The sequence below is a fragment of the Miniopterus schreibersii genome (genome assembly GCF_964146895.1).
Source record: "Miniopterus schreibersii genome assembly, chromosome: 6".
Lineage (NCBI taxonomy): Eukaryota > Metazoa > Chordata > Mammalia > Chiroptera > Miniopteridae > Miniopterus > Miniopterus schreibersii.
Window position 1 is genome coordinate 52,398,325 of NC_138107.1, and position 144,179 is coordinate 52,542,503.

General features: G+C 41.7%; 1 protein-coding gene across 1 annotated transcript; it reads right to left on the reverse strand.

Moving 5' to 3' along the window:
• Nucleotides 1-360: 360 nt before the first annotated feature.
• On the reverse strand, nt 361-104,086 carry PREP (prolyl endopeptidase). Its single transcript, XM_081141094.1, has 15 exons — nt 103,898-104,086; nt 98,058-98,132; nt 80,579-80,712; nt 79,171-79,301; nt 76,391-76,600; nt 71,842-71,963; nt 57,178-57,283; nt 49,303-49,494; nt 45,207-45,404; nt 39,873-39,976; nt 13,477-13,613; nt 10,614-10,708; nt 7,666-7,797; nt 4,281-4,437; nt 361-1,126 (listed from the first exon to the last, which is right to left on the reverse strand). Exons 1-15 carry the CDS (start codon nt 103,940-103,942, stop codon nt 832-834), a joined length of 2,133 nt encoding a protein of 710 aa, XP_080997220.1. The 5' UTR covers nt 103,943-104,086; the 3' UTR covers nt 361-831.
• Nucleotides 104,087-144,179: the final 40,093 nt, after the last annotated feature.

The window sequence follows — 144,179 nt, forward strand, 5'->3', positions numbered from 1 at the left end:
CTGATTTCCAGTTATACTTTGTAAACAAACTGGTAGACAAACAGGTGCATAATCTTTAGTTTCTGGTCCACTGACTTTTCAAAGGAGGCATCCAAACCAGACGAGCCCCAGCTTCTGAGCAGACTGAGTAGTTAATTTGTAAGACAGTGAGCCACCTCTGATCGCTTCATCACCGATAAACAAGGGGGCCGGAATGGATGCACTCAACTTATTACCAGTGCTAACATTCTATGACTTCATTGTTTGGAAATTAATTTGCATGGAAAGGCAAGCTGCTTATTCCCACAGAAAAGTGACAGGATCCAGAATGACTGCACTTCCAGAGTTGCCCCTCAACACAAAGGAACCAGCAACCAAGTCTCCCATTCTTAAATAACGTTTATTGTTGTTGCAAAGAAGTCTTCCATGAGAACAGTTCTCACATTTACTTAGAGATATATTGGTTATGGAAGCAAATTTCACCGAGTATTCTATATGAAGTATGTCTGACTATGACTCTTATTTATTTCAGCAATCTAATAGTCACAATGTGTTGGCTGCCATTTTGTTATTTATCCAAACATGCCCTTTTTTTTTTTTTTTTTAAAATATGTGCCTGCACAGGGTGGAGGGGGAAAAAACCCAAAAAACAGAAAACCCCCGCCAAGGGCTTGCTAAAAAGCAGCAGCCTAAAAAAGATAAAATTATTCCCGCAGCAGTTCTGTTAACTGCAGTCTGTGAGCGCAGGAAGTGTTCACGTGGGGAGGTATTATGCCCAGTGGTTTCTCGGTGTAACGGTGTGAAAGCCCTTGAGGTTTTCTGCGGCTGTCAGGAGGGGGTGGGAAATTCCATTTACGGAATCCAGTCGATGTTCAGGCACCGCGCTATGAATGCAAACATATCTGAGACTTCTTCTATCACTTTGGCTGTGGGCTTCCCAGCGCCGTGGCCCGCCTTAGTGTCCACGTGGATGAGCAGGGGGTTGCTCTGCTTCCGGCTGCGGCCCACGATGTACTGAAGGGTGGCGATGAACTTCAGGGAGTGAAGCGGGACCACTCGGTCATCGTGGTCGGCGGTGAGGAGAAGCATGGACGGGTACTGGGTGTCGTCTGCCTCTGGTAACTTCACGTTATGTAATGGAGAATATCTGGAAGGCAAAGGCACGAGCATGATGCTAAATATCAAAGGCAGAGTTGTCTGTTCACTAGGGTGACCGAGGAGGGCGGGGCACAGTGGCGCACGTGGTTTACCGGCCGGCCCGCGGGTAACCGCTGTGTGGTGACCACAGCTGCGCTTGCCCCGTCCTTTAGCCTTCACTGGCTGGGGCCGCTGGAGACTGGGATGAGCTCTGTCACTTGGCTCCTACTTTGGAGGACTATATAAGAAACGAAACTCACAGGGCTATTGAAATAACCCCACTTATATGCACACTTACTATTGTGGGTATTTTCAGGTTATTTCTTCACTGTCACTAAGTGGACTAATTGTCTTTATTTTTTATTTAATCCTTATCTGAGGATATGTTTTTATTGATTTTTAGACGAGAGGGAGGGAGGGGGAGAGAGAGAGATCAATCGGTTGCTTCCCATACGTGCCCCGACTGGGAATCGAACCTGCAACCTTTTGGTATGCGGGAACACGCTCCAGCCAACCGAGCCACCCGGCCAGGGCCTGTCTTTTTAAATCACGGACTATGGATGTAATAGGCGCAAGCCTTTCTTTTGTTGAAGAACTTAAAATCAGTTTTCTGCTCATTTAACATCTATAAACCCTTTATTCTGGGCTCAGCTCGGCAGTCTTAGGGAGATCACGAGTCCTCTCTGGGCCTACTTTCCTGTCCCTGGCCCTGGGACGGGCGGCTGACCTCCTGCTGACTCCAGCAGGAAGAACTGCCTTTGGCCAGTAGTGAGCAAGTTCGTGGAAGAGCAGAGGAGGCACCTTCTGAAGTACAAGGTAAGTAGCCAGTTACGTTAGCAAAAGGTTTTAGAATAAAAGTGCAGTTGAATTACACAGTGACTGATACTAGTTAAGTGAGGGAAATCTCTGGATACTTTTTCTTTACATTTTATTCAGTATGTTGCCATGTTTTTCAGAGGGTTCAACATTAATGAATGTAATCAACTGTTTTAGTCAGGTTTTATTTTGGGAGGTAGTTAAAAATGGTAAAATTTCTACTCAGTTAACCAAGCCAATCTAAACGTTTTGGGGTTTAGTCTCCCAATAGATAAGGTGGGTGGCAATGGACCAGTTTTCTGATCTCATTTCAGAGTGTTTTTGGATTTGCCCCAGCCCTACAGATAATAGTTCTATGAGGAAACAAGTTTGGAAAACTCTGCCTATTAATACTGTCTTCCCCCTCTCCCCAACAAGATTCATATGCCACATTTATATATTAAAGATTCTAAGAAGTTCTGTAGAAAAAAGTCTGTTAGGCTTTATTTATCCAGCTCTTTTTTGGGGGGGCGCCAGTTAATATCCCTGATGGTGCTTCATGGGACACACTCCAGGGGTGCAGGGCTTGAGCAGCTCCTTAATAGGCCCCTCTGGCTCCCGTGTGTGGGGATGAGCTCTCTGCTCATCTGGGAGCAGCCGGTAAGAGGAAAACGCGGGCCTGAGTGCTAGGTTGGAAAATTAAAGTCTGAAGTGAGAATATATAGGGGTAGGCAAAAGTAGGTTTACAGTTGTAATACAAAAAATAAGTAATAAAACAAGAGTAAACTGTTTTGTGTACACACAACTGTTAACTTACTTTTGCCCCACCCCACTCTGTATATCATAGACTTCTTGAGAGAAATTTTAGAAGTTTGTGGTTTTTTTTTTGCTTTCAAGATAATTTTAGAAGTATCAGGTTCCATCAAATATTTTGGTTATCTTTGATAATCCAATTAACTCAGTATTTTCAGTTGAGTTTAAACGGGACTGATCTCCCCCAAAATGCATATTTTCTCTAAGTTAATCTGAATGAAGGTTTCTCATCAAATATTCAGCTTTTACTAGCATGTGTCAATGAGGTTATCTGTGCATTTAAAAATAACAGCTTTACAAAGTAAAGAACTGAACTGAGTAGTTTAAAAGTATCCAATTTAAAAAATTCAGTAATTTTAGCTAAATTTCTAACTGGAAAGAGCTAGCCATAAAAAGCATATATAATGAAAGAAAAAAACTTGATCAATTTTTAACTTACTGAGAAGACTGTCCAAGGGCAATTCCTAAATACTGCTGATAATCCCCAAACCCTTACATGTGGGAAGTAAAGAGTGAAGAGCCAAAAAAAGAATGTAGCTCAAAGTCCTAAGAATCTAAACATCTGCCATTTCTCCTGATCGCCAAAGTGGGCGAGGGACATGAGAGGGAAGCTGTATAGTACTTCCATACGGCAACCTGTAGTTTCAAATACGTATAGATACACTGAGAGCACAGGATAAGTTTACCTGTACTTGCATATATTCTTTATTTCTTAAGAAAGGAAATCCCATCTATACTGATGTAAGGTCTGAGGACACCTTTTTCATAAGTGGTTTTTGACTGCTGCGCCGCACATTTAGTAGCTCTTTAAAACAACCCTGATTTCTTATCCCACAGTTCTGAAAAGTCAGAAGTCTGGGCTGGCTCAACTGGGTTCTCTCTGCTCTAGATCTCTCCAGACCAAAATCAAGGTGTCAGCTAGATGGGCTCTTATCAGAGAATTCTGGAAAAAATTCTATTTCCAGACTCAAGTAGGCTATTGACAGGATCCAGTTCCATGAAGCTTTGGACCGAGGTCCCATTTCTTTGACAGCTATTGTTCTCAGGTTCTAGAGCTCCCTCCTTTCATCTTCAAAGCCAGCAATGATGGGTCAAGTCCGTCTCTCACTTCCAGTCTGTGATTTCCCTTTCTGCGACATCCCCGACTCCAGTCAGAAAAAGTGCTTTGCCTTTTAAGGGCTATGTCATTACAGTTTGGGCCCATTGGGATAATCCAGGATAATCTCCTTATTTTAAGGTCAGATGATTAGTAACCTTAATTTAATCTGCAAGGTCCTTCACAGCAGTACCCAGATTAGTGCGTAAGAGAAGGAGACAGCAATCTTGGGGGCCGGGGGAGATGCACACATTTAGAATTCTGCCTTTCACATCTCTGTAGTTAGTTTTTGTTAAAGATCAAAACAAGGGAGAAACAGGTATTCCCATCACTTCCCTTACTTTTGTAGTAAGTTATATGCAAATGTGAGACATGGAGAGCAAGGAGTCAAACACTGTAATTCTGAACAATCAGCCAAAAGGATATCAAACATATACATCAATATGAGTTAAAACCTTACTTGATAAGCCATTCAAAGTGGTGTTTGCTGTCTGAGCACCCGTAATCGGTGGTCCAGGCGTGACCGATGGTGTATTTATGGAACTTGAGCATGTCCATTACTCCAACTTGGGCAATAACACAACCAAAGAGGTCAGGACGCTGATTTGCACAAGCAGCTAAAAACCAAGATGGAAAGAAAAGGGAGGCAGTTTATCATTAAACACCTACATGAACCAAAACAAACACTCAGATGCTTTCAGAACCTTGGTTGACTTTTTTCTTAGATCATCATAAATCACCTGATTAACATCCCACAGCTTTCCCCTGTCCTTTCAATATATCCGAGGGTGGGATATTCTTATCAGTAATGAGTTTTACTCCCTAAAGTGAATCTCCATGGGGAGGGTTGGGCTTTCAGAAGAGCCTGTGTCCCCTCCTCAACTTTCACAGGTGATGAGGGAGGTTAAGAAACCTGTTTGGGATCTCAAAACAAGTCTGTAATGATGCAATATAATATATATGTTGGTCCTTGTCCCTGGCACAGAACTCCAGAGCGTCTTTTGTAATTCATAACTAGCCCTTCAACCACACCAGAGTTTATGCTAATGAGGTGACTCTTGGGTGGGACCCTAGATAGCTTCAGGATGGGGACCAGTTGCCAGAGGAACCAACCGTATGATTAGAGGGTTGGAACTGTCAGCTCCCTGCCAACTTCTGGGGAGGGAGAGGGGCTAGAGCTTGAATCAATCACTAATACCTAATGATTAATCACTCGTGCCTACATAACAGAGCCTCCATAACACCTCCAGGCTAGTGAACATATTCAGGTGCCGGGAAGGTGGGTGTCTACTCCTTTCCTCACACCTTACCCTATCTGTGTGTCTTTTCCATCTGATCCTGGGTTCTATCTTTTTAACAAACTGGTACATGTAAAAAAAAGTATTCCTGTGTTCTGGCAAATTTTGAACCTGAGGAGAGGGTCCTGGAAACCCCAGGACTTGTGACTGGCATCTGAAGTGGGAGCAGCCTTGTGGGTCTGAGCCCTTACTCTGTGGGGTCAGAACTGAAGTGAACTGGAGGACACCCAGTTGGTGGAGAATTGGTAGATGTGGGAAAGTGTTGAGTAGAAAGAGTTCATACAGCCCAAGGCAGAAAAGGGCCTAAAACCTGGCTCAGGGCTCTAACCTTCTTGTCCTGTTCTAAAAATACTCCTTTGTATACAATTTTTTGATAATTCAACAAATATTTATTGAACACCTGTCATGTGCCTGGCACTAGGTCTGGGGATAGGTCAGTGAATATTTTGGTGGGAAATATAAAGAACCGAGCAAGCAATGATAATGGGTACAGGGGTTCCTAACCAGGTGTGAGGTGGTTAGGGAGGAAGTCACATCAAAGCTGGCATAGACAGGACTTAGTCAAGGGATCTTGACTTTTCCTGGCTCTGGGGAAAAAACAGCTCCAATTCTGACTCCAGGGCCTATTCATAATACTGAATCCTGAGTCCTACCCTGGGAGATCCCAATTCTCTCAGCCTGAGGCGGGAGGGACAGGAACCTGCCCTTCTAAATAGGCACTCACCTCCCGCTGGGGGAACTCCATCTCTGCAGGTTTCTCAAGGGACCAGGTTTGTCAACTGACACAAGCAACTCCTGAATATAAAACTCTGAACATATAAAGGAGTTGCTGCATGAACCAGTAAATTACAAAACAACTCTCGCACTATTGGAATTAGGTGGTATTTTCAATATCTTCTAGTAAATTTTAAATTTGTCCTTAGATCTTTCTTACACTTCACATGTAATCAATGTGCCAATTCCGTTGGCTCCAATTCAAAATATACCCAGAATCTGACCCCTTCTCATGACTTCCATCACTACACCCCAGGTCCAAGCCACCACTGTCTCTCACGGGACAGAAGTCTCCTACCTGGCCTGCTTTTTTGCCCTTGGCTCTCCTTCCATCTAAACTAATACCATAATAGGATCAATGCATGACCCTTTGAAAAAATAAGTCAAATTATGGTGGCTCTTTCAAAACTTCCCCAGAGGCTTCTCATTTCACACTAAACCAGGTCCTCTAGCCTGGCTCTGAGGTCCTGCCTGGTTTATCCCCTGCCATCTCTTACCTCTGCCTCGTTCACTGGGCCCAGCGACAGGCGTGGGCCTCCTCATGGTTGCCAGACCCCTCCGAGCCCATGCTGGCCTCAGGAGTACTGTCTGCCTCTTCAGACTAGAATGAAAATGTCTGTGTTGTTCCTAAGAACTTTATGAATACACTTTCTAAGTTAAAAACAAGTTATTTTGGACGTACATATTTTACCTTCAAAGGCAAATGTTTTTTTCAAGACTGTATTCTATTGGGGTAAAGAGCAAGGAGAGAAATTCAGGTTCTGACATGACTCAGGATATTTACAAGACAAGGAGTGCGTGCATGTGCCGCCACCTGCCCGCTCCCTCCCAACTGTGGACTGAGAACTCCGAAAATCGTCGCGTGTTTAAGCTGCGCTTATATATGTGATTCTACATTTGTGCAACGGGCCCTCATGTCCTAATGACGATGGATGTAAGACCCAGCAAGCAAAGTTCAGGTCCACCATAAATGTTCACGACAATATTCAGTGCTGCTGAGAGAGAAAATGCAAACTAAAATTTCATTAACTACCAAAAATTAGGTACTTAGAGGCCATGCCTCAGAAAGATTAAAAGGGCAGAATCTAAAACTACAGTGATAGGCCCCAGCCCCATTACTTCCAACTGTGTCACATGGGGCAGGCTACTAGACCTCTTGATGCCCCCGAGTGTCCTCTGTAAGAGGGGATATTACAGTGTCTCCCAGGCAGCATGCACATCAAGGGCCCAGACTGGGCTGGGCACACAAGGTCCTCAATACTCTGGGAATTATTTCTGTAAACTCTTTCATTACTATTATGCTGTGGATCCATTTTTGTATGTTCCCCATTTTCCTCATGACTTTTCTCTGTACCCATAGCATTTAGCACCACCAGGTATAGTTATGCAACAAATGCTTGGTGATAATCACATCTTACAAGTTCTGAGTAACAAAATCAGAGGGGTTATCAGCCAGTACTGTGCTGCCTGAACCCTAGAAATCTGTGGCTCCAGTCTGGGGGGGGAGGGGTCCCACCCGGTTGGAGAGAGAATTGAGGTGCAGCCCAGAAAAGCTCAGCAGGGAAGCCAGACAGCTTTTTAAAGCTGTCATGAGTCAAGTCTGTGGAATGTGGGTTCAGCTGGGTCTTTAGGCCCAAATACAAATAGATTTTGTTTTCTTTGTACCAGTGCTTCCATCCATGAGCCAAAGTAAATCAAGAGCTGTCTACAGACAGTGCATCTGAAAACCTCGAGAGTGTTTAGTAAGTACAATGAATAAAATTCGGTTCTTACCCACTAAGAGGCCTCCATTTGAACCTCCATTAATAGTCAGCCTCTTGGGAGACGTGTAACCCTCCTTGATGAGATATTCGGCAGCACACTGAAAGTCATCAAAGCAGTTTTGCTTGTTGGCCAAGATACCACCTACAATGTGCCAAAGTGAAAAAAACTTAATTAAACAGCACAAAATATTAGAGAAAACAGTTTAACCTAAAGGGAATTCAAATGATGACAGGGCATAGTTTCAACTATTGCTCAACTTAATTTAAACACAATGGGCTAACACCACTTTTAGAAAAATGCCTCAGACAAATTCAACTTCCATCTGGTGCATCTATATTTTTTTCTATGAACTCCTAGAACTTAAAAGGCAAGTTCCCCACAGGGAAGAAAAAGATGTTCTATTATATCAGTGAACCGTGAAAATGAAAGAACCTGGACTTCGGAGAAGCTGAACTTAAAACTGAACAAGACCTGGAGCAGAGTTCCACCCTCTCTGAGTTCCACCCATCACACCACGATGGGCCTATGCTGGCTCCCCTCCCTGGGAAGACGCAAGTGCTTCGCAGAGGCTCACTTCTCATCCCTCTCCGCAGGAGTTTAAAATGGGTAAGTGAGGAGTAAGTTCTCCAATTTTGTTTTAAATCAGAATTTGGTGGGGAGGTTTCTCAGGTCTTGAATGAAGAGGGTCTGAAACATCTTCCCAGGGAAGCTGGGCTTTCTCATCTAAAAGTCATTCCAATGTATAAAACCACATAATGCAATTCCTTAAAGAGAGGAACATCTGCAAGGTCTTGAAATATCCAAAAGCAAAAGCCAGAAGGCCAAGGCATGCCCTCAAAGGGACAGAGTCTAAAATAACTGCCTCTGAAGTAAGAAAGGCAGACAGATCTAATTAGATATTTGAGATTAACCACGTCTGCAGGAATTCAATTAAAGATGAAGCAGTGTTACTAAAGAAACTTTTTCATATCAAAATAAATGTTATTAAAATTTTAATACGAAATTATCAGTGAATTAGAACAGCTAGGATGACTCAGTTTCCAGGAATAATATCATTTGGGGTATATTACTATATTTTTTAAAGAGCATTAAATGAATAGAATGGAATTTAGCTTCATCAATGTTCAGTATACTCGGGTCTAATTGGAAAAGGTCCGTTTCTGTTTGTTTCACTGCGTAAATTTGGAGAAAGTTTATGAATCTGTCAAATAAACATGGTCTACTTTTAGCCTCACTCAAGCTCCCCAAGGCTTTTGGATAATAAATGTTGTAATTAATAGAGAGATGAGAAAGGAAGTGCTGACCAGGACCAAGGGCGCTCTGCCCTCTTAGAGCATGGCGGGCACCTGATGGCTAGAGGGGTCTTGTAGAGAGTCCAGGTTCTCCGAGGAGACAACAGGAGTCTGTGCAGGTGGGTGGGTGGGTGTGTGGCTACACCACAAACATTTAAACTAGGAAATCAGGCGAGGTAAGGGGTCCAGATTTAGCACATGAAGTTGGGATATAAATCAAACCTATGGTATACAGAAATTCTATTCTTATTCATTCTCGATTTATCAGTCATTTGTTAATATCACAATTTCACAGTATGATTTTAGTGTAACTAAATTCTAATATAAGGTCAAAGTTAAAATTATGTAATGAATTCTGTGCTGTTTCAAATACAATGACAACTGGTAAAGTCTTTGGGGATGATATGGCAGAAGTGGACCTGAGATGGCAGGCAGGCCTGGAGTCCATGTGTCAATCAGAAACTCTTGCTAAGGGACTCAAATAGTTTGCCTGCTGACAGCCCTTGGGATGCATGCTGGATGCCCAGGGGTCAGGTCTGGGCCTTTCCTACACCATGATACCTAACAGGTACTTATGAAAATCTCTTTACAGGTCTACCATCATATCTGCTGATTTGATTTTATGCAGAAAACCAGAGCCACTGGCCTCGGGTTTGGGAAGGCAGAGAAGACCAAGTGGTTGAAGGGTGGTCTCTGATGTTCCTGCTGTGGGAGGAGAGCCCTCCGGCTGGTGCTGCTGACCAACCCCAAGCATGAGTGGCTGCCTCTGTCCCGGCAGGCCTTCTTATAAACGATGGCTGCTGCTGAGGGAGTGGAGGAGCATGGAGCTGGTGAGAGTGAAGGTGCCATCTCCTCCTCCATGGGGCACAGGAGTAAGCAGGTGAGAAACATCATCATCAGGCCACTGGTTAGTCTATGAATTCCAGATACACAAAAGCCTGGAGAGGGGGTGTGCTCCATGTATGAAGAGAAGGAAGAGGTAGGGCTTTAAAAATAAAAATTGCTTTTGTATTCCTTACAAAAGTTGTGACAATCTGGGAATGAAGCTAAGTACAGAAGCTTCATTCCCATGCTTCAGGAGGCCAGAGAATGGAGATGGAATCACTGAAACCAGAGAAGAACACTGAATTAGCTCCTGTGTCTACAGTCTGCACGTGATAGCCACAGCAGCAACGCTGGGAGGACACGATTTCTTAGCAATGTTGGGGAAATTGGGAAATGGGCAAACGGATGCCCACACTGGGAACAAGAAAAGCTCTAGTTCAGGTTGCTCTTTTAAGAGAAAATGACTCGCTTTGAGGTCTGCTTAGAGATAGCCAAATAATGCTGAACAGTAAAAGCCAGGCTAACAGGAGACAGAAAAAATACAAAACATACCCCCGACTCACTTCTGACAGGACAGACAAAAAGCTACACAATGCACTGCCAACAAAGCAGATAACTAAGATTATAGTCTAGAGTGAATGCTTCCGGAAAATAGGTGCTTCATTAAACAGAATACAAAAGAAATGTGTAAGGATGAAATTGGGGGGGAAGTATAGGGGGGATAAATGGTGATGGAAGGAGACTTGACTTGGGGTGGTGAACACACAATACAATATAGAGATGATGTATACACCTGAAACCTATATAATTTTAACCAATTAAAAAGTTAAAATACCTCACCTTTATGCCACGTCTCTCCATATTCACCTCCTCCCCTGATGTTGGCCACTGCGAGGACGCCACCCATGTGTCTCACAAAGATAAGCCTGGACACGCTGAGAAACAGTAGAAGTGGTTAACCATTATCCACATATCAAGGTAAGGACCATGCTATTTCCCTCCATCTTAAAAAAAAAAAAAAAAAAGTGGCCGGCCGGGCGTGGCTCAGCTGCTGAGCATCGACCTAGGATCCAGGAGATCGTGGTTTGATTCCCGGTCAGGGCACATGCCCGGGTTGGGGGCTCGATCCCCACGGGGGGCATGCAGGAGGCAGCCGATCAGCGATGTTTCTATCTCTCCCTCTCTCTGAAATCAATAAAGATACAGTGAAAAGTATCCCTGAAAACACTTTTATCCATGTGTAATATCATCTAAATTGGAGCCCAATATTTTATATTATTTGATTAAAGTAAAACACATATAACTTCTTATTAATGTTTAACTGCAAAGCTCATACATGTTCATGAGTATCCAGATCTCATTTTACTATATTGGCAAATATTTCACTATACAAAGTGGGAATACACAATTCATAATGCAAACAGAGAAAAAAACAGAGGCCCTCCTTTCATACTGAATCTTTCAACAACTATCTTGGCAAACAGAATCCTGCCAGCCATGTGACACAGGCTGGTGTGAAGGGTGCTGGGCTCCTAGGGACACCCAATAATGGCCCCTGCTCAGCTACCATTTTTTTCCCAGTCTCTTTCCATATTGCTCAAACTGGAAAAAAGGGAGTTCTGAAATGTGCATTTTAAGTAGTTTTACAGAAACCTAAATGTTAAACTAGACAATATATGGTAAAGCGGAGGTGAAGGACACAAATCAGAAAACAAGAATGGAGAGCTGATGGCTGAAGAATGTTTTCTACAAATAAACAGAAGAAACTACAGCACAAAGCTTCTAGGAAACAGAATTAGGTCCCTTGGAAAATTTGGGTTTCATGTTTTTCTCTTCCTCTTTCTACTCTGATCCTAAAAATGCTGAGTGACATTTTTCTAGCTGCTGTTAAAATTGTCTTTGAGAACTATTTCTGAGAATTTTACCAATTCCCTGGACCCAGAGGATGAAGAGAAAAGCGAGCAGGGTGGGCATGAGAGCACACCATCCTACTAGACGGGCCAAATGGATTGTCAATTGCTTGGTCTTGTCTTCAGCATTTTTCATGCACCCTTGATGGTCTCTACTGAAACTATCAGCATATCCACTGGGTTCTGGGATAAAAATGGTAAGGGGACCTTCCTCAGTCATTTCCTGATTCCCAACAGAGCAGGCTTAATAAATACCTGTTGCACAAATGAACAAAAACAAATGATGTTGACTGCAGACCTGCTTAGGAATCAGTGCTGTCTTGATCCTAGCCACCCTGTGGGGACCAAGGGCATGGGACTCAAGGTACAAGCCCCTGACTTGTTCATTAGATGAAGCACATGTTCACTGGCCCTGCACTCAGGCATCATTGTAACTTGAAGCTTATATTTCATCACTCTGAGAAGAGGGGCAAACAATGACACACTATTTTTTGTTGTAAGGATTAGGTGAATCTAATGAACCAACAGCTATTCCCTTGCATCCTGAGACTAATAGTCACAGGGAATAAATACGGCTTCTGGTTTTACTACACGGACATGGATACTAATGAAACCGCAAATCTCACTGCCTGGGAAACTGGTAAGAGATGGGAAGCCCGCCTGTGGGCTCAGGCCTTGCCCAGGATGGTGCTTGGTATAGAGTTAGCCATCTAGAATGGAGAACAGCAATGTCACTGTACAATGAATGAAGAGCAACCATTGGTGCACTCACAAGATGATGCCTCACACATCTTCTGAAAATATTGTTCCACATGATGGTGTAAAATCATCAGCTCACTAACAAAAGGACAAAATCACACTCTTTAGCCAGATGTTCAATACAGTTCACAATCTGGTTATAAACCATTTGAGGGCACGGACTGTTTTATACTTCATTAAATCCTAAGTAATTAGCAGAATGTGCTACTGATGTCAAGTACTCAAAATGAAGTAACATTTTTCTTGTATTTAAATTTGGGACAGTTGGTGGAATTTACTCTGAATTTATGTCCTGATGGTCACCAGCCCATGAAAGATGAACCTGTCAATCAGATTTCATGGAAGGCACTATTTAGAAGCTAGCTTAAAACTGATCTTGCTGGTAGGAGACTACTTGCTTTTATGAAAAATGCTCAAAGCAAATTCTATTTTATACTATGAATGAGTGTTAAAGTTAAGTTTGCGACTGTCAGGAGACATTTATATAAACAATAGCAAATGTATAAATTTAGATTTTTCTCCCTGAACATAAGTGATTGAAAAATAATCACAGAAACAGTGTAGGACAGTTTAAAATGGATGAAGCAATAGAGTACATAGAAAATATACTTATGGCTGAATATTAGAATAGTCTATTTTAGGACTTGTGCTGCTAAAAAAAATATAAGCTGAAAATCATTCCTTCTGAAGAGAACATGAGGGCCGTGGGGTGGTAGCAAATGCCAAACACTGAAGGTAGGAGCTTCCTTTGTTGAAAACTCAACAGATCACCTTCTGTAACCTCGCAGCTACAGTTTCAGCATCTAGTTCCCTAACAACCTATCCCACTGAAGACATAAGATTAGCTTGTAACGATCCTGAAATTCCTAACCAAAAATGCACATAGTTAACACAATCCTGCCCCTCTGACAGGTAAGAAATATATGGTTAACTATATTAGAAAAATATAATTTAATAGACGACGCTCTGGTTTCCTTCCATTCTATGGAGGGGATCAAATACATGCTGAAGTGCCAAGAACGTTCCATGCTTACCTGTAGTTGGGTGTGATCGATATGTTGAAGCCACCGTAGCCGTATAAGAAGGCAGGATGAGAGCCATCCAATTTTATGCCCTTTTTATGCACGATGAACATTGGAATCTTTGTACCATCCTTGCTAGGGTAGAAAATCTAGAACAAAAGAAAGCAGAATGGTTAGCACTGCTTGGTCAGCACCTGCATGCTTTTCCACAGGAAACACACATGCAGTAATTCTGTCTTCAAGATGTATGGAAACCCAGGACCACTAAGGGTATCTGACAGTGGAGTAGCTTGCAGTTTTTGTGGAGATACCGTGGAGCAGTGATAGGCACATGGGTCTGAAAATAGGGAGACCCGAGTCTGAATTCTTATTCCACAGCTATCTAGCCAGGTGACCTTGGGCATACCGTTTATCCCCACTCAGCCTCAGCTCTTCATCCTAAGATGCGGCCTTCATGAGGGGCACGGAAAACACACATTTGTTTTCCATTCCCAGCATTGGAAAAAGTCAGATTTGGCCATCCTGCCAAACAATTTCATTTAGGGAGATTTCTAGAAAAGTTTCACATTCAACTTCCTTTCTAAATGTTGATAACTCGACTTGCCTTCCATTTTTCTATGTACAACTATTGAATTAATGTTAGCAACAACAAAACATATATTCATTCGCTCAGAAAGTAGATGGTGAAACAGCACAGAAATCCTATTATTCCAGGTCAAACAAACCCACTTTTCTCCAGTATTTTTAATTAAGGCTCACAAAACCTTCCCGAATCCAAGCAACCTCAGGCAAGTTCAGTCGACATTTCTATATTCATTACTTTTTGGATAAAAGGAGTAAAAGGACAAGAAAGAGAATATTAAATGCTATTCAAATGCTAAGCCATAGAATAAGCGATAAGCCACCAAAAGCTGATAATGGCTTCTTTCGGACAGAATCTGTAGATGGCTTTCTCTTTGGGTAAACATGGTTTCTTTACCCAAATGGCATCTGGAAAGTGCCCAGCTTAGAAATGTCTTGCTAACCTCACATATTAATCAAGGACAGAAGCCTTTACACTTGGTGTAACTTGCAGCCATATTTTATCTAAAGCTTTCTAGGTAGCAATTCTACTGTAGAAAGATCCTATGAGTGCTCGGAAATAAACAGTGGGAAGAGGTGGTGCAGGTTTGGAGAAAGGCACACAGGCTACAAAATGCGCCTGCAGGTGTGACAGGTTTTTGAGACCCGCCGAGAACAGGAGTATAAAAAGCACTTGTTTCTCAATTGGAGAGAAATACTGAGAAAAAGATAAATCTGACAGTTTAGGCATCATGGAGAATGCTCCAGAGTTCAGAATTATCAGAGCAGCACAGTTTTACTTAATTTAGTGGCAGTTAGCAGCCTTTAATCAAGTGTAACTATGTGGGTGGTACAAGTAAACGTAGAGTAAGAGGAACACATTTCAAGTGATTGGCTTGGGCTAATGAACTAAAATCGAGGTCCTGCATCTCAGACTGGGGAATAATTTGGAGCACTCTAACCACAGCATCACCATTTTCTTCAGTGACTTTAATCAATGAAACTGATGACCTGTCCAGCATCCTGACCTTCCACAGGCTTAAATGCCTCAATGTCAAGACCTTTGTTTCCACCCCCTATCCACTTGCTGATTCAAATATTTGGGGTAAGTTCCAGGCACTACACTAAGCTCTGGAGACATAAAGATGAACACGCCCTGGACTGTTCACATGATTCTACCTTCACTGAGTCAGCTGTTCAAACAGTGCTCCCTCCAGCCACTCCCAACTCCCCACCTATCCTCAAATCCCTGCCCTGGCACCTAACCCCTCTCCATGCAGCTCACCCCTCCACAGGCAACACCCTGTCCTGCCACCTGCTCTGCCCGCAGTCAGCACAACTGATGCACTGCTAGTCTCCCCTGGCTAACTCTCAGACCCTCCTCTTCTCCCAGAGTGCTCCATCTTGCTTTGTGACAATGTGGCCTCCTCCTCTGGCACCACTTTTCTTGCTACCACCTATAGGACTTCCAATGTCTACAAATGGGTCTGCAACTCTCCCATCTGGCTCCAAAGCAAAGGCATCCTTTTAGAAAACCAACAAAAGCACGAAGTCCCCTAATGCCCCTAGTTGTAAAACTATATCCAAGCTTTAAGTTGGTGTGGTTCCACAATGTTAAAGTAACATTCTGAACACTGTCCACAAGTGAAAGGGCACTGTGAAGACAAGTACAATAAAGTCATCTTCAAAACTCCTCATGGGAATGCTGACTCAGTCCTGCAATAAACATACATACCTCATATATGCCTGTATATGTATCTTACCCCCCCCCCCCCACGTGCGCGCGCACACACACGCTCAACATTCTCTGCCATTTCCACTCATGGGATTTTTAGGCATTTTAGAAATAGCCATTTTCCATCAAGCACTTTCTATTTCAACTGAAACTGGTTTCCTCTTGAAGCTGCTTCCTTACAAACTTTTCTTTGAGGCTTTGGGGCATTTTCTGTCCCTTTGCCCTGGATTTGCTCAGTTAGGTGGACAAGCTAGGAAACTCCTCGTTTCCATTGGTTCCAAACCTGGCCAAGCCAGAAAGCTGCACTTTGGAATCCACACCAGTGGTTCCTGAACCTCACTGCTGGTCCTGTGCATCTGTGACAAACATGTTAAAGACACAGTGCCCCAGGCTGGCTTCTCAGAAATTCTGATTGCACAGGTCTGGGGTGAAGCCTCCAAACTGCAGACTTAATATGCCCCCGAGCTACTCTGACAGGTGGATCTGGGCTCAAAAACCAGTCAGACCATCTACTTTTATCCCTCTCTTTGTCCTGTCAATTATATCAACTAAAACCAGTTATTTTCCCACAACCCTCAACAATTTCAATATGGGACTCTATAATTCTCTTTACCCAGTTCTCCTGTGATTTTCTTCAGTGACTTTATCAATGAACTTGATTACCTGTCCAGCATCCCGACCTTGCACAGGCTTAAATGCCTCAATTGCAAGACCTTTGCTTCCATCCCACCCATTCAAATATTTGCTGAGTCCATTATGTGCCAGGTGGTACACTGAACACTGGAGACAAAGATGAACAAGACATGGACAGTTCCTTCGGTCATGGGACCTGCAGTCTACAGAAATTAACCAACAGGCACTGCAAACACCCACTGCCTTAGCTTTACCCTTGGCCTTAGATCTTCAGGGAGGAACTCTGACTTTCCCAGTGACTCCAATTTTTTCTTTTACCACCTCCTTTCCTTCCTTATTCCTGGGGTACCCGCTTTTTTTTTTTTTTTAAAAAAACAACTCTTACAACATTCAGTCCCTTATACTCTATCTGGCTGTCAGTTTGCCTTGGGCTTTCTTGCACAGCTTGGGACCCTTGGCCAGCCCTTTACGTGTTACTAATGCCTAAAAACCTCTAATTCTGACTTAACCCACTGGATTCCTTCTCCTCGGGGCTGCTGGGCACTCAAGAAATACCAACTTTTTGAGTGTCTACAGTAGGCCGTAGCCCTTTAATTGGATGACAAACCTTTAATGGGATCCTTAACGGACAGGGAGACAAAGTGCTCACATGGGATCTAACTGGCGCCCACTTGCGTAACAGAAAAAGTCCGTCTGCCATCCAGGCTCATCACACGGAGCTGACATGCCCTGTCCTCAGCGAATGGGTGTGCAACAGATCCAGGTCAACAAGGAGTCTGTGGCACCAGCATCCACAACAAGGTCTGCCTCTGGCACACCTCTCACCCTAATGGATGACGACTACCACGAAAGAACCCACGACAGATTATCTCTGCAAGCACCCTTGAGACCTCATAAGAGGGACTATTTTAGCGTGCTTTACTATGAAACCATCATGGATGCTGCCACAAATAAAAAACAAACAGCACAATAGTAATTCAAAGCCACAATTATTTCTAAACATGAGTGAGCCAAGCCAAAGGTTGATAAAATATTAAGAAAGCTTCTTTCCTTAAATTTTGTTTTCCTCCCCTTAAAAAAAAAATTCTTCATTTTGGAGACTCTCACAGCAGCATAACAATGTTACTCCATATAGAAAACCAAGAACATTAAGCACAGTGAGGCCTAAGGAGCAGCAGCCTCTGTGGAAGATGTGCTGGTTCGGGATAGGGGACAGGGATAGGTATTTTCTGAGCAGCTACAAGACTGTGCCACCTGGTAAAGACAGTTGGTGTCAGTTCTTTCTCAGCCATGGGAAATTAAGGTGGTGATTCCAAGTTCTGGGGATTTAAAGCGTTTTAGGTATGAGGAGAGGTGGTCACTCCAGGACCTCATCTAGCAGGTCACCTTTCTTATTTTTACAAATGACAAACCTAAAATCCACAAGAGTAAGACTCTACTAAGGTAACACTGCAGCTTTTGGAAAATTACCCCTCAGGCCTCCCACGTCCCTTGGTCCGGAATTTTTTCCACTCGCTCACAAACTTCAAGTTATGACTTCCTTGTAAATATCTTTATTGGGAGTGACTATGCAAATTTTTGAAAACGGCAGAACCTTTGGCATAGATTTAATATATCCTACCCCCAAATGATTAATTGTCTCTATGGGATCCAGGAGACAAATATTTTCCTGAAGATATTTGCTTTCTCTGCTTTCCTGCTTTTGTTACCCCTCTTCAACAGGAAACGTACTTGAGCATGTCAAAGCCATTTTCCAGATACAGGGGTTATTATTTACTTATTTTTAAGCAAAATGAGCCTGCTTAGAAAGAGGATCCTTCTCCACACAGTATTCAGTGTTACCATTTTGAAGACAGATTGTTAAAATAATAAAAACCCCACCATATCCTGACAGGCTGCTCTACTAAAAAAATTCCATGTCAATAGTATATTTAAAAGGCTTAATTGATACAGTTCATTTCACAAATGAAAAAAAAAAAAGCCTGAGTGAACCATAAAGAAGGCACCCCCAAATTTCTAAGTAATTTAATTTAAAGCAGTTTCTAATTTTGTACGTTAAAAACCATATTTTAATGAATGATTGTGTAACAGATAAGAGCTCACAAAGCTTTGAGCTGAAATCCTTTAAATAAATAAAAAAATCTATTAAGGAAAAGAGAGAAAAGGTTTGCATTTACATGAAGTGCACAGTCTAACCTGTCAGAAATGACCCATCCCTAGGATCAAGCACAACTTTCTAGAGACATCACCAAACAGAGTAGAAGAGTGTTTGGCCTGAGATAGCAGTCAATGAATACGTGTCCAGCTGTGTCAGCATCTGAATATGGTTTCGAAGAGATGACATAAAAACACCTGCCTTTAAAGGAAAAAGAGGAGCTAGGAAACATAACAAACCAAGGGAACATTGCTGCTCTTCAAGAGAATGACATCAGTTATGGGAGGATCAGCTGTCTCTGTTGAAACAATTGCTTTTCCCGAGAGGAACACATTTAGTAACAAAATCAATCTTATTAAGACATTCAAAGACGCACAACCATTTAAGCTCCTGAAAACAGTCTTTACCCCCGAATCTGATCTAGTTCAGATCTGGTGCTATTTGAGGCAAATGCCAGGACTCCCATTATCGCCAGCAGTGGGGACATGCTCACCCATGAAAGTTGACGGTAAATGGCAAAGGGCAAGCCCCTCGGAGGGAAGAATGTTTGGTGATAGCAGCTCCTGCCTAATTTTAGAGCCTGACAGGTTCAAAGGAGAATGTTCATAAAAGGGTGCTGAGCGTCCCTTTTTATCAGAGTTGACAGAGGCCACTTGTGTGGCCTGTGCTAAGTGTGGGAAATGCATCTGACAAGCAGCAGAGCTGCTCAGAAGTCCTATGGTCAACATGAGCAGGGAACAAGACATTCATTCCTTCACCCAAGAACTGAGCAGAAGGCAACCTCTGTGCTCCTGTCGTCTTGTAAAACAAGTCGTGTATGAAGAACTTCCTGGGACTTTGAGCAGGCACTGCAGATTTCTGCACTGTGCTTAGGGTAAAAATACTAGTCCGGCATTAGGAAGTTATAATCCTATCTATTTTCCAGGCATTTAATTCTGGAGGAGAGGGGAGGAGCCTAAGAGTCACCTTTAGGTAGAAAATAAAAGGGAAATTTCCATTCCATTTTGATTTACTTTTCAAAAGATGGCTGGAGATTTCTGTAACAATGGAGATTTAAAAATTCCCATGGGGCACCTCAACAACAGCAAAGTCAGTCTATTAAAAATCTGTTTTAATTTTTGCTACATTTCTTGAGCACTAACAATGTGCTAAGTGCTATATACTGATAGTTGCAGAAATGCATCAGCTCTCCAAAGCTCAGCCATCTGTTCTTCTTAATGGAAAACCAATTCCCAGTCTTAAACTATGGAGCCAGAAGTGAGATAGAAAGTGGAAGGTTCTGGACGCACGAAAGGACAATGGTAGAGGCACAACCAGATCTTGGACAATTGGTGCTCTGATAAGTTTACTTTGGTATTCAGGTGTTTTAAGGTAGAAAGGGATTCAGGGCTATGATAAATAAATATGACTTAACCGCAGAATATAAAAGCTTTTCTTCAGTTCCACTGCTCTGATTTCTCTGTGCTCAATGCAAACACTTAATCAGACATTTTCACTAAAGTGAAGGACCTACCACATGCAGTGGTCCAGAGAAAGCAGCACTGTTTTTGTAACAGGCACTATATCTCAGGTGAGCTTGCAGAATGCATCCAACTGCCCTGTAATGAGGCTCACTACAGTGGGGCTTCAACTTGATGTGGAATGCACATTTGTTTGTTTTGCTCTTAATGAAAATAGCAGGATAAATCCATCATCGGGGGTTATGAGCTCTGCACTGTTTACATTCAATAAACATTTGCTGAATGAATAAATGAGTTAGAATTGCATACGAAATGCTCTCTTTCTAATATCCAAATACTTAACCTAGCTTGCCTCAGTTTCTGAGGCTCAATGTCATCGTGGATGCCTCTTACACACCCTCTCTTCCCTGCCTGTCTACATGGCAGCCTTGCCATCTAACAGGCCGCCTGCTTTCAATCTGGGCACCTGTTACGAGACCTTTTCATCTAGGTCACCCCCCTATTGAAAACATGCAATATCTCCCCATTCTCTACAAAAAGAATTCCACATTTAGACCAGCAGTGAAAACTCTCTACTCTCCACCTTCCTTTGTGAAGCTTTCTCAACCTCGACTGTCCTCTCCACTGAAATGGCCATTCAGACCTCCAGATCCCCTGCTGCCAATGTTGTGTGCCTTTACAGACTAATGCATGACCAAAACCAAAATTAATTGGCTTTTAGGCATTTGCTTATTTGACCCCCTCTACTTATACCCAATACAGGCATCTCGAAAGCTACATCTGAGGCAGGTTCAACCTTTGTGTGGCTCTTTCCAGTAATGAGAAAGAGCTTCACAATAGCACAAAAGGCAGCTTGTTTCATTTTGGAGCCTAATTGTTAGAAAGTTCTTCCTTCCCTGAAAATGTGAACATAACTGAAAATATAGAAAACAAAAGTTAGCCAAGGCATTGCAGGAGGAACCTAGAGATAGTAAATTCTTCTTCTTTTTTTTTTTAAATATACCTTTATTGATTTCAGAGAGAGGAAAGGAGAGGGAGAGAGAGATAGAAACATCAATGATGAGAGAGTCATTGATCGGCTGCCTCCTGCACGCCCCTGACTGGGGATCGAGCCCACAACCCAGGCGTGTGCCCTGACCAGGAATCAAACCCTGATTGCCTGGATCCTAGGTCCACGCTCAACCGCTGAGCCACGCCCAGCCGGGCGAGATAGTAAATTCTTACATAGGCTAACTATCAACTGAAATTTCCATACCTTTGAAAACAAATAGTAAAATACCTGCCAGTAAGTTTCTATATTTTTCACAACAGAGTTTTCCTCAGTCCTCATTTAGGTCAAAATACGTGTTATTTCACTTGATTTGTTTAAAACAGTTATGTAGTTCTTACCATGTACCAAGCACTATCCTAAGGGCTTTATAAATAATCCCTCATTTTAATCCACATACAGGGTCTTTCTATGAATACTCCTATTTTTTAAAGGGGGGTCACTCTGACCCAGAGAAGTAATTAGTCCAAGTCATATATCTCCTAAGTGATGGAGTCAGGATTTCAACCTGGGCCCTCTGACGCCAGACTCCATGTCCTCAGTCACCACAAACGAGGGATCCAAAAATCTCCTGGCTCCTCCTCCAGGGGCCCCTTCTGAACCCTTGGTGGCAGGGTTGTGTCCTTGTGTGTCTCCCTTCTGGGGTTATTTATTTACTTCTGTACCCTCACTGGTAACCAGAAGGCAGCAGGCACTTGAAACAAAAGCTAGGCAAATGCAGGAATGAATGCTCTAACTGGACCCTACACTTCTAATCAAACAGCAAAAGGGTATTTTAAATGGTAGTTCATTAAAAAAAAAAATTCCATACAAATAGAGCAGCCCAGTGTCTAACATCAAAATGCCTATGAGCTGAAAAATAATAAAATACAAATTCTGGCTGAGGGACTTAAGAAACTATGTAAGCATGGATAAGGTTACAAATTTCCAACTTCTTATTAATGAAAAATATTTAACATCTGCCATTTTCCTTATGCAATGCTGTTATCTATTTTAGCGATGCCATGGCAGAGGAGCTTTGTGACTCCTGAATTATTCAGTTATGGTAATTTACTGCATCAGACTGTTACCTGCATTATAAAACCAGACAAGAATACTTGAAGTCCATTTCAAACCCTCATTAACTCAAAACTACAGCAGACCGCTTATTTATATTATTGCACTTGAAAAATAAAATCAATAACCAAAATGTTGAAAAGACAAACTCTGGGCAGAATGTTCAGTATCAGAACAGAAAAGAAGTGCAGTTTCAAAAATCTGTGGCTGGTAATTATGCATTCCTTAAGGGGGGACTACAGAGAGACAGGTGTTAGTGAGAAGGGACAGCAGCGTGCAATCCAGCCATTCGGGCAACGGCGGCGGGGGGGGGCGGGGGGGGCACAGGAGCAAACTGCACGATGCAAAGCCCGGCCCTGAACTGAGGACAGCCGTGACAGAAGCCCAGGAGCCAGGAAGCTGGCACAACTGTCCAGTTACCATTTGCCGTCTGTACATCCAAGGGGAAACAGATGCAGCAAAACGCTGAGAGAAGCAAACACACCACACACACAATTATACCACAGAAAAACGAATGATCAGAATACTGAAAAGGGGAATTTGGATGTAAAATTCTCTGGCCCAAAGGTATTGATGCCAGTTTCCAGTGGACACATCTAATGCTGCTATTACATTCTGATCAACATCTACCTAGTGTCTCTCAGACGACACAAATGCAAATCATCAAAATAAAGCCCTCAGGTGAGTACTAGGCAAGAAAGAAACCCATCATAAAAGACTCCCAGCCGCTTAAACAATGATCTTTATTTAAGCAGCCAGCTCTCAAGCACCACAGTGCATTTTGCTACCCACACTGGGAACCCTAAGGCCAAAGCGGATGCAGACTGGTGACAGCAGGTGCAAAGAGGGGACCCATTAGAGGAGCCAGAACTGGAGGCTCAGAGAAGCTTCACAAGTAGCCAGGAGGAGGCCACTCACTGGGGGCGGAAAAGAGGAAGAGGGAAAACATGAAGGCAAAACACCAAGCTCAGGAGTCCTGCTGCCAAGGTACAGGCACAAATTCTTCTGTGATTTAGAATCCCAGCTTGGCTGTGTGAAATGTTTTATATTTGTGCAGTAGAGTAACAGTAGCATAATCTCATCAGTGACACTGTCTAGTTCTTTCTCTTTTGATGGCTATCAAATGTCATCTCCCCTACCTCAATGACCCCAGCACTATCATGAGAGAAAGCTCTTATCCATTTTAAAACGTGGAAATAACAGATTTTTAATTACACATGCACCTTTTTATTATCACCAGTAATCAAGGTGGCATTGAGATCGTAAAAGAATCAGTCTAAGAAAAATGAAAGCTTCACATGAATAACCGAATCGTGTTCATGGAAGATCTAGAAAACACCACCATGCTGTGCTGACGATAGAAGGCAGCCAGGATGGTGGGTGGGAAACGTTTGAAGCATCAGGATCAACCTGCAGAAAAGCTGGCTACAAAGCCAGCACTCAGAGTACAAAAACTTTCACTTATATCTGCTGCCTAGTAATTGACACACAAGGCCCAGGGTTGTAAGAAGACCCCTCGCTCCTAGGGGCAGCTGGGCTCACTGGCTCCCCTCACAGCCTATTCAGTCCACTGCTACCTTTCGCTGGCTGCTCTCAAATACTCATGGCCAATCCCAATACTGCAAAGACCCCCGTGACTTCTCTATAATACTGTGGCATCCTTCTTGAAAATTCTCTCCTGGCTCCCATGATGCAAGTCCCCCCCCCCCCCAACCACCCAGTCTAACTAAATGTTAGTGCTTCCTTGAGACTGGACGCACCATTGGGGTGTTCAAGCCAAGCCCACTGGTTCATCAACCACCACCCTGCCAGCCTTCAGGGTTCTTCCCGACTCCTGACCCTAATCCTCTGAGAACCTGGTAGACACCAGTGCACCCGGTGCAGGCCCTTTCAGGGGCTCCCCATCATGGAGGGGATAAAACCTCACCCCATTTGGGTGAATACCAGACCCTCTGGGTTTGGACCCAGCTCCTTTTCCAGGCTCAGTTCCTGCCACTGGGTTCCAGCCGTGGTGCTGAGGATTCCTCTGCTTTCGTACAAGCTCTCCTCCAATGCCCTTCTCCTTCTACCCAAAGCTCCTCTCCAGACAGCCTAGTCCCAGGGGCAGTCTCAGATGCTCCTCCTCCTCCGGGTTCCCACAGAACCTGTGACCAGTTTTCATAGTTTCTCCCACCATAAAATTGTTGAAAATGGTTGATTACATCCCCACTTCCCCTAGTAAATGCTATCCTTCCTTATATTCCCAGCACTGCCAGATCACAAGGTAGCAGCTTAATAAATGTTTATGAAATAATTATACCTACTTAAGTAATCTCACTTAAAAATTCCATTTTATTTAAATTAGGATAGGTCAGTATAACTATCATTGTCTTGAACACCCGCAGAGGCACAGGGACTCCAGAACCTCGCAGACTAACAGCATGGGAAGATATGACAAGAAACACAAACAATAAAGACAAGAACCATGCATATGAATCAGTACAAATACTGAGAACTGAAGAAGGGAAGAAAAATTAAACGCATGAAATAGGCTGCTTTGGGAAACATTAGAAAAGCTAAAAGCCAAAGGGAGAAAATTAAACTTTCAAAGTCTTAAAAAGTAATAAAAAAAAATCCAAATCCAAAGTAATGATCACAAACATTCATGAAACATAAGGAATGGGTTAATTGAATTTACATGTTAGTAGAATTACTTTTTTTATAGGTAACTTGTCTAAAAGGTTCTCAAACATTTGTAAGCAGGCAGCAATACAGGTGTGCTAAGAAAATATAAAAACATTTTACTTTGATGCTCTAAGATGGAGAGGCAATATTATTTCCTGTTTTGGTCATAGATTATGACCCGAAATACTCTTAAAGACTGGATCATGCAAAATATTTCACAAAAGTAAAAATGGTAGTAAACATTCATTTTCTGACAGTATTTGTTGGTTTTGAATGGACAGGACCAATTACCACAGGAGGGGAGAGGCAGATGGTCCAACATAGAAATTTTCCAGAAAGGAAATGTTCCATATTTATAGGTTTCTGGCAATCACAACAAGATAATTTCAGAATGTATCATCTATCACGGTCTTTCTCACTAAGTATTTATATGTATCTACTCTGTGCTCTGGGGACACAGCAGTGGGCAAAACCACTTTCTAAAGAACATAAACAAATAAAAACATAATGCCAGCTGGTGAAACGTGCAATGGGGAAGCAGTAAAGCTGGAAGCGGAGGAGGGGATGGGAAGGATGCTATCTTACACAGCATGGACAGGGGAGGGATTCTGATCAGTGCACTGAAAGGAAGCGCAAGAGTGGGGTGAACATTACAGGCAGAGAAAGGGTGGGAGTGCTGGGGTGTGGGCAGTGTGTGCTCACTTGCAAGCAAAGCGAGGAAGCCCCTCTGCCTACAGCTGAGTGGTTGAGGGGAACAGGGCAGGGGCCTGATTGTGGGGCACATGTGCGTGACTCAAAGCCTGTCATAAACTAGCAGATGAACATAATCATAAGGGATATGCTATTTATTAAGAAGCAACTCTATCCTATGAAACAATAGCAAATAGTCACTTCCTTTTGACCACTGATCTCAGAACTGGCTGCCCTGCCTGCTAATACTGACCCCAGCCAGGAAGTTTGCCGCTAATGTATCAAGAAGAACATAAATCATTCGCCCAAACTGATACCAGAACAAACTCAATACTGTGGGGTAATATGTTTATAAGAGACTGTAATTCACTGATGTCACCCAAGGGGAGTTTGGCTAGATCACACTTACATTTCCCACTGAGGAAAGCACAGCATGAGAGGCACTGTAGCAGAGAGGGCCAGTTTCATCTCTACCACACTCCAACCCTGCTACTGGCCCCACGGTGTGGGGCAAGCCCTGAGCTGTGGAGGAGAGTAGTCACAGAGGGTCCCAGCTCGCAAGGAAGGGCTCTCCTCCTGAAGGCTGGGAGGGAGAGGGAGGTGTCCTGAAAGGGAAAGGAGGGGCTATAGCAAATGGATGGAGAATGAAGAATGAAGACAGGACCCACACCCGAAACATGATGCAGCCCGGGGGGGGGGGGGGGGGGCTGTAGTGGCCGGCAAGCCTCTCCCTCACTGCACCCCACGCTGCTTCCCTACCTCCAGCAGCAGCATCTTGCCCTCCTCTCACAGACCCCTAGGCATCTGAGAACTTGTGAGCCCCAAGCCAAGTTCCTGGACCAAATGTGTCCTGGAAGGGCTAACAGAGGCCTGAGAGCTGCGGGCAGAATTCCAGAAAGCCTAATGGGAGGTAGGCCTGTAAGACGAGGCTGCCCAGATCAGCCTGCAGTGAACATCAATTCAGGCTAAGCAGAAGCTTGGCTGGCTGGCAGGTCTATATTCAGTAAAGAAGGAAAATAAACATTACTTAAAAAGTGTGTTGACAAACTCTCCTACAATTTTGAATCCTCCAAAGAAAACAACAAGGTCCTTGGAGGAAAAAAGGTGACTATTCAATAGGTTTTCTAAAACTGCTTGTATTTTTAAAGAAAATGCCTAGAAAAATGAAAGTTTAAAATGATGGAGTGGATTTCTACTGACAGAATTTTATGTGCTGTGGTCACAAGATGGGGCCAGCTACAAGGCAACCCCCACCTCCAAGGCCCACTCTGCCTGCTCCGGGAGGGCCTGGTGCTGTCGGCAGGGGGAGCCCATGTGTGCAGTGCTCTCTTCTTCCAGCACAGGAGGGATGGCCATCACCAGCATCACCTTGAAGGCTGCTGGGTCCTTGGGACATGGTGTTGATGACAAATGTGACTGGGGGCGGGAATGTGATGCTTCTAGACAAAAAGACTGCGGCATCATGGATGTGACATGCTTTCTATGCCAGGAGGATAGGCAAAGCCTGGGCAGGGAGGCTCCTCAGGCAGGGCCTAGGACCTCTGACCAACAGCACACGGGAACAAGATGTACACGGTTCTGGGATTCGGAGCTGCTTGTTAAGTGCGATAGCCTTGCCTATCCTGAATGATACAGAAAAGAGCAACTGGGAAGAAACCCATCTGTAAGAAACAGAAAATTCTAATGCTCAGTATTTGAGTGTCTTCCTGTTTTTAAGCTGACAAAAATGTACATATTTCAAAATTCCAACACTACTTTTTGATTTTTAGTTGAAACGCAAAAATTGTTGGGGAAAAAAATAGGTAAGAAGATAGAGAATTCAGGGCCTAAGAGAAAAGTAAGAAGCTAGGACTTGGAGTTGCAACTCCGAGGCCCCCTCATCACTCCCGCACTCACATTCTTTCTTCTCTCCTACAGCGGAGGAAACACCCCTCCTTCTACGAAAGCCAGTCCCTCCACCAGGGCTTGGGATCCTCTCACCTTCTCAAGGAACTTGGCTTCTCTGGTGGTTATGGAACCAACCCATCAACACACCAAAATAATCTGGTTTCTCGCACCTTAATAAACCATGCCACTGGCCTCATACACCCCTCATGCCCCATGCAATCAAACTTCTCAGAAGACTGTCTATACGTGTGGTTCTCCACTTCCTTCTGCTCTCAGACTTCCTCTCTGATCCTGAAGTTACTGCCATGGAAGGCTCTGTGTGTAAAATGTTTTATGAAATTAAAGTCTGATTTTTTTGGACTGATATGTCTTCTTAGCACAGCTGTACAAGTTATTCTGCAGAGAGAAAACAACACATTTGAACTGTAATCTGAATGGGAAAGATATAAACCACAGCCGTTAAAGGTCAGAGGTGTCCAGTTAACCTACTAGAGGTTATTTTTTTCTTAAAAATTTTTAAGCCCGGCCGGGCGATCAGGGTTCGATTCCCGGTCAGGGCACATGCCCAGGTTGTGGGCTCGATCAATGGCTCTCTCATCATTGATGTTTCTGTCTCTCGTCCCCCCCTCTCCTGTTCTCTCTCTGAAGTCAATAAAAATATATTAAAAAAAAAAAAATTTTTTTTTTAAAGTTTTAAAATAAAAGCTTTTCATCTTTTATTAATAAAAGATTAATAGCATTAATAAAAGATTGTTATAACTAGAAAAATAAATACAATGATGTTTGAAAGCAAAGCTAATCGCCCATCCCTCAATCCCACTCACCCACAGGAAACCTGTATTATGAGCACCAGGTACAGCTCCTCTCTTTCTCAATATTCCCTGTTCAGCTACCATCTGCCTCCACTGCTCATTGAAAGTGCTTCTGTCAAGATCACGAAGAGGCGCACTCTGTCAAATCTAAGAACTCATTTTCCTTCCTCATTTGTCCAACCAAACACACAGTGCCGCCTGCCACTCCCTCCTTCCACTCCTCTCTCCCTGACTGCAGGTGCCCCTGGCCTGTTTGGCCTGCTGGCTCTCCCTGCACCTCTCTGCTGCTTCTCAGGCTCCTCTGCTCGTTCATTCTCCTCCCACCAACCCCTCGATGTGGGCTCCTCAGGGCTCAGTCCTGAGCCCTCTTCACATGTTCCTCCTTGTGCTTCTGTCTTTGCCCCTGGATTCAACAACACACTTATGCTGAAGACTCCCACACGTATAACCCCACCTCGGATCTCCCCAACTCCATATCTGACACGGCCGCCTGGATGGCAACTCAATAGGCACCACAAACTTGACACGTTCAAAACTCTTTTCCTCCCAAACCCACTGCCAACAACTTGATACATGGTACCAGCTGCTCAGATGGGAAATTCCAGTCATCCTTGGTGTGGCCCTGTCCCTCTTCCCTCCACAAGCACTCCCGTAGGTGTCCTGTGGGTTCTCCCTTCCCGGTGTATTCCAAACACACTCTTCCCCACGTCCATAGTCTCTACTTTATTTCAGGCCAACTTATCTCCCGCTTTTCTACTGCTAAAGATGTCTATCAGCTCTCTGTGTCCTGCCTGCCCTTTGATCTATTCTCCACACAATAGAAGACGGTTTTCTTAGATCAGACATGCCACTTTCTAGTATAACAGCCTGCACCGACCCTCACTACACGGGACCCCTAACCAGGCCACAAGGCCCTGCCCTCCCCCCACACCCATTGCCCATCTTTCCCTTGCTCACCATGTCCCAGACTTCTCCCAGGTCCTCTCTGAGGCAAAGTGCTTTGTTCTAACGTTCTGGGCTCCTTTCCCCTCATTTTCACACGGTTAGTTCCCTCCTAGCCTTAAATTTCCACTTAAATGAAAATTCAAGGGAACTTTTGTCGACCACTCAATTCACACTGGGCCCACAACAGTCCTTTATTTCTTTTACAGCCTTTCCTTCAACTTTATTTTCACCTTTATTTTCTGTGCACTTGTTTCTGCCTGCATATCCCACATCTCTCTAATCACTGCTACATTCCTAGTGTTTAGCACAATGCTCGGTACAGAGTAAATTCTTAATAGATACACAGATCAGATGAAGAAGTGGTTTTCCCCATCCCACTTCTATCCACAATGCTGACAGAAATTCCTGAAGGCAGGAGAGAAGACGACCTTGCTGGCAGTTGTATATGGACCCGGAGGAGGTGAAATGTCTAGACCTCAGCAGGGGCAGCTCCAGCAATACCCCAACCCTCCTTTGTCCTTCCTATGTCTGAGGATTCTGAGCAAGGGTTCAAGGTTGGCACTTCCAACACAGTCAAATCTGCAGATTCTCAAACCAGCACACCAGCCAAAGTTCAGAGTATTCATATTTTTCTCTAATCTCTTCCAGATATTTAATGTGTACATAATATGTGCACATTAGCTATATACACATTAAACTCTACGGCTGTACTAGACATATACTGTGCAAAACATGGAAAACGTCAGGGTCCAGATGTAGGCAGCACACATAATGATTTTTACTTGCACCCTAAATGGTTTTCTGTTGGAGATTCAATTTCAGAATTACCCACTACCTTAATTAGAATCAAAAAGCATATTGTCTGTTGATGTCTGTTAGTACTTATAACTACTCATATACATACGCATGTACACAAACAAACGTAGCTGGAGGCAGGGAGAACACAGGCATTATCTACTACTACACTCAGCAGAACTGACTAGCAGATGATTTTCATCTCATTAGAATTAATATGAGCTACATTTATCAATACAGCAGGAGCAGAAGATTCACATTTCTTTCTTGGAGACACTAACCAAGGTAAAAGATGAGGCTTTTCCTGCGGTCTCCATAAAATCACGGCGCTTTATATCAATTTCTCCAAGAAGACCCAGAACTACACACACCTCAGGGTCCCTGACTATTGAATTGTGACAACCTGGTCAGGAAGCCAAACAGCTTCTTGGGTACGGCGGCACCATGCTCAGGGGCATCTCATAACTGCAGGCCTGGGCTCAAGTGCCCGTTACGCCACTGGGTGACCTGGGGCAACTCACCTACCTTCCCTCCACTGTGGGCTCTTCATCTAGAAAATAAAAATCACGAGCGTCTTGATCTCAAAGGAAGGTTTTTCTCTGAAGAAAAGAGATGAGGACACCGGCACAGAGTCTGGCACACTATGTGCACACACCCAGGCCACATGTCCAAGTAACAGCTGGACAGTCCCTTTCCCGGTCTTCTGCTCTGAGTTCCCAAGGGCAGGAATAAGAAGAGAGGCTTCTATACAGAAGGTAGGACTTGGCTGAATACTGAAAATGGGGCAGAGAAAATGAGCAGTACAGGATGGAACAGGAGGAAGGAGAGCCAGGCAGAGGTGAGCTGAGCATGGTGGCCGAGGGCTCGGGTGGGAGGCGAGCGTGGACGGTGCAGCATAGCTGGGGTTGGGGCCTGGGGCTTGGGGCAGTGAGGGTGGATGAAGGAGGGCATGGAGAGTTGGGTAGAGGAGCTCACACGGGACACCGACAATGACCAGGAACCCGTGTGTCCCTGTTTAATACTGTCACGATGCCTTCACTTCAATATATTTTACCACCATGTTTACCCCTATTACATTTCTATCTGCCTCTTACATTGAGTCAGCCCTGGGAGTAGACAGAGAAAGATCCAGTCTACTTCTCTAAGCCCAGGTGGAAATGGAAAATTTTTCCTCCAATAATGGTTTTGCCTCCAGGGAGATAAGGGAATATTGGCAGTGCTTGGTCTATTTTTACCCACCCCCCTCTTCCACTGACCATCAGTGTAACTCCAGGCAAAGGGGAGAGGAGAGAAGAAACTATATAGCAGATGGAGACCCCACACTAAGTCTCTATGGTCTCTTACCTTTTGCCCTAAAAGATGGAGCAGGAAGCCGAAGAACAGTTGTCTAGTTGGCGACCTACAGAAGATGGGCCCCTGGGCTAGTTTAGGACTCATACCATCACAGAAGAGCAGGAGAAAGACTGCCCCCAACTCTCTCCTGCTGAGCCTTCTCAATGCACTGGAAATCTAAGCAATTATAGATTCCCGCTTCTAGACACCCCCTCCTCCTCTTAATTCTTTGTCTAACTTCACCTATTAAAAAGGCAAAATACAGATAGATGCTAGAACAGATGTGCTCCTCTAAGAGAAAGCAGATAAGAAGGGTGCCTGCTTTGGGCACATAAGTTGCTTAGCATGTTCAAAGAACAAGAACCAAAAGTCTTGGGCCAGCGTTTCCAAAGTAAATCTGAATATTCTCCCAAACTTGAGTTAGAAGCCACCTGGTGCCAGTAGTGGCATCGATGTCAACCCAAGTAAGATCTTGAGGTCCAGCAGAAATGAAATGAAAAAGGCAAAAACCTAAACACGTTTTATTTCACTTCTGAGCATAGTTTAAACGGAATTTCAAATATGACCAACATTTAAGACTTAAATAAAGCTCCTCAGGTTAAAATATAAGTGTATATATGTATATGTGTGTGTGTATATATTATGTATATGATATAAATAAATGGAAAAGATAATGAGAATCCCCATTAACATACAATAAGGAGACTAGAAATAAACACTAAAATAAATCATATTTATAAATCATTAAAAAATGAATTTATGGGCTCCTACTGTTTCCCCTTTCACACAGAGGGTATTTTTATTGTATAATTGGTTCCATACAAACCTACAAAGTACTCACTAGATACATGATATAGAAACACTTTTAGAGGTTAAGGAATCTTAAGGACTTAGAGGCCTTTTAGTCTAATTTGTTTATTTTAGAGGTGGAAAAAAAATCTTAAAACCAAATAACAACTGAGCTATATAGACAGTGCAAATAGCTTATCCTGACAACAAAATGTGCAGGATTTGCACAGCTCTGGAGTTCTACATTTTTTTCTTGGCTCTGTCAATCATTAACAGTATGACCTTAGTTAAAACAGAGGGCTCAGCTAGATGAACTCTAATGTATATGCAATTGGAAGGCATATAACTTTGTGAGAGCCCCAAACCATACTGGCAGACAAATATGCACCAAGGAAAGAGTGAGAGAGTAGCTCTGAAATTAGGGACCTGACCACCTCTAGAAAGGCTGGTGCATGGCATGCTTCCATTCCAGAGAGCAGGCCCCTCTGTGGGGAAGTTGGGAGGGTGGTTTGGAGCTGGTTATCCCGGGCAAGAACACTCTAGCCCGAACAAAACATCTGCACGGCCACCTGGACACATCCTGCCAGAGAGAACTCTGAGTTCGTCTTGTTTGTGTGTTTTTAATCCTCACCTGAAGATATGTTTACTGATTTTTTTTTTTTAAGAGAGAGAGAGAGAGAAACATCAATCGGTTCCCTCCCACATGCGCCCAACCGGGGATTGAACCCGCAACCTGGCTATGTGCCCTGACCAGGAACAGAACCTGCAACCTTTCAGTGCACGGGATGATGCTCCAACCAGCTGAGCCACAAAGGCCAGGGCTTGTTTTTAATCCTCAAAATAGTTTAATACACTCTTGTATCACACTTTACTAAAGTCAAGACAAGAGTTCAGGAACGACATATACTCACGTTCTAGAAGCGATATTAAGTGTCTTTTTTCACAGGACAAGGGCCTTTTAAAAAGGTGTGTGATTTCTGCTGTTCACAGTTATAATATTTGAAAATTCAACTTTTTTGTAGTCTGTTTTTCCAGCGGGATCCTGAAATTTAGGTACCTGGCCACCAGGTGGCGTATGGGTTTCTTGGACTCAGTTCACAACAAAAAGTTTTAACTAAAGGCCTTGTGTGGCAGATTGCTAGTTGTCTCCCAATATCCATTCCCTCCATTTCCATGATAATAAGGCCCCAATATTTAGCTAGGTACATTATTTCTGGGCATACATCTTTAAACCTCCTTGTACTAGGGTGGCCACGTGAGCATGTTTTCACTAAAAAAGATGAAAGCAGACATAATACATGTCACCTTCTCACAAACATCTTTATCAAACAGCTGGCATGCACCTTTCCTCCCCTCCTTTCCCTCTTTTTCCACACTGCTGCCTTCCTGCTCTCTGGGGAGTGGATATAACATGGCTGGAATCCCAGCAGCCTTCTAGGGCCATGAAGTAATGCTGGGAACAGAACACATGGTGATGAAGCCACAGAGAGAAGGAGCTTTGATTCCTTACACTTTGGACACCAAGTCAGCCCTGGATGATTCCCTCTCTGCTTCTTTTCTGTGCTAAGGAAATAAATACCTCTCTCCTTTAAAGCCATGGTTATTCTCACTTTTTTTCCATTGCTCACAGTTGAATGTAATCTGAGTAACATACCTTGAGATTCAGATTCATTTTTAAAGGCAAATAAGTATTATTAAATAGCAAAAGATAAGTACCATCAGCACACATACTACTCATAGATGATACTATGCTATTGATTCAGTTCTAATAAGCAGGAAGTGACTTTCTACTTTTTAAAAAATAAGATAATGAAATATAACATTTTTCCCCCAACATAGTTTTCTAGCAAGGAGCTGGAGCTGGTTGTTAGCTGTGAGTAACCTGAAATCTACCCACCTCAACATCAGCAAAGCTCCCCAACCTGCAACTTTCATGCATCTCAAAAGCTGTGACTCTAAGATCAACATAAACAAAATTTAAACCTCTAAATTCAGTATCATCTGTAGATATCTGAATATTAAAAATTTTGTATATACTCCTAATGAGCATAGTTGTCACCTATGGTACTGATCTCTGACAGTGATGGCCTCTAATACAACTTTTAAAGACTAAACCTAGACTGCCTTCTAGAAGTCAATCTAAACATTCAAATTAGATCAACACCAGTTCCAATCTAACATCTTAGTAAAGCAAGCTGAGTAAATTCCTGTGCTGCGGAGTCACTGCCAAGCTCCCCCAGGAGAGCCAGCCAGTGGGGCTTCTTTTCCTGGCCAAATTCCCCTGCTCCAGGTCACCAGGCCGAGGTTCAGCTGCTTTCCCGTCCCCGTCTCATTGCAGTCCCCATTCATAATTTAAACAGGACCCAATCCTCAGAGCAAAGTTCAGTGTTAAACACTCAGAAGAAGGCCAGCGCGTGCCTGGGTCAGCCCTGAGTGCTCATCCACCCTGCCACGGGGAAGGCCCACAGGCTCAAGAAACCTCCCCAGGCCTATCATGGAGGTTGGGGGCTCAAATCTCAAGGCCACCTTTTGATTATTACTGAAAGTGGGTTACATATTCTCAGGTTACTGCAAAGTAATGTCCTTTTTAAAACCATGGAGAAGGGTTTATTTACAGTGATACGGAGACTGCAGCAACTACAGGCGCGGACCCCGCAACTCATTTCTCTGTTATACGACAGCAAGAAAGCAAAGACTCTGTCTTATCATTTGCAGTCAAACTATCATAACAGCTGACATCTAAAGAGGAAAGACACCAACATGAGCACTCTAAATATGAATATTATACCTGCAACCTAGAATACCTGCATGACAGAGAATTCTAAAGAAGGGCAGGAATCTATGCAAAAGTATGCATGTCACAGAGAAGCAAAATATCAAAAATAACACAAATACTTAGGCAATACATTGCCAAGAACAACTGACTACATTTAAAGCAGTTTTCTATTTTCAAGCATGGTGACTCCTCAAAAAGGTCTTTTTGAAAATGTTTCCCCATTTACTCTTCATGAACATGTTCTGAAGATTTCTGAGAACACAGTGTTACAGAGAACACTGCGGCTAGCTCAACAGTCAGCTCACCAAGGATGTGGATGAGTCAATGTAAAACCGCATGTGCCATGTGCTCAGCACAGAAGTTAATGAGTACTGAAACACTAATTAGTGTTCTGAGAGTACGTTCTCTGAATGGGAAAGCCTGTATGCTAGCAATCACAAATTAGTTATCAGCAAGGCTGGAAAAATCTAGATTAAATTAAAGGGAAAAAATTCCCTTTTACACCAAGGCATCTTGGTAAACTCAAAGAATCATCTAATTTTAACATTTCTGTTCAGCTACAGAGCAAGCGACCTCTGGGATGCTCCCAATGTCTCAAGGGCATTACTGTAGGTCAACATCAAAAGCAAAATTCCTACACAGTGTAAGAGAACAGGAATCAAGATAAAAATCTGTGTTAAGCTCAGCCAGTGTGGTTCAGTGGGTGAGCATTAACCCAGGAACTAGAAGGTCACTGGTTCGATTCCCAGTCAGGGCCCATGCCTGGACTGTGGGCACCAGCCCCAGTAGGGGGCGTGGAGCAGGCAATGGATCGATGTTCTCTCACAATGTTTCTCTCTATCCCTCTCCCTCCTCTCTCTCTTAAAAAAAAACCCAAAAAACTATGTTAAATACTTATGATTCTTACTATTTTTGTACCATATTGATTTAAGTTTGGTTTTGCCCTTCATTCTGAAAAGTTGTCTTTCATAAAATGTGGAAACTGTTGTTAATGGAATTTATTCACAGTGTACTCAGTTCACTGTTCTCTTTCATGTCTATAAATTTTGCTTCATTTTGGGAGGAGAAAAGCCAATCTCTCAGCTGGCTGAACAGAAATGAGATACTGAGAAGCCAAAAACGTGCACTGTTGCTACACTACCTTCCTTCGTCATGCCTGATTCAACCACAGTGCAAACACTCTTCCATCCACAGAAGGTAACTGCCAAGGGCGGCTCTCCGCCCGGGAAACTGAGGGCATGATTCCCTTCTTCTTGAATTTACTGGGAAATGGTGAAATTACGCTCCTATGAAAAGGCAGAGGCTGTCTCTGAATGAAGGGTGGTGGTAAAATCACTCAGGAGTTCAGTGGGGAAAGCACCTCAGAGCCCTGCCCAGCTTCCACCTCTGCTGTGGAGACGTCTTCCTCGACCCCAGCCAGAGGGTCTGTACTGTACAGTGCGGACTGAAGCCTGCACCTCTCCCTCCATCACTGTGGTCACCATCTTTGAGGTGTCTGACCTTTCAGATCTCTAGTCTCGACTATCCGGTCTGACTATAAAGTTCCAAAATTAATTTATATATACTATAAATTGTGTGTGTCTGAAATTCCTCTATATTCAAACAGTAGCACCTGGCACTGAATGTCATGTCATAAATATTTGCTGGTGGACTAAATTTAACTAACATTTCCCTATTACTTCACTTTTGTTTAAAATGAAACATATTACTGATTATAAACGTAGACAGATTTTTCAGGTAAATCACTTATTACCAAGCCTGTTTAATAAGTGTCATTTCTAATGTTCAGTATTTTAACTTCTTTTTAAAGACATGGGCACAGAGGTCCCCATCAAAATTATGTGGTCATGTCATTCACAATAAAAGAAGGAGTCAACTGCAGATTTGATAACCCATTTAAAACTAATTCCTATGTGCCCCAGACTGGAAGAAAAATGAACAGTTTCCCAGGATCTGATTTCAAATTGTATTTCTGATACAGATCAATGTTCTACCCATAGCTGTAGTCAGGGATGGGTAAAGGCTGTATAGAGAGCAGCTTTGTTCTGCGCCTGTCAGCAAAATATGACATCCTATCCTTCACCCCGCCCCACTCAAGGTGCTCTGGGTCCTGAGTGAATGGAGGTCACACGAAAAGCAGCCCTCTGTGGCTATGTAGCTGGCCTGTTTCTTCGACCCCTCCCTTCTCTCGGGCTCGGTCTACCTTAGCGGCTACACCACCAGGCAGACGTGCACGGTCATGACCATCACTATCTGCATGGCCAGCCACGCAGGGTCATCCGTGCTGCAGCATTTGCCTCAACACGAGAACGGTGCCTCACAGACTGTAAAAAGAAATGACAAACAGCCCGGGGGTCATCTTTTAAAATCACATACAGAATAAATATAAACACCAGGGTCACACGGAATCAAAAATGGCATTACCCGAAAGTGACTAAAAACAAAAATGGAATTTCTGTTTTACAAAATGCTGTGGTTCCTTTTACACACCGTCAGGATGCTCTCCATTCATGCATAGATCCCTCTGGAGGGCCACTTGTACAATGGCCAGTCACTGTCAGCAATGTGAGGACATCTGTCAGACTCACATTTCACGTCCGAGCTCTATGCATACACACGAATCTCAATCAGTGCAAGATGGATGTTCAGTGAAACAAGTCTACGGTGCTGTGCATTTCAAAGGCACCTTTACACATGAACGAATTCTACTTTAATGACTTAGTGCAATATGTGTGATGTGTACAATCAATAGATGTAAAACCTCCTATTGGCATCATACACAGAGGCTCTACTCTGCCCATGGGCACAGCTCTATTTTCTCAAACATGGAAATGAGGGGCAGTGCATTAAGATTGTAAACTAATGGGTTCTGTCCAGTTACCAGCTCTCTAAATATTTACCATGACTTTTTGCTCCCCTACTGCAGCAGTATAAATAAAAGGTGGTGAGTATTTGCATAGCTCAATGTCAGGGAAGTTTTCATTGTGAAGTAGAGTCAGGCACAGAGGAATTCAGAGAGTTTTCCAACAACACAGGCAACTAGCATTTGTAATTGAAAACAATACGTATTAGATGGTAAATGGTTTCTTTGTGTATTACCTGTAAAGAACACTAGTGTTGTCAGGATAGGAAAAAAACACTATTTTACAGGAGGAAGGACTCCAACCACCCTCACTGGAAGGAGTTATGACTCACAAGAAGCTGGCTCCCTGACAGCTGTCATTATTGCAGGTCCCCTCCCTTCCCCAAACTCCAAAGGTAACTGCACACGGGGGCAGTGTTTGTTGTGGGAAGATGAAAAAGAGTGTGTTTGTTTTTAAATATAGACCCAAGGGGCTGTGTAGTAGATATGAGAAGACAGGGGGTCTCTTGTAGGCAACTCTGCCCAATTCTAGGGCAGCCAAGGCTGCATCCTGGAGGGCAGAAGAGACGAGGGTCACTGTTCCTGGGCATCCCTGACATTACTGATCTCTGAGGTAGTGATGAGCATGTACACATGCACACACACACACACAGAGAAGAAAGAGACAGATGGAAAGACAGAGAGAGAGAGAGAGAGATGCAGACAAACAGACACACGCACATACAGAGAGACAGACAGGGGCTACGGGCCCCTACAGGATCTCTCTCCAGGCAATGGCTTACCTTGAAGATGAAAAAAGAAACAAGCCAAAATAGGTATGAAAGTATAAGAGTCTGTTATATTTACTGCCAATACTGATTTAAAAAAATTTATTATGTTCTATGTGCCAGACACTTTATATCATCTAACTCTACAGGAATCCTGCTAAGTAGATACTATCTTTATTTTGCAGCTGAAAAAATGGTGGCAGAAAGGTTAAATGACTCGCCCAATGTCACCCAATGTCACCTAATGAGGATGTGCAGAATTCAGGCCTGGCAGGGCTTCATGACAAAGGCCCTAGGCATCTACTGAGAACATTCTGATTTTATAAATACTATTTATATAGACCAGGGATCAACACACTTTTCTTAGAGGGCTAAATGCTAACTATTTTAGGCTTTGTGGGCCATACAGTCTCTGTTGCACCCACTCAGTTAAAGTGTGAAAGCAGACACAGATACTAGGTAAACAGACAGGCATGGATGTTCTCCAATAAAACTGGAGGCCAGTCTGCCACTCCCGATACAGCTCAGAGGTTGGCAAGCTGCAGAGCTGGGCCAGATCTAGCCCACTGTACGTTTTTGTAAACAAAGCTTTATTTTTTTTATGATTGAGATCTAGCCCATCATCTAGACTATTTCTAGACAGCGAAGATTAATTCACCATGCTCAAATGCCCTCGTTTTACCGAAACATTTTTGGGAGCATCCAGTGCTTGTTCTAACCTTCCTTCACACCTAAAGTCCTAACCTGTGGTCCGTGGGGTATGGCCCTCCAGGTGGGAAAGCCTGATAAACGCCTGCTGCCCGAGAGGTAACCTCTCACTGCAAAGGAGCAGAGACATTCTGTGTCCTCGATGGATAAGTGATCCAGTTTCTGGGAGACTCAGTACCTTTGGGGAGCTGAATGGAAAAAAAAGGAGATTCTAAACCTAAAAAGATTGTGACCAGAGACTGAGCTTATGGTGCCATGAGGATTAATTAGTTAATTCCTTCTAATTTTCTATGGAGTGCCCTCTCTGTGCCAGGTAGAAACACATATGAACTTCAGACTGACTCACAGCATGTGAGTAAATACTTTATATAGAGCAAATCTATGTTGCTATTTATGACACCACAGGACTTGAGCTAGAACACAACCCACTGTAGGGCAAATGGACTAACAGAGACAAACTGTGTTGCTTTGATAGCTACTGAAGTGAGATTCCCCCAGAGAAGGGACACTGGTTTCTTGTCAAGAGCTGCAGCTATGGGAGAACTTGTAAGGTCTGGGAGGACAGGGACTGTGCCTGGCTCAACGCCCAGAAACAGGAGCTCCAAAAGTATTTGTCGTCTGTATTACTGTGGATTACCTACCTCCACAGCTCCTGACAAGCTGGGGTGTGAACGGTCCAGGCTAAAAGTCAGGTTTTCTAACACATTTTCAAGAACAAATGCTCCTCCATACCTGGACTGTCTGGTAATCGGAAGCATCGATTCCTTTCACGGTCACCTCTCGGAAGACTCTTGGCTCCAGCTCCTCTTTGGTAAGATCACAGTGATAAATGATGCCTAAGAGGAAGAGGAAGTCTAAGTTTAGTCCACGAACCCACCAGACTCAAGGGGGGCAAAGATCACAAAGCATAATCAGATGCATGAGGAGCGAGAGGGGCATCAGGGAGCATGAGAAGAGGGAAAAAGCTAACTATAGAAACATAACAGGTCTTTTCCATGCCACATCATTTAGGAGCAGAGGCGAAAAAAAAAAGGGGGGAGACTTCATGCAGGGACATTTTATCTCAGAGCCGATTAAGAGGAAAACTCAAATGATTTGCTCAACATCAACAGCCAGTCAGGGGTCTCTTGACGGCAATCAGGGGCCCTTGCTACCCACCCGATACCCACTCATTCATGGACACAAAGGTAGACAGCAACCAACGATGATCGGGGAGTCATCCTCAAATTGCTGTTTCAATTTTGATTATCCCAGTAATTGTGCACAACATAGATTAAAAAATATACACCAAGATTTCCAGTTTATTTTACCACTAATTAAAATTCCATTTCCCGAATTTAATGCTAACATTTAACAACTAAATCTAAGAAACAATAACCAAGACAAGTCCCACTGTTGAAAACAACAATACTGCTGTGGTTTATGAAACAGAATTAGTCACCCCAAGTGGCTGGTGTGGAAACAGCCCTCCCACGAAACACTTTAAACATACGCTGGCAAGTAAATGAAAAATCGATTTAGTGAGCCCCATACTTGCTGGAAAACCAGAAACCAAACGGTACTCCCACGGGACACATTCTAACTGATTGATCTTGTATTAAAACGACGGCCTGCTTTCCTCTCAACTCCTCTGTTTATGTACTTCACTAACAGTTGAGAAATACACTCTGCTCCCCACTGGCAAAGAGTAGTGTATTTAGATTCCTTAACAGCATGACTGCCAACCCCTGTGAATGTCGTCTCAATTACCACACATAGAGACACATTGCATTAAGGCACTATAATAGGGTATATGTAACAGGACTCAAGAATCAGCTTTTTTCGTTTTTATGTGTAACCTAAGTACTTCCAAACTATACTCTGGGCATACGCTGAATTTTCCTAGATGAACATAACCTTGAGGGCAAAGGCTATCTTCAGATGTTATGTGAATTTCTGAAAAGCTTCTTGATCAGTACCTGTTCCCCTTCCACAAAATACAAAAAACATCTGAATCTTTGAAGGAAAAAACACACAACCCCAAACAACCAAACAGCTAAAAACACAGAAGGTGGACCAAGCATGTGCCATCTGAGCACCTAACTCTCCCTAGCACCACTGCCACCTCTAGTATAGTAACTGACAAGGGATCTGGAGCCAGGATTCCCAGCGCTGACAGTTACTGGGTGCATGAGCTTAGACAAGTCACCAAAGTACCAGAACACAAACCCCTAGTGAAAGACAATGAATAGGAAACACACTCTAAATGCCTGTTTCTCTGGGGAAAAAATTCAGACATCAAATCCTCTAACAGAAGAATGAAGTATACTACAGAGGCTAGCTACTGCCTGACCTCTATTTTCCTGTCTTCTAGAGGGAGGCTGTGTTAACCCCGAAGATACTACTGTTTAATACAGTTGATCACTACTTTCTATTTACAGATCCATCTGGGGTAGCCCAGGCGAGCCATTCGCGCATTCACACTGCAATGTGAATCCTTATAATGTAATGATACTTGGTGCATGTCCAATTTGGCTTGTTAAGTACAGAGGAAGGTGGGCTTTGGAGAAATTCTAGAATCATGAACCAGACAGGACTGGTTAGGTGATCTCTAGAAAATCAATTTTTGAATTTAAGGGTGAAAGAGAGAGACTGATTATGGGAGTCCCTTAAGGTATCTGGACTTGAGGAAACAGGTCTCTGATGAAAACAAGTACTTTAATAAAGCTATTCTAGCAACAGGGAAGATGCAAGGACAATCAGCTGGGATATTCCTGCTATAATCCAAAATAAATGTAAGGAGATAAAAAAAATGGAAGTTAGGAGAAGGGGTAATTCTATGAGAAACAGTGAAAGAAGAATCAGAAGATATGAAAGATTGGATAGGTAAAGAAAAGGCAAAAGAATTTTGCAAAAGATGACCCATGTAGGTACTGTTTTATCTGATTATAGGTTGGGCTTTAAGGAATTTAAAGAAAAACAACAAAAACTAAAACAAGTCTCTTAAAAATTTTTGTGCTCCTTGGTATTTACCCAAAGGAATTGAAAATTTATTTATGTCCCCACAAAAGCCAACTCATAGATGTTTATAGCAGCTTTATTTGCGACTGCCAAAACTTAGAAGCAACCAATGTACTTCAGGAGGTGAACATGTGAATAGACTATGCTACATCCAGACAAAGGAATATTATTCAGTGCTAAAAAGTAATAAGCTATCAAGCTATGAAAAAGACATGAAGCAAGCTTAAATGCATATTACTAAGTGAAAGAAGCCAATTTGAAAAGTCTACATACTGTATGATTTCAACTATATGGCATTCTGGAAAAGCCAAAACTATGGAGACAGTAAAAAAAATCAGTGGTTGCCAAGAGTTGGGAGACGGGGTTGGGTGAAAACACAGAGCACAGAGGATTTTTAGGGCAGTGAAAATATTCTGTACGATACTAAAATGATGGATACATGTCATTATACACTTATCCAAACCCATGGGATGTTTAACACCAACAGTGAATCCGAAGGTGAATTATGGAGTTTGGGTGATTATGATGTGTCAGTGTAGGTTCATCAGTTGTAACAAATGTACCTCTCTGAGAAGGGGATGTTGATAGTGGGAGAGGCTATGCATTTGTGGAGGCAGGGAGTATATGAGAAATCTCTGTACCTTGCCCTTAATTTTGCTGTGAACCTAAATCTGCTCTAAAAGTCTTTAAGAAATTTTTTTTTTTTTTGCCTTTCCCAAATAGTCTGGGAAGGTGCTTTAATTTCTCATAGCTGTTTCCCAGAGCTATGCACCTGGGGCTGCTGTATAAGATTATTGCAATGTGAAGTCTGCCTGAAACTAACCTTAGACAACCCCCCAAGGTTCCGCAAGTACAGAATTAATCGGCTCAACAGCTAAGTGGTTTGCGCCACAGGGAATAAGAGCATCGTGCTTCAAGCTGCCCTGGCTGCCTGTTTTCTCCCATGTGTGACTCGGTACAAAAGTCCTAAAGGGCTTGGCCTCAAGTCACATCTTCACTATGCACCTCCATGGGGACCAAAGTCAGTTGTGGCATGCACCTGCCCGATGTATCATGTCCACAGCAGCTGGAGCTACAATTATTTTTGGTCCTGGGGCTTTACTTATAGTTTAGTATCTCTGCTGTTTACTGTGGTCGTGGATAGCTAACCTTTAGGGAGCAGGGCAAGACAGCTTTCAAGGTGATACATATATGTATGGATTGTATATACACACACTGGCAATTCTTGCTTTCAAGAAATCTAGTTTAATTATCTAATGATTATTTTTACATTTAGACCAAAAGGCCCGAGTCTGGCAGTCCTGTTCTCTGGTGTTAGATATCAAATCGCATTAAGGAGAGAAAATACAAAGCTGGAGGCAAAATGAAGAACAGAGAAAGGAGAAGAACAAAGCATTACAGCAGCAAATTAGAGCTTGTTCAGAAGCCGCCTGGTGCTAGAGAACTAAGAACACCCTTCTCTTTCAACCTTCACAGCCACAGTCACGGATAATATTCCACTGCTTGGCACAGAACCCACCATCTTACACTGAGACAATGAGTCCTTTCTTCCCCAGGTAACGACGAGCTTGTTCCTGAAATAAATGGCCACGTGGGGTCATTGAAGGAGGTTTACAGGCTTTGATGACTCTGGCTTTTATTAAGAGCAGGTGAGTCACCTTCTCTACCCTGTTCTTCTCAGCCCTTTATGCATTTAAATTGTTTAAGCTATGAGATTTTACAGTGTAAGATGTCTAGAACCAGTGTAACCTGAGAAAATAAATTGTGGACGCTACAGCAGTGGGTTGAGAATAGCTTTCTGGAAGAAACTGATTTTTCTTGGTTCCTGTCCACTGGCTGCCACTGTACCCCAGTCCCCGGGGGAGAGGGGTAAGGCATGGGACACCCAGATGTGGGGTTCATGACCCATCAATCCCTGACTTCTGGACCTGGTTTCCGCATCACTGTGGGCACTTTTCCTGGCCCCCTAGATCATGTGAAAGGCACATGGGGAGAAGCAAAGACCTACTTACAGAACATGGCTCTTTCTGTTTTAATGACCCTGACAGCAACCTGTCAGATGACAAGATTCCTATGAATGGCTTGCTCTGCGACTCTGAGGCACCAAAAAAACCACACAGATGAAGCATCACGGTCATCTTCCCAAACCCCAGGAGAAGGACGAACCACTTCAGCACTGCCCAGCTCTCTCCTACGCCTGTTTTATTTGTCAAGGACCAAACTATGACAACAACACTGGGGGGGGGGGGGGCGGGGAACAAAAGGGCTATGGCAGAACTTGAGAGAGGAGCAAGGAGACTTGCAGAGACGCTTTCAGCCAGGCTGATTTTAGGGTAGTGTCTGCTTGGTCAAATGCAAGCTGCCAACTGAGCAGGCTCTGGGGACAAATCAGAGTACGTGCATGGCTTCGGCTATAACAAAAACAGTGCAGGCAAGTGGAGAAGCCATAAAAACCAAAAAAAAGCAAAATGAGTGTGACCAACTTTCAAAAAGTTAAAAAGAGAGCTGTGCTTACTTTGGGGAAAATTAACCCATCCCATGAAACGTAAAGCTATAATTGATAAGCATTTTTGTCTGTACTAGAACCAAATAAGTTTTTTCCTATATGATACAAGACTATATTTTAAAAATCATCTTTAATTCAGCTTAACAACTGCAGAATTTATTCTTGGTTTGTTCTAGAAAACAATTTTAATGTCAGACATAACTACAGATTTTTATTTTAAGCTTTTAGTTATCTGCACTGCGTGTGTCCTAGTACATACAGACCCAGGCTAAATCTAAGGTTATACTTTTTCATGTGATTTTTTTTCATTAACCTAAGACAACAGTTGGTCCAGTTACCAGAACAGAGGATGAGGGTGTTAAGATTAATGACCGTGCAGTTTAGGTGGCGGCATTTCCCTTTGTTCTGAGCATCTGTTTTACTGTTTTATTCCAAGTAAATGATTTGGCTGTAATAGAGCATATGTGATGTTCAATTTCATAGCATTATATTCCCATTTTCCCAAAGAAACCCAAACAGTCTGATTTGTAAACTGCACCACACTGGTAAAAGACTCTTACCTGGAGCTAAAAAGGAAGTAAACTGATAAAAGATCTCGGTGTCCTTCTTCTGACCACTGTACCCCACGATGCTGCCGACCTCGAGCGGGAAGGTCTTCAGGAGGGCGCCCGTGGCCAGATCGTGAAGCTGCAGGGTGTTCTTCACGTCGTGGAGGTAGCACAACACCAGAAAGTTAGACCTGACGCAGGCCACCCATTCTGAAAAGATAAGAACAGGTAAAGCCTAAGGTGGTTTTGAAGAGGAGCGGAAAGCACACTGATGTCACTTGAACTATCTAGCAATGAGACTTGCAAAGTGATTTTATAATTGCTTTTAATCGTTCTTCTAGTTTCCAGCACAGTCCTTTAATAAATGATCTGTCATTGTGATAGCCAGAGCAAACAAAACATTCTCCACCTTGGGCCAGGGACTTTTGATTATCTAGATAATGTGTGTACTATAAATAATCCTGCCTATCTATTTTGTGTTCAGTATCATGTTACAGGAAATATAAGAAAGAAAACAACAAAAACCAAATCATGATCCATTTCCGTCAGAGTTGTTTAGTTGACAAAAATGTATCAAGCCCTTGGTATGCTCCAGGTCCCCAGCAAGGTGCCGGGAGACAAGCTGGAAGGTGACGGCACCTCTGTCCTTAAGGTAAAATCTTATAAAAACCCAAACAATAAAGTGTTAACAAAGGTAAGTGAGTGGTTGGCTGCAGACCCAAAAAAGTGAGTCTTTCAGCAAGTGCTAAGTTGAATCTCAAGTACAGAGGTGTGGAGAGGGGCGTGCCTGGGTGTGACAGCGGATGAGGTGGCAGGAAGACAGGTGACACAAGGAAGGAAGGGTGCCAGGAATGAGGAGAGAAGGGGAGTAAGAGCCAACAAATGAAAAACAGCAGGGAGGGAGGGAGGGAGGCTGGTAAGGAGAACGAGTGAGAGATCTGTTTTTAAGAAAAAGAAAAAGCTGTTCGGTTTGGGGGTGGGTGGCAATGGTGGTCTGAAGGCGGGTGCGGCGGCCTGGGTAGGAGCAGAGTGCAGTTCTGACTTGGCAGTTGCTGAGGAGCTACTGTTTGGATACAGGGGACATAAACAGAGATGACACCAATGAAGGATACAGAACAATGGAGATGCACAGAGGATGGAGGGGAGAACACTCCTCCAATGAGCCAGTCAAATCACACCAGGTGTGGATCAAGTCTGGAGACATTAAGAAAATAAATGAAAGGCATTTTCCCAAAAAGAACCCCCAGGGCTTGGTGACCATGAGGAAATGGGAAAGTCAGGTGGAGAGATGAGTCCTCCTCACGCCCAGGGCTGCAGCTTCAGTAATGGTGCTGTCCTCTGGCAGAGCTGGGCCAATGCAGGGCAGCAAGGTGAAGGGGAAAGGAGAAAACAGAAGGACAGGCACAGAGCACAATCCATTTCGTTTCTGGACACGATCAGCCTGAGGTAGGGCCAGGCCATCCAAAGGGAGAGATGAGGTTACGAACGGGAGCAAGGACATGGCTGCAGGTGACAGCTCCAGCGGGGGGATGACAAACCTTTCTTGGGTTTCGTGGTGGGAAGTGTGGTCATGGGATCTCTGACACTGATTGTTTTTTAAAACCCATGAAACTAGTAGTTCATGCTTGTAACATTATCAAGTTTCAACACGAACCAGGCAGCATCAGAGGGAGCTCTAAGGATCGCCAGAGGCTTCGATCCCGCTGGGTTGTTTACCACAGTGAACTTTCTCCAGTGAAGACATAAAGAGCTTTCACAGCTAAAGGTCATTTGTTCCTTCTCCAATGTGATTTTTTTAAAAGTGCCTCAATCAAGTAATACATCTCATGTGGCCTTAATGTTTTAAAGAAAGTATGGGGGGAGAAAAGAAGTAAATTATTTGTCAAAGAATCATCTGTGTTAACCACGAGCACATCAGAATTATGCAACAAAGTACAGAAGAAAGGGCCAAGGTGGTTTGCACACCGCCGTTAATAACAGGCCAGACTTTATAGCTGTGCTTTATGACTCATCTCTAGTTTTTATTCTCAACAGTGCATTCTGTGCTAATGATATATAGCAAATTCGACTGTGCTTCTCTCGGAATTGATGAGTCCTAGGGAATATTGAAGGTTTCCCCTTTCCAGTCCAAAGAACTTATAATCTTCCAGAAGGAAGGTTATAAAAATATATCACCCCCCAAGTCTCTAAGCAGTGATTTGCATTTCATTAGATCTACCAGTGAAATAGGATGTCACCTTAAGGCATGGTCAAAGCACTTTTTTTGTGGCTTTAAGAGGCAGAAAAGTCACATGCCTTGGGAAATAGTTACGTCTCTGAGAGCTCCCTAGTCAAGCATCACTGATCCAACCTGACCTGTACCTGAAAACCACCCAGGACACCCTACATGAAGACTTATGCTACCAAAGTCTCACCTGGACCTGTCAACATGAGGCCAATTCATGTGGCACTTAGGAAGAACTCACTAAATGCCTGGCTATTACCACCCTTAGGGGGGACATTCTGTCTCAGTTTGGACAGAAGTCATCAGGCTGCTAAAGTCACTACACACCCGATTCCTCACATGAAAGTGTTATAGGAAATGACCAAAAACCTGTTTCTTGACTTATGGATCCTTCATCCAAATATAAATGAGGGAAGAGAGTGAATGGAAGGTTCGAGAGAGACAAATAAAGGGCCTTCCTTGGATAGAGCGCAGTCATGCTGTAAGGCTCCCTCTCCACTGTGGAGAGCCAGCCTGAGAGACAGAGCACTGGTGCCCAACCCAAGAAGCTAACAGGACTGGGACAGCTAGGCCAGAGAAGCAGGGACTAAGTACTTGAGGGGAAGATAACAGATGGGCTGCTGCCTTGGAGATGCCAATATGGAAAGAGCAAGCATGAGTCATGTCTGGTCCTGTCCAACAGAACTGCCTGGAGGGGTGGGGAGACCTCAGAACAGAAGAGGGTCCCCTGGGGGTTGGGGAGAATCTTATGCAAAGACCCAGAGTAGTGCTTCCTCCTGGGCCAAGGAACATGCAGAAGGGCAGGCCCCGAAGGAGTGGGCATGGGCAGCTCTCCCTGAGACAGTCAGCATAACCATCTGCCCACCTTTCCCCTCTACCCACCATGCAAGGCCAGGTTTAAGTATCTGCTGGCACAGAGCATACCGCCTCAAGCTGGGGAAGAAAGCATCCCTTCCTTTTCCAGGACATGAGCCTGGATCTGTCTGACTCTGGCAGCTGTGCTTTCGGCTCACTGAAAGCCCCATGTAAGGACTGTTTTATCTCAGACAGCACTGCTTTGCAGGTCTCAAAGGACTTATTTGCCTAATTATATACCTTATACCTTCCCATCTGGGGATGGCCCTTGCTTTTATCCCCAACAAACCATTAGCAGTTCACCTTCAACCAGTAAACTTTTCATTAGCTTAAAGATAACTGGACTCTCCTTTGGTGTAAAAACTATAGCAAAATTAGTGAGTCTTACTGTTCTAATCAAATACAGCTCTCAGGCAATAAATAACTTATAAAGCAGCATACCTTTTTTGGAGCACCACAGAAAATGAACAAGAGGGAACTTAAGGCACTCTAAACAGGACTGACACAGAGGTGAGATTCTCAAGAGGCTACTGGAGCCCAGTGCACCCAGCAGCAACTGCACTGGGTTTCAATGAGCTCTGACAATAGTCCGCTCTCTTCTAATAAGAGGACTGTAAATCCACCCTCCGATCTACAATAGGTGTAATACAAACAGTCAAAGGTTATTCAAAAGCTAAAAGCTAAGGCTGTGAATCCAAATGGTTTAAAAAATTAAATGTAAGTGATTAGCATTATCAGAAAATAACTAGCAAAGACAACTAATACTAAAAGAAAAAAAAAAGCACCACCTTTGAAAGTCTGGATTCATACCTTTATAATTATTATGAAGATCCTGTATAACACTGTAGTAATTACAAAGGTGTCCTACAGTGAATACCTGGTTGCACAGTTTAGACATTTCATGCCCACAGATTAGATGTCGGAGGCTCTTTACCTTGTAATTGGTCACCAGGGAATGAGAGATGTACCAATTTGTTGACGTGCTCACCAAACACAAAAGCACTATTTTCAGGCAGCGTGTGGTCTTACCTAAGACATCCTTCTCGTGCTCAGGAATGAGCACTTTCCACTTCGACTCCTCAGGATCCGTGAAGTCGATGTTGATCAGGCGATAGTTGGGAGAGTGGCGATTGGTCTTGAACGTGAACACCGTCCCTTCATTCGTCACATAGTCATACTCTCCTTCAAAGTTGTCTATCAGTTTTACCCACTTCAGGATTCCTGGTGAAAGGCCAAGCATCCCTGTTACCTCTCCAGTGTATACAAAGGTGTGGTCTGTGTACAGGGAAGGGAGGGCAGATCTTTTCTGTCTATAGAACACAAAGTGGACACAATATTTGGAAGATCTAAGGTCTGAGAAAGAGCGAGGACAAGTCTGAGTAAATTTTAAGGTTTTAAAAAATATGAAGGGATTTGTTTTTCCTGAAAAGCCTGGCGATGAAGCAGAGTGAAGGCCCTCTTGTCTCAGCCCCACGGAATCTGGGGAATCCTCTTCCACCTGAGTGTGCTCCCAGATCTGAGCACTCCCCTCCACTTCTACTGCCATCACTACACCCATTCTTCACCGATTCCCGCTGGGTCTATGTCAGGGGCTCTCAACCGGATGATTCCACCACCCCAGGGGCCATTCGGAAATGTCTGAAGACTTGGTTGTCACAACTTGGAAGGTGAGAGGAGGGCCACTATTAGAGTCTAGTGTGTGAAGGCCTGCTGAACACGTTTTGGCTCACAGGGCAGCGCCTTCAAGAAGAATTAGCCAGCCCTGGTCTGCAGTATTAGCTTCCTGCCTGGTCTTCCCTCTGCCACTCCGGATCTTCTCAAGAGCTGACACCACAATGTTGTAATATCCTGAACTGGTTCATGTTGGTGCCCTTCTTAAAAACGTCCCCATTACTCTGAATAAAATCTGAATTCCTTTTTATGGTCTCCCTGGTCCTGCATGTTACAGTCCTTGTATGTTACAGTCCTTGCCCACTTAGCCCACCTCGGCTTGTTCCAACGTTCGCCGCACATCTCTGTCCTCCAGCAACACTCGCCTCTGTTAGGTTCCTTCAAACACCCTTCAAGACCTTGCTACAGGACGATGGCCCACTCTCCAACAGCTAGGCACCTGTTATTGGTACCCAGATCACTTCTTTACAGCACTTCCCTCTAGGTATGTACTTATTTACTTGTTTATAATGTGTCTTTTCTATTCACTATTTAACACTAAGCACCTAAGCAGGTACTTCAAAGGTGCAAAATAAAATTGGCGCTGAATGAAAGGAGGGACACTTTCCAGCCCTTTAGTGCTAAGAACCAGTGTGGAGATGGTCATCACTAAAAAAATCTTAAATGTGGCTATTATTATCACTTAAATGGCTCACTAAATGCCACTTTTAATGTTAAAAAACCCACTGGGAGAAGGCTTGCTTTACAGTGTATCAGGCATGGATGTGCAGCTTATGTCTCCAAAGTTTTATAAAAAAAAAGTTCTATTACTTTTAAACTACTGAAAGGCAATGCCAGATCTTAGCTAGTCTCCATTTAATCTCCTAGCTTCAATTTCACAGGGAAATTGCTGCATTAATTTGGATAGTTCATTTATATTCTTTGAATTTTTCAAGGCGGTTTTACACTCATTATCTCATTCATCTCTATAGCATAATATCTTTATATAACTGGCTGTTAAATTAAATTATCAAGAAAAATAGAATCCCACAGTAAAAAGAAAGTGAGTCTCTTGGTCAGACACAGCTGGATTAAAATTCCAGCTCCAGTGGTACTTAGCTGTGTGACCTTGAGCAACCTCTTTATCCCCTGATAAGCCTCATTTCTCAACTGTAAACTAGTAAATGGAATCAAACATTATTATAAAGTGAACACTAATACCTACTTCACAACAAAACCTTAACAAATATTTAAAAATAAGTAATTGAAATTAAAACTAATAATAAGCAGTTTTTAAAAATCTGTAGTTTTCCTACATGCTAGCAATACCAGCTAGAAAACATGGGAGGGGCGGGAGAAGGGCTCCTTCACCAAAGAAGCCCAATTAATAAAATATTTAGGAATGCACTTAATAGGAAATGTGGACTCTATATGAAGAAAGCTCTAAAATTTTTCTAAGGAATCTTAAAAACAACAACAGAACAAACGACACCTGAGTAACTGCAAACACATACAGTATCCCTAGATGGGAAGGCTCAATATTTCAAAGGTGCAAATAAATCCAGAGAAAATCTACAAATTTAACACAATTCCAGTCAAAATCCAAACAAGATTTTTAAGGAATCTGACATCATTCTAAAGTTCATCTGAATAAGCGCATAAGGATAGTCAATTCATTTTTTATAATAGAATAAGGAGGAGCTTCTTGCGTTATGATGCTCTGAACAAGCCCCCATCCCTCCCTGAAGGTAATCACCATCCTGAATTTTATGGTAATCTTATTTTTTCTTTGTTCTTTTTCTCCCTTAATATGCATCTTTAAACACTATAGTCTAATCTTACCTTATTTTTGAACTTCATATATAATGAAAGCATACATATATTCTTTAGTATCTGACTTCTTTCACTTGATTATCATGGTTAAGATTTTCACCCTCTAGTTACTGTTATTGATTTTTGGCTAAATCCTATTGTGCTCAAAGAACATACTCTATCTGGTTTTGATCATTTAAAATTAGTTCAGAAAAGCTTTATGGCCTAATTTAAAGTACAGGCCCTCCCAGGGAAGCATGTTTAAAACAGGAGCTCACTAAACCCTGTTGCTTTCCTGAAACCCTTGCTCCTCGGGGCTTTGGACATGACACAATTCAAGAGAACTGGCATTTCAGATGAATAACAGGGCTCAGTTTTGCTATGCATAAGTGAGAACATTATTGATTTAAATGGAAAAAAGAAAAATTACTTTTAAAAAGAGACACTGCTAAACTCCCAAACGATCTCACTGTCTGCTCACCTTTTCTGAGCTTCTTTTGTCTGTAAGTGGTATTATTCACTGTGATGCCTACAGAATTCAATTCCTAAACTTCTCTACATCGAAGTTGAAATTACTTTTTATAAGCCTGCTTCTTGGTGGGGTAATGATTTGTGTACTGAGTGAAGATTAGCTTAAAGTAAGTCACCTCATGCCTTTCCTGGAGCAAAGTCATTACTTTTATTGCTATCTTTGAAAATCAATGGTATTAACTACACTTCATAGAAAATGTTTTGTCAGCTCTCTAATAAGCTAAATGTGGCTGCTGAACAGCATGATTTGCTAACAGTAAACTTTTAAAGTTTAATTTCCATCTCTCACAGCACACAGCCATTTTCCTAGAAAAAGCCCTTATAATCACTAATTTTAAAATTAATAAAAGCACTAATTTAGCATTATTTACTTTACTCTAAAATTCATGTATTCATGTATTGCTTATTTTTACACTGCCTCTTGATGTTCCAATTATTATTTTTTTTTGCAGTCCCACTCTGAGACACATACTATTTTCTAATAACTCCCTGCCTGTCACAGAAGTCCTCCTCCACTGTTGGTCTGGCTTTTAATGTTCAGATGACTTGGCTAAATTTTGGATAAATCATTTGTTTAAATGTTCTTGAGCGTTTACCTCTCCATTTCCACTGTAACCCCCAACGATGCCCAACCATGCCTGACCCATGGAGTCAATGTTGTCTCAGCTACCTAAAAACAAGAGGTTATCTGCTCTGCATTAGCCAGAGGTGGCTGGATGTTCAATTTAGGTGCCTGACAAATACTGAGCTTCCTTTTATCTTCACGTGTAGATTAATTTCTTATGCAGGAGAAAGCCATTTTTTTCATGTCATTTTTTTATGACATGAAAGCATTAACGTGGGGAGCACTGAAAATTTCACCAATCTAAAATGATCAAACCTTCAGCAAGAAAGGACAAAGGAGAGACAGGTTAGTCAACGGCTAGACAAAGTATAGGATGAACTGATATTTGCTTACAAAAATCAAATATGGTAACACCATTCAGCTTTTCCACCAAAATGCTTTATAAATGTTGTGGTATAAACAAAGATGACTTCAGGCTCACTTTTTTTTTTTAACTGACTTTAGAGAGAGAAAAGGGCGGGGGGGAGAAAGAGAGAAACATCAATGTGAGAAACACTAATTGGCTGCCTCCCATACAATGTCCCAACTGGTGATCAAACCAGCAACCTCGGTAGATGCCCTGACTGGGGATCAAACCTGCAGCCTTTTGGTATATGGGACGAAGCTCCAACCAACTGAGCCACACCAGCCAGGGCAAGGAATGTGATTAAACATCAAAGGTGGGGGGAGTTCTCTCTAAGCTGACTTAGCAGGATTCTTCTACAAGTGGGATATGCAGGCCAAGCAAGGAGGTTGGGCAAGGAACCAAGGTTGAGGCTAGTTGGGAAGAGGGCTCAGAGGACCCTGACTGAAGTCTGGTCAAGGAGAGAATCTTGTCATATCAGGCACTGTTCTAGGTGCTGAGGACTGCACAGAGAGCAAGGCAGACAGGGTCGCTGAACTCACACAGCTCACAAAGCCTCAAAGTGTGTTTGTCTGGAGAGAAAAAGAAATCAGAACAGGGAGGGGCAAGGTGCAGAAGGACCAACTGTGGAGGGAAAGGAATCAACCAAAAGCCTGAGGAGGCTCCTCGGCAGAAATTCCTTCCTCCTAAAGAAAGAAAAGAGCGACTCAGAACATGTTTCTGACAGCCAGAACAAAGGGGGTGCAGTATTCTTTGGAGGGGACCTGCTTAGCTGTTGAAAACAAGAAAAAAATTATAACAACTTCTAAGGCCCAGATGAAGGCCTAGTGCCATTTCTACACAGTGATGAATGAGGGGAGTCAGGGGAGTCACCTGCTCAGAAAGGTAAGGAAAGGAGCAGCAATTGGCCTCAACTGCAGTTCCTGTGGAAAGCCTACATCCTACAGTTTGCAACAAATGTGTTCACATGTGGAATAAACGTGCAAGTATAAACAGCAGAAATGAGGTTCTCCAAAGAGAGGGACAGGTAACAAGAGAAAGATTCCCCTCTGGGAGCAGCGAGCAGGAAGTCAGAGAAAAGAAATTCAGATTCATACCATCAGTGTTGACAGAGGAATCCAATTTTGTAGAGAACTCCTTTAACTCTCAACTTGCTAAGATTTTTTTCTATCCTGTATCTATGTAGTTTTGTTTTTCCTATGTGCTGCCTTTTTCTATGATATTCAATAGCCACCAGCCACTTTTCTGTGTACTTCTCATTTCAAAATGCACAAGGTAAAAAGGTTTTCTTGGCAAAAAGGGTTTTCTGACAAAAATGACATAAAAGGTAGGAAAGTGCTAGTAATTCCCCCTACTGTTAAGGTAAAAAAGATTAACATCACAGCAGTAAGGCTTTAGATTATCCAAAGGAGTATAAATTTCAGTAATATAAAAGTAAAGACTTTATAACATTGGATTTAGCTTTCAGTCATCAGCTATTCAGGTTTAACTCATCTACTAGTTAACAAGCATATTTTGCAGTTAAGTGTTAATCTTCCCCTTAGTTTAAAAAGCAAAACAAAAATGGGGGAGCAGGTAAGGAAATAGTAAGAAAAGATCCCGGATAGTAGTCATAATCACCAACAGGGCACATAAACCCCTAACATTTCTATTATCAACCTGCAAAATTCGACAATTTCCCTCCTAGTCTCCCACTAGAGACACGCCTACTTATGTTTTCTTCAATGAAAGGACTCTTCTCTGATTATCAATCTGGTTTTGCAGAAAACAAGTCAATACCAAGAACTGTGTTTAGAGCAGCTTTGCCTCTAAAAATAAATGTTTACTTCAGGACGCGCTCCATCTATTTTACTGAGCTGCTTAAAAACAGTGTGGCGATTCCAAATATTCCCATCAGTCAAGAAACAACAAAGTGGAGAAAAGCAACACTTGATAACCTGCTATATGCCAGGAACCCTGGTAAGCCCTTTTCTATGCATTTTCCTTACTCCTCACAATTCCTCATGCAGTACATATTACTTCCCCATCTGTAGCCATGGAAATATTGAGTCAGAAAATAACTTTTCCATCCCCAGGGTGACCAGTCATTTAGTGATGGAGCTGAGATTAAAATTCAAATTTGATTTGAAAGTCTTATGCTTATTATCTCAATATATCCAACTGTATTAAACAGGAATTATTTTTAAAAATTTAACAATCACTATCTCAATATGCTACGTCTTTCCTGTTATAAACTAAATATATTTATTCAATGTCTTTGACAATTAAATTCACACACAGTACTTGTTTCTTTAAATAATCATAGCCATATCATAATAAACCAACAATGAAGTAAAATAAACAATCACAAAAGAATCCCCTCCCAAACCAAGTCACCCTAATCTTGTCCTACACAACTGACTTTTAAACCCAGGGGTGGAAACTGATATTTTTAGGATTAGCCAATCACTGCCACTATCAAGAGCTTTCAGAATCCCAGGATGCCATTCAAAAGAACTAACTACTCTGAGGTTTACACTACCCACAAATTTAATACTAGTAAAGCAATAATTTTAAAAAGATAACAGATCCAGTGCTACACCCAGAATTTGACAGCGGTAACTGGAGTGCTCTCTCCAAGTTGAGCCCAATCCATCAGTATGTAACTCAACAGCTTCAAATCCACTTCAAATTGATTTCTTGTCTATAGGACATTACATACTCTTCTAAATGCCTCAGGTGAACTCCAAACACTGGTCAGTTTAGTCACCTTATTAAAAAAAAATCAGGTTAGTATTGAAAGACTTGTGTGCTCTATTCCTCTCCACGTGGTTTTCCATGGGCTCACTATGACGGCCCTTGGGACATGTCAACTTGGCTAGGCTAATGTCCCCAGTTAACCAATCAAACATGGATCTAGATGTTACTGTGAAGGTGTTTTGTAGATGTGACCAAAGACCATGGTCAGTTGAGTTTAAGTAAGGGAAATTATCCTATACAGTCTGAGTGCATCTGATTCAATCAGCTGAAAAAGCCAAGCTGAGAATTACCTAAAAAAGAAATGCTACTTGTGGACAGCAGCTTCAGCCACTGTCCAAGAGTTTCCACCTGCCCTTCCTGATGGCCTGCCCTCCTGATTTCAGACCTACCTAGTCAGCCCCATCATCATGTAAGCCCATTCCTTACAAGAAATCTCTGAACAGATACCTCCTACTGGCTCTACTTCTTAAGTTAAACCTTGATACCTTTACAAACCATCAATACCTAGGAATGACTTTAACAAGAAATATGTGGTTCCTATATAACTTTGAGAGATCTAATCCCCAATGAATGTATAGATATACGCACAGTCCCAGTCAAACATACAGCTGAAGCTTCTTCAGCTCATCACAAAACAATCTTAAAGTTCCTCTGGAAGAATTTTAAAAAGGGGGGAACAATTTGGAAAATAATAATTGCTAATATCTACGGAGTCTTTCCTCTGCACGGGGCTGCAAAACCAAAGCAACCAACCAAACAAAAAACACCCAGGAAGCAGAGAAGATGATGGTCAAGTAACTCAAAGAAAGATCAAGTTGGGAAGGAGGCCAGGACCTGGCTCATTCTTTAAATAGGGTCTTCCAGTCTGAATGCAGCGTGGCCATTTAAAGTTTCTTAGATGTGTCCCTTTTTCCTTCTTCATGTTCATTCACGGCTGTACCATATAGAATGTTGTTTGTGAGGACCTGGTGCACCTCTGCAAAAAATATGGTGAACCTCAATCTACAGAGACAATGCTAAAGCCAACAGATACCTTCATTCCATTTTTCTTCATTTTATGGAATAATATGGGAAGAAAAAAACCATATGAAGTAAGATGACGTGGTTAAATGGAAGGTTTCTTAGAAAACCAGTTAGAAGACACAAGAACTGCTTTTTAATGGAGAATTCTGGAGTCATTATCTGTGGCTGGAAGATAACTTACCAGTGATGCCATTGGATTCCTGCTGTAAGTCACAGTACCAGAGCCGGTTTACTGGATCACACCCCTCCCTTATCGATAACAAGACATAGCGACCATCGTCAGACAACTAGGAAGGAAGTAAAAACAACGCAGGGGGCTGATTAGAATGCATTTTTGTGAGAGTACTGTTAAATATTAAGTAAAATAAAGGTTAAACTCAAATGCAGTAAATTTACCACAAACTTATGAATGAATAAGAATGTTATCAGAAAAGATGAACATTCATTTTAACTTATTTCACTCTTAATCACAGTTTAACAAAACATAGTGAAATATTTAAGTAGAGAATATCAACAGATGTAACTGAATGTGATAATGACTTACTGTGATTTTTATTTACATTCTGCCTATTCCTTAACTGAAAATACATGCCATCTGTCATTTTGAATATTAATATCCCTGACTTTGAAGTTTCATCACAGGTTTCATATTTTAAAAGTTATTCTAAATGAGCAAAAATTAGCAAAATGGGCACAGAAGCAAAGAAGTTCATTTGTGGTTCCCATTGGTCACATTAACAATTTCTATTAAACGACTAACTCTTCATGTGTATCTTTAGTCCCCTCCACCGTAAGATGTCAGAGAACAAAGGCCTGTGCTTCTATGGATTTCTTTAATAGGATTAGAGAGGAGAATCTTAAACAGCAAAAATAATCTTGATAAAAAACTAATGCAACCAACATTACGGTTTGAGTTGTTAAAATATAAGTAGTACCAAACTATATATATCCTTTGGCAACTAATTTTTTCATTCAACATAATTTTCAAAATTAACCCAAGTTAATATATGAACATTTATTTAACTGCTGTACAGTACTCCAATCTAAGAGTATACCACAGCTAACTGATCCATTTTCCCACCAATAAACATTTAAGACTTATTTCCATTTTCTTCCTATTACAAACAACACTTCAGAAAAATTCCTGAACATGTTTATTTGTGGCCTTATACAAATAAACTATTTGTTTCTGTATAACTAGAAGTAAAACTGTTCAGTGGAAGGACATGCAAAAAATCAACTTTATTAGACATTGCCAAATTAAGTGATGTACCAACTGATTTTTTTACGTTTCAGCAGTGTATAACAGTATCTATTTCTCCGTGCTCTACTGTGACGGTTAATTTAATGTGTCAACGTGGCTAGGCCATAGTACCTAGGTATTTGGTCAAACATTATTCTGGATGTTTCTGTGAAGGTATTTTTTGGATGACTTTAACATTTAAATTGGTGGACTCTGAGTAAAGGTGATTACCCTCTGTAATGTGAGTGAATCTCATCCAATCAGTTGAAGACCTTAATAGAAAAAGACTGCCTTTCAAAAGCAGGAAGGAATCCTGCCAGTAAGAAGGGACTCTGACTGAAACTTCCGTGGGTTTCCAGACTGCCAACCTAATCCTGCAGACTGTGGCTTTGTCAAGCCTCCACAAGCACACTATCCAATTTCTAAAAAATAAATCTTTCTCTCTATATATGTACACAGATCCTGCTGGTTCTGTTTCTCTGGAGAACTCTAACAATGACTGCCATTTGTTCATTCAATAAAAATTTCATAAGCAGCTATTATGTTCAAGTCATTTTCCAGGTGTTAAAAGTACATCACTGAACAAACCAAGAAGAAAACAAACGTTAATCTAGTGGAGGAGACAGAAACATAAATATAGAATTATGTTGTATATTATAAATGATAGATGCCATGGAGAATATAAGAACAGGTCTGGGTAAGGGAGGCAGAATGTGGGGGAACTATAGTTTCAATATGGCAGTCAAGGTAGGCCTCATCAAGGAGGTGTCTTTCTATTGTCTTCTGACTTGCATTGTTTCAGATGAGAAGTCACTTCTTATCTTTTTCTCCCTATATATAATGTGTTTTCTTCTCTGGCTGCTTTAAAGATTTTCTTATTATCTTTGGTTTTCTGCACATAGATTGTAATGGGCTTTGCTATAGTAGCCTGCTTCAGATTTGTTCAGTCTCTTGGACCTGTGGGTGTGTCTATTTATCAGAGTCATAACATTTTTGGCCATTTTCCCCTCAAATACCTGTATTTTTGTGTCCCTTTATCCCCAAGACTTCAAATGCATAATGTTGAATCAGTACTGTTCCATAGGTCAATTGGATGGTATTCAGTTTTTTTCTCTTTGTGGTTTAGTTTCAATTGTCTCATCTTCAAATTCACTGATATTTTCTTTAATAGTATCTAAACTTCTGTCAAGCCCATACAGAGAAATTTTCAATTCAGATAGTTTATTTTTCACCTTTAGAAGAATATTTGGTTTGTTTTTATATTTTCTTTTTCTTTGTTCATTATAATAATGTTTTCTAAAATCTTTTAAAAGTTATTTTTTATAATAGCTTTTAAAAAATCCTTGTCTGCTAATTCCACTACCAGCCATTTCTCAATCTGTTTTACTGACTAATTTTTCTCCTGGTTATGCACATTTTTCTGCTTCCTTACACATAGTAATATTTTTAATGGATTCTGAATATTTTGAATGTTGTCTGGATTTTTTTTTTCCTTTAAAAGTTTTGAGGCGGATAATTTGTTGGTAAAACAGCTTGATCCATTCAAGGCTCATTTTCAAGCTTTTTGGTAAGGTCTACAGCCCTACTGCTAAGGCATGGCTTCTCAGGGTCTCTGCCGAATACCCTGGGTATTCACAGGTCTTTCCACTTTGGTCAGAACACAAGTCTCCCAGACTTGTTAAACCTATGGTAGTCGTTCGTTTACAGCTTCCAAGCAGTTGTCCTTAGCTTAAATCATGGAGTCTCTTCCTACACATGCACCATTTAATAGTCAGCTAAAGACACAAGGGGAGCCCAGATGGCGTGGCTCAGCAGCTGAGGGTTGACCTGTGATCCAGGAGACTGAGGTTTGATTCCCAGTCAGGGCACATGCCCAGGTTCAATCCCCAGTTGAGGGCAGCCAATCAATGACTTATCATTGATGTTTCTCTCTCTTCCTCTCTCTGAAATCAATTTAAAAAAAAAAAAAGATGCAAGGGGATAGTTTATTTTTCACCTTTAGAAGAATATTTGGTTTGTTTCACCCAGCCCCAGGACAGCCTCTCCCCTCTGACAACTGTCAGTCCATTCTCTATCTTTGAGCCTCTTTCTATTCTATTTGCTAGTTTATTTTGTTCATTAGATTCTACATCCGAGCAAAATCATATGGTACTTGTCTTTATTGGATAATTACATTTTAGGGTATATTATTGTATATGCTTAAAATACATAGGTGTAAGACTTAATGATGTAATTAATATAGGACTAATTAAAAAGATAATGCCTATGATTAATTAAAAAACATAACAATATTTCCTCCTGTCTCATCACATTGTAGGATATTTTTACTGTTTCTATTTCCTGGCCAATAATACTTTTATGAACTAACTGTAGCCTTTGGGACATGCTTCTTTTATTTTATGTGGAGGTAAAACTGTCAAACGTAATACTCACTTTGACTTGGGCTGCTTTCATCAAGCCCACATACACTGATCCTGGTCTCAGCGCAAGGTGATAACATCGAACTCACTGTCATCTAAACGTGAGAGTTTGAGCATGGACTAGGGTTTTACTTACTGGCAGCAGCAAGTATGTACAGTGTTTTTAAACACTTGGCAACACACTGATGTTATAAGTTAAACAGCTCTTTCTCAGAAAAAATTACTTTAGAGAACAGAAGTAGTTTGTACTTGTGAAATAAAAGTGGGATTCCAAGTTATAGTTTTATAAAAGAGTCTAAAAAGTCCTGTTTAATTTGGCTGTTCTTTCTTGGTGACTTTTTCCTCGAGTTTTGAAGCAGTCTCCTGTCCCCCAAAATGAATCATATTTCATTGTATGAGTTTTTGTCACAAATTACACATATTGAGTGACTCAGGTGTATTTTCTTCACCTTTGTCTGGGCTCTTTATAGTCTTTTCAACGACGGACAAAGAGTTTTGGGAAACCTCACATAAATTTGATTTACATTAATTTTTTCTCCATTCTCATCCTCACTGTATTTCCAAATTACCTGTCACTATGTTTTAAGTGGGCCTCTTGCAAATGAACATAAAACTTAAGTTTTTAAAATCCAACCTAAGAATCTGTACTACTCTGCTTTCATTAATTGTTACTATTGATGTACCAGCTTCCATACCCTTAATTTTGAATATTCTATTCACCTTGCTTTTCCGTTCTCCTTCCTTCTTTGTACTGTATAAATTTAGTTACAAACTTTCCTCCTTCTTTGACTGCTTTGGGAGTTAAATATTCTATCTTTAGTCCTTCATACATTTTCCTTAAGTTTTTCATATACATAGCTAATGAACCAATGTCTACAATTTTAGTTCCACCTTATTTTCAAACCATCTGTATTAAAAAATATCATCAGCAATCTCACAATTATAACTTAAACGTAATGAAAAGCAGTCTCATTAATAATACTTTATACTTTTTTGTTCTTTAAAGACAGACAGAATTTTAGAGCTAAGTGCTTAGTGATGCTACATCAATCAAAACTGATGGCTAATTTAGCTCTAGTGATTCATCCAACAAAAAGATAGGGCAGCAAAACTCACGGCAAAGACAGGCCACACCAAACTTTCAATGACAGCTTTTTCAAGCACATCTGATAAGTTTTTCTTAGCATTTCTGGCTGTACTAAATAGCAATTTGTATTTAATCTTAGGCAGGAAGTCCTGAGGCATGCTGCTGTTGGAATGCTGATTAAGTCAGCCTTTTCACTATAACGCCCTTCATCGCAACCCAGAGATGTTCCACAGCCACCGGAGAATTTGCTACACTGGGCACAACTTTGAACTTTCAAATGCTCGAGGTCTCAAATTCCAAAATCATTTGTAAGTCACTGTTGTCCCAAAATATGCAGATTAGAAACACTTTCTTGCACTGTAATTTAAACAATAACAATACATAGTGAACCATGGCCTCACATTGAGGCTGTATTCCAAGGCAATTTTAAAAAATGAATTTTGGAAATCACTGGGAAGGGAAGACAAAAATCACATTGATGAGGACACCTGAATCTCATTAGAGAATTAAAAGTGAAAATTAAAAGAATTAAGAATTAACAGAATTAAAGTAAGGTGACTTTCCTGGAATTCAGATAAAAGGAAAAGAGACAAGCAGGAACAGTATAAATTTCAGCTCACAAAATACTATTTTTGAAGGGGGCACCCAGTAATAACAGCTACCATTCTCATTTGTATTTACCAACAGGGAAAGCATAAAGTATGGGGGTATCAGACTTTACACTCACATTAAGGGAGCCACATTAATTCACTAAGAAATTTTAATTGTGCATATTGTGATATTAAGCTACAAGCTAAGACAATTTACCAAGGAAACACTTGGTAGACATTCAAACATAATATTTTCTACTTTATTCCATAGAGATCACATGAGCTGGCCTAACACAGTTCATCTAACCTAACATCTTTAATACTAAACCTTACCAAGCCAGGAATCATGAAACTACAGAATTTAGAGAGATAAGCAGCAACCAGAGCACACCTCAGGGAAACTTGTCCCAAATAATATGTTTGTATGAAATGTCCAGTTAATGCCTCATGTAGGGGTAACGGTCATCTATTCAGACCAGAGTCTGGGTTCAGGGGCTTCATTTTCACAAAAGGTCATCATTAGCTCTACTGTCAGTTTACCTGAGGCTTTAAAATAAGTGTGAAATAGAATTAATGTCAATAATTTTTCTGGTGGCCCGGCCGGGTGTGGCTCAGCGGTTGAGCATCGACCTAGGATCCAGGCAAATGGGGGTTCGATTCCCAGTCAGGACACATGGCTGGGTTGTGGGCTCAATCAATGACTCATCATTGATGTTTCTCTCTCTCTCTCTCTCCCTCTCCGAAATCAATAAAGATATATTAAAATAATAATAATGATAATTTTTCTGGTGGATAGAATCTTTGTATTTTACAAGAAACCTGTATTACTATTTATCATTATTAGCATTACAAAAACTTTAAAGTCGATGAATGTGGCTGTTCTCAGTCTCACTACTATATAATAAAAACAGCTGGGCTTTCCAAATGACCTGAATAATCTAGCTTTTCTTCATGCACCTCTTATTAAGAGAAAATTAACAGAAGATCACTTGTTAATGTTTTAAACTCCCAATCACTTAACTATCTACAAAGTTATTTGTCTTTCAAAGTGATGGGACACACAACCAATATTTACATATGCACAGGATATGTGGACTTTCATCAAACATATTATCATTTTCAAAGAAAAACTCATAAGGTATTTTATGCTAGAGCTGCTGAACTGCATAGTCATATGGTCCTGTGTTAATAACCAACTCTTCATGGATATGACATTTCTTTAAACTTAGAATCTGACAAGAAGAGGGTGGAGAAAGTTTTTTCATAATTTGAATCTACATGCACTTTTTCAAAGTGAAGAAAGTATTTCCTTTTATATATTGTGATAAAAAAATTGTGTGTATAAAACAAGTATACTGAAAAGCAGTGAGACTTAAAATTGTCCAGGAAATTAACAAAAGGAGTGAAAATGAATCTTAATAGCTTTGAGAGTTGATCATGTTCCTCTCAGAGCAGCAAAGTTTATCAATTTTATTTCAAGGACACTTTTGAATTCCTTTTATAATAGCTGTTAATCATAACGTCCCTTTCATATTTAGTACGTTTGCAAAACTTAACTTAGAAAAACTTTCAAATGTCAAACTAATCACTGACAATGATGGCTTTTCCTTTATGGGACTCATTATGGGTTTGTAATAAAAATAAGTGAAAATGTCAGTAACAGAAGTACAGGGTAGTCATAAACACATGTGATGTGTGTTAACAAACATTTCTAATAGGCAGTCATTAAATCAGATTACCCAGCCTTCCTAAAACAGTATGGTACTATAGCAATGGGGAAAAGGAAATCAACCCCAACACTGTATCATGTGTGGCTTGTATGCCAGAAATATATAACAGAAAATTCTAGGAAAAGACAGCACACTTAAGTAAATAATGTAGGTCTAGGCATGATATAACCACTACTGTTTTTAATCTACCTGGTTGTTTTTCTGGCAGGTAAGCTTGGTTATTTCAGAATCTGTTTGTTTTCTTTTCTCCCTTAGTGAGCAATAGAGGGGCCAGGTGAGAAAAGTGATCAACCAGCAAATCCTACCTTACTGTTACAAAACCCAGCTCTCCTATTAGGAGCTGTTTTATGCATATATACCGATAGGACCACCTTCTAGCTTTATGCACATGCAGGTCTTTAGTTTGGCTTCCTGACTATTCTGCCTTCCCAAGCATGCTGCTGAGATTTTCCTGCTTGCGAATCAGCATGGTGCATGTTATCACTTCATGCAGTCCTGATGGAAAAGAGCACACAGACAAGAGCCCTGGGCACACATGGTCCTGCTAGGGATCCACCCCGGGACTAATACAAAGACAACTGCTCAGCCACTCCCGTGATGAACACAGAGGATCAGTCCCTAGGAGCCAGTGGAAAGTGCAGGACTCCCCGGGACAGCACGAGGACCGAAGGGTCACCAGTAAGAACACCTGCTGGCAGCCTCAGGCCCAGTGACTAAAGTTAAGGTGAAGAGGACAAAGGTGTTTTTTGCTTGTTTGTTTTAAACCTCCCTTAGGATATTTTTTCCATTGATTTTTTAGAGGGAGTGGAGGGAAGAGGGAGGGAGGGAGGAAGAGAGAGAGGCAGAGAGGGAAATATTGATGTGACAGAGACATGTAGATTGATTGTCTCACACCCACACCCCAACCAGGGCTGGGGATCGAGCCTGCAACCGAGGTACTTGCCCTTGACCGTGAATCAAACCTGGGACCCTTTGATCAGCAGGCCAATGCTCTAATCACTGAGCCAAACCGGCCAGAGCGACAATGGTGTTTTTAAAATGACATACCACCCAAAAATGGGGGAAATTCTGTTGCAAGCCCCCCAGACTCTTTGTATTATATAAAAATACTGAAATAGGTTACTATGACAAAAACATTTTCCATAAGGGCCAGAGCTTCGCTCTTTGCTCCTGAGTATCACCTGGCCCTAGCCCAGTAGTGGATGCAAAGCAAGGGCTTTCTAGGTATTCAGGGAATAAATGCATGAACTGTGCTGACCAGGAAGAAGGCTGCTGAGCAATTACTGCTCCAGAACAAAACTATCCAACGAGTGAGGGGCAGGTGAGGCAGGTTCCCTGAGGAATATCTGGATTTTAGGTGAAGCTGGGTGCACACCAGGCACAGAAGGTCTTACGTGCATGAACCTCAGCAGGGGAGAGGGGAGAGTAAGAAAATTAACATTTATGAGTGCCTATGGTGAATCACGCATCAGGCAACGATCTTACGTGTTAGTATGTGCGTAATATATATAAATGTGTACACATATGTATATATTGACTCTAAGGGTCACAAGTGAACAGATTAAAACGGCTTACCGAGAGACATGTAATGAATATTAAGAATCAGGGCCTGGCCAGGCATGGCTCAGCGGTTGAGCATCGACCTAGGATCCAGGCGATTGGGGTTCGATTCCTGGTCAGGGCACATGCCCGGGTTGCAGGCTCGATCCCCAGTCAGGGGTGTGCAGGAGGCAGCCAATCAATGACTCTCATCATTGATGTTTCTATCTCTCTCTCTCCCTCTCCTTTCCTCTCTCTGAAATCAATAAAGATATATTAAAAATAAAAAAAGAATTAGGATTACCTCTGTACAAAAAAATCTCTTTTTTCCTTTAAGAATTAGGTATAACAGAATCAGGTTCTCAAAATGGGATTCAGCTAGATAACCACGGAGAGGCTGGGTATTTTCTCCCTAGTCTTTTCTAAAGGGACTTGATACATTTTCAGAACCTTCATTCTAGAGCACCCTCTGCTGGGAAAACTGCCTCAAAATGCTTGATTTCTTTTCCCCCAAAGGCTCTATAGATCATTTTAAATAAAGAGCTTTTCTTCTCTTTTCTGTCTGACAGAACCTTCTAAAACAACAATTTCTATCCTTCTGCAATCACTGCCCTGAAACAAAAGCCTCACGGTTTATATTAAATAATAATTGATGTCACTTTGGTTCTTCCAAGCAGAATGCTAGATGTCTTTGCGTGTTATCCCCAAAGGGCATGAGGGTGCTGGTTGGAGGCCTGAGTATGTGAAGCTGGCAAGGAGGAGGGCCGTGGTGAACACTGCCTGCACCACCAGGATGGAGCAAACCCATGGATGTGGCTTCCCCTGGATCAAGAAGCACCAACAAGGTACCTGGCCTCCAAGCATCTGAAAGGTCTCCACTGGAAAAGTATGAGGGTGGGGCAGGCTGTGGCAGAGAGGTCCAAATCTCAACAGAATCCTGCTGGGAGCAGAAGCTTTGAGGGACAAATGCAAAAATGCAGAAGGGTCAGCCAGAGAGTTTATAACCCACATCAGGGAACAACAAAATAGAGAGGGGATCTCATTACAGAAAGATGCCCAAGGGAGCTGGTGGACTGTGAGCAGCGAAGAGATCAACAAACAGCTCTCGATGGGCAAAAATCCTGTTTCCCTTCTCTGCCTCCTCCTCCCTGCATGGACAGCAAAGACAAGAAACCAGGGAGAACACCCGAGTGGGGGGAAACGGGGATCCTACCGTTGCTCAGAATGGCCACACCTGTACATCCTCATTTTCAAGTTCCAGTCTCATCGTCCCCAGAGTGTCCCCCTGCCCCTTCATACTCCCTCCCTCCCAGTCCCCAAGCAACCACTGACTTGCCCATGCCATTATAGACTAATTTGCATTTTCTAAAGTGTTACATAAGTGGAATCAAACACTGTATACTTTCTTTTCTGGCTTCTTTCACTGAGCATAATACTCATTTTGAGATTCATCCACATGTTGTTAGGTATACTGATAGTTCATTCCTTTTTTATTGCTGAGTAGTATTTTACTGCAGAGATATACTACAATTTGTTCATTTATGTACTTTTTAGTGGATATTTGGGTTATGTCCAGTTTGGATGTATCATGAACAAGGCTGCTATGACTATTCATGTCCACATCTTTGTAAGAAAAAAACCACCACCAAAAAACAAAAAACAAGGGGAAGGATTGAAAAGTCCCTACCCCATCTGCTCACCAAACCTGAGCTGGTGAGAGGGAAGAAGCTTGTAAATTGGAGCTGATATTTGGTTTTGGACTGCAATGGACCTTTAGTAACAGATCTAATACCCAAAACCATCCAGAAGGCTGTGGGTTCTGCCAGGTGGAGGGTGGTGGTCCTGGGGAGAGATGCTGTCGTAGGCAACAACGGGACAAGTAAGGCTGCTTCCTGACTGTCACTTACAGACTTGCTCAAGGCCAGAAAGACCTGTCCAGGGCAGGAAAGCAGACATCTAAGAAGGAGCTGAGTCATGAGCAGAGAGCATCTAGGACACAAAGGGGAGGCCTCAGTGAACCTGGGTTTCAACAGTTACAAGGGAGGAGGATGGCAGCAAGCCAGAGAAATTCATACACACACACACACACACACACAGACACACGTGCGCCTCTAACCGCACTCAAAACTCTGACACTCCAAACCCAGCAGCTCCGTTCTCACCCAGGAAGACTGCTTCAGGGTCTGTGAGATGCTGTGATAAGTCCTCCAATCACAGGCTTTCAGAGCTGAAAAGCGCTGGAGGAGACAAAGGAAGCGGACTTGGAGAGAGGAAGTGACCTGCCCAAGGCCACACAGATAGGACTAGAATAAAATTCTCCTGATTTCTGCTCTAGGACATGACCATCACTGCAGCACTGGCTGTCCATTTAAAGACACTGTTAAATGTACTCATGAAATACTAGGTTCAAAGTGATGATCCTAAAAGCCACTGCTTGAAAAATAAACACATTCATTTGGTGCATGGTTATGAAAAGGACTGCTGCTTTTCTCTAAGGTGTGGGTCACTACATAAAGGCTGTTAGGAAACTGCTTCATTTCCAGTGAATGCCCTGAGTGCTCACCTGTACACCAGTCACGGGTGATTCTGGTCTAGACACTAGTTTCTTGGACCCCCCGGGCTTTATCACACTTCCTTGCCAGGTACAAGAAGCTCCCACATTAATATTTTTTTCATCATTTAGATTTTTCTGACCTGGAACTGAACCATCAATTTCAGATGGGCCTGATTCTACAGAACTATAGTACTCATGTTGAAGTGAGAGAGGGTTACTCTATGCAGCAAGAAGGTCCTCTCAGGTCAGAAAGATGACATATAGCAAGGTAAGGGGGGATGCGGACAATCACCTATGTCTGCCAGACCTGTCCAAGCAACCCTGGTAAGTGGTGGGGTGACATCTAAGAAGACAACCCAGGCAGCACGAACAGAGCTTAAGGGAAGTCTCTACCCAGGTTGTGTTTACTAAGCCCCCTGGTTTTCTTACAGACTTTCTTTGCGCCATCCACTGATTAGTGCCTGATCCAATATAAAGTTCCTCAGGCCTCACTTTGTCCCTTTAGCTTTTTTTTCTTTTTTTACAATTTCATTTATCACCTCTGTTCAGTACAGATGCATCTCTTCACTGCCATTGTTTAAACAGTCACTGCTGTAGTTTTGTGTGACCTCTTCCTCTGACCAGAGGCACAGAGTGCACGTGCGTTAAGATGATACAGGGGCCTGACATACCCAGCAGGCAGTTCTAGCCGTGGACTAGGAAGTTAGCCACCCAACAGGTGTCAGCAGGTTTCCTCTATGTTAACCGTTTCTCAAGGTTGTGGTAAAGCTATATTAGACAAGTTATGTAGAGTGAACATCTACTGAATGAATGGTAGAAAGGTCACCTGAACTATTTAAATCTTTTCTTTTCAGTTGCCTAGCTGGTAGAACTGAATATACAGATGTTAAATGTATATATGATGTATCATCCCTGTATTTTTAAAAACTGCTGCTCACAGAAGCATTATTCATAATAACGCTATGGGAACACCTCAATTGTCCATCGATGAATGAACAGATAAACAAAATGTGGTCTATACACTGATGAAATATTATTCAACTTTAAAAAGGAGGGAGCCTGGTCGGGCATGGCTCAGCGGTTGAGCGTTGGCCTAGAATCCAGGAGATCAGGGTTCGATTCCCAGTCAGGGCACATGCCCGGGTTGACGGTTCAATCCCCAGCAGGGGGCTGCAGTAGGCAGCCGATCAATGACTCTCTCATCATTGATGCTTCTATCTCTCTCTCTCCCTCTTCCTTCCACTCTCTGAAATCAATAAAGATATATAAAAAAAATATTTTTTTTAAAGGAGGGAATTCTGACATATGCTATGACATGGACAAATTTTAACATTATGCTAAGTGGAACAGTCAGACACAAAAGGACAAATACACTATGATGACATTTATATGAGGTACCTACAGTAGTCAAATACATGGAGATAGCAAGTAGATGGGTGGTTACCAGGGACCAGAGAGGAGGAGGGATAGCATCAGATTTACTGCTTAATGGGAACAGTTTCAGTTTCACAAGATGAAAAAAACTGTGGAGATGAATAGTGCTGATGGTTGCAAAATGTAAATGTACTTAATGCCACTCTACACAAAAAATGATTACGCAAGTAAATTTTATGTTATGTGTATTTTACCATGATTTTTAAAAAAGTATTGAACAAAAACTATTTGCTTCAACCAAGTGCTAACAAATAAGTCTGAGCAACTAGAGCTGCACATATGCCACAGTTAAACTGTTTTCTTTTATACTAATTTAAAATATACTGATATTCTGGCATTTATTTTTAGTATTCCTATTATTGTATCAACCAAATAACTTTACTTTGATTAACATAGGCCAGGTGCAATGAAATTAGTCTTGAAGCAAAACATTTCTCCAGCTTTTGAGTTGATGAGGAATTCAGAAGGAATAAAATATGATTACTAAGATATGTTATTTTATGTTTTCCCCATCAAACTCCCCCCCCCCCACCAAAAAAGGTAAAGAGAAACACATGGCCTAATGTTTTTAGGTTTTTTTGGTGGCATATTCTCTCCCTAATTGTTTCACTCAGATGAAAGTAAAAATGTGTATTATTTTATAAATAAACACATATTATCCATAATAAGCAGAAGCCTTGGGTATGAGAAAAAACTAAGCTCAGAAGAAAACTAACTCAAAACAAGTACAAATGGAGTCAGAAAAGCCATTAAAAACAAATACATGAGAAATATGACAATAGTAACTACACAAGCAAAGCTTGTAGAGTGGGGAATTAGGTAGGAAAGAAAAAGCATGAAAAAAAGGGCAGTTTCAGGTAATAAAACATAAGTCCTGTAAATTCACTTTTAACACATTATATTAAGTCTGGCAAAGTTTTTCTGTAATGGGCTAGAGAGTAACTATTTTGAGCTTTGTGGGCCATGTGGCCTTCTGTGGCAACTACTGAACTCTGCAGTTACAGCTTAACTGCAGCCACAGATACTATGTAAACAAATGGATGTGGCTGTTCCAATAAAACTTTGTTTACAAAAACTGGCAGCAGGCCAGATGTGGCCTGAGGGCAACACTGTGCCAAGCTCTGGTCTAGAGAAACAAAATAAATAAATAAAAGGACAATCTGGAATAAGGTATACCAACGCACATGAACTAAAATACCACAGATTCTTATTCTATGCCCCAGTGAACCAGACCCATGAGCAGAAGTTCAAATTTAAAACGTTCCTTTCTTACCAACGTTCTAATCATCTCTCAGAAAAGAGCTAAGTGGCTCAATGAGCTAAAATGTTTCTAGTGGATTCCTCATTCCCACTAAAAAACGGAATGATAGCCTACCTATATTAAAACATTCAGAATGTTTTCCTTTCTTTTTTTAAAATCCTCATCTGAAGATATGTTTATTGATTTGAGAGAGAGGAAAGGAGAGAGAAACATCAATGTGAGAGAGAAACACTGATCGGTTGCCTCCCATGTGTGCCCTGACAGGGGATCACACCCAAAACCTTTTTGTGTATGGGAAGACTCTCCAACCAACTGAGCCACACCAGCCAGAGCTGTTTTTCTTTCTTTAAAAATACATTTCTTAGTGCCAAGAAATGTACTCACAAGAATAAAGTTTTACTCTATGCACCTCTAAGTTTTTTCAGTTGATTGTCAAGATACAGAATAAAATCTAGGCCAGTAACTTCAAAGATGCATCACTTCAATAGGGGTTATTGTCAAGATCCCCAAGGAATGTATGAACTGTCTACAAGATGGGAAGATATCTAAAGGATACATGTGTTAGTATAAAAACAAGTAAACAAATACAAAGAGCACAATTGTATAAAACAGGAAAACACAAATCTCCACATTCTCGCTTGTATGTAAAAGGGAGATTTTTAGAAGGATACTTTCCTCACCTCTGAGAAGGAGGATTCCAAGTTTCACAATGTTCATGCTTTACTTTATGTTATTCTGTACTTTTACATTTTTTACCATAAGCATGCATAACTTTTAGTATTAAGATTTTCATGTTGTGATTACAGTCAAAGGTTTATCATCACCTTCAGTATTAAGAGTCATTTTGAATGCCAATATTTTTAACAAAAAGACTATTCCCTCAAAGGACTTCTACCATTCATAAAGGTCATCAAAAAACACGGATATTTATATACACAATCTATGGGGCACGTTCTTTTTAGGTAAAATTTCACAATAGTACAATACCTCAGCTCCACCCATCCATTTAGGCTCATCAGGAAACTCAGCGCACAAAATATCTTCTGACTGATCAGTCCCCAAGACATGGTAGCAGAGCTTTTGGTGGAGATTGCAGGATGTCTCTGTGCCTAAAGGAGTTAAAAATGTATACTGAAATGCAGTTAACAATTTTAAGACAATCTATTTCACTCACACTGTACTATGCTAGAAACAAAGTCACGAGACTTATTGTTAAGATGTCAGTTCTTCCCAACTTGATCTATAGATTCAACTCAATCCCAATAAAAATCCCAGCAAGTTATTTTGTGGATATTGACAAACTGATTCCAAAGCTTATGTGGAGAGGCAAAAAAACAAAATAGTCAACAAAATAATGAAGGAAGAGAACAAAGCTGGAGGACTGACACTACCTGACTTCAAGACTTACTATAATCAAGACATAGGTGCTATTGACAAAAACAGACAAATAGATCAATGGAACAGAGAAGACAGCCCAGGAACAAGCCCACATAATATAGTCAACTGATCTTTGCTAAAGGAGCAAAGGCCATACAACAGAGAAAAGATCATTTTTTTCAACAAGCAGTGCTGGAACTGGACATGCACATGTAAGACAATCTAGACACAGACCATACACACTTCACAAACATTGACTCAAAATGGATCACAGCCCTAACTGTAAATGCATAACTATAAAACACCTAGAAGACAACATATGAGAAAACCTAGATGACCGTGGGTTTGGTGGTGACTTTTTAGATACAGCACCAAAGGTGCAATTCATAAAAGAAAGAACTGATAAGCTGAACTTCATAAAATTAAAATCTTCTGCTCTGTGAAAGATACTGTCAAGGAAATGAAAAGACAAGCCATAAACTGGGAGAAGATATTTTAAAAAACCCCACATCTGAGCCTGGCCGGCATGGCCCAGCAGTTGAGCACTGAGCTAGGATCCAGGAGATTGTGGTTCAATTCCCCGTCAGGGTACAGGCCCGGGTTTTGGGCTCAATCCCCAGCAGGGGGCGTGCAGGAGGCAGCCGATGATCAATGACTCTCTCATCACTGATGTTTCCTTCTCTCTCTCTCCCTCCCTCCTTCTCTCTGAAATCAAAAGATACATTTTTTGAAAAAACAAGAACAACACATCTGATAAAGGATTGTTACCCAAAATATAAAAAGAACTATTAAAACTCGACAATAAGGAAACAAACCACCTGATGAAAAAAATGGATCAAAGACCTTAACAGACACCTCGTTAAGGAAGACATAAAATAGACATGGCAAATAAGCACATGAAAGGGTGCTCTACACCATGTCATGAAGAAAATGCAAAGTCAGGCAATGAGACACCATTATGCAACCATCAGAACAGCCAAAATCCAGAGCAATGACGCCACCAAATGCGGATGAGGAAGTGGAGCAGCAGGAACTCTCAGTCATTGCTGGTGGGAATAGAAATGGCACAGTTTCTCTGGAGACAGCTGGGCAGTTTCTTACAAAACTAAACATACTTCTACCATATGATGCAGTAATCACACCCCTTGGTATTTACCCAGAGGAGCTGAAAATTTATTTATGTCCATGCAAAAACCTTCACACAAATATTTACAACAGCTTCATTCATAACTGCCGAAACTTGGAAGCCACCAAGATGTGCGTCAGCGTGTGAATGCATAAATAAACCGTGGAACAGCAAGACAATAGAATATTATTAAGTACTAAAAAGAAATAAGCTATCAAGCCATGGAAAGGCATGGAGCAACTTTAAACTTTTTTAAAAAAATATATCTTTATTGATTTCAGAGGGAGGAAAGGAGAGGGAGAGAGAGAGATAGAAACATCAATGATGAGAGTGTCATTGATCAAGCCCTCAACCAGGGCATGTGCCCTGACCAGGAATCGAACCCTGATCGCCTGGATCCTAGGTCGACGCTCAACTGCTGAGCCACACCCGGCCGGGAGGGGCAACTTTAAATGCATATTACTAAATGAAAGAAGCCAATTTGAAAATGCTACATACTGTATGATTTCAACTGTATGACATTCTAGAAAAGGCAAAACTATGGAGACAGTAAAATCAGTGGTTGCCAGGGGTTAGGAGGCAGTGAGGGAGGGTACACAGGTGGACACAGAGGATTGTCAGGGCAGTGAAAGCACTCTGTATAATACTATAATGGCGGATACATATTATTATACATTTGTGAGAAAGCCATGGAATGTACAACACAGACTGAGGTCTAATGTAAATTATCGATTTGGGGTGATTATGATGTGTCAATGAAGACTCATCAACTGTACCGCTCTGGTGGAGATGTTGACAGTGGGGGAGGTTGTGCATGTGTGGGTGAAGGGGATGTATGAGAAATCTCTGTACATTCTGTTCAGTTTTTCTGTGAACCTAAAATTGGTCTAAAAGCTATTAAAAAAAGTTTAGAATCAGTTGGGTATCATCCTGGAAGTAATTCACACATATCTGCTGATTTTTGAGGCTGTTATGAGATTGACCTGTTTTTATTTCACACTGAAAATGTACCAAGCTTTCAGAACAACAAATAAAAAAGAAGTAAGACCACGACACACAGTGAAACATGTAGTTGTATCATAGAAATGTACACCTGAAACCTATGTGATCCTATGAACCAATGTCACCCCAATAAATTTAATTTAAAAAACACACCTTAGAGTATTTGGTGATTTTTCAAGGGTTTTCCAGGAACACTGGTAAGAAGTGCACAGTCAGAACTGCTTAGCTCTTACTATGAGGGCCTCCAACACTCAACCTGAGAGGCTGCTGAGGCTTTCTGGACAAGAGGGCAACAATTGACAGGTGGGAGGTATGGGCTTTCTTAGTTCAATCACAATCACTAGTGTTGCCACTGAAGGCTGAGGATAACTAAAAATTTTCATGTTTTCCACAAGTTAACTTAATAACATTGTTCTCTAACAAGAAATGGCCAGTTATATATTTTGACATCCCAGAACTTGAAAATAGCCAACATTTTCTAACCCACTGGCACTCTTAACACAGGCAGCTATCTCAGTGCACAGAGCAGAGGTATTTCTTTTTCTTTTTTAAATATATCTTTATTGATTTCAGAGAGAGGAAGGGAGAGGGGGAGAGAGAGAAATAGCAATGATGAGAGAGTCGTCATTGATCGGCTGTCTCCTTCCCAGTTGGGGAACTGGGGATCGAGCTCGCAACCCTGGCATGTGCCCTGACCGGGAACCGAACCGCGATTTCCTGAATCCTAGGTTGATGCTCAACCGCTGAGCCATGCCTGGCCAGGCCACAGATCTTTCTTTAGCCAACATCCTTGGTTAAAAAACCCTTAGCTCCTCTGTAGTTCATTGGTGAATTCAGAGAAAGGTACTGCAGTAGTCTATCCAGAGGCAGCAGATAGTAAACACAGCCAAAAGAAATGGAAAGTGTTATAGCCTCATTCCCAATTCAACTGAGGGGAAAACAGAAAGGAAAGCTTATCTGAAGATGACAAAGATACAGGAAGCCATGATAAAGGGGCATATATGGTAGAAAGCACGGGGGTAGCTTTGCTTCTTGCCAGCCCCGGGACCTGAAACGGGTAACTGAGACTCTGCATCCCAGATCCACATCTCTAACAAAGAGACAGTAAAACCTGCCTGTGAAGGCCAGCTAAGGCAACATGAAAATGCTACACTCCGTGTGGAAATACGAAGTGTTACAAAGATGATGATGCCAACAGCAAGGTAGAGGCACAGGGCCCTTCCTGTCCGGGGAGATTAGTGAGGTGGGAAAGAAAGAGGAACCACTGAACACAGTAGCACCTCTGTGCAACTGAAGAGGAGAACAGGTGTGTATATGGGAAGCTAACAAGGAGAAAAGTCTCAAGATAAATGTGACCAACGGGGGACTTGTGACTTCTGATCAGGGGAAGAGATATGATTACCGCAGTAAGAAAATTGTACAATCACTCAACATCATTAAATAAGTTAGTTTTATGAAAAATTCATCTTCTCCATGATCCCCTTGGGAGAAAGAACACAGCTGTGAAAGACTGTGATAATGGCTTCAACTTTTCAGTTCCCTGTATCTGCTTGAATAGGGGATGGCAAACAGAATGCAGGGACATGGTAATATGAGCAGCAAACCCAGGCACCCAAGAGGTTCTGCCTTTCAGCTCTCTCCCTTGGAATTCTGCTGAGCTGCCATGTGAACTAGTCTGCTAGTGGATGAAAGACCGCATGGAGCAGAGCTGAGGCCCCAGACATGTGAAAGAGTCAAGCCTAGATCAGCCAACTGACCTGTAGCTGACCACAGATACATGATCACACTCTGCTAAGCCCAGAAGAACCGCCTGCCAACCCACAGACTCAAGCAAAATAAATGGTCATTATCTTAAGCCCCTGAGGTTTGGGGTGATCTGTTACATAAAAAAGCTAACTGACAGAATGTCCTTTGAGGAATCTTGGCTCTAGACCAAACAACCTCTGTTGTGGTTTAGCTTCTCTATGAAAGCTACGTGAGTCACACTTCTATTTCATAAAAAAGGTACCTTCATCTGAAGTCTTAACTTACCATCACTTTTTCCATCTTGTTGGGGATAAGAGTTGTAGAACATTCCCTTCCCATCATGGGTCCAGGCCATACAGCTGAACTTGACTCTTTCGAGCACATCTGGAAGCTCTTTGGCCCCATCGACTTTCATAAACTTGATGGTCACCCAGTCTGAGCCACTGGCACTCAGACCATAGGCAAAATATTCACCATCTTCACTGAATGCATAGCCTATGGAACACAGGAGAAATTAAACAGTGATGGAGACACAATTCCTAGCCCTGATCACTGCCCCGTGTTGTCTGACAACACTCTGTCATACACAGAAGCAGAATGTGACAGGGAGGAACTCTGAGGGCTGAGCCCACGTCTTACAGGCATTTGCCTTATGGACAAGTCTTCATTCCTTCATCTGCAAAGTGAAGTATTGGATTATATGACCATTCAGATGCTTCCATTTTTTTTTTTCTTTCTTTTTTATATATCTTTTATTGATTTCAGAGAGAGGAAAGGAGGGGGAGAGAGAGAGACAGAAACATCAATGATGAGAGAGTCATTGATTGGCTGCCTAGCCCGCAACCCGGGCATGTGCCCTGACCGGGAATCGAACCCGGATCGCCTGGATCTTAGGTCAATATTCAACCGCTGAGCCACGCCCAGCCGGGCGATGCTTCCATTTTTAATTTCTATAATTCAATAGGCAGTTCAGTTCAAAGCAGAGCTCATCTCAGACTTTCAGCGTATTTTATTTATTCTCTAAAGGGAACGAGGGGGAAAAGGAGTTAAGGAAACTGCCTTTGGAGTAATGACTGAATAAGGGCACATACCATGTAACAGAACTAAACTGGAGCCATTAGGTAATTTTTGGAATGGATTCCAGACAATCTGAGATCACTCTTTACAACCTCATTTTCTGAGCACTGCTGGCACTCGAGGATTATTGTCCATACCATCTGACCACCACGAGCCCAGGTAAATAAGGCCTGAGGGTTTGCAATAAAGATCTTACACGTCGCACATCCCAAAAGTGACCGTGGAAAAGTGAGAAAAGCAACACCATCTACGGACTACTACGCTGTGTCCAATTCTTTAGGGCCATGACACACAGAACACTGCAATCACCATGGAATGTTTCCTGCAAACATTTACACATTTATAGTAGCTTTGATCATTATGAAGTACACACAGCATTTGGTACTAGACACCAACACCAGAGATTTCCTCTTAGGATGTTTGCTGAGCTTTACTAGGGGGTCGAAAACTGTCCTAAGAAACCCAACTATTTTCAGAGGTTTTCTACTCTTTTACATGAAAGCTCTATTAATGGAAAATATGTTTAAAATTTCAAAAAGCCTACTTATTAATCACTTATAATTCTTATAAAATATTCAGGCTCATATGTATGTAACTGCAGAAAAGAATCTAGAAGACAATGGGGAGAAAATATTCACTTTCCGCTCTGTATAACACTGTAGTGTTTGAATTATTTACATATAATTAGAAAATTTTCAGGAAAAATTTAAATAAAACATTTTTATTTCAAATGCATATTTTTAAAATGTATATACTATCAAAAGAATCTGAATGTTTACCCACACTGTAATTCCCTATAATACCATTCGCAAAGACTGGAGCCAGGTCCCACGTCTAGTTCTCCTTTTCATCCATCAGGACATGTGCATGGCAAGAATTCCATCAAAAAGTTACTGGAACGGCCGGCTGGTATGGCTCAGAGGTTGAGCATCGACCCAGGAACCGGTTTGATTCCCGATCAGGGCACATGCCCAGGTTGCAGGCTCGATCCCCAGTGGGGGGCATGTAGGAGGCAGCTAATCACTGATGTTTCTCTCTCACTGATGTTTCTCTCTCTCTATCCCTCTCTATCTAAAAATCAACAAAAATATATTTTTAAAAAAAATTACTGGGATGAATTATCAGACTAAGAGGTGGGAGCCTGTTCTAATGAAGTCTATCTGGATGAGATGCAAAGCAGGCCTTTGTTAAAACTAAATGAATTCCGATACAAGATACATTATAGCACAGAACCAGTGTATTAAGTTCATTTAACTCCCAAGTTCAAATTCATGAAAGAATGCTCTCATAAGCTGGCTGGCATCTTACTTTCAATACTGATTACTTTCAATAGAACAGCAATCTTCCTCACCCCAGAACTAGTGCTTATGGCGCAAACCTGGGGAAATCTTTATGGGCTGTGGAGGAGGCCATCTTTGGGGGCAGAGTTATTTAGGAGACATGTAGCAACTTACACCTTTAAGGGGCAGGGTACCAAGTTGTCCAATTTTTTCAAGGTTGTAGTTTTTTACTTTTAATTCTATCATACTGACAATTATCTAAAATTTAAAACTCTTAATTAGTTCCTCCCTTCCAAGGAAAGGGGTCTGATAAATATCCCTTCCCATTTTACATTTATAGTTGAAACATTCTTTGTATCGCTTAAATTTCTTATAGAAGAGAATTAATTTGTTTTCTAACCACAGATAGTTCTCAGGGATGTTACAGGAAAAGATGACTATACTTCAGGATCCCAGAAGCCCTAGAAGCTAACTTGGGTCCAGTGAAAAGTATCCTCCAGCTCTGCTTCATGCCTTCAGAAGAACACGTGACTACTTGTGTGTTCTAAATATACTGCGCAAAAATTAGCTTTCCTGACACTGCATATGCATCTGTTCTGCAATATGGTCCTCGCTCTGTCTGGTATTTCAGAGGCGAGGCGACTGCACCAGCATAGAGCATCGTGTGGGGGCCTGGACCTCCCGTGGGCCTGGCCGAGGAGCACTCACCTCGAAGTGCCACCGTGCCATCGTCAGAGAGAACGTTGGGGTCTAGGAACACTCTGGCTTCACCCTCTAAAGAATCCTGTACATATAATACTCGTTGGTTCTGCAAACCTGTATTGTAAAAATAGAAATACCTGCAGGACAGAGACAGTCTTTATTTAGCTGTGCAGTTTGCTATTTGTGGAGTAAAACCAAATTCACATAAGCAAAAAGCTCACACACACACACAAATGCAAATGAGCATGCCAGGGACATGGGGACTAGGCTGTAGGTCCCACCACCTCCCTGTACCTACAGTTTGTTATCTGAATTGCTTTGGGTATTGAAATTCTGCACCTTAGCTAAATAAAGACAAAGACTTTTACTTGCTAAATCAAAGGCTGCTAGGTAGGGGTCGGCAAATCTTTTCTGTAATGGGCAAGACTGCTTTGTGGGCCATACAGTTTCCGTTGCTATTACACAACTCTGCAGTTATACAAAGTAGCCATGGATAATATATAAATGAACGAACATAGCTGGGTGCCACTGAAACCTTATTTATAAAAACAGGCGGTGGGCAGGGTTTGGCATGCAGATTATACTTTGCTGATCCTTGGGGGAGAGATGGGGATGTCTAAGAAATTCTAAAGTAAATTTTTGATGGTACTTCCAAAGAGGCTTAAAAAACAATATGATGATATGTTTGAGTGTAAAAAAAAGAGGAACAAGAGAGGTGAATTATCAGGTTCTACTTCTTGGACAATTTCCATTTTTGGATAGAAGAAATGTATATAATAAAATCTTCAAGTATTTATAAGCCAAAGATAATTAATTTTAGAGGCAAACAAATCTCCACTGTTGTCTATGAATCATTCCATCTCACCAATTACTTACCAAAAGAAAACAATAAATTCTTACACTGTAGATTTCTTCCTAGGACATATCTATACTAAGTTTCTTTCTTTTTTTTTTTTGGTGATTATGTTAGTTTTTTAAAAATTCATTTATTTATTTATTTTTAAATATATCTTTATTGATTTCAGAGAGAGGAAAGGAGAGGGAGAGACAGAAACATCAATAATGACAGAATCATTGGAGATGCAGCCCGCAACCCAGGCATGTGCTCTAACAGGGAATCAAACCTCGATCTCCTGGATCCTAGGTCGATGCTCAACCGCTGAGCCACACCCAGCCAGGCTAAAATTTATTTTTAATTATAGTTGACATCTACCAAATTTCTTAATCCTTATTTTAAGAATTTGGACAATAGATCAAAAGATATTATTCTCATATTTAAGCATAGAAATGAATCCACTTTATGATGAATTAATCTGATAGACTGACAAGTTATTTAGAATTTGTTTTAAAATTTAATAACGACGCAGTCAATTAGAAAAGTAAAGTAAAATGAAACGAGATTCGCTTTCCGCACCGTTTTCCTTTCTTGAAGTGGCAGCTGTACTTGGGGTAGTCATACAGCTCGGTCATTCTCTCCTTGTATAGCCCTCTGAGGGGGCACTGCTCAAGAAATGGCACCGTGATCTTGTTCTGGGCCTCCACGAAAGCCTGCAGAAAAAATGTCAATGGTCAGAGAAAGTCAGATGTAAAATTTAATGTGAGAAATGTCATGCTTTAACATGTGTTAGAGAGATCCAGCAATTCCACTCTTGGGAATATGTCCAAAGAAAACAAAAACGCTATATTGAAAAGATATCTGCACCCCATGTTCACAGCAGCATTATTTACAATAGCCAAGATATGGAAACAACTTAAGTGTTCCACTGATGGATGAATGAAGAAAGAAAATGTGATATATACATAAACACAATGGAATATTACTCAGCCACAAAAAGGAAGAAATTCTGCCATTTGTGACAACATGGATAGGCCCTGAGTGCATTATGCTAAGTGAGATAAGTCAGCAAAGACAAATACTGTACGATCTCGCTTATATGTGAAATTTAAAAAACACTCATAGAAAAGAGATCAGATTTGTGGTTATCAAAGGTGGAGAGGTATGCAGCAGGGGCCTAGGGTACTGGATAAAGGTGGTCAAAGGTACAATTCTAGTTATAAAATAAATATTAAGGATGTCATATCCAATATGATGACTACAGTTAACACTGCTGTGAGATATATATATAGTAAATCCCGGGCTCTCATCACACACACAAAATATTTTCTTTGTATCTATGTCAGATGATAGATGTTAACTAAACTTAAAGTGGTAATCATTTCACTATATATGGAAGTTAAATCATTATGCTGTATACCTTAAACTTATACAGTGCTGTATGTCAATTATATCTCAATAAAACTGGAGGGAAAAAGACTGAAAAAAATGTATCAGTGAAAGCATTTTTCCCCTCAATAAATAATAACTAATACTTACATGGAACAAACTATGTACCAGGCAAGTATTAACTCATTTGGAACTCATAAGTGAAGGTTCTTTAATCAGCCCACCTTTATGGATAAGGAAACAAGTCTCAGAGGGGTTAAAAAGTTGCCCAGCATCATGCAGCTAGGAAACGGTAGAGCTGGCTCCTGTGGATCTGTGCTCTTCTTAACAAGCACACTATGCTGTGCTCAGATCTGGGCGGCTTAGTCAGCAGCCAGTGGTGCCAAACAACATCAGAGTTAAAGAAAGTTAGAGATACCTTGGCACTATTCTATCAATTTTGTTTTTGACTTACTATCTTTCTAATACCTACTACCTTGTCAACTTCACTAAATTTGGAGACTAAAAAATATTTTTAAAAATTTGAAAGTGAGTGTCACTGGATAAAAAAAATCTATAATAAATGGTTTATATGAAGAGCAAGTGGTGGCCTGCAGGAAGTCAGGAGACCTGGCCACAAACGCAGAGAAGGGTAGTTTTTACAACAGATCAGTTATAGCCAAGTATACCGTTTACAACTAAGCAGTTAGAAAATAGCTTTTGATTTTTAGCTATAAAATTGGTACATAGTTGCACAGTTGCATAGTTGCAAGGGGCAGCATTCTGGAGATCACTAAGTGTGTGCAGCAGCATTACTGGGTTTCACCAGGAAGGAAATGCTATGCCTACATGACAGACATGGAAGTGGAGGCAGGCCAAACTGCAGTCACCGATCAAGGTCATGCAGTGAGTTAGCAATAGCCCAGAATTACTTTATTCCAGTCACTGTAACAGCGGCTGAGGCCGACTCCATGTCTGATACAGGATATGGAGATGACGCAGATCTACCCAGGGGAGAAGCTGGGCCTCCTAGGATTTCCTCCTGCTTGGGCTGGGCAGGAAATCCCTTGGGGTGCTAGAGCATCGAAAAGGGTTTAGTAAGAACCTAGGATGCTTCGGCACTGATCCTGGCATTGTGGATGGAGGGGCGACAAGTCCAGGACCAGCCTCCTGTCATCCTAACATTCTACTGAGGGAGATAAAGCATAGCCAGAGCATTACAGAGAGTGGTTAGTCCTAAAGAGATGTTCAGGGTCATCGTGGAGAGATGCTGCTACTCAAAGTAGCATCCACAACCTGTGCTGGTGCTGAACTACGTGCTGCCAGCCCAGAATGAGACTGAGAGGAAGTGCTATAAGCGATTTGCCCTTGCTGAGCCGTCTTTGTTACATTTCACAAAAATATCCACATGGTTTGGAAATTTAAAAACCAGTCATTCACCACAGATCTTGGGACACACTGGGAAGGAGGACACTTACTCAGGGAAGGTAGCCAGGGAGATCCTTCTGTTCAGATTTTGAACTAAGGTCCGACAGGTGAGAGGCAGGAGCCATACGAAGATGGGAAGAGCCTGCCAGGCCTGGGACCTGGCAAGTACAGGGCCCTCCAGGGGAGGAGAGTGGTGTGAACAATAGTAAGTCAGCAAGGCTGGGAATGAGTGAGAAAGACCAGGCAGGAGCCAGATCAAGAGGCACCTGCTGCTCAGTTATGAAGGTGGAACCTGTTCTACGTGCAAACACGCTACGATCAGTTGGGGAGATAGTTATATAACCTGGTTGCTTTGGGCGAAGACTAAGCTGTAGGGGAGCCAGGGTGGAGAACAAGGCCAATCAGGAAGCCAGGCAGCAGTCTGGTGAGAAGGGGCCACGGGGAACGGCCACTGTAACAGGAGATGGAGAAAACAGGCACAGAGCACATGAACGTGCAGGTCTGACGGCTACTTCCCAGAAGGGCCTCACCAGGACATTCCAGCTACTTAGGGCTCCCACCCGGAGACCCCAGCATGCTGAGGGTCTTGGCTGGCCCCTCCCCTTCCATGAAGGGTGCCCTGTAAACTTCATTTCCCCAGTCCTCTGATTTGTGCATGGATGAGGCTCCATCTAGGCCTCCTCTTGGCTCTAGGAGGACCAGGGTGGGTCCAAGAGTCATAGATTGCTGTGTATTTTCCTTGGAAAGGGAATTGTGTTCTTTGATCGTGTCTCTATTTTGCTTTGTTCCTTTTACACGTCTCATGGTCTAATCACAGTTGCTGCAACAGAATCTATCTCAGGCTAACAGACACGCTGCCCCTTCTCGTTTCAAATGTTCATAAAACAGTTACGCCAGGCGTTACAAAGCCACCAGATAACTACATAATTCTAGGATTATTACATGCAATTCTGTCACCTCCCACCCACAAGTGTTAGTCAATTACTTTAAATAGAGCAGTATTTAAGCACTGTGCCCTTCCAAGTCAAATACCCAGACACAAAACCAAACAGTGTTCAAATTCCTTCACGTCTCAAGTTCTTTCACAATATGCATCTTTATAACGTGGACAAATCCTTTTCACAGAGGTGGTGGGAAACTTCCTGTAAAGGGGATCTGTGAAAATTAGGGTTCCACAGAGTGCTGATGAAATTGCTGACACTTTAACCAGGAAAATACCTTCTTCTCATTTGTGGATTTAATGGTCTAGCTTCTTGGTTTAAAATTTAAAACAAATCTGGGTGTCAGGGTAAAGGAAGAACCTGGAGGAATTACAGGATGGTAAGGAAGCAGGGTGAGGAAATTAAAATCCTCTCCGTTCCTCAGGTGCGCCAGCATCCAGTCACACGGCACCATGTTACTAAAATAACTGAGACCTGAAGGCCCACTGACGACACCTGCAGCTCAGCCTCTGACAAGGACCAATAGCTATGGATGACTCTGAATTCATTTTCCTCAGAACAGCTGCTCAAAACAAAGACGTTCTCTTCATATATCACTAGAAAGCTTCAAAGCAAAGGGAAGCTTCTGTTATGCAGGATCAGTAATTTCCAGGGATCTGCTGTACAACACCGTGCCTATGGTTAATGATACTGTATCGCATACATAAAACTTTAAGAGGGCAGACCTCACGAAATTTAATTCTTACCACTAAAGAAAGAAAGAAAGAAAAAAAAAAAACACACAAAGCTCCCTGGCCAGAGGGCCACATGGTGTGAGAGCTGGAGATTCCTTTACCCCAACTGTCCTCAGGAAGAATTTGTTCCAGGTGTCCTCACATGTCCTGTATTTTAATCCACAAAATACCTCAAGTCCTTTTACAAGCACAACTCTTACATATATGAATAAAAAGAGTGCATAGTTACTCATTAAAAATATATATATATACACACACAAAACAGCATGGTTATACAACATGGGATTACAAAGATGAATTAAGGGTAAAAATAAGTGCCATATGAGAACAAATTAAGGAGACATCTACTTCCAGGGCAGGGCGGGAGGGCTGGGTAGAGGCCATGTAGGCAGCCAAGGTGACCAGGAGGGAGATCCGGGCGGAAGACCAATTCTGGCACGGGCATCCACCTTTCGTCTCCCCAAACCCCAATGAAAACTAGGGGTAGTGCTACCTATATCTCACTGCTGCAAATTACAAATACATCTGTGTGTGTGTGTGTGTGTGTGTGTGTGTGTGTGTGTGTGTGTGTGAAAAAGAGGGGGGAGAGAGAATGAGAGGGAGGGAGGGGGAGGTACTGATTGGAGAAAGGGTGGTGGGTGTCACAGCATGGCATGGCCAAACACCAAGATCCCAGCCACACGTAAAGGGCTGTGCGCATCCTGGTGGCCAGAGGGGGAAGTATACTTGCATCCCCTCCGCTGGAAGTTTAGCAGAACCTGAAAACAACTGACAAGGGCAGGGATAATACCCCACAGAAAAGGAGTCAAAAGGTGGCAAAGCTCACCCCAGCGCCAGGAGGGCTGAACAGCCACATGGAAAGCCTGGGGCAGGTCATGCCAAACAGAAAACTAGATGCAGCTGCTTTAAGAAGCATGTCTAGAAATTGAGACTATAAATGGAATAATATACTTTATAAGACTAATATTTGGACTCTACTTGAAAGTGAAAAGAGTACCCCTTATTTTCCAGCACTCACTGAATATTTACAAAAATCAGCAATACGCCAGATAGCAAGGGAACCCTTGACCCAAGGAGCACTGTGACCACCATTAACCTCAATTAAGTGAGGTGTCTTTCTTTTCCTGGCCTCATACACCCCCCCCCCCCCGCCCGACTCATTCCCAAAGAGGAGAAACACAGAATTCAATCCGTGAGATCCCAAAATCCACTGGGCTCGTCTTTTAACATTAAAAACCAAGAGTGGACCCATTTCGTCTCTCTAAGAACATCTGCTCTCAGGTAAGGAAAGCTTCCCATGAACTCCTAGCTGCACACGCTTAGCAGCCCAGGTCTTTCCACCTTCTTGCTTGTCTCCATCTGGGTAAACCAGTTCCCTCACTAGGGCTGGTTACTGCCAACCAGAAGGGAGCAGAAACCTACATTTTGACCTGAGATTCACCTCTGTTCTCAAATCTAGTCTTTGGCAGGGAGCTCATTCAAAGCTGACACCTGAGCCCCATCTAGCTCCATTCTTCAGTGCATAAGCTACTGACCAGAAACCTGGCAAGGAGAGAGGTGATGTGCACCCCAAACCAAACCTAACTAAAAACCCGATCATGAAGAAGTTAAACACATACACATCTTCCCCTGAATAACTCTTCTATAAATGAGGGAATCCAAATTAGAACAAGAATATTTAGAAAAACAAGAACTGAAGTTCACAGGGTGTAGTAAAAACATTTGGAGTTGACATGTGGTTTTGTTTGGTACCTCTGGGAAGCCCATGATTGAGTGGGGGCTATCCCCTCTGCTGGCCATCAAAGCACCCCTCCCCTAGACCTGGGCCTGATCCAGGGTCGGGGACACCCACACAGGATGAGGCCTGTGGTTGGTCTAGAGGCTTATTATCATGACTCCCACACACATGGGGCAGCTGACCTGATTTAGTCCCACAGCAGTGAGTTCAGGAGTGTCCCTGCAACAGGCTGGGAGGCAGAGCTGGTGCGTGGGTGTGGCATGTGTTGAAGGACAGTGACCACACTGATTGATACGGTATATCTGGTGCTCAATATTCAAAAAACCGGGATGGGTCTAGAAAGTGACAGTTACGCTTTAAGGAAGTGTGGGGTTTACCCTCCCTTTCGGTCAGATTTTATCATTTCTGGGTACTTGTGACTTGTATCACCACCTGCGATAATGTTACTACACCTCTGTCTGTACTCTACCTATGCTAATGCCTTTCTACATGTTTTATATAAAGTAAACCCTGTTCATTTTCATTAGCAGAGTCTTTCCTCAATTCTTACCTACAGGCAACAGTCAATAAAGTAGTAGATGTGAACCCCAGCAAAGCAACCAGAATCCTTTGCAGGGTCAGAGATAAACACTGAGAGAACAGATGTCACCTGGTAAGACCTAAAGAGGCAAAGTTGTCTTTCCCCTCCACACCGGAGGCTGCTGGGAAAGAAAATCATCAGAGAAAAGATGACCTAGGAGACAAAGAGACAGATGTACAGAAATATGTGCACTCCTGGATCAGGCTGTGCCCAAAGGCACATACAACCTGGTCATCAATTCTGTGAGCCACTTAGCTCTTTTCTATGAGCTGGTGTGAGCTGGGGTTCAGGGACCACCCACTTAGAGTCCTGACTAATGCAGCTCTTCTAGGAGTCCCGCAGTCTGCTGAGCAAGATGAGGCTGGTTGGACATAAGCAGGCTGGGAGTGGAGGGATCGGCCAGAAGTTTGCGCAAGGGCTGGCTGAGGAAGCCTGAAAAAGGTGCTTCATCAGTAAATGAGAAATAGTAAAATTAAACTTTCAAACAAAAAAGTTTTAAAGTAACAAAAGAAAAAATATAATGAACTAGAAAATAGAAAAGTAAAGGGGTATAACTTTAAAGTCATAGAAATGTTGCTTTTTTTAAAAAGAAGAAAACACACATTCTACCAAAGCTCTGGCTAAACTAATCAAAAAAGGGGAGAGAAGGCCTGGTCGGCGTGGTTCAGGGGCTACGCATCGACCTAGGATCCAGGAGAGGTTGCAGTTTGATTCCCGGTTGGGGGACATGCCCAGGTTGCGGGCTCGACCCCCATTAAGGGGCGTGCAGGAGGCAGCTGATCAATGACTTTCCCTCATCACTGATGTTTCTATATCTCTCTCTCCCTTTCTCTCTCTGAAATCAATAAAGATGTATTTTTTAAAAAAGGGGGGAGAGAGAAGTTAAAAATAATTCAAAATTAGAAACAATAAAGAATCTGACAGGGAGAGTCAAGTTTCCTATAATGAAGGGATACTAACATAACCCCACACTAGTAAAATTTTAAAATCCCAATGATACAGACCATTTTCTAGGAAATACAAATGACTAAATTGATCCAAGAAGATCTGAACAGAGCAATAACCATGAAAGAAAGTGGAAGAAAAGAGCACACAACTGCAATAAAAGTACTTTTCCCAGATAGCTCTGCAGATGAGGTCTTTCAATTATTAAGCAGAAAATGTCCATGCAATTTTAACTGTTCAATAATGAATGCAATGGCGAGCATTTAGGAAGCACTTACTTGTGTCTACCACTGTGCTGCATCGTTCAAAAACATTATCACTTAATTTTCACCCCAACCTACAGTTTTCTCCAAATTATAAATCAGAAAACTGAAACCTGGAGAGGTTAAACAGCATGACCAATGTCACATATCTAGTGCAACTATAGAGCCTGTCTTTCTACTGCTAAAACTGCTCATTTAATGACTATACACTATTGTCTTCCCATGAATATACACGTCCCATGATCTCTAAGGGTTGTCATTAGTTGCTGGTGGGAACGGGTAGAAAGAAATTCTGGAAGCAGGGAGACAAGTTAGGAAGCTACTGAACATTCAGCTGAGTGGCAATGCATGCCTGAACAGGGACAATGTCAGTGGAGATAAAAACAAAGGGAAAGGTGTAAGATTTTACGGAGTCAGAACTGGCGCTCCGAAGAATCTCGTGTGTGACTGAGATCTGATTCAAGCAGTCAGTGCCATGCAGTGCTATACAGAAGAGTCCCAGACCCCTTTATTATGACATAAGCCTTGGTTTCTCCCAGGTGAGAAAAATTAGAGCCACAGACACTGTCCTCCCAATTTACAAGATGCTGTAAACAACATTGAGGAGTCTACTAAAACTTCAGCTCCTTGAAAGAGGGCCTCATAATAATCAAAGATGTCATTATCTTTCCCTAATCATGTCTAACAGCATTCTCTAGTGCAGTTTCCCCATGCTTTCTGGATCTTAAGAATGACCTGGTGAGGTGCTTGGGAAACAGAAGTTCCTACTGAAATCAGATGCTCCAGAAGTAGAGCTTGGAAATGCTTAGCAAGTGGCCAGGTGATTTTTAGGACTGTGCTTTCTCCACTGGGCATGGCAAATGGGGTGGTGAATGGATTATAGATACCTAAGTATAGAGAAAGGACAGAAAATAAAGAGCCTAGGAGAAGTCAGTTATCTTAGTTCTTTAACTGTTAAAGAATGCAGTATCTGATATCAGCATTTCTCAGAGAGAAACTGTAGGTGATTGAAACCAAAGCTGAGCAACTGCCTACAAGAAATATCCATGTTAAATGAACACAGCACTTTAGCATTAAATCAATGGCTTAGGGTCTGCCTTTCTAAAATGATGAAAAACCAGGTCAGATACCTAGCTTCTGGTAAAGATGCGGCCCCGCCTCCTCTCGGCACCGACCTCCAGCAGCTCAAAGGTTAAGTGGCTTGCCCATCTCCGACCTCCAGTCCTCCTAGGCTAGAGTGGAATCCCACGCCGGCATGGGCCACCTTGGTCTTGCTGATGACAGTGTATCCCTTCCTTCCTGCCCCCTCCATTCAACCTAATTCTTGGTACAGGGGGCACACAGGTAAACTCAGGACAGGAAGAAAGGGAGGGAACAAGCACACATGGAGAAGGAAGAAAGAATGAAGCCAGCAGACCTGCGGCATGTGGGGTGGCCAGCATCCATTCTCCTTCCCCACTGTCCTCCCTTCTTAGAGGGGCGGTAACTCCAGCAGTTGTCCTACTGGACAGAACCCAAAGAGGGTCCCCCTGGGGCTTCCACCAAATCTTTTCTTATTGCCAGCAGTACAGCCAAGGAGTGAGCAGCCGTCTGGAGCCTGGCCAATCAAAACCCCCTCTCCTGGGACACCGTGGCTTGAACAAGCGACAGAGGGTTGAATGACTGGAGATCACTCGTGCCATTCACAGGACTGGGTGAAAAGTGGAAATTCCTGCCCTGGAGCACCAGAACCACCTGGTTCCCACCTGCTCCATGCCTGGCCTCTTCAGTCCATCCCAGGGGCTGGCCTCAAATGCTTGCTGAAAATTCCCTATGTGCCTAACTTGGCCACAGTCAGTTTCTACTGCTTGCATCACAAACCTTGCTGCAGAAGGCAAGAAAAGGAGATAGAAAGAGAAGGCAGAGCTTAGAAAAAGTTGGCCCAGTACCAGCAACGCCCTCATACTTCTGACAATTATCCCATCCACGGATCAAAAGTGGTTGCCTAAATACATATTCCAACTGTGGATTTATGGGAAGTCTGCTTATAAACTCTAAGGCTAACCATTTCCATTGGAGCTGGTGAGGCATTTAAGACCTCCAAGGCTTGGAGACTGAGATAATATGGGGTAATATATTTACCTAAAGCATTTCCCGTTTCCACTAGAGAAGGGAATGATGCCATAGTAATTCTCGGTCCAGGTCTTTACATGAAACATTAATGGGCTTCTCACAGCTTAGCTGGTGGGACTCAGAAGGCAGCAATTAAAAGTAACGCAACCACCCAGCTTTAAGGCCTGGTTTAGTCACCATGCCTGGGAACAACGAAATGACACTCAGAAGTCATCGTTCCATTAAAAAAAATTCATCAGTGCTCAGAATGTGAGACTTTAGAAAACGCACAAACACCTAGAATTCAAAAGGAAAATCTTGCTTAGTCTCATGGATAAAAATTAAGTCTTTCAAGTTCAACGTTCTGACGAAGCAACTGGAATGCTACAGTCTGAAGGTCTACATCCCAACACCTGTAAGCGGGAGTGCCCAAGCTGCACTATTTGTTTATTCGGACGACCGCCGGGATTTTTACATGCATTTGTTCAGTTGGGTGTCATTAAGACCTTGTAGCTAGATGAAGTGAGTATGATTATATTCATTTTATAGAGGAAGAAAATGCATCCAGGTAAGATTGCTTACTACGCTCACAGAACAAGAAATCGAAGGGCCACGGGCTACGATTTGTGTGTTCTGACTTCTAGTCCCATCTGGAAAACACTCTATTTCTTCACCCTGCCTCCCAACAGGAGTAACATCACAAATGCCTGCAAAGCTCCCAGGATGAAGGAACTAGTCACAAAATGGATATTCACAGTTTGTCTTAAAGTCTTCAGAGAACACCATAAACCACACCAGTCCTTTATCCTTTTAATGAATGTATTCTTCAGTCCCACAGGAGGCTTTACCTGCTGTCTTTGGCTTAGAGACATTGAATTAGAACTTCACAGTACTGGAAGTCCTGGGAGCAAGCTTTCTCCTGTTGGTCCTACAGCCTGACAACACTGGCCTCACTGCAAAAAGCAACTGGACAAACGAATCCCTGCTCACTTACCTCCCCCAGTTCCTGCTCACCTGGCTCTGTTCCACGCCAGGAAAAGCATTGTGCAGGAAGATCTAGGCCACACTAGTGCCAGGATAGAGCAGAAACTCATGCTACACAATTTTAGGGTTGACCTTAAAGAATGAAAACAAAAGAAAAAACAAACTGAAAACCAGATTTCATAATAGACAGAAAGGATACCTGAAAGCAGATGCTGACCTCCCTAAATGCTGACCCCTGTGACATTAAAATACCTACACAGAAATCTTAGGCTACCTAAACAACCTAGAGATGATCAGAAGTCCTTTAAGATTTAAATCTTCCCTGCCAAGGAAGGAAATGGTGCGGGGACAGGGGAAGAGAAAAGTAACATTTCCAGGCGCCTTACCCTGTGAGACAAGGATTTCTCCTCTCTACTTTCCCGGGCCCCTTGTCGGCAGGTGTAATGGACTACCCCTAACTATTCAGCCAGAATGGGATCTGGGAAGGGAGAACAAATAATGTCCTAAGGAAGACCTATGTCATGTATTCCTCTGATCCTCTCTGAAACAAATGGTAATTTTACAGAAAAAAATGAACATAAACAAAAACAAATGTTTTGTTTTTGTTTTTAGCTGATTCCTATTAGAGTTCTTTTCTCATGATCCACAAAGGAAATGGAGCTGTTGCTACTCTCACTTGTCCCCAGGCAGTCCTAGGAGAAAAAAAAAAATTAGTCATTCCATATATGCAGTTGATAGTCTACATTTGGTTCCCTCCTGCACCAAAGCCTCTGGACAGTTTCTTTGAAAGCCAGACTTGACAATTAGTTACAATTATGGCAGCTATCACTTGAAAAGTATACATTCTTTCTTTCTCTGTGTATCTCCCCTTCAGTAACTCAGTAACAAATTCTGGAATATTCAACTATGAAACTGTAACCACTAAAGACAGTAAGACGGGGAGACTCCTCAAGAGGTAAGAAGCATGTTGCTTCCAGTGGACCCTGGGGCTGCAAAACCAAGCCCAGTGATGTAAAGAGAATTTATCACGGTAGGGAAGGACAGCAAATGGTGCAGTGTGGACTGACTGCACTGCAATGGGCGGAGGAAAAACATACTTATTTAGTACTCTCACAGAGATCTGTCAGTGAGACAAGACTGCTGCCTCAGCGAGGAAAGCAAAGTAAGCAACTCCAAGGACCTGAGCGTCGGCAGAGTGGTTCCCTTGTGGGTATAGACAAAATTCTACAATTCCTCCAGATCTGTGGTCCATGTATGCAGGAAAGAACACAGGATGATTTTAAAGTCTCTGCATTTGGCCATTGGGCCACTGCTCATGAAGAGAAGGGTTTATGTGGATAGGAGATGTTACTGGGAGTTGTGACAGAGGAGGCTCCAGCTAAATCTACATTGAGGGGCATGCAGAGTAGCTTGTCGACAGGCAGAGGAAAAGAGGGAAATGGTCAGGGTAAGATCAGAACAGGGCACCCCTGAAGGGCCCAAAGACCAACTAAGGGAAGAAAAAAGACTGCAAACAGCTAAGGCAGAGTGTGAGGTTTGGGGTTTGCTCATTTGTTTGCCATAGGAATCTAGAGGGAAATTTAGGAAGTTAAAGATTAGGAAGTTGACCACACGCATGTTAATATCACAGATGGGGGATGGGGACAGAGTCTTGTTATTCACAGAATGGAGGCTCCAATTACCTCAGTGATAAAATACTGGTGTACAACAACACACTACAAAGTTCCTCCTATGATCTGCAAAGGACAAGCTGGAAATGCCTGTTGAATGGGAAGTTTGGGCTAACCACCTGCTGGGTCCTGCCTATCCAGTCTTCAAATCATTTTAATGACTGAAACCTTCCTCTCTGGCACCTCACCCTGAAACTTCCCACTTTGCACCAATGAAATCTCTCTGCAGTTCAGACACTTCAAGGGTATGTAATACTTAGTAGATTCGAAAATGATTTGAACTAGAGCTCTCCCTTTATCTTACTTTTGTTCTTTAGTTTGCATTTCCACAGAGATTCTCCTAGAATTGTTTTTACAAAGGTAATTTTAAAAGTTTTAATCATTTGGAGCACTGCAATCTTGTACCCTTCTCCCATTTAACATTCTACTAAAAGCACTTTTTCATCTCAGTAAGCAATCCGTACAGCCCGACATTTTAACAGTCATATATTTCATCAAGCAGATTCACCATATTCTGCTCAAACACTACACTACTGCTGGAAATGGAGATCATTTCCAATGTTCCACTACTATAAATGCCCCAAACCTGCCCTTTTCTAGACCTACACGTAGCCGACGTGGCACTACTCTCCCAGTAGGCTTGAAATCTCTTCCTCATTCTCAACTATTTGCTTTTTGCTGTTGCTGTCAGACAGGTTTAATATTTCATTATTGACAATGTATATGAGTGCTACTGATATATTTACTTTGTACATATTCATTCGCTTTATGGAACTCATTAATTCTACTAAGTTTTCAGTTATTTCCCTTAGGTTTTCTAGATACACAATCATATAATCTACAATTAATGATAATTTTATTTTCTCCTGTACAAATTTTGGTTCATTTTTTACTGCACTGGTGGAAGCTTTGCAAACATATAAAAACAGTAGTGACAGAGACAACCAAGCCTACTGTTTAGGTTTTTTTGACTGAGATGTCATCTCGTTAAAGCATTATTATTCCAACTTGGAGTTTTAGATTTTCTTTAATTTCTTTTTAAATATTTATTAGGATAATTATATAGCTTTATTTAATCTAGTAATAGTAAACTGTCCTTTAATCTCTGTGATAATTTGTTTTAAATCTGCTAACATTTATATTCTTTACATCTATATTCACAAGAAAGGCTGGTCTATATTTCAGCGTCCAACACATTAGTCACTCGCCACATGTGGCTACTGAGCACCCGTGGCTGGTCTAGACTGACGTGCTGAGAGTGTAAAACACACACTGGATTTCAAAACTGAGTTTGAAAAGGAATGAAAAATATCTTAATATTTTAAATTAATTACATGTTGAGATGTTAATATTTTTAGTATACAGCTCACCCTTCAGCAATGCAGGTTTGAACTGCATGGGTCTACTACATGTGATTTTTTCCCAACAAATATACAATCAACCCTCTGTATCCTGGGTTTTACATTCTCCGGTTCAACGAACTGTGGATTGAAAACAGTATTTTTAATCCACTGTCTGGAATCTGTGGGTTGGGAGGGTGGGGAGTGGAGAGTCCTAGATCTAATACCCCAGAATCAAGTTATTCACAAATTCTGAACTGCTCCGGGGTTGGCGCCACTAACTCCTGCAATGTTCAAGGGTCAGTTGTACTAGATTAAGTAAAATATATCATTACAATTATCTCCACCTGTTTCTTGTTACTTTTTAAAATGTGGCTATAAGAAAAATTTTAATTATATAAGTGGCTTGCATCATGTATCTACTGAGCAGTCTAGGTCTACTCTTTCCTCTATACAAAGTATCTCTGATAAGTTTTCATATCAAGGTTGGATTTACTCCAAAGACTCAATTAAGTTGTATAGGATCTTCTACAATCTGGAATATTTGCTATAAAATATGCTTATATAGGCTTTGACAGCTTGATAGGACTCATGCAGATTCAACTCCCCCACCCTTGCTTTAGAGAATTTTCTAGGTTACAAGTCTGTTCTGATACTCTTTTTAAAAGGAGAAAGCCTTAAATACCAGTCACTGTCAGAACTGAATAACCCATATTAAATATGAGATTAAATCAAAGGACTACTGACAGCGTTTCAGATCTTAGTGTAAAGGGCTACCTATGTTCCTCATTTCCTGACTGGGTTTTACTGAAAATGTAACAGCTTTTTCTTTGTTTTGGAAGCAAGGTAAAGATTCTCCTCTTTACACTAAGGTGTGGCTAATGCACCTTTGTATGCATGTGAATATCTATGAGTAGAATATGTTCATGCTGCTCTTCTGCTCATTAGAAAAGTACACCCTACCTCTTTGATCTGAGACCCAAATTCAACTCATCAGATCCCAGATGATGTATTAGCCTCTGTCAATAACAAACCTGTTTAGAGAGCAGTGAGAAAGGTGTGTGTAGAGGATGCCGAGGGAATGATGAGTTTGCACAGGCCCCGACACCCCAAGTACACTGTCTCAACAGGCTAGTGTGGGTGTGGGGATGTGAGCCTGGGGTCCACGCAGGAGGGCCTACAAAGTCTCACAGCAAGCACAGACACAAATATATTTCTACAGCTTGTATTCCCAAAGCTATTACACCCCAAGTCTTTTTTTTTTTCTTTTATTATTTCTTAAATCTACAGTTGAAAACCACCTGGGCTACCTGGGTTCCAATACTGGCACCACACTCACTGGCTGAGTGACCTTGGACATACTACTTAATCACTCAGCAACTCAATTTCTGCATTTGTAAGATGGGGAAAATAAAAGGATCTATTTTAGGGTTTGAGAATGAAATGAGATAGAGTACGCAAAGCTACCAGTGAAGTGCCTGGCACAGAGTAAAGCACCCAGTAAGCATATACCACGAAGACAACAGTGTAAACTCATTAATTCTGTCAAATATTGACTGTAAAATGACAAATTACCAAAGTCTCATCTACTAATAAGTGGCTTGTTAACAACAGGACCAGCCATTATTAATTAAGTAATAGCAAAGCATGCAATCATTAACACATAAACCAAAACTGGGCCACTCTGACATTGCTGAATCACTCAATCACCAAAGACTAGGAAATCTGGGTCATACATGATAACCTCAAAGTCATCATCATAGAGACAGTCCTTGGGGACAGCTTTCCAAGAGATGCACAGGAGGTTCATTCCCTTTTCCAGCGCTCTCCATCCACCAAGGGTTATGTGGCTGCCTGTGATTCTCCACTCCCAGCTCAACCTGTCTCGGCGCAGCCCAATTCTGGATGTTCAAGGTCATCCGTCGGTGGCGGGTTCCAGGTGAGGAAGCAGCCCCACACCTGCTCCCTGCTCCTCCTAGCCTTCCCTGCAGAGGTAGACCCTGAGCCTGCTCCTTAAAATATCCATCTGTTTTTCATTTGGGAATCTCTACCCATCCACCTCTACAACCCAATGCTTTATGAAAGAAAAAGAAAAACCCAAATACAGATCATTCTCACCCAGTAAAGGGAAAGAAGGAAGGTTACAGACAGAAGTAAAAACCATCACAAAGCAACCCAATGCTTTATGAAAGAAAAAGAAAAACCCAAATACAGATCATTCTCACCCAGTAAAGGGAAAGAAGGAGGGTTATAGACAGAAGTAAAAACCATCACAAAGCCTCAAAATGGTGCTGTGCTTACTTTAAGGACAAAGGACAGGGAAGAAGTTGTAGGAGTTCTGCAGCCATGTCTTAGCTCCTCCTGCACCTCGTGGTCCCTTGCCACCATTTACACCAGGAGGGGAGAAATGTTAGGAAAGCCGTGTGAGGGTAACAAGAAGGAAAGCAGGTGAGACAGCGTGCGGGAATGAACAGTGGGATTGACTCGGGCAGGAGCAACCCTTCCTGCCTCTTCCTTTTCCCCTTCCACGGGTTGTCATGCCCAGCTGATCCCACGCTCCTCCCCGCCAACTGCTTTCCCAAGGATATAGCGGAATTTTAACCCCACTGACCAGGGGCTGTGGAGGGGGTGATGGACGAGGGGGGAGTCCCAATCCCACCACCAGGTCCACATCAGGAGCGAACACTTTCCTGGCAAATCTGAACTGCCTTGAAAATCTGAGTTCAGGTGTCAAGGGACCAGAAACACAGGAGGTGCTAAGACATAGGCTTTTTGGAAGCTGGCTGCAAAACCACCCAGAGGGCATTTACCATTTTTTTTCTGTTTCTTTGTTTTTGAAAAAGTGATAAATATACTCTGGGATTCTAAAGAAGCTCAAATAAACTTCTGGAATGGTGAGCATATCAGAAACTGTAAGCACATTCTTATGTACTAAGTGATACGTAAATACGGTTGTAAGAGTCAAGGAATTTGAAGTGAATTGAGAAATGCCCTTCCCTCACCCAGGCAAACTTAATCAGCCACACACAGTACATGCACATGAGAAGTCCAAAGGGACAAGTCCTGGGCACTCCAAGGAGGAAAAAATACTGGTGGGATACAGCACTGAGAGGTAGTTTTACTAATGAAATGAGACTTCAGCTCAAAATACTGTGTGTTTCTCCAAAAGAATAGAAAAGCTTTATGCTCTTAGGGCAGAAAATTCTCCCCTTCACCCTCTTACTTCTATAAAATATAAGATAGTTATTAGTTTACTTATAATTTCATTCATTTTTTTGTTATCGTTGCATTAAAATCAGTAAGTAATCTAAGATCAGCATTTAGTTTCCAAGACCTGATATCCATTCAATGTATAAGGTCTTTTTTCCTTTGGAAAAAAATGTGTTAGGCAATTTTTTTCTTTCACATGATTTTTCTCTAGGTTTTCTTTTCTTTCTTTTTTTTTTGTGTGGTAAAAATCAGTTTTTTTTCTAATATTTTCATTTCAAATAGTTGGTTCATCAGTGTCACTGGAAACCACAAACATTCTGCAAAACAGTTACGTGACCTTCTCTGGAGCTAAGGATGCTTCACCTTTTCCTATGACTCACCTGGCACAACTGGTAGTACTAACACACATATGCACCATAGCACAGCAGGGAACGTAGGAGACACCAGGAAGGAATCACCACGGTTGCCAAGGTCTACAGTTTGGTGCTAACCACTAAGGCTGCCACATCTTTTTTTTTTTTAATGTTTTTATTGATTTCCAAGAGAGGAAGGAAGAGGGAAAGAGAGATAGAAACATCAATGATGAGAGAGAATCACCGACTGGCTTCCTCCTGCACGCTCCCTGCTAGGAATCTAGCCAGTAACCCGGGCATGTGCCCTGACTGGGAATCAAACAGTGACTTCCAGGTTCATGGGTTGATGCTCAACTACCGAGCCACGCCGGCCGGGCAAGGCTACTGTATCTTTAACTGTAAGCCCCGATTACCTTTGTCTGCTCACTGTCTGGGTCTTCAAGCCAAGCATAAGGGTCAGGAATTTTATGCCCATGATAATCCTGTACCTGTGAAAGACAAAATGTGTTATTAGATAATTAGTGTCTATCCCCAGTTAAATTAGTATTTTCTGAATGTGATGGAGAAATAGGAAAGGGCCAGACAAAAATACCCCAATTGGCTCGCTGGCAACTGTGTGTGCCCAAATTACCACATGAGCCAGAGTTGGCAGGTTCTCAAAGGTGTCAGGCCACCCTTCATGAAAAGAATGTTTTAGCTGGAGAGGGAAGAAAGATGAAAGATCAGAATAGGAAACAGCTCTGTCTGTACAACACAAAGCAAAGGCCTGCTACTGTGCTAAAGAAACTTGAAAACGTGTTGTCGGGGGCACAGTGCAGAATTACACAACGCAGTGGGATGAAAAAAGGCACGAGCCCGGGCTTAGTTCCCTGTTCTTGCTAAGCTTACTCAAGATTAGAAAATCTCCCTACAATAGGTAATATGATCAGTTTTGCCTTTCAGTCTAAACTGCCAAAAAAAAGTTACTAATGTGCGGTTATGATTCTAATTGACATCAGCTGGTTCTAATTGAAAATGCTGCCTTCAATGCAATGAAAAAGCACTTCTAAACTGAAGCCTTTCTTCCTTTTGGTGTATTGTTATGAAACGCCTTCTTTCACTGTTTATAAAAGAAGGCGCATCTACCCAGATAGAAATAAAATTGCTTAGTGTAAGCAGGACCTGGCTGAGGGGAAGCTTCTGGGAGCTGCCATGGGGGCTGATCATCAGAGCTACCCGGGCAGCTTCTGAAAAGTCCCAATTCCTGGGCCTGGCCTCAGAGGCTGACAGAGTCTAGAACACCAATCTGAAATCACCCTTCCTCAGGTGATAATGCCTAAAGAAATTTTGAAAGGTAAAAATCGTTACAATACCTTTCTATTTCATACCATCATGATTAATCTAGATAACTGAAACCGCATTGACAATGTCTTTCCAATCAAGTCTCTCTGAACAACTCCAACATTCCAGTTATGGCATCTCACATGTGACCGTTGGGAAGACCACCACTATCTCAGATGAATTTTTAATCTGTCTCCTCGTTATAACATAGTAAATAAAAGCTAAAAAAATTCCAGGACAACTAGAATAGGGCAACTAAGACAGACAGTTAAACAGCAGTTTGCAGCCACCTAGTAAATGCTATCTTCCCTAAACCAAGGACACTTAGTAAATGGTTTTCATTTCTCCTCCCCAGCCAGAGGGTAGATAACTTAAATCACCCTATTCGTGGAGACAGGTAACAGAAATCCAATTGGTGCCATTTGCCAACCACACCCAGGGACAGACAAATTAAGAATAAACTTCATTTTGGTACATCAGCATAAAGCTGATGAATATTCTATTGAGACGCTCCCCTGAGACCTCCCCCAAGATATCACGCCAGCAAGAAAGAGATAAATACACTCAAGGCAAAGGACTCAGCCCGCAGGCTCTCCCTGCCTCCCCCAGGGGAGCACACCAGTGCCATCTCCTTCTCCCCTCCAAGAGAACCTCACGAGACTTGCAACCAGGGGAGCAATGGGCAGCAGCACCTCGTCCGGGGCTTAACCCCTGGACCTGTCTCCAAGGTCCCTGAACCTGTCGCCTTCTCTCTCTCTGACTTCCCAGTGAGCCAAAGCAGCCCAGCCTAGGCTCTCCTATTATTTCTTCTATGCCCTTCCTTGTTTCATTGTCCTAAGTATATTTTTGCTGCAGCCAATAAATTCTTGCTTTCTTTTCTATACCTTGTCGCTCAACTGAAATCTTTCCCTCAAGAAGACAAGAACCGAGGTCTCCTTAGCGTCTTCTATCACACCAGAAGGTAGGGGCTAGTCCCTGAGGAAAGCAAACACTCTCCTGGAGAAGAAAAACCTGTTTCTACTTCTGGTCAAAGTTCCAGGGTGGCTGCTGCCAAGTGAGAAGAATCTTCCTGAGCCTAAAACCCAGGCTTATCCACAAAGGGTCTGCATCTTGGGAAATGAGCACCTGGGCAGTTAAGGTGGAACACCTGGAACTGCTCTCATTGAACAACTGACAAGTGCAAAGGACATAAAACCAGACTAAAACCTCTCCATAAAATCACCAATTCTCGGGGGGGGGGGGGGGAACCCACCAATTTTCAATCCTTACCTAAAGCCTCTAAAGTTTAGCTGTCACAAATGAGTGAAAGCTTTTTATCTTTTCATTCTCAAGTCTTTCTTTTACCTTTTACACACCTTGAAGGGATTATAAATTATGCTTAAAAGAGCAACCTTCTTTTCCCTGACAATAAGAAACCAGATAAAGAGTACTGTAAAGGATCTTCCAATTCAACATTTCCAGGAGTGATGGCAAGAACAAGGTTGGGCAACATGCCCAGGGCCACACTGAGATCAGAACCAGAGCTGGGACTAAAAACAATCTGCCAACAGCTTTCCCCCAAATATCCCTCCGAGGGGACAGACCAAACACTTGAAAAATGCTCCTAAAACTCAGACGTATCCAGAGACTTAACTTTTCATAAGGAAGCGGAAAAGATTAACTGGAAACGTGATAGTTTTATGACTAGGTGCAGGTGTTGCCAAGTGCTAGACCCAAAGCAATAAACCTTTATTGAATATCACACTGTCGTGCCCAATGTTTTAAATATTCCTATCTTACATATTATGACGGGATGTAATTCAGACAGGTTAGTAAGGGCAATTTGCTGATTACTCAGAGAGTCTTGAGATCTAACCACTGTGCCATGGCTTACAGCCACATTATCTCATTTGCCTTCACTGTGAGGACAAATTTTTCCTCATTTTCCCAGGTGAGGAAACTGAAGCTGGAGAGCGCTAAATCAACTGAAAAAGGTCAGATGGCTAATCAGGTAGGTCCGTGACCCACTCAGACCCAACCCCAAAGCCTGTGTACTTAATCTCTGGCTAATGAGCTGGGCCAGCTGCAAAGTGGCAGGTAGAGAGCTGGACCCTGACTCTGAACCCATGGAGTCCTCCATTGTGCCGCCTCCTGCGTGGTGTTTACCACTGAGGAAACAGCCTCATCTTTCAGAGCCAGTGTTACCATCTAAACCAGACTGAGGTCAGTTACTGCGCAGACGTTAGTAACCAGGATGAGAAACTCTCCGAGACAGTCCCAAAGACAATCCCAGAAGCCAAGTCCCCCCCACCCCCCTTTTTTCTTTTACAAGATCATATCCTACAAATGCGGTTGTCACATAGCCACATCCCCTGAATTCAAGTTATGCAGTATCTATTTCTCTCATCTGATTTAAGTTTGCAAATCATTCCTCCCCCCCCTCCCCCCAAGAGGCTCTAAAAAGAGAGCCTTAATAAGCCAATTACTATTTAATATTTTACTCGTACTGTTTGTTCAACAACTCGCCTGTTGCCTTCAGGATAAAGTGCAGACTCGTACACACAGCAAGCAGAGCTCATGAAACGTGGACCCGTTTTTTCTTTCTTTTCTTTTCAAACTCCATCCAAGCTTGTCTATCCATGGATGCTCTGTTCACAATGGCCTTCTTGCCATCCTACAAACATATGCAATTTCATGGCCATTCAGCCTACATAAGTATGGCTTTATTTTAGTCAGAGGGCCAGGAATGTCCTTTCTACCTTATCCAACTGGCCAACTTACAGGCTCAACTCACATATTATGCTCTGTTCCTAAAAGAAATTAATCCCATCCTCCTGCGTTCCCCTCTCACCCTACACACTCTTCTAACCCCTGTAGCAAGCCTGAATTTATTGACAGCAACACTCTCAGGGGTCGGGCAATGGCATTACCCAGGAAGTGTTATAGTTTCCAAATTTTTGCTCACAAGAGCAGAAATCCACCAAAAAGAGGACATGCTCCAACCCCACAGTTCAGAAAGAGAATGCCCAGTATGTGACTGAGTAATGCTCAAGTGACAGAGACAGAGAGCTACAGCAATCTCTAGTACCTGCTGGACAGAAACAAACCCATGCTAGAAATCAAGACTATATATAACCTGAGGAAATGCATAAGTCCAGCCAGCCTAGGGCTTAGTAACCAGGACTCTTGTTACAGGAAAAAGATACCCCATGTAGGCTGTCGGGGTTGGGATGAGTACACTGTGGGATGCAGAGCAGGGTCCAGGCTGGGCCACAGTTACTTTCCCTTGGCCATGAGGCTTAGTGTTATCATGAGTTCCTTGGTGAGAAGGAACTGGAGAGTATTAAAATCCATAGTACTGTATACATACCCTTTCAAATTAATCATTCATAATCTGTTTGATGTCTTCATGAAATCTTTACTTAACCCTTTCAAGAACTATTAAACATAAATACATGAACTGTAGGATTCTGGTAACATGAGTAGGGACAAACAAAGCAAGAAGCAACTCACCCCCGCCCCCCCCCCCCAAAAAAAACAAATCTGAAAGGGCATGTGTCAAACCAGACAATGGGTAATTGTTTATACTTTTATCAATCCTGAAAACTCAAAGGTCCTCAAGACCTGAACCTATCTTCCCATTACTAAAGTCTGGAACACTGAAGGGCGAGACTGCCCTGTGAATGAATGAAAGAAGATCTTCTCACCGTAGAAGCAAGTAAGCCAGCCCCAATATTTCACATATGAGAAAGAAGACCTATAACAAGTAAAAGATCTGCCAAAGAGCATCCTGCTAGTGAGTGACAAAACCAGAACTAGCACTCGGGTCTTCTGTCTCGGTCTGCCCTCTTTCCATTCTGGCAGGATCACTTTACTTCCAAACACAAAGGAAACCACCTTTTGAACCAGGTGGTTCAGTAGGGCTTCTTGGGCTGTTAAGAGTAAATTTAATAAGCAAGCAGCTGAACAGACTGAGAAAACATGGTTACCAGATGGCCACTGGTCAAAGAAACCACTTGGAAGTCTTAATTTAAAACATTATGTCCTTACTCTAAAGCCACAGCACCCTTTAACCTAAAGTGAGATGCGCTTTAAAGTACAATCTGGCATAAATCGGGTCCAAGTAAGGAGAAAAAAAAAAAATTAGAACTGCATTATACAAAAATATTTTTATTCTGATTCTATTTTAAGTAATCTGAGCCAGTTGGCCATCCCTAAGAGAATCATGCCTACAACATTTGGAAGCACGACAGTTCTTAAGATGCCAAATTAATTTCGACACACACATGAAACGCCGTTTGCCCACCAATTCCACCCCCTGGATCTCAACAATCATCCCGAGGTCATCTACAGCTTGGGTGGCCAACCCCTCCACGGGGCAAAACTTACCCTCATCCTGAAGAAGGCCATTCCCCGCTCTCCTAAGGCCCCCTCTCACCCCCATCACCACCTTTCCCCGGTTAGGAAAACTCGGAGGAGCACAGCCACACCTCGGCCGCGTCGCCGCATCCCCACCGCCCGTCCCCGGCCTGGGGCGGGGCAGGCGCTACAGACACGTTTGAAGATCGAATGAATGAACTTCAACTTGAAGAATTTTAAATTCGGAAGTTTAAAAAGTTTGCTTTGGGTTTAAATTCTGCATCACCTGCACACATACACTCTTTCTCCTACCACCATATTTACTCAAGAGCCCTCTCCAGTCAAAAGGCAGTGACACTTCCCACCTGGGCGCCCGTCCTTGACCCCATCGATTTCAGGAAGGCGCCAAGGGGCGGCTGAGCCCGGCTCCGCCACCGGCGGGCGAACACCGGCAGCGCCGGGGACTCCCCTCCGCGCCCCCGACCCGTTTTTCCGCAAACAAAGGCGGCGGGGGAGGGGAGGGGCGCGGGGCGAGGGGCTGCGGGAGCGGGCGGCGCGCGGCGGGGCGCCGGCGGCGCGGGCGGTTGGCACTCACGGCGCTCTCGTCGCGGTACACGTCGGGGTACTGGAAGGACAGCATGGCCGGGGCGAGCGGCGGCGGCGCGGGGCGCGGGGTCCGGCAGCGGACGCGAGCGGGCCGGCCTGGCGGCGGGGCGAGGCTGGGGCGGGCGGCGGCGGCGCGGGTGGCGGCGCGCGGGGACCTCTCGGCCGGGGATCGCGCGACTGGGCCGGCGGCGGGCCCGAGGAGACGAGCGGAAAGCAGGAAGCAGCTGTCGCCGCGGCCCGGAGCCCCGCCCCGGCGGGCGGGCACAGAGGCGACAAGAGGGAGCGGGCGCCGCCTCGCGCGCGCCGGGCCGGGCGCACAGCTCCCTCTGCAGGACGGCAGGGCGCGCCCGCGCCGCCCGAGCACACGGGCCGCCGCGCTGCGGGCGCGCCGCACCCACGCCAGGCCGCCGAGCCGCGCCACGGCGCCGAGCACACGCCGGGGGCACCCGCGCCGGCCGGGGACGCGCCGGGCCCGCCGCCCGGGCCGCCGCCCGGGCACGCGCGGGAGGAGGACCCGTCGGCCGGGGACGCGCCGGACACTTCAACCCGGGCCGCCTCGCTGGGACACGTCCGATTACGCGGCTGGGGCCACCCCGCCCCCGGCAGCGCTCCCGGAAGTCCTTCCGCCGCCGGCTGCGGCGCCGCGGGGCTCGCGGGGCCTCCCCAGCGGCGAGCCGAGGGGCGGCGCGTTCCCGGGTCCCCCCGGCTTCCGGGCTCGGGCGGGGCGGGCGGGAGCAGAGGCTTCGGGTGGCCTGAGTTCCGCTCCCGCCGCTCTGACTCTGGACTTGGAAGGGAAGGGCTGATGGGTCCTGAGGACCAAAATTTAGGTCTTTGAAAAGGCTGATAAAATTGATGAAACTGTGGTAAGAGTAATTAAAAACAAAGAATAAGCAAAATCAGAATGGGATAGTAGACAGAACTATGGATGGTGTAGAGAAGATCTGAACAATTTTATGCTAATAAATTTAAAAATTTTGGTGTAATGGTCAAGTTCTTAGAAGACTGCATCTATTGAACACGACATAAAAAGAAAAAGGAAAAAAAATTGACCTATAACTAGCAAATGAACTAGTAATAAAAAAAAATCCAGACCTAGGTGATTTTCAGCCTACCAAACATCCAAGGAGAAAGTAATCACAATTTCATACAAGTATTCTAGGGTATAGGAAAAGGGGACTATCCCCACTCATTTATTAGAGCCACATAACCTAGATACAAAAATTTGACTAGTTGGAAAAAAGAAAATAAAATTATAATGGCTAATATAACTTAACATATTAGCAATATATAAAGAGGAAAATCCATCATGGTCTGGTCAATTTATAACAGGAGTGCAAGGTTGATTTGCATTTAAAAAATCAATATAATCTGCCACATTAGGATAATAAATGTGAAAAAGCATGTGATTAATTTTATAGAAACATTTAAATTAAAATTTAACATCTATGAGTAAAGATAGTATGACTATGTATATAATTTTTTTAAATTTATGCATAAATGATTAGAATTAATAGAATTTAGGAAGCTGTTGATTACATAATGGATATATAAAAACCAATTCCTCATATACAACAAATGATGCTAACATAATTGTGTGTTAATATTAAAAAAAATAAATTGGACTTAACAGCTATATTATATATAGAAATAAATTCTAGTTAGATTAAAGGCCTAACCAAAAAAAGAACAATAAATATTTTGGAAGACAAAACAGGAGAAATATCCTCTTAAGTTTTAGGATGGGGAAGGATTTCTTAAACAGGTGCACCAACCATAAAAAAATGATAATTTTGACTACATCAAAATTAAGAGAGTGAAAGGACGTTTCAGTCAAGATGGTGGAGTATGTAAATGCTGTGCACACCTCCTCCCAAAACCACTTCAAAATTACAACTAAATTATAGGTCAACCTGGAGAACCATCTGAAGACTAGCTATACAGAAGTCCTATAACTAAGGATATAAAGAAAAAACCATGTAAAGACTGGTAGGAGAGGCATCGATACAAAATGGCCTGGCCCTACACCCACGTGTTGCAGTTGAGAACTGGGAAGAATATATCAGCTGTAGAGGGAAATGAGGTGTCCCAGCCCCACACGGGGCTCCCTAGCCTAGAGCAACAATGCCAGGAAGAGGGATCCCCGCAACATCTGGCTGTGAAAATTAGTAGAGATTTCGTCCCTCTGGGTGAGACAGAAGTTTGCTGGCAAACCAGATGTCCTTTCATAGGGCCCATGCCATGCACAGACTCAATCCCAGGCTATGGTTAAGGGACAACAGCGCAGAAGGTGCCGGAGACATACAAGGAGAAACTGAATTGTGTGGCTTCAGGGCAAGGGCTGGAGGGACAGCCTCCATTGTCCCTATGTTGAGCCCTCCAACAGAGCAGACAGTGGGGCTCCGTTTTTCTTGTGTTGAGCCCTCCTCCGTGAAGCCAAATGTGATTCTGCAATAGCCTGGGAAACTCCACTCGCTTCCTCCTGTCGACTCTGTTTCCACGACCTGCGCGGGGAAGTGGGGGATCCTGAGAAGGAGCAACGGGAGATTAAGAAATACACAGACATATAATATAAGACAGTTAAAGCTGGGGCCAGCTGGGACACTGCTCTCGGATGGAGAGACAGGGACCCCAAGCGAGCTCAGTCTTTATTACATACATCAAGGTAACAATTCTTCAAGGAAACTGCGAGTAGCTGAAAGGGTCAGAAACAACCCCTTGGCAAGCTTTCTCAGAACATACCGCCTTGCTGCACCCAGAACAACATCTTGGGGGTTTTCTACTGTTATACGCTGCACCCACTGTACCTGGAAGCTGGCACCCGACTGCTGCTTGGCTGATCACATATCCTAGCCTCTGTCAGGACATGTTATAAGTAAGCATAGGTCTGCTCAAGCCAGCGTGTCAGCCTACAGAGTGGACAGGGGAACCTGCATCCAGGCAAGGCTTTGCCTCTGCCGGGGACAAGGTCCCTCAGGGTCTTCAGGGCACAGCCTTGCTCCTGCCCGAATCCCGGTCAGCTTCCAGGTTCAGCCACTCTCCACACTCGGTGAGACCCCACCCCACCTAACTCACGCACCACCAGAGGATATTTTGGCAGCAAGCAGTGGGCCTTGGTCTGTGCTACAGTCTTTCTTTAAAAACTCTCAGAGGTTCTCAGGTCCCAGCAGGTAGCTGCTGGCCTCAGTGTGCCATGTGCTTTTAGCTGAATGGACACAGGTTCAGCACTGACACAATCTGAATCTATATTAACCAAGTGAACACCACCTGCCCCACCTTGCCCCCTGAGGCTTTCTTGGGCAAGCAGCAGCAGGACTTGAGGTGCCCTGTGCATTTTGCTGAGCTGCCCCAGGCCTGATATTGGTGACAGCTGGCCTTGGTTTGCAGCGTGGTCCCGCCCATGGAGGCAAGCAATCGACCAGATACCGAGTTCAAAGCACTGGTTATAAGGATGCTCAAGGAGCTTAATGAGAACAACAAAAAGACAGTAAGCTAAAAAGGACATAGAAACCATTAAAAAAGCCCAGTCGGGAATGAAAGAACAGGCAGTCAACTCTGACATTGCTCTTAGTAATATTTTTTATGATATATCTCTTCAGGCAAGAAAAACAGAAGAAACAATAAACAAATGGGTTGCCAGATGGGAGGGGGTTGGAGGATTGGGTGGAAAAGGTGAAGAGATTAAGAAGTACAGATTGGTAGTCACAAATAGTCTTGGGGATGTATAGTACAGCACAGGGAATATAGTCAATAATATTGTAATAACTATGTAAGGTGCCAGGTGGGTACTAGACTTTGGGGGTGGAGGGAATCACTTTGTAAATTATATAAATTTCTAACTACTATGCTGTACACCTGAAACCAATATAAAATATTGCATGTCAACTGTAATTGAAAATTAATTAATTATTAAAGAATGAATTTTAAGGAACATAAGCCAAAGGCTTTGGTATTCTTGAGTGTATTTTTAAGAGAGTTTAACAACCCAATCAATATAAGACATATATGTGGAACGTAAAGCTTATGAACATAGAAAAATATTTTCCAAGGAATTTGTCATGATGCAGTATAATGGCAACTACTATAGCATCGTGTACTTTTGCAGTGCTCGGTAGGTTTTGTTTACTTAGATTGACTTCCGTGACAGTTTGCAAATGTTTAAAATTTTCAAGTTGCCTTAAGTGTACAAATGTTTCTCAAAGCATTTCCATGAGGCATATTCTGAAATCTCCAAAATATTCATGGATAGTGGAAAATCTGTATATAAGAGGAACATGAGCCTTAGCTGGTGTGCTCAGTGGTTAGAGCGCCATCCTGCAGACTGAAGTGTCTCGGGTTTGATTCCTATCAAGGGCATGTACTCCGTTGCAGGCTCGATCCCTCCCCCCATCTGGGGCGCTCCCACAACCAATTGATTTGTCTCTTTTAAGCCAATGTTTCTCTCTCTCCCCCTTCCACTCTCTCTGAAAATCAGTGGGGAAAAAATCCTTGGGTGAGAGTTAAAAAAAAAAGAAAAAAAAAGGAGGAACATGAAGGGGAATGAGTCTATGGAAGTATCTACAACTGCATCAAGCAAGTTAATTCAAATTAACATTTCTGATAAAAAATATTTGCTTCTGACTTAAAATTTAATAAGTGAAATAAATTTAATAAATGAAAAGAATTGTTTCATTTATTAAAATTTGCTCAAATAATATATTTTTAGAAGCAAATGCTGTTCCTGATTTGGATAACCTTTGCCTGAGAAAATGTTAACTATTCTTCTTTATTCCAATAATTTATTTTGATATTTTCTGAATACATTTTCCTGAAGCTATTTCCCTGATGATAAGAATGAAGCTTAATATTTTTTTATATATGTAAACTTAATAGCGCCTATGTGGTATTTTTTCTACCATTGAAGGTACAAAACTGGATAATATGTTTTAAAGCTTTCCCCTTAATTACAAAAGAACTGCATGTACATATTAGAAAATTTAGAATATATGGATAAGACAATAAAAGTAAATAAAAAATTTATGTTAACAAAAAAGAGTGAAAAGTCTACATTAAGGATAATATTTACAGCGAATATAAGTATTAAAATCTAGGAGGGAGAATATATTTCAAATATTCAGAGAAATCATTAAGAAAACATTTATCAGCCCAGTAAAAAATGGGCAAAAGGTTTCAATAGATTGTTCATAAAAGATGTCCAAATGGCCAATCGACACATGGAAAGGGGGTTAACTTTACTAGCTATCAGGGAAATGCAAGTTAAAACCATTGTCACACTTCTAAAATCTACTCATCAGAAGTGTGGGCTCACTCTTGTTGGTTTCGTTATCTTCTCAGGGCAGCCCCAATTTCACAGGCAATCCCCCACCTTTTCTTCACTAATAGGCTCTGGTTCCTGCTAACTCCTGCCACTCTCCTAAGTCCCAGCCATCAGAACTTCAAAATCAGTGCACTGCCCTCTGCTGGCCTGACTCAGATTCGGTAGCTTCGTCTTCACTCCAAGCTGGGCAGGCTCTTACTGCTAAGTATTAGACTTCCAATGAGAGCGTTGCCCTGCACCAACTGCTTGACCAATTCTCATTGCCCTTGAGTCCTTTTACTTATCTTGTGAAGTTACCAATTCACAGAGAACTTGGAAATGCTTATGGTAGTGTGCAGTTTCTGCAAATGCTGTATGAGGCTCTATGAAAGGAAGACTTCCATTCTTAAGACTGCTCACCTGCTCATGGCTTAACCTCTTCAGTGACATTTTCTTCTAAGGCCAGGGTTGGAGGCCTACTCTACTTTCTTAGCTACTGACCCTCTCTTAGTCCTCAAGTATGTTGTCCAATACTCCACCTTAAAGTGGTGTTGACATCTCTTCCCTGAGGTACCAGATATATCCTGGAAGTCTGCAGTGATATGGATTGCTTCCAGGTTATTCTGATTAAGACCATTCCCATGAAAACACATGTGTATAGCACCTGCAACTGCCATGAGTTCTCATCCTGTGTGTATAACCCAAGACTGTCTGCTTCTAAGCTGCTCCAGAAAGAATATACAAATATATATGTTTAAAATTATTTACTATAAGGCAATCCATCATCATAATACAGTACCAACACCAAGTGTGCTACTGAAAATTTACCCGGAAACTCAGGATTTGCCATTGTAATTCAAAACCTTAACAAGAATAGGATTCTCTTTGCTCCTTCTCTCCTCTTGATCTTCTCAGACTTAGTTCTTTAGAATCTACTCCCTTAGAATCCTTGTGTGTGTTTGAGTGTGTGTGTGCGTGTGTGTGTTTGAGTGTGTATACATGTACACCTTTCCATCATTGAAATTGCTTCTCTCCAAAAGGTTTTCACAAGTCTAGGAGTTCTCGATCAGATTATTATTTGCTGGCCTACAGATTTTGACAACCCACTAAAATCTTCTATACCTTCGGATCAACATCTTAGCCTCATTTCTAAACTTGACCTGATGTTGCCCTACTTACCTAAAACACTTTTTTTGCATCTATGTCAGTTATCAGGAAACTTATTCCTCATATATATTTAATTGTTCCATTGCTCTTTCTGGAATTTTTCCAGTTATCACTCAAGAAAAATTTTACTTATGCATATGGAAGTCCAATTGGGAAAATGGATAAAAGGGTCATTTTTAAGATAAGATGCAAATATTGGGTGAGGCATCAAAACTTCACCCAGTTTTCCCTTAAATAACAAAACATAAGCCTTTCTCAAAGAAAATGGTCACTTAACAAATATGTTTAGGTAGCATCTATGTACAAGGGACTGAATTAAATTGTGGAATTATAAAAAGACATAAAATCATCATGTTGTTTTCAAGCATAACTTCAGACTATTAGATTAGGATATTGATAGCCACTTCAGAAGTAAGTCTTTCATTTAATTAATAGTTATTGAGTGTGGCACGCTTTCCAGGTACCAGGTTAGTAGACAAAGATTCAGTTACGATGACCACAAACACAGTTTATGTTCTCATGGAGCCTAGATCTGGAGGGGAGGCAAGTGCCCTGTAGCATGGGGTACAGTGGCACCACAGAGGTCACCTAACACAGTCTTGGAGAGATAGAGAAGGGTTCCCCAGGGTAGTAATGTCTAAACTACAATCGGAATAATGAGTAGGAATTAACCAGGTACAGATTGGAGGTGGGGGTGAGGCAGGAGGTGGAGAATGCTTAAGGGAGCATCCTATGGAAATGCTGAGAGCTGATGGAGAGAGACGCATCTGAGGGATCGTGGTGCTTCAGTTCTTTTGGAGCACACGGAGCAATGTGGGAGCGAGAAGAGATGACACTGGAGAAGAAAACTGCTCAAACCATGCAGGTTTCCTACAACCATTATTGGTGGGGAACTAGGAGAGTTGTGCACTGGTTTTACAGTAAATATATTTAATACTGCCTGTCAGATAATGTCATGGGTGTGATTAAAAACAGTGAGTCAGGGTAGGCCTTGCTGCAGTAACAAAGAGATCTTAAAAATTCAGTGCCTGAGAGAACAAGAAGTTGATTTCTTTCTCACTTTACAGGACCAAGTGGTTTAAGTCAGTAGCCAGGGGTAGGAAAGATGAAGGTGAGCTCTACTTCCTGCACAGACCCAGGATATCATCACCACGGAAGGGGAAAGGTGGATTTGAGTAGGTGGTTTTTGTAGGCCAGACCTGCAAGTAGCACACTGCGCTTCCTCTCATACTCAGCAGTCAGGATGCAGGCACGTGGCTACACTAGCTGTAAGGCATCTGGAAAATGGAGCCCAGCTGTATGCCAGGAAGAAGCGCATTGGGGGGAAGAGCTGGCAGTCTCGGCCACAGTAATGGAGCGAAGGGCTGGCGGACTGTTAATCAGAACCACGGATCACAGTTTCCCCTCAAAGCCCTTTGCTTGCCTCTTGTAATCTCATAGTCTTTGTCTTCTTTCAATTTCTGTATAGGGGTCCCCTTAGATTATTTATCTCAGCTCTACCCACCAATCTTTCCTCGGCTACCTTCGATACTTGAATCAGTCTCCGCTGACTCTCAGTACAACAGGCTGTGTGCTTGCCCAGCTTGGCCTGTTTTAGGAAAGTGTCCAGCCATGCTGGTCATTTGGGGTAACCAGAAGTGCTGGTTAGTGAATCAGTAGGTGGCACTGTGTGTCAGCAAGACACCGATTCCAAAGCAACACACACTGCGTGCAAAGATGTAGTCATGCTCAGGAGAACACAACAACATTGGCTCATTTGACCTACTTCCTTAAGACCCAACTTTCAAAAAGAGTGACCACACCCAGACTGACCAGTGGATTGTTAAAAACAGGGATGTCAACATGCTCTGATCTGACTGCCAACAAAAATATTTCCCTTGCGCAGATGCTTTCTTCATATTGCACTCAGGAAGGGCAAAGAAGTTCAACCTGTCTGGGCTGGAGAGTGCCATGAACTGCTCTCCTTGGGGCTTCTCCTTAGGAGTTATAGAAAGAGGTGTGTGTGTTGTTTTAATGGGTGTTGGAGTTACTACTTTCATAACTAATGATTAGTCCTATTTGCTGTTGGGAAATCCCAGGGCTCCACATCAAAGGCTTCATTGTTTGATTATTTCTCTTTCATTGTGTCACCCTGGTAAGGTATCCTTTCACTCAGCAATGCCTTCTGGGTCATTTTTCATAACACTGAGAAGGTGTGGGCAAAAGTGATAAAATAAAGATTTGGAGGCACCTTTCCTCATCAAGAGTTTAAAGCTGACATTCAGCAGAGATGAGGGATGGGGAATATGTTGATGAAGAATTTGTGCTTATTTGTTTATGTCCTTGGGTCTGTTTAATTTTTGTACAAATCCAAATATTTTAAAATAATATCTGTGCGTGTGATTCACAGAGACCTCCACTGGCATGATAAATAAAAGAGGTGTGACCTAGAAAAAGGAATCCGCATGTTAGGATTTTTATTACTCTCTTTATTTAATATACAAGCTCCATAGAAAGGCAGGTAAATAATTTATTTTCCTTAAGGCCAATTTAGGTATTAGAATGTATAAGAGATTATTATTTTGATATTGTCTATAAACATCACATACTTATTATTGACCATCTGAATCATAGCCATATTTCAAATTGTACCAGCCATATGAACGTAACTCTTTATTAGTAATGCTCATCTATTATTTTGTTAGTCTTTTTTTAAACCTTTTCCTAAAACATCTCTTCCAAGAAGCCCTCCTTCAATCACCTCCACTTGACTCATGTTGTTTCTTTATATTTTACATTTGTACCCTAGTTATCCTAGTAAGGCCCCTGGATCAGTCAGGATAGGCCAAGTAATGCTGTGGTAACAAATAATCCCCAAATCTCAGTGACTTAAATCACCAAGTGTGTTTATCCAGCATATTCCATGTACAGTATGGCTCAGTAGGGGGCTCTGTTGGTGTATAGATACTCAGGGACATGATCCAGACTGACAAGAGGCTCCATTCTAATGTATGTTCTATAATCATCCTGGTTGGGTGAATTGAATGTAGCAAAATACACACTAGCTTTTCATATTTTATTGGCCAAAGGAATGCACATGGCCACACTTAACTGCAAATCAATAAGAAGCAAAGGATAGGTTAAATTAACAAACATTGTCTTCTATTTAAATAAGTCTTACAATTTTAAAGCACTTTCTTTTCTCAGGGAAGTAAGAAAAGTAGGTTAATAATTTTCTCATTTTCCACATAAGAAAATCAAGGCTGAAAGAGATTAATGTATTTTAAGGTCAAACATGTTCTCTTTAGTGTAGGCTATCATGACTGCTAGGGTTTTAAAAAGTTAATTATCTACAATTTTCAACAGCATATTTATAATGTGTGAATGAATAAGTGCCAAATGCTGTGGTACTAGCCTGGTGCTGAGAGTAATAGAAACCAAACAGCATTTCTCTAACTATGGTGCCATCAGCAATCAAGAGAACTTCAAGTCCTTTAAAGTCTCCCCTGTCAGCTATTCTTAGGAGTCACAGGGGACACTTACTATGTGCTTGCTAATCAGTACAGTCAGCCAGGTGCCATGTTGTCCTCTGTTCTTGCCCTGTGTGCATGGCGAAAGTTCCTGCTAGGCCCTGGATGCCTGCATTGAAGGAACTCATGCCCCTCCCAGAGAGATAATGCACCTGTAAAATGGGTGGAGGCCTCAGGACATCTGTCTCCTTTCACTTAGGAAGCCAGTGCCCACAGTGGGAAAAAATCTTTTAATTTTTATTGACTCTTCTGTTTCAGCTCTTTCGGATGCAAACACGAGCCTTTCACCACTCTGTGACACATACAGGATCTCCTTGTCCTCTTGGGTCAGACTTGTGGGCTTCAGCTCTCTTCTTTTCTAGAGATGAACTCTTTTCCAGAAAGCCCTTCAGTCATTCATGCAAATAGACACCTGGTGAGTCCATCTTACCCAACTTCCAGGCATACCCATACTTGTCTGACTGCCATGTCAAATGGACCTACTTGCTACAATATTTTAGAAAGGCATAGATTTGTTTCCCCATCTGGCAAAAAATTTACTGATAAATGTAATAGATTTAAGTGCATCAGTATTTCATGATTTGTGCAAAGATCACCATGCATTTCTGATGTTCTGTCGCCTAAACAATGATAATAACTGGTATAGGAAAATAAACACTGAACTCCAAGGCCCAAAACTAAATTTTAGTCTCAGATCTGCACCCTGTGAGTGACATTGGGGAAGCAGCTTAGCCCTCTGAGCCCCTTTATCATTCATAAAATGAAGGATGTACTATGGATGGATTTCTAAGGATTTTTTCAACTATAAAATTTGTGATTTGTGGACAAGATTTATTATTTGCAATTATTGTCAATAGGTGGCAGCAAAAACTCAATCTTTAGTGAGTTAAGAGAAAGCTAACTGCCTTTGATTTATCTTCAGAATTTTCGAGAACATTTAGTCAATTTTGTTCATCTTAAACATATGAAAAAATGAAAGCGTCACTTTTAAAGACTCTGTGATAGAAAAAATTTTTGTACAATATATGTTGTAAAAGGAATGGAAAAGTATGGCTTTACAAGTGAATATGCTTAGTATAAATTTTCTACTTTTCTTCCAGTTATTTTGAATGTGGCCATGGCCACAAGTCTTAGGACACTAAAACTACCACATAAAGTGATATTTAGAATGGGTCTTTTATATCTTTATCTCTAATTTAGCTATGGGTGGGTGGATAAACAACTTCAGAAGTTTCTTTTTGCATGTTGTATAAGTTTGGCATTTTTGTATTAAATGTGTTGGAAAAAAGTTAATATACTTTGTGACATATGCTGTCATTCCATTTCACATTTTATCATAGCTCAAATCTCATTAAAATGAATTCCAAAGAACTATTAAAAATGTAAAACCTTATTTGCTTATTAAAATTTTGCTAATTTTAAGTTTGAAATGAATGAGCTCTTTATGGAACTTTGACATTTTTACTATCCACAAGTTTTGTTGCCATTAAATAGAACACTAATCTAAAATATAGAGATAATTTATTAAAATGGCAATGAAATGTATTTATGTCACTTAATTCCATTTAATTTAATATTATTAATAAAACAATGATATATAGATCTGGGTAAAATGCTATAGAAAAGACTCCTGAAGATAGGAGTTTTATTGTAGGCAGTCTCTTAAAAGAATTTACAATTTTGATAATGTGAATATTTAGGTAGTATGTTACTCTTTGAAAATTAAAGGGAAGGTATGTAAACTATAGTCTTGAGATCTTCCTGAATTACAGACTCGTACATTCAACTCCCTCCTGGACATCTCTATTTAGGCTTAGTGTGGACAAAAAAGGCTTAGTATAGAGAGCTTTAGATGCACATGAAACTTTAGGTAACTTAGATAATCAGGTCACGTGATTATTTATTAGCATTGTTCGAATCTTTATAAAATGCTTTATATTAAAAAAATTTGTCAGTTTAAAATCAGCCATTGTCAAGTCGATCATCAAGATTACAGAACAACCAATAGACAGAGGAATACTAAAAAACAAGGTACAAGCCTTGCTGGTTAATTAGGAATACATGACTCATAAAAATCTGAAAAATACTCTCAGACTTTTATTGAAGCACATCCTTCTCTGATGTCACAAATTCCTATTTTATAGCTGAAGAGATTTAATGATGATAACTGATGGGCACAAAGCCCAGTACTCTCCAAACTCCACATTTGCTTTGTTTTTTGTTCTTACACTAGTGCTTACCCTGATCCATGTGCCATAATACTCTTACTTCCTCCAAAGAGGAAATAACCTAGTGTCTGTGGTTGCACTGCCCGATGAGGTATCCACTAACTACATGTGGCTACTTAAACGTAAATTAAATACAATGGAAATGTATTTCCTCCGCCACAGTAGCCACATTTCAAGTGCTCAGTGTGGCTTCCGTTTTGGATAACACAGACATAGTACATTTCCATTATTACAGAAAGTCCTATTGGATAGCGCTGGCCTAGGATGTGAAACACTATGGCTCCCTACATGTTCAGGTGTCATCTTTCCTATATAATACCCAACTTTTACAACTGGCAAATGTAAAATACACATTGGAAGGAAATTACACCCTCGCTTTGACATTGATCTCCTTGGCTGATGGTTTATCCTTGTATAGCAAAGCTGATGGTAAGTATTGTTTGGCTGGAGTGTGTCACAAGAAACAAAATATCATGATACCTTTGAAAGAAAACGTCTCTTGATGAAACCCTTTTGTTAGATATCTGAGAAGACTACTTGTGTTCAATTGGCATTTTGTTGTAGAGGGTTTTCATAATTTGGGGGCATGGAGTTAGGGGGCTTGGGTTGCCTTCTGGCTCTGCGTCTCAGTTCCTTACTAGCTTATTTATAAAATAAAAGAGTTTGGGTGATAATAGTCCTAAGATCTCTTCTCTTTTTTTGTATTTAAATTTATTGGAAGACTATGTCATAAAAGAATATTTTTAGATGAATACTGACCCACAAAGACTGGTATATATTTCTCAGACAGCCAGAAATTTCACGCTAAAGAAATCTTTTATTTCTGACATTGGTATATTAAACTGCCCATCCCTTATTCCTACTTTATTAACTTCTCAAAATTAAGCCTTTATTTTGGAATAACTTTAGATTTACAGAAACATTTTTTGCAAAGATACTACAGAGAGTTCCCGTATACCTTGCACCCAGCTTACCTTATTAACATCTTATATTACTATGATACATTGGTCATAACTAATGAGCCACTTTTAATACACTGACATTAAAGTCCATACCTTATTCAGATTTCATTAGTTTTTACTTAATGTCTTTTTCTGTTCCAGGAAGGATCCCATGCATGATACCACATTACATTTAGTTATGTCTCCTTAGGCAACTCTTGGTTGTGAGTTCCTCACACCTACCTTGTTTTTGATGACCTTGACAATTTTGTGGAGTACTGGTGAGGTATTTTGTAGCTTGTTCCTCAATTGAGATTTGTCTGATGCTTTACTCATGATTAGACTAGAATTAGAGTTTTTTTAGGAGAAAGACCCCAGAGGTAAAGTACCATCTCTTCATATGATCTCAAGGGTATATGCTATCAGCAAGACTTATCACAGTTGTGGACCTTGATCACTTGGGTGTTTGTGGGATGTCTCCATTGTAAAGTTGCCCTTTCTCCCCTTTCCATTCTATACTCTTTGGAAGAAAATCACTTTGGTCAGCCTACATGTAAGGAGTGGGAAGATTTAACTCATTTTTAAGTCACCGTAAGTTAAATTTTAGAGTAAAACCTTCTTGATGTTTAGCCATAGTTCTGAGATCAGCGGGTAGGTTTGGCAACAAACAGTCTTGTTAGTCCTTACTAACGCACAACAAAATTGCTGGGGAGAAAGGAAAAGAGCTTTGATTTGTCCTTCTTTAATATTTTAATATTTCTCCCTTCACTTTTTTTAAAAAAGATTTTTAAAAATTGATTTTTAGAGAGTGAGGAAGGGAGAGGGAGAGAGAAAAATGCCCATCGGCTGCCTCCTGCACCCCCCACTGGGGATCGAGCCCACACCCAGGCCTGTACCCTGCCGGGAAGTCCACCCAGCAACCTTTCTGGGCACCGACGACGCCCAACCAACTGAGCCACGCTGGCCAGAGCAATATTTCTCCCTTCTCTTAAGGGCAGTTGTACTAACTCTCAAGAAGTGCAAAACAGCATGATTCCCTGCCTCCCTCTTCTCCAAGGTCTAGTGAAAATAATCTATTACTTTAAAGATAGAGGAAAACATGCTTCTCTTTAATTGCCCTAGCTAGAAGTGGGGAGACCTGGGTCAACCAAATTTTTCTAAGTTCTCCCTATGGGAATCTTAATATTTACATTAAACAGTTTCTGTACATCAGCTCTCTTGAAACTTCCTTTTGTCTGCACCCTCTTAGAAACAACAAATTCTCAAGGTGTGGATGTTTGTGCCCAAATAGAACATTTCTAACCGATTATTTTATTTTTTAAATTACAGAAGCAATATATGTTTTTGTAATCTAAAATTAAAACAATCCAGAGTACATAAAATATTAAAGTAGAAGGCCTCCCTGGCTCTGCATATGGTAGAATTTACTCTATTATTAAATGTTGAATTCTTTTTGGCTTTTAATCAAAGATGCTGGTGTTGCTTTATTAAACAAACTCTACTATAACACAGCACACAGACATTAAAAGAGGGAGAGATCTGTTTAAAATTTGGCTTGGGCTGTTCTTTTGTTACTTATTTAGCAAATATTTATTGACTGCCAATTACGTGCTAGGTGCTAGCACATATGTGGGGGTATAAATGATGTAAAAGCAAATTGTCCTTAAAGTTGCTTACGATCAAGAGAGAGGGGTGGACTTCCATAAACAACAAAGAAGTAAACCAATGTCTTCATGCGAGCACGTTTGTCACACACAGAACTTTGGAAAACAAATTTTCGCTTTGTTAAGTAAGATTATGCCCTACTCATAGTATACTTATTGGTTTACATAGTTTATTGAATTTGGAACAATATTAAAAGCTCTTGAGCTAATTTTAATAATGGTGAGAACTGATTCTGTTTTAATTATATGAGACACTTTCACTATTTTTCTGAAACTGCACATGGTAACCCTGATTTGTTAAGATGATGAAAAAAGATTTTTTTCCACTGAGCATGCCATGAAGGGGGCAGGCTGAATCTAACATCCTAATCTTTCCAAGCACATCAGGTACACCACACTTAAAACCTTTGATGACAAAAAAATTTCTATGGAATAAGTTTGGTGCCTAAACTGATTTTCTAACATCCCCTTGTCTATAATGACACAGGAAAACGTACACCTAGCAACATAGCCATTCACTAAACATGAAATAATTTTATTGCAAATTACCTATGATTAAATCAGCTTTTAAGTATTATATCAGGAAATTCTGAAAGACAAAAACAAACAAACAAACAAAAAACAACAACAACAACAACAAAACCAAAGAATTTATTTCCACTTACTTACAGACCCTTTCAATTTATATGTATATATAAATTATTTAATGATTTTGGTGTTTTGTATGTACAGAATCTTACATTTTTTTTTTACTTTATATTATATTTTTCCATGTTCACCCATCACACTCATTATTTTCATGGCTGCCCAATATTCACAGCACTGATCTTTTATTATCTAACTTACCTCTATTGTCAGAAATTTAGACTCCTTCTAGTTTTGGGTAATATATGTAATGCTGCTCTAAGCTTATCTCTTTAGTTGGAGACACTTTCCAATAATATGATTTTCTCCTTTTGAATTGTTTCCTTAAGATTTGTTTCTAAAAGTAGGATATTGCATTACTTGCCATTAGATATGCATTGTCAACTTGTTCTGCAAAATAAATGCTACCCATTCACAAAGCCTAGAACAATAAATGGACAAAATTTTTTCTGAAGTCCTGCCAATACGATGATGTATTTCATTAGTGCTTGGCAAAAACAACAACAAAAAAACCCACCAAAAAAGCCCCGAACAAAAACAACAAAAAAAATCCTCAGATATTTTATTTCTAATTTTACTGGTAATTCTTGGAGTTATTTGGAAATCTCTGTTTACTAATATAAGACACATAACATCAATCCATAAATCATGCCCCTAACAACACTGTGTTCACAGGGAGCAGAAACCCATGGCCGGCCGCCTAAGAACTTCCACTGAAAATAGCTGTTCTTCCCTTCTTCCCTCCCTCTTTCGTTCCCTCTTTCATTCCCCCTTCCTTCCTTCCTTCCTTCCTTCCTTCCTTCCTTCCTTCCTTCCTTCCTTCCTTCCTTCCTTCCTTCCTTCCTTCCTTCCTTCCTTCCTTTCTCTTCTTTCTCTTCTTTCTTTCTTCTTTCTAAATTAGATTCTCTGGATACATATTCAAAGGAAATGAAATTATGTCGAAGAGATATCTGCACTCCCATGTTCATTGCTGCATTATTTACAATAGCCATGACATGGAAGCAACCTAAGTGTCCACTAGCAGATGATATATATGGAGTACTATTCAGCCACAAGAAAGAAGAAAATTCTACCATTTGCAGTGACATGGATACATGGATGAACCTTGAGTGCGGAAGTGAAATAAGCCAGACAGAGAAAGACAAATACTATATGATCTTATTTACCAAAACAAAACCAAAGAAAATGTATAAATGTATAGAAAAAGAGATCATATTTGTGGTTACCAGAAGCAAGGGGTGGGGGGAAAGGAGATGAAGGGGGAGGGGAAATGGATGCAGGAGGTCAAAAGACTCAAATTTCCAGTGATAAGATAAATAAATACCAGGAACGTAATATACCCCATGATGACTAGTTAACACTGCTGTATGATATATTTGAAAGTTGCCCAGAGAGTAGGTCCTAAAAGTTCTCATCACAAGAAAAAATACATTTTTTATTTTTATTTTTGTATCTGTATGAGATGATGGATGTTAACTAAGCTAACTGTGGAAATGACTTTGCAATACCTGTAAGTGAAGTCACTATGCTGTACACCTCAAACTTACACAGTGTTACATGTCAAATGTATTTCAATAAACTGAAAGAAAGAAATACATCAGATTCTGAACTGCTGGAAATGGAGCAGGGCCAACACAGATGAACATAGAACAGCCAGCACGAAAGTCATACTCCCTCAAATGGCCTTTGATTCCCTGAAAGTAGCCTGCCATTTTTTGGTTTTCTACAGGGAAGAAGAGAGGATGGTGCCATCTTCCAACCCTGGAGGCCTTGAGGCCTTGTTTAATAAAAAGAGTGACTGATCCTCTCATAGGGACCATCTCCCACATGGCCTCCTTCTACCCCTCAGGGAACACATGTATGGCCACTGGTGTCCCTCACAAGGAGCATCGAACTAATGCAAAGGGGAAAAGAGTTCCAGAATATATTGTGAGCAAACAAGTTGCTTAATAAAGTTTAAACAATATCAGCTCGGATTGCCCAGGATATCCCGTCGCTACTAAAATACAGGAAGGCGACTTTTTCAGATGTAACTTTCTAAAGAGAGCTCTGAAGCAAGGGCATGAGGTCCCACAGTCTGAACTTTGACAATTAGGTGACATAAAGGACAAAGATGGGGTTATCAATAATAATAATTCATCAATGGGAGTGTGTTCTCTCCCTTTCAGTGTGCCGAGAACCCTTCCAATGGCACCATTGTCTCCTTAGATGGCCAGGCAACCGCCCGGGAATCTTTGTTGCCTTCCTTGAAAAACATTTAAAACAAACAAGCCCCTTTCTCTTCCCATAGACAGTACAAGCAATATTAATGGTTATCTACCTGTGATAAGCACAACAGTCTCATTTTACCTGACTTGAAAGGGTCATCTGTACTGTCAAGCCCAATTAACTTGTCTTACTCTCACACAAAGAAGGAAGGTTACTGAAAGGCCACATCTTGCTTTATATCTTGGCTGCTATGGTACAATGGCTTGATCAAAGGCCATCAAAGCATCAGGCCAATCAAGGGAGACTCTGCTTTTTTTGGATACTGGCATAGTGCCATACATGGGAGCCCGTGGGCTCTTATTGAAAGGTTCAGACGCCAAGACAGGATTTTATATGTACAGGTCCTCCCAGAGGTTGAAAGAGGCCCTGGGCCACTTCCCAACTTTATAACAGAGTTATAAATAATTGTGGTATATTTTAAATGTTTATGGTTAATAAATTAATGCTTTTAATTCAAAAGCAATGCAATAGAATTGAGTTTTTCTTAAAAAATTACAGGATTTATAAAAAATATTAAATATTAAAAATTTTTTAATTTAAATACACTATAGGTGGGATACTCATAATGAGACAGAAACTTAAAGTTGAATGATGAACATCTTCTGTTAATCAAAGACTTCCTTTGGGAAAAAGAACCACAAGTACATTTGGAGCCCGGGGTTAATGAGAAGCCCAAGTCAATTACAAGTCAATGGCTCCACTGGCATAGGTCCTATATGTGCATATTTTAAGTTGGTCACAAAACTCAAGTTACTTTTCTGGTCCACAGATCCTAGGCTAGTGCTAAAAATCCACTGGACACTCAAATATCTGTTGGTATATTTGATGCTGTTTCATAGGTTTCTGACGCCAGAAGGAAATAAACAAGAAGGCCATTTGTTTACCCCCCTGTTTCTAGGAAAGCTTGACTCTAAGTCACCCTAGATGCTTAGCTACATATGCATGCCAGTGTGGTTCTTGCTTCCATTAATGATTCATTTTGATGTTTATAAATCTGAATTTTTGAAGCAAAATTAAATGGGACTGGGATTATTTGATCTGGAAAAAAGGGGAAGTTGGCAGGGTTTCCAGATGTCCCATATGGATAAGGTTTTCTGGTAATTCTGTTTTTAGAAGAACAAACAAACACACGCACTTGCACACATGCACACGTGCACACACATGCACATGCCGTTACTCACATGCACTTGCAGTGTTTGAGTCCAGATTAAACACTACAGGGCATTACTGTTAGCACAAGTCTTGTTGAAATACAGACCATATTCTCCAGATTTAGATCTGCATACCTAGCAAGGGTGAACACTGACAAGGGTCTTTAAGCATCCAAACATCTTCTGTATAAAGTTGAAAAAGCAAATTTTTACATTTCCATTAAGAATATAAAAGAATAAGTGGATTTAAACTAGGTTGGACCAGGCATACATTTCAGACAGGAGAGCTCTTAAACTTCAGAATATATTGCCAAGAAAACTTATGGAGTTGTATCCTCTGGTGGAATGAGAATATTAAAAAACCAAACAAGATAATTTTCTTTGATGTAAGTGGTTTGATCCTTACTCTGGTACAAAAGAAAAATGAATGAAGAAAAACTATTCAAGATCTAAAAATAGGCTAATGTACAACTTAAAAATTAAATTTAACCTTCTTGAAATAGCTGTGATAGCTTTGTGGGGGTTTTTGTTTTTTTGTTTTGTTTTTTAGCTATTCCTCTCTGATGATCCCAACTCAGTTGGGTAGACTGATTGATAACTTGAATTTTAAAGGTGCAACTGAATGTATCTGTTTTCTTTTTCCTTTTTTTTTAAATGCTCACCCAAGGATATTTTTCCTTCGCTTTCCAGAGAGAGTGGAAGGGGGAGAGAGAGAGAGAGAGAGAGAGACATCGATGTGAGAGAGACACATTGATTGGCTGCCTCCTGCAAGTGCCCTGACCAGGGCCAGGGATCAAGCCTGCAACCGAGGTACATGCTCTTGACCAGGAATTGAACCCAGGACCCTTCCATCCTCGGTCTGATGCTCTAACCACTTAGAAAAACTGCCTAGGGCTATATCTGTTTTCTTTAAATTAGATCGGAGTTGGAGTTCTTTTGTCCTGAGGCATTTTGGAAATGAAAATTTAATACTTAGGCAGGAAGGAAGCCAAGAGAATGACCAAGGAATATTATGAGCCACTTTAGCAGGACTGAGGGATGGCTAATGGGCGTATTAGAGCCCAACAGAACTTTGCACAGGAGCTTTTGGTATTCCTTGGAGCGTGAGATGATGGTCCCTCTGAGCAGGAGAAGCCCTTAATGTACATAATTAAGACAAAGAACAAAAGGCTGGGTAATAGAAGCTGAGCATAGGACATAGCACCTTGACTCTCTTTTGTCTTCTTTTCTTGCCTCTCTCCAAGTTAGTAGGCAGAGCTGTTGTTCTAGATAAGTGTCGACACCAAGGTGTTTATGTCTGGTAGACTTAATAACTTTAGTAGATATTTTCAGACAAGAGAGGCTTATAACCTAACTATTAGTGGATCGGTTGAACAGATGGTTTTGAGAATGTCTTTTGGTACCACTGTCTACTCTGGTGAGCAGGATTAGGTCCCCCAAAGATGTCCATGTCCTAATTCTTGAAGCCTATGCATATGTTACTTTACATAGAAAAGGAAAATTAAGGTTGCTGATCTACTGACCTTAAAATAGAGAGATTTTCCATGATCCAGGTGGGCCCAGTATAACCACAAGGATTCTTATAAATGGAAGAGGGAGGCAGTAGAATAGGTCAGAGTGATGTGGTATAAGAATGACTGAACCTACTTTTGTTGGCTTTGGAGAGAGACAGAGAGGCAGAGAACCTGGAACCAAGGAATGTGGGCAGCCTTTAGAAGCTGGAAAAGGCAAGGAAATGGATTTTTCCCTGGAGCCTCCAGAGAGAAATGCAGCCCTGTCAACATCTTGATTTTAGCCCAGTGAGACTCATGTTGGGCTTCCATTCTACAGAGCTGCAAAATAAATAAATTTGCATCATTTTAAGCCACTAAATTTGTGGTAACTTGTTTCTGTAGCCATAGATAACTGGTACACCTACAGTTGCAATTCCAAATGACATTATCGCCACACTAAGTAGTCCACTGGCGGAAGAGAACCCGAGCTATGAGCATTTAGTAGCCTTATGCATGTGCCATTCACCCGTGGCAATGGCCTATTTGTGATGCTCTATTCTTCTACCCCAAAGTAGAGACACTAACCAACCTCACAGCTACATATACTTACTTGCTGCTCTCACTTCTCCAACAAAAGCCCTCCTCACTGGCCCCCAAATTGGTGATTTCATTTTATTTTTCATTCAGAGTACACATGATAGGAGGTTTTTCACATGCATGGCATTTTGTTGGGAGTACTCAGGGTTAGGCTCAAACCCCTGTGAGTACATTATGACTCCAATCGTATTATTTAACCTCCAATTCAGGACTGGGGACACAAGCGAGAGGTGAGTTTTGTTGAAATGACCGTTTTAATTCAAACAAAATGCAAATTATACGCGAGAAATACCGCAAACCTGCATTCTAAGACAGAGCGTAAACGGCAGTTTAGGCTAAAGAAGATGATTTCCTTTTCTATCCTTCTACTGTGTGTAATGTGTGTGTATGTGTGTATGTACTTTGAGTTCATTGAACTCACTAATATGCAACAGTGAAACTAAAAGTTGTATTTGTGAAATGGACAGGGGTTCACTGCAAATCATTCTTTAGTTCCCTTTTCTGTAAAACGAGAGTGAAAACAGAATGATCTTAATCGTCAGCACAAGGAACTGCTGGCCAGGCTATGAACGCTTTTGGATTATTCCAGGTCCTCAGGAAAGAGGAAACCGAGATATGAGTTAGGAATACCCCATCTGTCCTCTATTCTTACCAAATGCTGCATATTATTAGTCTCCAGCAGCTTTGGTACTATGATAGCTAATGGCGATTGCATATTTACATGAATTATTACATTTAAACCTCCCATGTTACAGATGAGAAAATAAAGCAAAGAGAGGTAAAAAAAAAAATTGCTCTGGACAATGCAGTTAGTACTCGGTGAATCCAGAATTAAAATCGAGGCCTCTGGGATGTCACAGTCCTAGCTCTTAACCACAGAACTCTATTAGTCTCAAAGTATGCCCTCTGCTATGAGAAGACATATCTGAGCATGTGATGTGCTTGCACAACATGACCTTTAAGAAGCAGGTCCCCTCACACCAGGAATGTACCTAACTTTCCTCTCCACCTACCCAAACTCTGCTTAACACTTAGAACCCAACTCATTCCATTTCCTTCCCCCAGGTTGCCCTTACCTCTCAAGCTAGTTGTGGAATTTGAATAATCCTTGTGGTATCCTTGGCATCAGCCAGCATAGGGCTTTGCACATAGTAGGCAGCTGCCGGGTAGTGCAAACCCCCTGCTCCTGTCTCAGAAGAGCAGGACTTGAACCTCTGCCTTCCCATGTTCTAGCAGCGTGGCCCCGGATTCAGTGACCTCCTCTGTAAAGAAGAAACAAAAACAAAAACAAGAAGCAATACTCGACTCATGGAATCGTTAAGGAGATAAAATAAGCGACTGTGTGCAGAAGTACTTGGCAAACTAAAGAACCATTCGAATATGAGGGGTAGCAGGGGTAAGTCAAGTGGATTTTGTATTGCATTCTTCAACTAGTCCTGGGGCTGCCCGGCTGCGCCCAGTTGTACCCGAGCACACGATCGTGCACAGCCACGGGGCCACCGAGGAAGGCGGCCGAGGCCGGGGCTGTCCACCCTGGGGAAGGGGAAGGGGAAGGGGAAGGGGAAGGGGAAGGGGAAGGGGAAGGGGAAGGGGAAGGGGAAGGGGAAGGGGAAGGGGAAGGGGAAGGGGAAGGGGAAGGGGAGGCCGAGGCGAGCTTGCCAGACAGACTCCGAGCGTTTGTCTGTTCAGCAGGCAGTTGTGAGCAACTCTCCAGAGTCTCTGGCCTCAAATTAGAGCAAAAGGGATTTGGTCCAGACATAAGGAAATGCTTCATGAATGTAAAGACTGTGAAACCTACTATTAAGGGAAATTGTGGAGACAAATAACAGCCACAAATAAGGTACTTCATGCTGCCAAATTGACCAAGGAGAAAAAGAAACATGTTTACTTTTCAAAATGTGGCTATTCTAAAGCAATGGAGTATCTTCTCTCTCTCAACTGACATATTTGTGGGTCTTGATGGCACTATAATATTAAATTGTTTAAAAAAGATTTAAAATATAAGAGATGGCATCTCTTCTACAGAAGAGGAGGAAACAAAATGAAGAAACTGTTAAAAATGGAACTATTCAAAATTACGTATTTGTAGACTATTATAAATACTTATATAAAAATATTAAGATCTCTAAGAAACTGTCTCAATGAAATTAAAACCATCCCATTTCCTGCAACAATCACTCTATACAGGGTGTTCTAAAAACGTGTAGGCACACTTTAGCAACTGATAGCTCAGTTTTGGAAATGAAATGTAGTTTAATAAACACTGCCTTTAGAGTTATTCAAAGTGTGTGTATACATCTTTGGGGGGCCACCCTACATATTTGAGCACTCACCACTCTTCTGCTAAAATTGGGGACCACAACACGCTACTTGGCATAACAATTAGTAGGAGTCTAGAAGGTAGAGTGGCCTTAAATGCCTTTATGGACGTGACACAGAACAGGTAAAACTTGAATGCCATTACAGACGTAGTTTCAGTCTAGCTCTCCTTTGTACATGTCTTTCAAAAGAATGGGACCATTTCTGTGATGACTGAATGCTGACAGCAAGTGTAACCCGAGTCCCGCTAAAGGTCACTGACCGTGCTCCGCACTCCACAATGAGCTTATCAGGCCATCTCTTGGAATAATAGTCACTTCCAGGTCTCCTTCATCTTCCTCACTCTTTGCCTTCCTCCCTCATCCCCCACCGGAGCCCACCCTTCCCTGTCAGGCTTGTATCCTTCAGCAAGGTTCTCCCTTTTCTTGGGCTTTTCCTGTTGCCATCACAAAGCCCTCAATGTCCTTTATGGAGTGTCTTAATCTAACCTTGAGTCAAAGGCCATTCTTGCCTCTTGCCTCAGGAAAAAGAAAATCCCTCGATTTAATGCCTTTCTCTACAATGGAGAGGTTGGAGTTTTAAAATCAATACTAAATTAACATATACTGAAGAAAATTTCTAAACTAAGCTAGGTGGTTCCATAATTTCCTTAGAGAATCTAGGGGTGAAAAATATTTCTGCCAGTATGAGGAGTCTGTCATGCAGGCAGCCTTCCTTTGTATTTCCTGGGTAATTGGCTCTATAGTCCTAAAATTCAGAAGTAGCTTTTCGATAAATGCTTCTACTGACTGTCAAAATGATGACCAAAATAGACTTGTGCCCGTCACTGCTCCAGGCTTTATGACATTTTAGGCATTCATTATCTTGAGCAGTGGCACTCTAAGTTCCACGATCAGCAGTCACGTGGAAATAAAAATGATCAGTCTTTTATTTTTTAAAAAATATATCTTTACTGATTTCAGAGAGAGGAAGGGAGAGGGATAGATAGAGTCATTGATCAGCTGCACACCCCTCCCTGGGGATCGAACCCACAACCCGGGCATGTGCCCTGACCGGGAATCGAACCGTGATCTCCTGGATCATAGGTTGATGCTCAACAGCTGAGCTGTGCCAGCCAAACCAATCAGTCTTTTATTGTAGCAAATGTGACTAGTTGATGGCCAAAGATAAGCTCAGTTGTGCAGAGAATTGCCAAAACCTCTAAGTAAACTATGTAGGCATTTCTCATGGCTGGGTGTACCTAATGTCCCTGTACAGAGTTTATTCCACAGTAGTTTACCCACAGTTTATTCCAGTTTCTTTGCAGGGTATCTACAGTGTTAAAGCACTACAGGGGACTTGGGGTGAGTGAGGCCCAACTCTGCGCTCAGTGGTCAGGACCTGTTCTGAGAAGGCCTGTATTATCTAGTCCTAGACCCCCTCTCTGCATGCAGCTCCGCTGACTTTCCTCCTGCCTTGCTATACTCCAGTCACGCCAGCCTCCTTTCTGTTCCTTAAACTTGCCAAGTAAGCCTGGATATATATACCCACAGGGCTCCCTCCTCCCTTCTTTCTGGTCTCTGTTCATTTGCCCTCCTCAGAGAGCCTCACCAACCATCTTCTCTAAGAGAGCATCCCTGTCCCTCACCGCCTCCTATCTGTGCTTTAATTTTCCCCATACATCTTATAGATTTCGTTTTATTCACAGCTGTCCTCAGTGCCTCACCCAATATCTGGCACACGATCAGTGCTCAAAAAATATCACTAAACTAATGAATGGATGACTGGCCAGCTGGTTGTTCAACCTAATGGGAAGATTGGACACTTTCACAGATAATCACAGCACAGTCACTGCCAGAAGTCTTTGGATGGTTCCTTTTCATTCCCAGTCTCCTTAATCCTAGACTCCCCACTCCCCCATTCATGCTGCATCTGTGCCCCTGTGAGGCTATAGAACTTCCTTCTGCCACTAGGACTATCTGCCCACGGATGGAAACTCAGCAGTTTTCTTGGCTAGGTTCATTTAAATATTATAGAAAGCTTTCTTTCCCCAAAGGAGTCAAGTCTAAACCAGGCACCCCACCTTTATAAGCATTCCACCTATGCAAGTTATACATTTTGGAAATATATAGAATCAGACTCACACATAGTTCCCTCCTCCTTGCTAAGCTTTTATCTGAGTAAATTTAAGCTGGAACCTAACTGCAACAACAACATGATGATCTCATCTGCCAGAGTTTTCTGAAACTCCCAAGAATTGAGTAAGACCAACGATATTACTTCAGGACACTTGGCTACCATGGTTCCTGAGCAAGAAGGGTCCGAGAACTAGCGAGCATTTATTAAGCACCTACTAACTATATTCCATGCATTTATCTAGAAATTTAGAACTTCACTTAGGCCTACCACAGGGTTCCTATTTGTTATGCACTACTTGAGGCAGCAATCAGAATACCAGTAGCCTGTGAGCCTATCTCTAGTACTTCAGGCATTTCAAGAGCTCCAGAAACACATGCTTTCTCTTGAATGACCAAGCATATTAGGTAGTGTGGAGCCTAAGCTGCTGTCAAAAAGAGCCCATAAAAAACACCACTTTAAGTAAGAGAGAAATTATTTCTTTTTCATGTAAGAGCCCAAAGTTGTTCTAATGGGGCAGGAAAGGCAGCACTGTCCTGCAGAGTCACCCGGGAAGCACTGCTCTGTGAGGCCGTGCAGGAGCCGGGCTTGTGGGTTGGTTCTGTGGGTTGGTCACCACACGCATCCCTAAATAGATCCAGTGCAGCCAGTCCAATTGTTGCCATTTCTAAGCCAGAAGGAAGAAGAAAAGAGGAAGTACAGGCTAAATACTTTCATCTTTAAGGAAAAGATTGAGGAGCTACAAATGCTGCCTTTTTCTTCCGTCCATTGGTGAGAATTCAGTCACGTGGACTTCCTTGCAAAGGAGGCTGGGGAATGTAGTTGCTACCTGAGTGGTCACACGCTCAGCTAAACTTGGAGAGAGTTGTATTACCAATAAGAAGGGGAAAATGGTGTTTTGGGGTTTTTTTGGAAGGGGGTGGTTGGCAGTCTTTCACCAAAGTACGTTATTAATTAGTTAGATTTTAGCCTGAGGAAGAATAAGTCCTCTGGGTAACGTGACGGACATTGGCATGTTTTTGCGGGACTAGAATCTTTTGAACACTTTCCTGAATTTGGAGAATTTCCCACTTTCTGACTTCTGCCTCCCCGTTAGACCGCTTGTTTTTCCAGGATCTGTTGCAGGTAGTGCCCAAGCATGTGCCCCAGGCTCTGCTGGCCCAATACACTATGCAAGACTTTAAGTCAGAGGCAAGCATGGGGAGCTCTGCAGAAACCATTTTCTGGTGGGGCTGGTAGCAGAGGAATTGCTTCGGGGAAAGCAGTGGCGAGGGTACTGGTGTCAGTTACTTCAGCACAGATAACTCAGAAGAGGAAGTTTGGCTGCTAGTGGCCAATTAAAATCCTTCTCAATTTTTGACTTGGTTTAGGTTTCCTTTGCTTTGGACCTTGCAGTCAAAACATGAATAGAAATTGACTGTGTGTTTATTATTTCCCTCGGGCTCTTCCTAGAAGTAAGAGCTCTACCTTGGGATAGGGGTTTTGGTTAACTTTTTAATAGGTTATGTCCTGGTAATGGTTTTTGTGGGATGAAAGCTCTACTTGCATTTCAGTCATTATGGACAGTGAGTCAATTGAGGACTTTAAGTGAGGTTCATTATCTTCAGAGATGAAGGCAGTAGTTTCTGAACAAATTTCTTTTAAAAAAAATCTTTCTTAATTAAAGGGCTCTACTGGATTGCGTTCCTCATGGTCAGAGAGCCCTATTGCTGGCTATTTCCTGTGCCAAACTTCCTGTCACCCTTCAGGTTTGCACTTATGACAATTAGAAGGGCTGTGTCTCAGCCACTGCCACCCACACCTCTTGCCCACTAGCACCGAGTGGACATAAAGTTAAAGAAAACTCAGAAATAAGATATGGGTAGGAAGAACTAAGGACTCTCGTTATGTCCTGTCATGTTTTATTTACATATGTCTGATCATAATCTATGCCTGAAATTCCCTTTGAATCTCCCATAGATAGTAGTCAAAGGCCAGGCTCATAACTGGACCCAAATTATCAGGCATATGAAGCATAATAGGCATTCAATAAACATTGGCTGAATTGAATTAAATGGGATTGAAATATGCCCCCACTGAGACATAGATCTCTTAAGGGGTTGTTTGGTTACAAAAGCCAGAAACTTTGATGCAGAGCTAAAGCCAAAAAGGGGAATTTATTGGAAGGAAACATGCATGGATTTCTTTACGAGGGAATGCACGAGAAGTGGAAATTTACCAGGAATGAAGAAGAGTGCTCTTTGGGGTGGTCAATTCTCTCATTTCTGAAAATGTGCTCTCCCTCCCTCTCTCTTTATCCAGGCTGACTGTTTGACTTCTCAGTGTACATGACAAAAAACAGCATTCCCAACCCCCCACGAACTCCTCTTTCGAGTGCTCAATAACCGTTCCGACTTGTGCAACCCCTGGGTACTGGCTTTCTTTCAAGCTGGACAGGCACCCTTGTCAAGCAGAATGCTTTGTCACTGGCCTTGGATGCTGCCTCACATCCCCCCCGTACAAAGCTCCAGATGGCAGTGTAGCCAGTTGTCTGAAAATGATCATCTCTATTCGAATTCCTCTTTCACTGGACAGTTCCCCAAAGTTATTTTGCAGTAGCTAGGGGTCTTCTGTGAGTATGTTGCCCTCAGGCTCAATATCTCTAACTTCTTGAGTTATATAAGAAAGTTCTGAGCCTCCCTCACTCTCCTGGTAACAGTGGAGTTGCATCGTAAGCTCATTCAACTCACAGAAATTCAGTGGTATCTGTGCTGCACCAAACACTGAGGAGAAAGGCGTGCGTGTAGACATCGCTTATCCTGCCCTCCCCACTTACACTCCCCACTCCCGCGGGATGCAGGGTGAGCCAGGGCAAGGGAACCCATAGAAAACATGCACAGTGAAGCAAAGGGAGCTTATCTGGGGCTTTTGACCTTTATGCGACCCAGGTCCTAGCAATATAAAATCGATTTAAAGAATTTCCTAAGATAAAGTTGACCATACATAATTTGTAGTGTGGTGACTTTAGAACTTATACCCCTCCTAAAATGAGACTCCACTCTATTCTCTACTGAAGGAGGTCCTATTTGCCTTCTCACATTTAGAGAATAGTCTTTAGGGTTGGAGGTAGGACTTCCTAAGCGGTCTTAGCAGCAGAACATAATGCAGTTTTCATTTAATCAGTTCTGGCTGCAATAGTTCTACATATGCACCAGCTCAGTATAGGGCTTATTGAAAACCCAAAGTCCTGCATCTCCTCACACTTACTATAGTAAAACCCAAATTATGTACCCACTCATAACATGAGTTCAGATATAATAGTTAGCTCCTGTTCTCATTAACCTTGCATTGTCTTATCCCACTGGGTAACAGTCATACTCCAAGGGTGTGATTTTTACTATAATTTATAAGATATGCAAAAGCATTAAAGAGGACCCAGTACCAAGAAGATGATCAGCAACTGTGAGCCTCTCTTCCCACCTCAGCAGCTACTTGTGCACAGGTACAGGCCTTTGCCCAAATGCGTTGTTTTTGGTCCATAGTTCAAGCCTGTCAAGATCTTTCTGGTCCCATGTCTATCATCCAATCTATTTGCTATTCTCCCAAGGTTTGTGTTTCTGGTTTGCTAACTGAGTTTTTGACAGCATTTTCTCACTTTTTCACATGTCCAAAATGGGTAGGAGACGGAAAGGTAAGATACACCTGGAGCAAAACACAATACTGGTAGATACAAACTTCTTTCCCACTGTACGCCAGTGCCACATGGTTGAAAACATTCTAAAATGTTGTTTAATGATTTTTTTAAAAATTCACATGTATTAAAATAACTTTCTAGGCTCAAGGTGGAGCTGCTCCTGCCCAGGGTGCCACGTGAGCCAACTGAAACTTAGATAACTGTTGTGTCCCTGTAAGTGCTCTGCTTGACCAGAAAAGCAGTTTATCCAGTCAACCAATCCCCAAACTCCAAGTCAGCTCTGGGCCTTTCCCCCCCAAACAAGGCTGACTATGTGGCCCCAGCCAATCAGATATTTTCTAATTTTCTCTTTTTTGGTCTTGATTTCCCATCCCATAAAAGCTTCCTGTCTTCTGCCCCATTTTGTAGTTCTCTGAAAAGAGACTCTCTGCCTCATGAAGTGTTTCATAGTTTGCCTGTATCACCTAAGTTGTCCTCTTTGATAATTTTTTAACACATGTAGCAAACTGAAATACTAGAACACAATCCCCACAGCTGGTCTGCTGTTAAGGAGCAAATGCTCTCAAGTGGAAGAACAAGAGAATTAATATTTTACGGTTGCCCACCCACTTTTCCTTTTTCTCAAGTTTAAGGTACATTGAGTTTAAGAATCACCTCATCACCCATTCACCTTTTCTTGCTTCCTTCCTGCAGTGTTGGTTATAGAAATGTCTGTGCTAGGCCTGCAATTACAATAAGGCAGGAAAGCGTAAAAATGATTCCCAGAGGCCCCGTCGGAAGATCCTCCCGGTGCTTAAGGATGGCACTTACCAGACGGGAAGCGGAGCCCTCCAGGGATGCTGGGGCAGCGGAGGGAAGAGTCGGTTTGCCTGCATCATTTCAGGAAGGCTTTTGATACCATGCGATTACCAAAGAACAAAGCCCAAGCATGGGGTAGGCAAGAAGAGAAAGAGAAGACATGGCTTTTTCAAAGAGGAGGCAGAACTCTAAGAGAGCTGCCACGATGAGCGGCTTGGTTTCTATACAGATAATATAAACAGAGAAAACAGAATTGGAACATTAAGCCCTAATGCGCCCCTCACTCCTTGCAGTTTCCAAAGGTGAAGGTCAGTATTCAGCAAAACCACAGAGGTTAATCAAGAGACACACACACACACACACACACGTGCACAAACACACATACATACATATACATAATGTATATGATGTATAATGTATAATATATAATATATAATATATAATATATAATATATAATATATAATATATAATATAACATAAAGGGTCAAGATTAAAATATATCCTGATCATACACACACATACACACACACACACACACACACACACATGCATAGTAAGAAATATGGCTGAAAAACTAAGGACCCTGCACGACTGGGATGAGAGTTTTGTGGCACTTGCGATGCTGTGTATGTATATCTCATACTCCCTAAAACATTTAGGCTTGATCTCTAATGTACAGAGGAGCTGTATTGGATAGAGAATAGCTCTAGGATAAGGCAGGGTGTTTAGCACCAGAACATCCTGCGTTTGAATCCTTGCTTGGTCACTTGCTGTTTACCTTGACTAAAATTTTCTGAGTTCCAATTTTCTCATATTTGAAACTGGCATAATAATAAAATGACAACGTGTGGGATTCCGTAAAGTCTATGCAAATTATTCATTATGAGGAAATATTTGACTATTGACTTTACAGCTCTTAGCCAATTACTTCCATGATTCTATCAAGATTCATGAATTTCATCTCCTTTCAATAATTTAGTAGACAAGAAAATTAACATAAAGAAAAATTCCCTTTTTTGTTTTGGAAAACTTCCACTTCTTGAGCCAATACCCTGGCTGTGCTATTTGTTTATTCTACCGTGGGGTTTTTTTTTCAATAATTAGAAAAACAGGAATAATGGAAATACCAATAAAAACAACTCAAGTTAGAAAAAGTAATGTGGCCAGAACACTACTTCCAACATGTATTTTTATACATCAGAAAAAGTAATTGATGTTGTAATGCTATGGTTTGACCATCCCCCAAGATCATCTGTTTTAGACAAGCTGTATTAAAATTATCAGTCCAAGCTCTGAGCTGGAAATAGAAATGCCTCCAGCTATTTTTAAAAGGAAGAGGCAATACAGGGAAAAAGTCTCCGTTAAAATTACTAGGAGGGATGGAGGTCACCACTGAAATTATTGAGCTCAAGAATATGCTGCCATTGATTCCGCTGCTCCTCCAACACCCAACCTCCTCTGGATAGCTTTGCTTGTTAGCAGAAAAAAAATCAAAACTACAGATTATCTCTACTAGCACTGGTAGAGAAAAAGATAGCTGATAAAAAATTTTAATGTGTTACTAAGAGCAAGTGTTCAAGGTCCAAAGGGACATGCTCATAATGTTTGTGTTTTAACTGCTGAGTTGATAATAGTATTTTGTGTTCTGGGTGGTCAGGAAGACACAAACACTGAGTTACTTTCTTTCTTTATGAACCTTTTTAATGAGAGATACTAAGGTTTGATATAACCACTCTACCTATTCAGTCTATGATTTTAAGAATGATGAAAACAATTTAAAAAATGGATAAAACAAAAAATATCCTTTGCCACTAGGGAGAAAAACAAAGAATTATTTAACTGCCATTTCTCCTTTACATTATAGAAATTTCCAACTAGCACTTTTGGTGGCCTGTAAATTGAAGTTGGAGGAACTTCAAGATAATTATTCTGACTCGAGATTGGAAAGTACCCTTTGCACAGTTTTAGATAGTGGCTTAGAGAATGCCTGATGCATGCAGCCTTATGTAAGCTGAAATTGAAAGTTGGCTCTGAAATAAAACTTTTTTACAAAATTCAATAGCTTAAATCTCAAATGATAATAAAAATCTCTCTACATTTGTTATATAGACGTCTTCTATAATTTCAATATCAAGGCATATGACTGATACTGTTTGTTCACCTGTACCTTTTCCTCCAAAGCTTGACCTTCATGTCCTTGGTTTCCCTCCAGCAACCTTAGGCAAATAGTTGCTCTTGAGTTGATAGACAGTGTTTGAACTGCCGTCCCTATACAGCAATGAGATTCGGGCGAGGACAGACTTGGGCAGGGAGGGAATCAACGTGCACGTATAAATGTGCGTCTTGCCCTGTTCTTGCTTCACACACTCTGAAGCCATTGGTGGCACAGGGCCCAGCTGGAGGTCAGCCGCACACTCTCCCCGCCTGGTGCATGGGAATCCGCTGTTCTCAGAGAGGGTTGTTTCTGACGGTTACAGCTGCTGGATCGACACTTACTTTTTTTCAAAATGACTCAGATCTTCATGCTCTTTTGCGTTAGGGTAATACCTATGACAAATATTAGGATGTGATGGTGCAGGGCTTGAAAGAGTGGACGAGGCAACTAGCACTCACTTTAGGAATTAGTATCTGAAGGCTATGAGTTTTCAAGTCTGATGACTCAGTTACCCAAATTCCAGATACCTACCCATCCTATTCCTATAAATACTGGGCATTTCCCTCAATTACATGTTAGAGAGGTAATAAAAATTGAGTTTTATGATCAAATTTTGGAATCTATAGAGTCCCTGGGCTGGAACCATGAAGCATAGTTATGATCAATCCTAAGTATGGATGGCATTATTATTAATTGCTCTTCTCTATCGAGACCTATTACATATCAGGTACTTCCTCACATGGGGCAATTCTGTGAGATAGGCATTATTCTTATTGTTATTATTATTCGCATTTTATAATGGAAACTGATGCACAGAGGAGTTAAGTAATTTGTTCAAGGTCACACAGCAGTGGTATCATCAGAATCTAAATCCCAGTCTTTGGGATGAGATTCCTCCCTGAGATTTCTATTAATGTTACTGTTATCATTCTGGTCACCCATTCATTGTAGGAGTGAGGAAAACAAAGCCAAGAGAACTTTAAGTGACTGTCCTGAGGATCCAGATCTGGATCATGGCAAGACCAAGACTATAGCCACTTGTCGTTTTGTCTATTACATCACACTATGGCTTTTTGCTGCCCATTGTTATTTATTGCTAATGAATCACCTCGTCCTATCCACTTCCTTTCCTCCCTAGCTTTTCTGATCTCTGTCCTTCCTTCCTATCCCCACTGCCGTCACCCAAATCCAGGTGCTGGTGACCTTTGCCTTGAAGGCTGTTGTCAACTCTGACTGGCCTCAGGACTGCCTAGCTCTCTTCCTTTAATTGGGCTGAAATGAGAACAAAAATACACTAATTAGTAATTATAAAATCCACCTTTCAAAAAATGTCATATTTATTTCATTCAGTCATTTTTTAAATGTTGCCAAATTTTTCCTTTGTGATTGCTAATTGTTATTTTTTAAACATCTTTAGACACTATTAATACTCAGCTCTCCCTTGTAATTAAATACAATTACTAAAACATAGCTTATATGAAGCTAGAGTTTCTGTGTTGCACTGTGCGAGCCATACATCCCTGCTAGCTCGTCCTTGACAAAAATTCCTCACTTTGTTACCTTTGCCCAACCTTCAAAAAATTTTAAATATATAAACCATGTTTGTTACAGACAACCCAGTACATATAAATAATTACAGAAGAAAAGAATTAAAATTCTTAGAATCATATCCATCCAAATCAAGGCTAACACACTGTATGTTGTTTCTCGTCTATGTGCAGACTTTTCCTTTTTTAAAGTATGAATTTAAGAAAACACATGTTTCCTCTTTGGTAAAATGTGGATAGTAATTCCATTTTTTACAAAATGGAGGTTGCCCTCCATATTTTACAAGTTTATTTGACAGATAAAATTAGTCTATATATGAACATACCTAGCACATAGAAATTGCTCAATAAACGGTAGCTATGAGCTGGTTTTATACTTAACTCTTCATTCTGGAATTAGTTCTTGGTGTCATGAATGAAATAGGGGAATAACTTAACTTTTTCTCAAATGGTTAAGTAACTGATTCAATTAAACTTTTGATTTTGAGTTAATTTTGGTTCACATGCAGTTGTAATATATAATGCAAAGAAATCCTCTGTGCCCTTTTCCTAGTTTTTCCCAGCGGCAACACCTTGCAAAACAATAGTACAGCATCAGCCAGGATACTGACATTGATGCAGTCAAGATAACACTTCCACCACCAGAAAGATCCCTTTCATTGCCCTTTTGTAGCAAACCCCTCTTCCCTCTTGCTCCCATCCCCTCTTTAACCCCTAGCAACCACTAATCTGTTATCTATGTCTGTAACTCTGTCATTTCAAGGATGTTATATAAATACAATCATATAATATGTAGCCTTTTTGGATCGGCTTTTTTCACATAGCATCATTTTCTGGAGATCCATTCATGGATCAGTCTCTTCTCAATCTTGTGGAAATATTTTGCCGTTTTCTTTCCTTACAGCTCATTTTTTGTCAAATTAATTTTAATCTAATGTATATGCAAATACAACTGACCCTTGACTGTGTTTGAACTGTATTTGAAACAAGAAGGTTTGAAATGCATGGGTCTACTTATACACAGATTTTTTTCATTAATGAAAAAAAATTAATAAAAATACTTTTGGAGATTTGAGACCATTTGAAAAACTCACAGATGAACCACATAGCTTAGAAATATTTTTAAAAAGAAAAGAAAAATGTATAGAATATATGTAGATGCTAGAAAATCATTTACTACCATAATGTATGAACATAGCTATTTTAAAAAGTTAAAATTCATTGAAACTTATACACACACTTACAGACCATACATGGTGCCATTTGCAGTCAAGAGAAATGTAAGCAAATGTAAAGATACAGCATTAAGTCATAACCACATAAAAATTAGCTGTAGTACACACTGTACTGAGGTAATAATTTCTTAGCCACCTCCTGTTGCTATTGTGGTGAACTCAAGTGTTGTATTTGCTTAAAATGCCATGTGAAAATTTTAAATAAAGAAAAAATAAAGAAAAATAAATAAAATGCCATGTGACACTAATAACTTCTGCATGAGCAGTTTGTCTTTTCAATACATTACCTATCTAAGAGAAAGGTGCATCTCCTCTTTATCTGAAGATGCATGAAGTAAAGAGACAATATCTGATCCCCCTCCCCCAGATACCCAATGCAAAAAATGAGACAAAAACAGAAGAATAAGAATACTCCTATTTAAAAGGAGGTGAGGCAGGAAGCACATAAGCCAGTGGTCCATAGCAATTCTGAAATCCAGCAGGGCACATAACAACAATCTTCCCTGTTCCAGGGGCAGGGAATATACATTTATTAGGGCAGAAATTTGCTGTTTGAGACTAGTTCTCCTTGGGTCCTGGCTCCCTTCTTTGGGCTCTTGGCTCCACAGAGATCATCCTTCTTTTCCTTAGGGCATGGCCCATGTTTGCATCTGAATAGCATTCTCAGCTTAATTCTTGCCTGTTAGAAGTTGTGGCCCCAAACTCTTTTTTCCTTTTGAACTATTTCTGTCCCTTTTAGTCTAAGCTGATATAATTTCTTTAAAAATGTTGTGGGTTTCTGTGTATCAAATTATAATCCACTCCATTACACAAAAGCCTTATTTTGCTTGGAAATCTCCTTAAACAGATCCACTTCTCATCAAGCACACTTTGTATCTCTTATGACATGACAGGTAATAGTTTTTCCAGTGGATGGCCAGTACATAACCCAGGCCCCCTGTTTTCCAGCTTTCAAAAGCATTTTCTCCACTGCCCTTCCATTCTTTACTAATTCTATTGCTAAAACTCTTCTACCTTCTGTCTGGTCCCACAGACAATTGCCACCATCAGCACAAAACTTATAGGAAAAAAGTTCTATTTGTATATTGCTGCATTACAAATAGCCCCAAATCTTAATGGTTTACAGAGAAACAGCAATGTATTATTTCTCACAATTATGTGGGTTGGCCAAGCTGTTCTTTTGCATCCTGTGGTATTGATTGGGGCTGCAGTCATCTAGGGCTGGAGCCTTGGCAGAGACAGCTGAAAGTGGTGGCCAGTCATCCCTTCTCATATGGCCTCTTCATGTGGTGTCTCCATGGAGTCTTTCCAGCAGGATAACCACATTTCTACCTGGTAGCCTAGGGCTCCCAAAATTCAAACACAGAAGCTGCCAGGCCTTTTTAAGTCTTAGGCCTGGACTGGCACAATGTTATTTCGAATGCGTTCTGTTGGTTAAAGTGAGCCACAGATCAGCCAGGTTCAATATAGAAGAGAAGGGATAGACTACAAAAGGCCATAAATACTGGGAGGCACATTTCATTGGGAGCTATCTTTGAAGACCAGATGCCATACCAGGGAAGTGGGTAAAGTGTGTGGGGGGGTAAGGAAGCTGAGAATATATGCCAGTGAATACCATGGTATTGACATACCAATATATGTCAGTGATGAACCATGGAATTGAAGCTAAATAAAGAATAAAAAATTGAGGGAAGGGTTGGAATACAAGTGGTAGAATCACTGGATCCTCATGGAGTTAAAAGCCTTTTGCTGAGATTTGAGGGAGAATGAATTGGAAAGATGGGAGGTAGCACGTGGAGAGTAAAGAGCTTGAAACTTGATTATGGAGGAGTTATAGGTATTGGTGATGTCAAAGTTCAAGGCAGTGGTTCTCATCCCTGGCTACACATTGTCATCACTTCTAGAGCTTTTAAAAATCTCCTATGTCTGATGGCTGAATAGTATTTATGTATGTACACCACACCTTCTTTATCCATTCATTCATTGACAGGCACTTAAGTTGTTTCTATATCTTGGCTATCATGAACAATGCTGCAATAAACATGAGAGAGCATGAGAAAAAAGAAAATTCTGCCATTTGAAACAACGTGGATGGACCTTGAGGACATTATGCTAAGTGAGATAAGTCAGACAGAGAAAGGCAAATACTATATGGTATGTCTTCTATGTGGAATCTAAAAAAAGATAAAATGATCAAAACAGCGATTAAGATGACTGTTACCAGGGACTGGGGGGTAAGGAAATGAAAGAAATGTTACTTAAGGGTACACACTTGCAACTAGTAGATACATAAGTCCTAGAGCCCTAATACACAGTACAGTGATTATAGACAAGAAAACTATATCACAGACGTTAAACTTGCTAAGACACTACATCTTAATTGCTCCCATCACTAGAAGAAATTATAATTATGTGATGCTGTAGAAGTGTTAGCTTATGATACAACGGCAATCATATTGCAATATCAATGCATTGAATCAATACGCAGTACATTTTTAAACTTACACAATGCTGCATACCAAATGTATCTCCATAAAAAAATAATTGTCAAAAAAAATTACCACTGTCTGGTTCTCTCCCAGGCCAATGAAATCAATGTGTTTGTGGTGAGTCTGAAACATTCTTTTTGTTTTTTAAACTTGCCAGGTGACTCTATTTTGGGCTGTAGACCACTTATCATAGGTTACACAGTTAAGAAGTGCCTACTGCAGTATGTGCCAAGCTTTACCCTCTTTACTCAAATTTCCTCACTTTGTACTCACTGAATTCTATTACCTCCATTTTACAGATGAGAAAACTGAGGTTCAGAGAGGTTAACCAGGGCCCCCTGACACCAAAGTCATATTCTTAACCCTCTAGTCATTTTAAGGCTGTGCCATATATAGGGCCATTGTAGTGGTTTTCCAGTTTTTCCTTTTTTTTTTGCCATGGATTTCTTTGTCCAAATAAAAATTTATCCAGTTTCTCAACATGTAAAACAGATAAAAACAAGGTGTTTATTTTTTTCTGAGGGGATTCGGAATGGGGCAAAGCATCCCTGTTATTCTTCCCTGCATTGATTTTTTTTTTTTTGGTGGCTTCAGAGGATGTTCCTCAGGATAGAATTTGAACCCCTTACCTCACCCCACCCCAAGAGTGGGAAGACCCTGTCCTAGAAGCCAGAAGACTTAAACTGAAGATCTGGCTCTGCTAGTAATTAAATTCAGCAAGACATTCAACCTTTCTTTTCTCTGGTAAAATGGGGATAATACTTGGCCCATTCCAACTTCTGGGGCGGTTGTTAGGATCAAATGCCATGATGGACACAAAAGTGCTTTACAAATGGTAAAAACTAGTATAAACATGTAAAATATCTCATTGCACTTATACATCTCTATATAATCAATATACAAATTTGGTTGATATAGACAGAAGTTTATAATCTAAGAAACAGACAAAATTAATGAAAGTGCCCATTTAAAGACTTTTTGTGACTATAAGAAGTTTTGAGATAGAATATGCCTAAGAATATGGAAATAGACTATCTTATAAGCAGGACACTGTCAGTTTTACTAACTGTCTAATGTTAGCAAAGTGACCTGTCATTAGTTAGGTGCTTTGTCCTACAAACACCTCAAGAGAAGTTTATGGGAGAAAAGTCTGGAGTATAAAGGTAAATTGTGCAGTAATGATAAATTCCATGAGCTCATGGGAAAAGATCACTCGAATTAATTGGCATCGCCATCAATCACAGGCTACTGATTGCCCTAGGAACAGGGTGTAAATCCCCTGAAATGAAAAGTAGGGCTGCGAAATATCAATCTACTTTACCCTGCTGTTAAGAAAGGAAATGAGCAGCACTGTTCAAATGTTGTATTTCCACTTGCCAAATGCAACAATTAGACCCACGCCATCACGAATTAACCTGTGAAGTGAATAAACCTTCTCTTCAACAGTTTCATGTCATTGGTTCAAATGGTGTAACGTTTCTTACATAAAGAACTTAAGGAGAATAAATCCATTAGGGAAAGTGGGGGAATTTATTGTACTCCAAGGCTGTGCTTTTAAACAGACCTCAACTGTACTCGAACAAAAAATGGCCTTATGTGTAAGGATCGTCAGTGGCAGCTTTGCAACGGGCATTGTAAGAAACCAGCAAACTGGACACATATTTATTCCACCTCCTTACACGACGAACTGTGCTGCTTTGTGTTTGTGTCTCACCTACTGCCTAGTAGTTTGCTCCCAGGAGATTAACAGAAAAAGACGCGTGCCCCGGGTCAGCCTTTACCATTTAATTTTTATTTATTTTTCCAGTGACATTTGTACTTTCTTCATTTCTACAACTGTGGAAAAAAAAATAAAACCTGTAAGCTAACACACCATTTCTGTTGGCCAGCTCCGAACCTTCCTGAAAACACTTAGGAGTTATATCATTTCCCTCAAATGTGCCAATTGTGTTCTCCTTGTACTCTGGGGGCTAAAAAGAAAGGCGCTCTACCTTTTCCACAAATATCAACAGTTCGGTGGAAAGCTGTTTATCTTTCTCCTGAAGCACATTAATGCTACCAACCAACAACAGCAGCTTTTCAAACTCAGAATGCAAGACTAGAAGGAGCCGGCCACAGCTCCCTGGTAGGAACAACAAATGCTTTTTCACCTCGGGCTGTTTGTGAGAAAGGATTTTCCTTTTTTCTTTTAGGGCCTCCCTTCCCATTCACTGATATTCGCCCCTACACCTACTTCAGGGAGAATTAAAAGGGCTTAGGGACACTTCAAAGTTGGGCTATTGGAAAGTTAAAAACATTTAGTTGTAGAACAAGCATTGGATGCAGCAAGTTAAGACTTTTCATATCAAAGTAGATCAAGATTTTTTTTATAGCCCCCTTGATTGGGAGATTATTTCTAAAAAATTTAAAATATATAAATTAATTACATATACAAAAATAAATTATTTTTCTCATCAATGTTCTAGAATATTCAGGCTTTAGCTAGAAAACATTGTGCCCACTGCCAGAAAGTTTTAACTTTGAGGCAGGGGTTCACTTTTATCTCCAGGGAACAACTTATCTCTTAAGTTGTTTAGATGGCTCAAAAATTAGGAGTGCAAAATTAATAAAGGCAAGTCTCACGCTGTGGATGATGGCAGCTGTCAAGCAAAGCCAGACTGTATGTATGCTGGTCACTCCAGAAAAGCAAGCCCTATCATGGCTGGACAGGCAACGCTTTCCACAGCAGCTCAACCTTCATGAGTCCACTATGTTCTTTCTCACTTCAACATGCATAACAATTCCTGTTGCCTTCCTTCATTTTTAATTTTTTAAAATAATCTTGGATCCTTTCCTCTATCTGCTCAATTCCTAGGAATGTGTTTTCCATCAATTCCAGCACTGACAACAGTTTTTTCATTAAAAATTTGAAAGGTGTTCAGAAAACTCACAGACTATTAAACTAGCAAGTTGCTAAAAATCAGAGCAATTAGAGAAGGCATAT

Excerpts from the sequence above, each read along its gene's own strand:
- PREP (XM_081141094.1), bottom strand. The coding sequence starts at position 103,942 with ATGCTGTCCTTCCAGTACCCCGACGTGTACCGCGACGAGAGCGCC. Across the intron at positions 49,495-57,177 it reads GGAATCCAATGGCATCACTG|GAATCCTGAAGTGGGTAAAA; the intron begins GTAAGTTATCTT and ends GCCTTTCACCAG. Across the intron at positions 4,438-7,665 it reads AAATGGAGGCCTCTTAGTGG|CTGCTTGTGCAAATCAGCGT; the intron begins GTAAGAACCGAA and ends CTTGGTTTTTAG.